General features: G+C 34.5%; 2 protein-coding genes and 1 long non-coding RNA gene across 8 annotated transcripts; 1 reads left to right on the forward strand and 2 right to left on the reverse strand.

Moving 5' to 3' along the window:
• Positions 1-9,494: 9,494 nt before the first annotated feature.
• On the reverse strand, positions 9,495-21,083 carry LOC106667233 (peptidyl-prolyl cis-trans isomerase G-like). Of its 2 annotated transcripts, XM_014395059.2 has the most exons (10): positions 20,830-21,083; positions 19,407-19,561; positions 19,118-19,341; positions 16,406-16,480; positions 16,197-16,296; positions 16,030-16,101; positions 14,755-14,876; positions 9,921-10,024; positions 9,669-9,825; positions 9,495-9,596 (listed from the first exon to the last, which is right to left on the reverse strand). In XM_014395059.2, exons 2-10 carry the CDS (start codon positions 19,541-19,543, stop codon positions 9,571-9,573), a joined length of 1,017 nt encoding a protein of 338 aa, XP_014250545.1. In that variant the 5' UTR covers positions 19,544-19,561; positions 20,830-21,083; the 3' UTR covers positions 9,495-9,570. The 2 variants fall into 2 exon arrangements, with proteins under 2 accessions (XP_014250545.1, XP_024081032.1); XM_024225264.1 differs by lacking the exon at positions 16,030-16,101.
• A 6,385-nt stretch (positions 21,084-27,468) lies between these two features.
• LOC106667156 (sodium/potassium-transporting ATPase subunit alpha) lies at positions 27,469-90,078 on the reverse strand. Of its 5 annotated transcripts, none has more exons than XM_014394883.2 (20): positions 52,191-52,471; positions 42,917-42,997; positions 42,489-42,620; positions 42,228-42,431; positions 42,051-42,164; positions 41,719-41,971; positions 40,033-40,254; positions 39,708-39,953; positions 39,524-39,635; positions 39,329-39,461; positions 39,062-39,254; positions 38,748-38,996; positions 38,549-38,687; positions 37,006-37,148; positions 36,674-36,930; positions 33,094-33,188; positions 31,501-31,675; positions 31,296-31,426; positions 31,125-31,226; positions 27,469-30,170 (listed from the first exon to the last, which is right to left on the reverse strand). In XM_014394883.2, exons 1-20 carry the CDS (start codon positions 52,218-52,220, stop codon positions 30,050-30,052), a joined length of 3,132 nt encoding a protein of 1,043 aa, XP_014250369.1. In that variant the 5' UTR covers positions 52,221-52,471; the 3' UTR covers positions 27,469-30,049. The 5 variants fall into 5 exon arrangements, with proteins under 5 accessions (XP_014250369.1, XP_014250368.1, XP_014250370.1 ...); XM_014394882.2 differs by lacking the exon at positions 33,094-33,188 and adding an exon at positions 33,910-34,004 and having other exon boundaries at positions 52,191-52,464; XM_014394884.2 differs by lacking the exons at positions 33,094-33,188; positions 52,191-52,471 and adding exons at positions 33,910-34,004; positions 89,940-90,078 and having other exon boundaries at positions 30,050-30,170.
• Positions 90,079-140,696: 50,618 nt separating this feature from the next.
• Positions 140,697-142,447, forward strand: LOC112126358. The gene is made up of 2 exons (XR_002909926.1): positions 140,697-140,831; positions 141,302-142,447. It is a non-coding gene; the product is annotated as an uncharacterized LOC112126358 (long non-coding RNA).
• The last annotated feature ends 1,732 nt before the right edge of the window (positions 142,448-144,179 follow it).

The following is a 144,179-nucleotide window of genomic DNA, read 5'->3' on the forward strand; positions in this document are numbered from 1 at the left end:
GCGTCGGCATTGCGCGGTCCTCAGTGAGGAAAGTCCAGTTCCCATACTGCCTACCCTATGCCGGTTCAGCATTAAAACACTATAATAATAATAATAATGCTTTATTGAACTTCCGGCTTGAACGGCCGTTTGTGGTGCCGGGGTGGTGCGCTCGTCTTCGTTTCCCGGGTTCCGGTTTTGCGCTGCTGGTATCACCATTCCACCAATGGGTAATGGGGACTTCCCAAACCAAAAAAAAAATTATTGAACTTAAAAAAAGAAAAAAGACAGTTTTGATTTCAAAGCACTTAAGGACATGGATCTTGAATCCGTCTACCTGAGGTCGTTGATTAAACAATCAGAAACGAAAAAGTACACAATAAAATAAGATAAAAGTTATAGCTTAGGCAATAAAATGAAAAAAAAGAGAAATAACAACTGTTAAAATGCGAAAGAGAGAATAGAAAAACAGGTTATACAATACAAATCAAAAATTAACTTATTTAACCTTAATTAAGTCATATCTGTAGTTCCATGCATGCCTAGCGTAACGAATTAAGGGCCGCGCAATTTGAGCCACTCAAAAACCGTAACAGGTCAACCCTGGGGAGAGTGAAACATCCGAGATGCAATAACCGAATCTCACCCAGGGATGAGCACTCCGCCAAGAAGTGGGATACAGTTTCAATAGAGCGCGAATTACACAAAGACCAGATTCCAAATTCCCCTCTGATCCAAACAGCCGAGTTTAAGTGCAAAACCTTAGCTTAAATAGCCATCGCAACTCATTGAGACAAAGACCGTCAAAATTATGTTCATGTAGGTCGAACAATGCAGGAGAAATGTGTACCTCCTTGTAAAGTGTGAGATGCGTAGTTGCTTGGACACGTGACCGGCATTCTTCGTGATGTTGTTTTTTAATATGATTAATAAGAACTGAAAAATAATTATGCCAGTCACAGAGGTTGTCTAAGGATATGAGGAAGGGCAATTTGTACTTTTCAAACAAATATTTCCAGTGTGCGAACCATGAAATATTAGACTTTATGACCGCCAACGATGTTATTTTTGTGTATCTAGACATCAAAACTTTCACAATATAGGAGTAGTGAAGCTTAGGTGTATACACCAAAATTAAATGGCTGCTCGTCCAATTGAACGGAACTACGACGGCCGTTCAACAGCCGAACTATTTGACCAAACGGACGACCGGCAATATAGCCGAACGCCGTCGTCCACTGTAGCCGATTTTCGTCAGTTCACGACACAGCCCAAATGGATGTAAAAGATTTGTTGCTGCTCGAAAATTCTTAGTTTACATACAAATGGAATGAAAGAAATAAACAAAAATATTGGAAGTTCCATTTCTAAAGCTATCCTTGACCACAGCTTACGCTGGACATCTCTCCGATGATAGAGTGGGATCACGCATGTCCCAAGAGCCTGCTCCTCAACCGCACTTATCAATTTTTCGCAATCCATCGAAATGAAAACGAAACGAAAAGGTAAGCAAAAAGCAAAGAACGGCGTTAAACAATGGTGAGCGTTTGATGTCACATGGTTGACAGTTGAAGTCGAAGTAACCATTCGGCCGAATAGGACCAGAAAATCCAACTTTATTTGGATCGGAAAGTGCTTCGGCCGTACACGGCCCAACACGACCGAACGAATTGGTTCTAATGGACGCGTACTCATACGTTTCTTCGCTTTTGGACCATGTGTTATTTAGACCTAATTTAGCCACTGACGCTTTCCAAGAGAAGTGCTTCGTCCAAGAGAGTCTCGGAGTAAATATGACTGCTAAATATTTGTATTCATTTACAATCTCGATGAGATTACCCCTGAAAAAAAAACGATCCAGAGAACTCAACCTACCCCCTCTCCTAAACACCATGATTTTGGACTTCTCTAAATTAACTGTGAGGTTCCACTATTCACAGTAATGTTCAAATAGTTTGATATAACTTTTTAAGCCAGTTGCACTAACCGATAGGATAACTATCGTCAGCATACATTAATATTTTAATTATAATTATAAATATAATAATTAGTATTACCTATACCAATTCCACATTCCAGGACATTTGGGAGGTCAGGTAAAAAGAGAGAGCGAATAAGATTAAGATCGCATTAAAACACTACAGTGCTTGCAAAATACAAAACTCCCACTTCCTAATATCCTCATTATCATCATATTATCCTAGAAGAACTTCATATTTTCTATTCGTTACATTTTTCCATCTCTTAGATAACTTAGAATTGTGTGGTGATTAGTGACCGTTAATCGATATTTATTTAGAAATCATGAGATGCGGTCTGGTGTGATGTAGGTTTCAGAAAAACATTTTCTTTATCGTGCCAACGTTTCAATCTTTATTGAGATCATCTTCAGGGCCTGGGATTTACAAACATTGTTTACATATAACAATTACACTTTGGATGTGGAATTTATACAATGCAAAATATATTTTATATATTCAATCAAAGTATTTCTACTCACTCAAAGTGTTTGTCTTCTGTGTAATTGTGCCATTCTTGCGTGTTGAGAGTGCCAGTGAGATTTTGCTGTTTTGTGTTTATATACGTTGGATTTTGAAGGAGTGGGGAAGGATGTCGGTATAGAAAAGACATTTTTGTAAAAGGCGTCTGCTTCTTTGAGGTGAAAGGAGCCGACGAAGGGAAAAAAATGTGTTGGTAATGGTTCGGCCAGGGGGACCGCGGTAGCCGAGTGGTTAGCATGAGAGACTCTCACGCCGCGGTCGTGGGTTCGATTCCCACCGTTGCCCCTGGCCCTTTTTTCCCAATAACCCCCCAAATTTGAACACACATATACGAATTTGTCACATGGCTAATATGCATAGTTCATAACGCCAAAAAAAAAAAAAAAAAAAAAAAAATGGTTCGGCCAGATTGTTCTTTCAGGATTATATAGAAAGGGATAAATAGGAAAAGGAAAGCTGAATTGTTGGGAAATTAGAAATTATGTGAAAAATATTTGATGTGTGGAATGTAATGTGCTGATATAGGTACGTTATCTGTATTGAATGTGATTAATGATATTAGCGAAGCTGCGACTGAGTTTATATGTATCTGTTCTGTAATTGATGCTGTGTTTATCTCTGTTGATATAAACATTTCTAAGAAATTACGTTTGTTTTGTTCTGTGTGTAAAACTTTGGATTTTTGAAGTCGAAATTGTGTTGGTGTTCAAGATGGTGAGTAGCGAGTGCTGTAGGATTTTGCTTAGGTTTTTTGCAATCATAGATATGTTGTTATATGTAAACAATGTTTGTAAATCCCAGGCCCTGAAGATGATCTCAATAAAGATTGAAACGTTGGCTCGATAAAGAAAATGTTTTTCTGAAAACTACATCACACCAGACCGCATCTCACGATTTCTAAATAAATAACTTAGAATCATGACTTATTACAAATGTTAACAAGTACTTTTTCGAGTATATAATTTTCGAAATTGAAATTGATTCCTGTAAAATATGAACGTAAACTGTGACTATGAATCACCAGAGTTTTCTAGTAACAATAAAAACGGAAAATAGAGCGGAGTTAACTTGATCATTAATTAGTTAACTTGACCATCGCCAACTTTGCTTCCATTATGGAATGGAACAATAAGTTTTTGGCGGTATGATCGACGATGGTTGTACAATGTTCACTGAACATTTTATTTATTTTGGCAGATTTAAAATTAAACAAAAATTAATTTAAATGCAACCGTGAGATTTCCTAAAATTTTACTGTCGAAACGTTGTAATACAAACGAGTAATAATTGATTTTCAGTCCTGAAGAGGCTTTGAAAGGAATGAAATAATTCCAAATCAATCAATGCCTAATTTTGAATAGAAATACATAAAGAACAAGTTGGGGGGGGGGGTATTTTCTTGCTTCAGCAAATTTTCCAATCTTCCAGGCGTGAAGCCAATAGGTAAGATGTGGGTTGCCAGTATTCCTTTCACGTGCCTCTTTCTGATAAGACATTGCCTTGACCGATAGAACTGTTTCTGTGCAAGCCATGCTGGAAAAACCATTTGGAGAGAAAACGGAGGGGCAGGCTCGATCAGTCGGGTATTGTATCATCAATCTCTGGTGTAGATCAGTTCCCGTCACGCCTGAAAGCAGCGAAACTAATTTTGCCACAAGATGGAAATGAAACCAGGGCAGGTTCTTTACATCACTTGTCATAAGTCACACTAAATGGTTAATAACAGCCAGGTGTTTTTTGCCCAAAAGCTACCGAACAATTTATACTTATAATTTTTCTAATAATAATAATTGTTGCTAACTACAATGAAAGTGAAATTAATACGCTTTTTGAGGGGCGTCGGTGGCCGCAACGGTTTAGGCGTTGACACGGCGCTCATCACTGTAAGGTAAAGGTCCCGGGTTCGAATCCAGCGGCCCTGCATTCCAACCCGACATACTTACAAATGGTCTTTTTTTCAAAAAGGGTAAACCCCCTGAGGGTTTATATGACCTCTGCTGTTTCAAACCCTCCAAAACAAAAAGAAATAAAANTAAATTTAAAAAAAAAAACAGAGTATATGACAAAATGCTGCACTCAGCAAGACCGCACTTTTTTTTACCCTTTTAATTATTTAATTTGGTCGCTGCTGATTTTGTTCTCACTGGTTTGATCTGTCTGACCAATTCATCACCCCACAGACCACACGAAGAAATCTCACAATTTTCCTATTACAACATTAAAAGATTAAATAATAAATTTGTAGGTCCTAAAGGTGCAATTCCTTGGCACTATATAGAAAGCATGTAGGAATATGAGAAGTCTCCTTGAGCTGGTTAAGCAATGCGAGTTGGCACACTTACTTTTGTACGTATGTGTCCAGCATGTAGAAAAAAGTTGCTCAATGTGTCCTGCTTAGTGAAGGGTGCAATTACTTAGCTATATGCAGAGACCATGTAAGGGAGGCCCATTGGAGTCCCCTGTTCCAATATTTGGAGGAAACGAGGTTGTTTTATTGTATGTAATACTGATAGTTTTGTGTTGTGTTTAGTTAGTACTACGTTTAGAGTAAATGCATTTATTAGCGTGAATGTGTAGTGTGAATGGGCCGATGTTAAGGTGGCTCCAGATAAACGGGATTCGCCGAATGTCTAGCAAAGGTTCGCCGAATCCCGACTAGTGGATTGATTGCTGTGACTGAGTTGGTAGCCACTACACAAAACAACACGGTTCCACTATTGTCCATCACGATTAGTAATAAGTTGAGGACTCGAACAGCACTTGGCAAATATCTATTCATTGTTTCTGTACGAACTGGCTGATTATACAAACCCTACATGTGTGTGTACATAAGCACGCTACTTAGAAAATCCAAGACGAGCATCACGAGACTTGGCCAAAATGTTTGGCAGCAATCGGCATTCCGCAAATACCGCATGTCTGGAGCCACTTTAGAATATTGAGTACCCCATCAACAATCAATTAGGTTAGTTATATAATAGGAGTAAAGAATGATGCAATAATATCAAGCTTGTGGTAATATGCTGCCTTTCAGAATGTCCACTTCAGTGAATGGGGGAAAGTATTTTAGGGTTAGATAAATAAGTGAATGAAAGGATGCTTTTGAGTTTCCAGAACAAGCCCAGGTGCCCACTTGATCAAAGGCTAGCCTAATTTTAGGAAAGCGCCTGAGCAGCATTTGTTCAGAATGTGATGATGTCTAACACTATGGCATAAACCATAAATAGTAGAGATTTTGACTGAACGTACTTATCAAGTATGCCATCACATGAGTGAATGATATGTAAATAGGAATGAATGTCTAAGAGTGAATGAGAGTGTGAATGGGTTGGTTTGGATTTAGGAACTGATTGCGTTAAGACTGAAATGACCTGGATGTTGATAGCCCCCAGAGCTCAACTTCATCGGCTGGACAGATAAGACTGAGGTCTACCAAAGTACCTAGGTATAACCTTTGACCTAAGGCCCAAATGGAGAAAACACATACGCAACATTCTATATAAAGCCAAGGCACTACTAAGCCAGTAAGCATTGGCCAGAGATTACGCAGCAAAAACCGGGAAATAAAACTTAAGATGGCTGATTGGTCATTCACCACGGTCAGACTCCTGGTAGCTCCAGTATGGTCAAAAACACTGAACATTGAGACACAGAACAAGATACAAAGTCTATGAAGTCTAGTGTGCATACCTGCCCCACTACAGCAATGCACTCCACCTTCCACCCTTACCTATTTAAGTAAAAAGGTAGCTTTTGAGAGTGCCAACAGACTCCTGAAATAAAAGGAAATAAAGTCAGATCTAAGGAGGAGTCAGACAATTCTGGAGAGAATTAAAATGAATAATTTGGTTATAACAGTACCTGACCAAATGAGAGAAAAACTCAACTTTGAAGACCTTAGTCATAGATAATAGAGACATATGGAAGAAAGGTAACCCCAAGTTTCAAGACGCGTCCCTAATGTGGTACATAGATGGATCAAAGATGGAACAGGGAGTAGGAGTAGGGATAAAAGGTCTGAACTAAACCCTAGCAAAGCCCCCCCCCCTGTAATCCTAACCTTTCTAAGCTGAGACTAGGCAATACAACTGTGCACAGGTTTAATAAAGAAAATTATGAAAGGTGCATAGATTTGCATACTTTCAGACAGACAGGCACTCAATGCATATGCTTTCAACTCCAAACTTGTCTGGTAGTGTTTAAATTGCCTAATGGCTCTGGGAAAGCAAAACAAGATAGCCTTAAAGTGGGTTCCCGGATATGATGGCATAAGGAAATGAACCGGCTGACCAACTGGCCAAAAAAGGGGCTACCCTCTCACCCATGGGACCAGAACCACAACTAGGTGCATCAGAGTGTGTGCTTAAGTTGGAACTGGAAAAATGGCTTTAGAAAGAAAGAAAACCTTTAACACTGGACAAAAGCACCATGTATTAGGCAAACCAATAGATTTATAAGTCTCTTAAAAAGGAGGGCGAAAGAATTACAGGCCATCTATACCGGCCCTCTTAACCATCATATAATTTTTGTAAGGAGATGGGTAAAACAGAGAGAGAAACATGTTGAATTTGTCAGGAAGAACCAGAGAAACTGGCATATATCCTTTGTGAATGTGAACCATTGGTGGTTATTGTACAGCCCCTTCGGTAAGGCATTCCACACCAAAAGAGAAGCGCAAAGAGGGATTGAAGAAGGTGCTTAGACTTATAGAAAAAGTGCACATTCCAAGCTATAGTTATAGTTTGTAAGGGTTCCACAATAGAACTATATATGTTGCAGTAGAGGAAAGGATTTGCCTGATTTTGATCCTAATTCAATCCCCCCCCCAAAAAAAAAACAGAAACGACCCTGGACTGCCAACACCTGGGGTGGTGATGCTCGAGGTCTGCCGGCAATATATTGTAAATTACAAAAGCTGAAATTGCCAGAGAATGGGAGAAGTGTAGGCTCTTGACGTGTGTGCAGATTTGAGCTTATATGTAAATCAGTAATCAATTGTTTATTTACCAAAGAATTTACAAATACATTACATACATAATTACATGGGGTTCAATGTTTCAGCATCAAAAAAGTTAAAAAAAATTTACATATATACACAAAAAAATTTCTTGAAAGTATATATACGTATTGATTTTCAGAATTTCATGTAATTACATTGATAGTACATTCAAAACTGTTCTTATACATAAATAAAGCAAGAAATAAAATATCATAATATTAAAATAATGCTGACATTTATAATTATCAGATGATTTTTTTCTATGAATAGTTAGAAAATCCATAATTAACATTTCAACATTCGATCCAAATAATGACAAATATAACAAAAATGTATTTTCTTAAGTACAGATGACAATAGGAATTATTAAATATGCATATTTATATTATGCAGTAAATTATGTTACATATTATTTCAGGAAAATCTAAAGGAGTCTTCTCCTTTTATATGTTTTTGGTGTTTGATAAATATGGGGGTCAATATTATTCAAAACCGATATTAAAATTTATTTATAAATTTTACAAAAATAAATACAATAAAATATACCCTAAAACTGCTGGATTTCTCAAGTTAATATTTATGATGTATTTAAATCATGATACATTATAGTTAAATGTAAGTACTTTTTCTTAAAAAGTTCTTATGACTTCTGTTTAAAATAAAAAAGTTAACACAAAATATTTTACTATCAGTATTTGTCAGTCATATTTAAAAAGCACTAAAGCATTTTTACTACCTTAAAAAATTCATACAGTATCCCATTGCTAAAAAAACTATAATCTTTATTTTAAAAATATATAATTTTAAACTGTAACTGTAACATAGAAAATTATTCTATTCCGAACAATAAATTAATATTTGAACAAACACATCAAATTATTTAATAAAATCAAATAAAATGTTGACTAATTAATTTATTTATAAATCTTTTTATTTAAGTTAAATGAAATTGTCGCTGAAATATGAATTATGTTGTGATCTCCAAAAATTCACTTATCTATCAAAATAAACACTGTTATTTCTAACAAAAAATTGAGCATTTTCTTATTTGATTAATTATTAAAATTTAAATTTGACTGTATTTAACTGCTGGCTCCAAATTTAAATTGAAGGACTGAAATCAAAATTTGATACCAAAATGAATAACATTTATATATTTTTTCTCAAAGGTAATTCTTTTTGTTGTGTTCTATTTTTAATGCAAAAATATATTGAAGAGTTAATAAAGAAAATTACTTGAATAATGACAGTGAAATAACCATAAAACCATTCACTGCTATACTCAACATGAGAAAAATTTCAATTCGAGATTGAATTTAAACTTATTTTATTTTAAAAGCTTATTCAATTGTACTAAAAACTAATCCTTGTTCACTGTTATTCTTAATGAAAAAAATGTGATATTAAATTTAATATTGACCCTTAAATATTTTAATTGTAAAAACTATACTAATAATATCCTTATAAACTAATTCCTTGTTCACTGTTATTCCAAAATGTAAAACAAATCTCGATTTCACAGTTTTTAATAGATTTAATAAACCTATTTCAATAGTTTAGTAATAGTTTAAATATATGATCCTTAAAAATTTTAATTGTGAAAACTATACTAATAATATTCTTATAAACTAATTCCTTGTTCACTGTTATTCCAAAATGTAAAACAAATCTTGATTTCACAATTATTAATAGGTTTAATAAACCTATTTTAATAGTTTAGTAATAGTTTAAATATATGACCCTTAAAAATTTTAATTGTGAAAACTATACTAATAATATCCTTATAAACTAATCCTTGTTCACTGTTATTCCACAATGTAAAACCCATCTTGATTTGACATTTACTAATAGGTTTAACAAACCTATTTTAATAGTTTAGTAATAGTTTAAATATATTACTAAACTATCTATAATAAGAGGCGATTCCTTTGATTTTCCTGATTTGGCTAAGCAAAAAATTCACAAAACAAAAAACTAGCAAAATAAAATTAATTGATGATAAATCAGTACTTTTGTTTATTTTAATCATAAAATAAACTATTTCTCTTGTTTAACAGTATGTGCATATAAGACTGGCAGTACAGTTTTCTTTTAAGGCTGTTTCGGCGGTCTAAATCCTAAAACAATCGAAACAATAAAATGATAAATAATTAAGAAATACATTCAATATAAAAATATTGTATACTAACTTCGAGGAAATCTAGGCCTAAAAGGGGGCATAAAGGCAGGCCCAGGACGAAACATAGCCGGAGGTAACATGACCTGAGGTCTATAATATGGAGGATGCATCATCATAGGATGCATCATTCTAGGACCCATTGCCATTTCTTCATGGCTCATATATTCCTTTAATAGACAATAACATTTTAAATTCAACGTCATTCTGAATTTATAGATAACTATTATTAATAATAATTTTAAAAAATTGGAATAAATCTTACATTATCTTCCGGCATTATATGATGATCCGTGTGCCTGGTTTCTTTCGATTTTACAAGCCTTTTCTTTTCACTTTCAACACTGCTTTCCCTGCTGTTACTTCGTTCTTTAACAAGTAAAAGTTGTGTTTTGACAAATTTTGTCAGAATAATTTACTATTTTATAAGTGAGAGTTATAATACAAAACAGCTGTTTTATCAATGAGAGATTGTATGAAATCAATGAAGAAATAAAAATTGTACAGTAGACACTCGTTATCCACGCTTTGTATTCATCCACGCCCCCCCCCTCCAGTTAAATTCAAGAGAAGATTGACCATAGAAGAGGAAGAAGAAATGAAAATAGGAGAAAAACAAGGATGGACAATTAAAAAATTGGAAGAATCTTTCGATTAGCTCAAAAATTGAAAGACAAAATCATAGAACATATTCTATTCAATAGTTGACTGAAGCATCAGATTGCTAACTCAAGCAATGGACTCACACCAACAAAATTTCCAGTAGTTGAAAAATCAGACAAAACAGCCTTCCTATAACAATGTTTTTTGAGAAAGCTGAAAAAGCAAGTTTCACTGATTCATCTACTTTTGTGGAATTTAATTAATTTTTTTTAGAAATTTTATCTTTTTCAGGCCCCTAATGTTTTTTTTTTTTGTTAGTTTCGATGTCGTGCATATCTGTTCATGTATATACGTGCATATAGTTTTCCTGTGAGGAACTAACTTTATGTACCATACATAGTTTTTTCTTATTGAAAAAAAAAAGTTTACATAAGTTCATACATAACGTTGTTATAAGACATTTACATGATGGGACTCATGCAGCTGTTTGGAGGAAATGAGATACTTCAGAATTTTTTGATGTTCAGGCTGGGGTCAAACCAGGCTGTTTGTTGTCCCTACCCTTTTTTCAATATACTTAAATGATATGGCAGACAAAAGTTGCATTGGAGTGTTTATAAACTATGTGAATGTGCGACAACTTTCATATGCTGATGATGTGTTTATTTCAGACAAATCAGAAGTTAAGCAAGAAACGATAACTTCTTTAAGTACTGTAAAGCTTGAGGTTAGTGGTGAATCCAGAAAAACCAAAATACTGATATGCAGGAAGAAGGGGGGGAGATATGCTAAAACAGAGTTGGGATTTAGATGGTCAAAGTATAGAAGTTGTAAAAAGCTATAATAATACTTAGGAGTTCTTATAACACCTTCACTTTCCTTTAGCATCCATTAGAAAGAAAAGTTCAATGTTGCTACGTTTGGGCTAAACTACATGTGTGCAAGATTAGTACAAAATCCCATTATTCCTATAGACTCAAAATGTATGGTAATTGAAGCGACCTTGAGATCCATATGTGTTAAGACACCCAGTTATGACGGCAACAAAGGCATGATTATGTGGAAAGAATCCAACGATTTTTTTTAAAGAATTATTTCTTTATATATTTTAATTATTTAGAACTAGGAATGTGTTGTAGAAAATTATGTGTTTACTTTTAAATTACACATTAAATACATATTAAAGTTATTAAGACTACCAGATTGTAGATTGCCAAAAATTATTGCTTTGAATGTATTTCGAAAAATAAACTGTGGTTTGAACACTGGAAAAATCTATTTACAAGCTGTGACATGCACTTAGAAGATTTCAATGATAATTCGGCAAAAGCTTGGAAATCCAATTTAGAAAAGTTAATTTTAAAGTTATTAATAAGGAAACATTTAATGTACAACTAAAAGCCTCATAAAGACAATATCATAAAACTTATCCCTAAATGAATTACAATTTAAACTATATTGTAGATAAATCTTTTGAGGATGTTAAGTTCAATTTAAAAGGCAGAAGCGAAACCTTGCCTTTAAATTATAGACCTTTTCCATCTGATCACTGTCAACTGTGCCGCTTATGTAATTTAAGAGAGGTCGAGGTTATAGTTCATTTTATATCCAACTGTCCAATTTTGTCTCCAGACCAGTTAAATTTCTTCCAGCAAACTACTATTTTTGAAAATGAATTGTGTACATATGGTAGCAACTGGGGTAAACTATGTAGTTTTTTAAAAGAAGAGCTGAGTTATAGATTGTTTTTAGTTCAAGAGTTTAATTATTTAAAAAGAAATCATTTGTTTTTATTTATTATTTGTTAATTTATGCTTCTCTAATCTCTTTCGGCTGTTATTAATTTGTAAAGTATGCTGTAAGCACTAACTGACATCAATTATAAATGTGTGTGATCCATTTTATATTTGGTTTAGTTTTTACTGTATGTAATAAACATTGGTAGCAACTCTGCTGACGGAAAACTTTTCGTGCAATGAGTGTTTATTTTATATTTATTTAGAAGTGTATGTTTTCTTTATAAGACTTTGCTAATAAAACTTTTATTATTGGTACTATTGTCATTAAATAGCATTTACATTGGTATTTATTAAATAGCAATTATTAAAGGCACACATGATACAGAAAGTGTCTGATTGATATAGGTAGAAGAAAATGCTTCAAAACCGGAAATTTGAGGTGTTTCCTATGATCTGCGGTTCTCATTATCCGCTATGATGCTTGGTACGTATCCCCCCTGCAGATAACAAGAGTCTACTGTAATGGGTCATTTAGGCCGAAATGAAAAATTAAATCAATATATTAACCTTTAATGCCACAAATTGTCTTGGTTTAGGACAAGGCAAATTAAGACCAGCGGGTCAAATCCACTGCCACTGCCTTTTCAATCCAGCACACGGTTAATACCAAATTTTCATGATAAAATTGCAACTAAATCAAATTGGGACTCTACTGCAAGTGCAATAGTTGATGTAAGAAGTTTTGAGAGTACATACAGCGTCGTCCAAATGTTTCTGTTTTGCAGTTTCCTTGTTTTTTTTTTCTAACCTCCATTTTTTTAAGATAGTTACAAGGAACATTAAGAAACAATGTTATCATAAAAAAAGTGAAAACAAAAAATTAAAACACTATTTTTATATAATTTTTCAAAAGTATACAAAAAAAGGGCAAAGTGTCTTGTAAACACCCCTGGGTTTCTACCACCACTGGGAATTATTTTTATCTATATAATTATCGCATAAACCAATTTTATACATTGATTCCTTAGTGATTTTCAAGGAAGATAAGTTTTAATTTTGAATGAGGACAAAAATCAGTCGCGGGTGTTAATCTTAAGGCGATAATTAATCAAAACGCATTGAATTTTAATTTTTCCCAAGGAAACCAGCTTAACTTAAAAAAAAATACTAGTTTTCAAATAAATTTACCAATGTATACAATTCAAAATATTACTTTTTTTTAAACATTTAGTATATTGACAAATGAAGACAGACTACATGATGTGCTAAAATCTGGGAGACTTTCTATTACTTATTGACTGCAAAAAGTGGACAATTATTTAAAAAAAAAATCAAATCAATCCAATATTAAAGCCTCAAAAACTGGACAACCTGAACGAGACTATCAAATAGTTATCAGTACTGAAAATGTAAGTTCGACATTAAGAGAGAGTAATTATCCTGAAAGATAGTGAAAAAAACGCCTTTTTTATTTTATTTATTGTTAAGAAAAAAAAATTAAACGCCTAAACTTTCCAAAAGCACATGGATAAAAAAAGAAATTGCTTCTGGGACAAAAATACAAAATCTTATTGTTAGGTGAGAGTAAATCAATTATTTTTGACTCAGATGGGATAACTAGGGTCAAAATTATTTCATTCCCTGCCAATTAGAGTTAATTGTATTACTCTAACAAAAGGTCCAAAAAATATTAAAAAATTATATTAATAATTATACATAAAATTGTGTGTTTGTTAATAACGCGTGTGGTGTTTAGTGACCATTAATTAATGATTATTTGGAGATCGTGAGATGCTATTTGGTGTGATGTAGGTTTAGAAAAACATTTTCTTTATTGTGCCAACATTATTATCTTTTTTGAGATCGTCTTCAGGGCTCAAAGTGTTTGTTTTCTGTGTAGATGTGTCTCACACTCACGTGCACTCTCAACATGACACAATAATGACAAATCTACACAGAAAACAAACACTTTGAGCCCTGAAGATGATCTCAATAAACATTGAAACATTGGCACGATAAAGAAAATGTTTTTCTAAACCGTCACATCAGACCACATCTCTCTATCTCCAAATAATAATTAATAATTTGTTAATAACATTGTGAAATTGCAATCGCATGACATAATGCGTATGAATATCTCTTTTTCTAACCTTGCCTTCCTTCTACACAAAAAGTAAAATAACAAGTAAATCAAATGCCCTCGCCACGCTTAGTAAAAGAGATATTGAGCATCACTTATAATATTTAAAAAAAAAACTGTTCCATTATTCTTTAAAGTAAACGATGATATTTCTTCTTTATTTTACTTGTCTTTTCACAAATTGTAAACAGATAATGACAAATTCGTAATCCAAGTAGATGGAAAAGAGTGCCTCCTGTGCCTCATGAGCGTCTGATGGATATATGGCAGTTCACTAACTTTTGAGAAATGACAAACTTACATGAGGTAAGCATTAGCTCAAGGAAAGTCATGATGACTTTGAAAGACTACTTGCGATTTACACGAGTGTCTGAGTAGCGCAAAACCAATAGTGCCAGAACTAGCTACGACATAACCATATGCAACAATCTGTGGTATTGAGGGTTAATATAACTAACATTTTGAACATGGCATAATGCATTATTGGTCTATTTTAATAATACATTACTAATGCTTCTGAAAATCTCTTGATTTTAATGGAAGAGCAATAAACGTAAATTATTTTATCGTAATAAAAAAGTGATTAATTATTATTTCAAGTCATTTTATCAACTTACTACGATCTCCAGATTTAGAAGAACTACGTGATCGAGACCTTCTTTCGCGAGTTTCTCCGGGTCTTCTTATTTTACTCTTTCTGTAATCTGATTTTCTTTCATCAACAGAGAAATATCTGTCCCTACAAATTTAAAAATACTCTGTTACTTAATTATAATTTAGACAATACAAACAAATCTGATTTTAGACAATTAAATGATGATCCACTTATTTTTGAATAAAGTCGTACAGTTTGATTAACTACAGCTTTTTTTTTCTTTCTTTTTAAATCGGGATTTGTAACAGCAAAGGTCATACAACTAACTCTACCAGGGTGCTGGTGTTTTTGAAAAAACAAAAAAAATTATTTGTCAGATACGAATGCAGGGCTGCTGTTTCAACACCTTAACCATTGCAACCACGTACCCAACTCCCATTAATTACAGCTATTTGTGAAATAAGTTATAAGTTTGAAAAAAATATTCTTAATTTATAAAATAAACTCTAAAACAATCAATCTTGTATTTTATTTCTACGGATTTGTTTTTCTAAATTAAAGGGAGATCGTAAAATATATAGTGTACCTTTTTAAGATTGGTAAGTTTAATTATTTTAGAGTAATTATGCCTCTCATGTAACCAAACTTCTTTAAAAAGCCTTAGTTTTAATCTCCTTAAAAAATCAATTCTTTTTATAACCTTTTCAGAGAAATTTCAAAGGATATATTTCATTTAAAAGTATCAATTTTGTGTAGAGATTAGTGACCGTTAATCGATATCTGAGTATCAATTTTGTTTTAAAAAAATCTTTACAATGGCTTTTTTGTAAATAAATGTCAGCAAATTTTTAAATCTTACAATCAATTTTTATTTCATACTGAGGTTTTTTCCTAAAAATAAAAATTCCCTGCTCAAATATTTTTTTTAGGTTTTAATCCACATTACAATTTTCTTCCTTGTACATTTTCTATCTTTTGTAAAAATTAAAACTGGAATTAATATCCGATTAGCCAACTTGTCAACATAAATCTCAATTAAACCCTAAAAACTACAGTTTTGCAATTACCTTGCCCAACATTTATGCAGACCTGAGAAACATTCATATTTTTAATTTTAATAATAATTAAATGTTCAAAATAGATTTGAAATAACAAATATTTGGCGTTTTTCCTTCAAACTCAAAATTATATTAATTGCAATTCTTTTCAATTTATTCTTCATTTTTCTTCTTTTTGTATAACCAATTTTAAAATGATAGAACGGAAATAAGTCAGCTTCTATGTTTATTCTTCAAACCTTGTTGGACTTGGAGAGTGGTCTGCATGCCTATATTTTCTTCTGACTCTTTCTTCTAGGTATTCTCTATGTCTGCAAAAATTACATAACAAAATTGTCTAATGCCAAACAGAAAAGTAGTATATTACTGTTAAGTGGAAATTACAAAAATGTAAAAATTGACCAACCTATGCCTCCTGTCAGAAGACCACGAGCGCGAACGACGTTTTCTGCTGTGAGACGACTCTTTGCTTCTACTCCGATAACTGTCATGCTTTTTTTCTCTGTCTTTTTATTATTTTTTTTTTTTAAATAAAATTTTAAATAACCAATTAAAAAACATTTATATTTTAAGAAAATATTGAACTTGTAATGTTCAAATTGTAATATTATTTACCTAAATCATCATCCAAAGGCTTGTTGATTACACGTTCTAATTCTGGCCTTTGAAATATTGGCTTTGATCCTTCACCTATCATTAAAATTACATGTGGTTAATGTCATTTGATTACATAATCAAATTTTTCACTTATATTTCCAAGCATAAAAACTTCTGCGGAATTGTGTCTATATTAAACAAAAAACATCTATACTTCTTCCTGAATTTAATTATCATATTTACTCAAACACTTTATTTGAAATATTATTAATAAAAAACAATACATTGATTCTCTCTGGTCAGCCTAATCTGGTCTATTCTTACTGGTTTTGCTGTGAACATTTGACCACGAAGAAGTGGTGAAATTACCTGCCTCACTACGATGTTTGTCAAAATAAAATTTTTAACATTTTAAATTTTTTTAACGTTCAATAACCTTGAATAATCTTCTTTTTCTTGTTTCTTCTTGTTTTCTTTCTTCTGGTAATCTTCTTTCCGCCTGCTTCTGTTTTTTTATTATTTTATTACTAATACGGTTTAATAAACCCACATTAAAATTAATAAAATTCATTTGTTTACAAAGTTGAAAAGGAATTTACGATTTTTTAAAATTATTTTTCTGATAATATATTTTAAGAGATATAATCTTAAAATTTTCAGTATTAATAAGGTCAATAAGGTTAATGGGATTATTATTTTTTTTTTAAGTTAGAAATTGTGGTTCTCTTAAATGAAATTAAGAAAACTAAGTTCCAAAAGGTTATCATTTTATATAGTTTTTCTTCTTTCTTCATGTTCTTGATGAATTTTAAAAATCAAATGTAAATATTGTTTTTGTACTTAAAAATATAGTTAATTCATACTAAAATTAGGAAATTTTAGGCTAATAAGCACAACAGTATTGATTTAAAATTTTATTCTAAAAGATACAAGTATGTTATTATAATTATATTAAAAGTAAAAAAAATAATATGTTTCTGACATATTCATTTTCAAAAATTTAAAGAGTTGTTCCTTAGTTCTTCTTTCTTCGTTCTTCTTTCTTCTGTGTTCTTTTTTTTTTGCTTCTTAATGATGTTTTATAAGAAAATATAATACAGTCAAACTTAGATAAATGGGCACTACTCAGGAATGGGATTTTGTTTGTTATTAGAAGGGTCCACTTGAAAACGTAACTGAGTGTATTTTATAGGAATAAAACATGTAGAAAACCAAAACCCGCACGTTTCGAGTCCTATCACATTAACCCTACGATGGGCGGATGTGGAGATATAAATTAATTTGTAAATCACACCCCCTCAAATTTATCCCTCACCACTTTTCATATTTACATTTACATGAAAAAAAAAAAAAAAAAAAAAACTGAACGTTTTGAGTCCCGTACTCAGCTACAATGAGCGGATGTGAAGACATAAGTTAATTTCTAAGGCACACCCCCTGAAATTTATCCCTCGCCACTGATCCTAGGCAAAACTTTTCGTATTTACATTTTCTTGAAAAGACGGCAGGGTGTACAAAAATTTCATAATAATAAAAATTGTAGAAAAGCAAAAAAAAGTTTGAGTCATACCGTATTCACCTTCGATGAGAGGATGCACAAACATAAGTTAATTTCTAACAACCACCTTAATTACAAGTAAAATAGAAACTATGGTGCACTATTTTTGAACAATGAACCCTTCTTAGCTCGTGGTCTAGTCCAAGAGTCATCCATGGAATCCTAAGTCATTTTTCTACCTGCTCTCAGCTTACTAGAGATTTTTTTTCATTAAAATTTTTTATAAATGTAGTGTCTGTTTCCATTTATTAGAAGTATTTTCCAAGTAAAGTAAATAGTGTAAGTAAAGTAAAATAAGAAGTGTCCATATGGGGAAGATTGACTGGAGTAAATATTTTAAATTTTACTTTTAAATTGAGCAATGACTGCATTTTTTTTTTAAATATGCTATAAAAGAAATTAATGATATCATGAAACTCACCTGGTTGTTAGCAAATGAGAAGGTTTTTCTTTCTTCTTTCTTGAAAAATTCGATTCCATTAAAAAAAAAAAATAAATAAAGTGTTTAAAGATTAAATAAATATGACATAAGAAAATAATTAAACAAAATGTCAAAATGATATTTTTTATTAATAAATAATGCAAAGAAAAAAGTTAACGTTTAAGATACCGATATTTTCTTGCACAGATCTGCTGTCTTCATTATTCTGGAACTTATCTGCTATTTAGCAAAATTAATTTATATCATGAAATAATTTACTTTATTAATTACTACATCCATTGAATGTTTTGATTAAATTTATTATATCTAATTAATGATTTTTCTAATTGAGAAAGTTGTTCTTCTTTCTTGGATAAATTCACTTTCATTAAGAAATTACAGAAATGTTAATGGCAACTGCATGAAACTTTTTTTTATGCTAAAAATTTTTGAGCAAGCAAGTTATGTGTATCAAATTTAATTAAGTGTGCACAGAAAGAATGAAAAAATACTAAAACAAAGAAATGTCCCAGCTGGAATGACAAATGGATATATCAATATTATTTGCAGCAACATGATGTCTTCATTCTACTTGAACAAATCTTGAATCTTGAAAAAATAATTAGTCATGCTAGAATAATTATTAGTTATATAGTTTGATCATTTAAAAGTGATTTTATTCACTATTATTATATTTATTCCCACCTTAGTAATATTCCCTTACAAAATTTTCCCTGGTTAGTGTTCTTACCTGGCCTTCTAAAAGGTGTGATCGTTGAAGGATCCTTTATCGATCTGTCGAGATCACCTTTTATAGTTTTCAGCTCTTTTTTCCTGTCAATATAAATTGAAATGTTTTTAAGCACATGCAACTCGAATTTCATCGAGTTTCCCTCATAAACTTTATCTTTAGGGCGGGCATTACTGGCATGTGGTTCTTCACTCTTCTCCTGTTTATTCTGTTCTTTTTCATTTCTGAAAATTTTCAAATAAATTTACGTATTTAATTAAGTGTAACAATTACGAATGAATTTTCTCACTTGTGATTTGCCGATTTTTCAACAATTTTACGACTTTCAGTCGTCTCCTGGTTGCCGTCTGGAACAGTAGTTCCTGCGGTTTCTTTTTCTTTGCCCTGGTCTGCAGAACATTCTGCAGCACTGGTAGTGGAAGACATTTTAATTTCTTAAGTGATCTGAAAATATTAAATAACGTAGAATACAATGTGTTAAATTTACACACTTATTCATCGAGGATAGGCAAGCTAAAAAAATTGGTAATGACCAAATATCGTCTGGCACCCTGGGCCTTCGGGACATAGAGGCAATGCGAAAGTGAACGTGTTATACAAAAATATGACAATACGAATTCTCTAGATCCTGAAACCTACTATGGCCTAGCACCTTGCCACAAAAAGGATACATACAAAAATGGATCCTGAATGAAACCAAAACCTAGTGAAGCAGCACCCCTGGCACGGGACACGCAAAGAGATTCATAGAAGAGCCATCCTCAAGATTTTCAAAAGAATTATTGGAGGGCAACTGCAACAGAACCAGCATTCTGGTTGGACACTTGACAGGGCACTACCGCCTAAGAAAGCACATTCACCAAAAGTACAGGTAGAAGAAACAGACACTGCCAGGAAAAAAGAAGACCGCAGAATACATTTAGAGTCATAGACATAGAGTCTATCTATATAAGTAAAGATTCATGCATCTAGGAAAGGAAAAGACACTAGTAAGATCCTATACTAAGGAGCCGCTGGCAAGGCTAACGACCTGAAGCCCATGAGTTATAAAAATAGAGAAGCACAATAGAACTACACACATCGGGGTGGATAAGGAATGTGACCGCCTCTTTAATCCCTATCCTTATCCGTATGGTGAACTCAATTGACTCAACTAAATGACGTGTGAAGAAGGAGGGGCAAGTTGGGTCTTGTGAGTCGACTCAACCAGTCAACCACTGGGGATAGGAATGAGCAGTACTTGTGCCTGTTGGCCTCTCAGATGGGTGAACAAGTTAACTACGTGTTCAGGCAGTTCCCAATCATTTGTTACATGTTCCGAACCAGTTGAATAAACTAACCACCTGGTCAGAAAGATGCGTTAATCGGGTGATGATCCTCCGAGACCTTTCGACTTCTTGATATGTGAGCTGCCTTTTCGATATCCTCCACACCAATATCTGATGGAGTGAATGCTTTAAGGAGTATTGCAGGAGGATGTTCAGGTCATGTTCAATGTGATGCTGGTGATTTTGGTCAAGATAAATTCGTAAAAAAATCACGTCTTGCGTTTTCTTCTACAACTCGCTATACAGAGTTGGTGTGTTACAGATTGAATTGGCTCATGGCAGACAATTGGGTCCGTCTAGTTTCGTTTGTCATTATTAAAGTCAAACCGAATTATTTTTAGGTGAAATCGCATCTGTCCAATTCTTAAAGACAACAATAAATACCTCGATTCGTGCTTTTTCTAGTCGTAAACATGCAGGGATTCAGAACCGGCTGCGATGCGTTCTGCAGAGTCGATTCATTGGCGAAATCCCCTGTCGGGGGCACCCGCGGTTTGTTGAGTTCTTTTCCGACACCGCACCGGCTCAGACGAGTTAATCACTTAATCCTAATCGTAGACTTAAATTCGTCAGGAACACAAGCCAACAAGATTTGTGGGAGTGGACTCAGCAACATGAAAGATTACGAATGGAGGGATCGGGATGGGTCATCAGGCAACCTCGATTGTTCAAAAATATTGAGTGGTGACGTCACTTCCGAGATTCCAACCGCTCATAAAACTTAAGGTAAAAATATATTTTCCTCGGACTTCAAATCAAAAATTGAAACCCCTGGAACATTTTCATTTTTTTATGAAGTAAAGAATTCTTCTGCTAGGTATTGTATCAAAATCTATACAGCTCTAGAACAGTTTTCCCATGTGCCATATACTTCTCCTAGCTATTTCAGAGCAGTTGCATAGAATATGTTAATGATGATGATGCTAGGAAGTCGGGAATTTTTTGTCCCCCAAGCACTGCAGCCTTTTGGCTTATTGTTCCTAGATCCTTAATTCAGTGCAATCGATTCTAATATTCTTTTAAAGAAGTCAATTAACTGTTATTGCTACAATTCCTTTCCCTGGGATTTCCTTGCATCCCAGGGATAGTGATGGGGATGAAAGAAGTGGCCACAAGGCCTTCTGCATCTCGATCTGAATAGGTTTATTCTCCTCTAATTTTATAAACAACTAGCTAGCTACAGGTTGTTAATCAACCTCCATAGCCTTTCCAGCAGCAGGCTTATTAGAGGATCTTGCTTGGGACTTTTCCTTTCCTAGTTGCAAGAATCTTCACCTAAATAGACCCTCAACTTTTCAATAGTGTCTTGCAGTCTACTCTTCTTTTGGCAGTATCTGCTCAGTGTTTCTTCTGTCTGTATTCCAATCCTGGGCACCTGCCTTCAGGTGGCAATGCCTTTTCAGGAGTCGAGCCAGAATTTTTAGGTTTCTCTCCAGTAATTCCTTTACAAGTCTTGCAGATAGCCCTTCTAGGAATCTGGAATGGTGTTGCTCCACCAAGTTTTGGACACATTAAAGTTCCATTTGTGTATGTATCTTTTTTTCGTGGCAAGTTACTAGGTCACAGAAGGGCTTGTTTTTGGCCAACATGTTCACTTTATTATTGCTCTATGTCCCAAATGCGCAGGGGCCATGCCAGGTGAGATTATTGGTGTCACCTACTTCGGCCAGGGATTCCTTACAATTTCAAATGCTTTTTGCCTATACCTCTGTATCCCAGGATATGTCTTCATTGAGCGGTTGCTTTGCGTTCGAAGACGACATGGGTGGCTGTTTGTTCTTTCTTATTGCATAAGCTACAAATGGGGTCATCATTGAATATACCAATGTAGATGTTTTCTCAGCAGTGACCAGTAGTCCTATCACTCTGAGTTTTGCCCTCTCTAATTGTAGCAGTTTCCTAGTAATGATTATTCCTAGGTAATGATTGTTTTTAACACAAGCTTACTGTGTCTAGCACCTCTAGAGTTTATCCGCTTCTCCTATTGTCTTTTCTGGATCCAGTCAGTCATGGACGATTATATGTTAGTTTTTGTTGTCCCAGAAATAGTTTCAGGGCGTATATATGGTCTTGCAGAAGCTCTGCTAACCAGTTTGCCTGCCTTTTCATTCCCAAAATGCCTTTGTGTCCTGGCACCCAAGATAACATTAGGTTGTCATGTTTGATATGATTTTTTTATATGCCAATGTTTTAATAGCTGGTTGGCTATCCGATCTTATGAGTATTTTTTTGCCATTGTAACCTCTTTTAAGATTTTCTAAGGTACAAATGCTTTGAAGATGAAAGACAGTGAAGCACTTCCCTAATGAGTATGATTGCCCATGTTTTGGGCATGTACAAAAAACGTTGTTCATGTAGGCATATATTTCTTTATTTTAATGGTACCAAGAGGGCTTTAAGCCCCCTTACATGTACCTATATTAGAAATAAATTTAGTTTTATAAACATAGAAAATAATAATAGCAATAATAATATTTGGAAAAAATCTCCAAAGCGTAGTAAGAACTTTACAAAACACCACTGACACATTGTCACGAAAAATGACATGATGATGTGGGGTTTCAAATTCTTTTTGTTCAAAATGGTATTTGTACACTTTTTTAGATTGAGAAAACATCATGAAACACCTCAGCTTTTCCTGGCATTAAAATAAAGGAAGTCAACATTGTCAAATATTTGGACGTTTCTTTCAACAAAACCCTTCGATGGAAACCTCAAATAGCTCAATTGTCTAATTCAGGAAGAAAAATACTAGGTCTGATGAGATTCCTTGCTAATTATAATTGGGGAGCGAATAGAGACATTCTTTTAAAAATATTCAGCATGTACTTAGGAGCAAAGTTTAGACTTAGTTACTCTTCAGCACGGATATCGAATTTTTTTAAAAATACTTTTTTAAGAGGGTTCGCAACAGCAGAAGTTATATCAACCCTCGGGGTGCCAGTGTTTTTGAAAAAAAAAAAAAACCATTTGTAAGTATGTCGGGTTCGAATGCAGGGCCGCTGGATTCGAACCCGGGACCTTTACCTTACTTGTTAGGGGTGTTTAGAGAAAGCCCTTTATATAGTCTCTGCAATGATGCTGGTGTCCTTTCTCCATACCCACCCTGGGAGTCATAGCCCACTGTGTGGAACTACGAAAACGACGGGTGGTTTAGTGTGGTTTGAGGCTCGAGACCCCGAAACGGCTCACCTCGTGATCTCATCCAAGGCCCTTTTTCTCAATCCGAGTTCCTTCATTCTATCCTGTGACCTCTCCCAACCCTTGGTTGCAAGGGGGGTATCCGGGCACAAAATAAAGGTGTAGCCCTGAGGGTGTGGCAACCTCTCTAAAGCACAAGCTGTACTCGTGTCGGCCTAGGGTCGGCATGGGTGGCGGGTGCCTTAGCAGAGTCACACAAGGGCCAGTGCACCAGATCCTGTCTACATAGATGGGGGAGGGTGTATAGCCATCTGTACCATGGGGTAACTGAAAAGTTCCAAATTCAGCCCTAGTTACACTGGGAATGGATTCATGGTGGTATGTGGTGATGCCCCTGGTGGGAACTTAGAGGCTGTCTTCTATTTGTGACTTTCGTGAAGTTTGCGTATGGCCAGTGTTATTACCCCTGGCCTCATGGGGGACGGTGGACCGGAGACAGCGTATAGGCTTTGAGGACACGATGATTATGCTGAATAGTCCCTCGAATGCATGAGTAAGCGAACGAAAACGGGTAGTGAATTGGTTGCTCTGACTCAAGTATACTTTGCATTGTTGTGCATATGACCAGCATGGTACCCTTGGGGAAGCCAAGGATCGGACCACCTAGGTAGGCTAAGCCTATGTCGTCCCTTGAATGTGCATAACAGGTGCTTTAAAGAGCTTTAAAACTTAAGCTCGATAAGAGATTTTACCGTAGGCGGTGCTCATCTAGGGTTGGTTAGCAATTCCACTTTAAACAAAACCGCGGCTGGAAGTTTCCACGCTAGGGGAGCCCCTATACTCAAGGAGACAGAGTGGCCTTCTCTATCTAGGGAGTACGCGGGAGAACAGGCTGATGTATTTCGGCCTGTTAACCCTTTGCGTGCAACATACGACCCGATGCACAATACGGGCCCGACTATTCGGAGTGAACAAGCGGAGAGCGAGGTTGTCTTGGCCTAGGGGCTGGGGCACCTCTACACCAATGGTGCGGCGGTAACACCATTCCGTCGTATGCGGAGGTGCGTCAGCTCTCATCTTGAGAATCAAAACGTCCGATAAGGCCGAATAGGCCAGTGGCCTTCTTGTGAGGAAGAGTTCTCGGGAAACTCATGTCCTTTCTCCATATCTTTTCAGGGAGGAAGCAATTCTTAGGTTTGTTGCTAGGCTGTGGTCTAAGCCTTTTCATCCTTTATTTCCTTTAGTTTGCCATAGCCCTAACCAAGATATGTATTCGTTCCTAAGAACTATGACGAGACCATTGGGAATCCGCGGTACTGAAATGTTGAGATTAGGAGGGAATACCTTGCCGGCGGTTGAAGGTTTTAAATTGCTAGATATTCCACCGTGGTCATTACCTACTGCCACAAGTATCAAAGAATGAACAAAAGAGAAACACCTTCTCTGATGATCAGGGCAGAATTTTCGTGAATTCACTTTTTAACTATAAGGCTTAAATGAATATGGGAGCCATTGATTGAGGGGATAGGCAATCTGTATTAATGGGTTTAATGGAAATTAATAAGGGCTGGGATTTATTCAGTGAATGAAGATCACGTTTGAGCAGAGAAATGCTTCAGAAATGTTGTTTGTAGGACTTTGAATGTTAAATTAAAAGTCAACAGCATAAAGATGAAATTGGGAGAAATTAAGAACTAATGGAAGATCATTTAGAAACACGGAAAAAAGTAAAGGTCCCAAATTAGAGCCTTGCAGTACACCAGTTGAAATTGAGAGAGAAGAGGAGATAGAATTTGAAGTTTTAACTCTCTGAGTTCTGTCAGAATAGAAGGTGATGAGATTAATAGCAGTAGAAGAAAAACTGAAAAGAAGTGTCAGTTGCAAAATATGCAAATTATGATTTACTGAGCCGAATGCATTGGAAAAATCAATTAGAACAATAATAGTCCACTTATTATCATCAATGGCGAGGAGAATATCATGAGATTTTGAGAAGGGCTGTCTCACAAATATTAAAGATATGAGGGAATGGGAGTAAATAAATAAGGATATTTGTTTAAATAAAATCGTCTCAAATGCTTTAGTGATGGAAGAATGCTAATAGGGCGGTAGTTACAAGGGTGGGTTTAGGTAACTTGGGTAAAGCAACTATTTGAGCATCCTTCCAGGCTGAAGGAAAACAAGATGAGATGAGAGAGGACTTTATGTTATGTATTTATATTATGTTATGTATTTTAAAGTAACAGGAAGGGGAAAATGAGGAGGTTAGTAAGTATAAGATCGGAACCTGTAGCATTCGATTTAATTGAAAGTATGGCTTCTAAAACATTTTGAAAAACTAAAGGACAATTTTTAGTGAACTAGATGAGCAGAAATGGAATTTGTTTTGAGGAAGAGGACATGGAAGCAAAAAACGCGTTTAATTCATTAACATCAGGCATGAACGAGCACTGTCTTCTTTGTAAGAATTCTTTGTAATTTGTAATATTTACTGTAAGTTTCAGTAACTTTCAAAATTTTGCCGTCGATGTCATCCTAATACCATAAATCAAGAATATCCAGCCACTGAATGAATCATAGGATCAAATACACCGATTCGGCTAGTTCTTGTTGTTAAGTGAATTGATTTTTTTAAATATTTTTGTTATTTTTTTAAAGAAAACATCAGCTGATTGATTTAATGACATCAAAATATATCATGCACACATTCCTTTAAATTAAAACTATCACAAAACATGGTATTTATTAAAGAATTAGCATTATAACTTGCTTTGTTTTATGTCGTTCTTATGATTAAGTACTGAACTATGCTGTAAACATGTGCAAAGTTGTAGTCTGTTTTTTTTCTTCTTCTTTTGTTTCTAAAAGTGTATTATTTATATGCAATTTCATAAAGATTTAATTGAGCCAACGTATATGAAGAATCTTGCAGTATTAAAATGATAGAAAATTTTAAAAAATGAGTGATTATAAATCATGAAATCGACTTGGAAGTGTTAAATAAAAGGAAATAAATATGTTCCCTAGACCTATGTCCAAGCGCACTACTCTGTGGCACTCCTGCTCCCAGAAGGCAATTTTCAGAGTAGTATGATCCTTGGTGGTATAAGGTATTTGGAAGGACACATTTTAATTTGTACAGAAGACCCTCAAGCCACACACGATGAAAAGTTTGTGTCATGTCAAGAAAGGCACAGCATGAAGTATTGTTTACATTCAAGGGTTGAGGACAGAGGTCTACAAGATGAAGCTGGGTTTTGGAGTGTTGAGGGCGAAAACTGAACTGAGAATCTGAGAGAAGGTTGAGGGAGTTTAGTGTAGGGATCAATCGTTTGAGAAGGATCTTTTCAAATATTTTTGAGAAGAGAGGAAGTAAGCTGATTGGACGGTAGTAAAGAAGCTTTAGGGACGGGTTTGCTGTGTTTTGGGAAAAGTACGATATTGGAATATTTCCAGAACAAAGGATGTGTCTATTGGTGTGGAATATATTATTGTAGAGACTTTATGAATAGAACAATGATTTTATTTTAATGATCTTGATGAGGTCAAAGCCAGGATCCTTGTAATTCAGCATCTGATTCACGATAAATTTTACCATATTTATTTTGGTTGGACATATTTAACTAAAGTAATGATTTTAAATTGATTTATAATTTTTATGTGATGTGGCTGAAATGAAAAATTAATTTATCACAAGGAAACTTGAACCATGACCTCTGGCTCTATTCTCTGGATTGGATATGTATGTTACAGAAAGCGTTGACTTGTCGAGATTAGTCATGAAGAAAACAGACTTAAGTCGCAATCTGATGTATATCATGAAAAACGTACTATTACTAGCCCTCAAACATTTACTTACCTTTTTACAAAAAAATGCAAGTGTAAGTTTTCTATTTTTATTTGAGCCTTTATCACATTCTACATTTTAATTATTGGTGTTTTACGCACCAAATAAATTACTCAATTTTATTACTGCTTTATCTTTGATGTTATTGTCAAATGTTTGACACACTAGATGGACTAAAGCATACAATAGTTAAGATAATCCACTGAAATTTCATCAGTTGTGCTTAGTACTAGCAATTTTTTTTTGTGGATATGATCTTAAGTTGTGAATTAATAAATGATAAATGCAGTGAGGTGGTTGCATTGAACACAATAAGTAACTATTATTTCAAACAATACTAATCACATTTATTTAAAGGCTTTCTTTTTCGAGTGTCTATTATGAAGTTTTACTAAACAAAAATGTCTTATTTTAATAAATACCTATATTAACCATAAATAAATCGTCAGTTCTGATTTATTTTATTTAAATGCTAATTTTTTGTCCTACAAAAGGTAGTCTTTGATTAATTGATATAAAACTAAATTCATAAATTTAACTATACATAACCACATTATAGAGCAGTTGAACTTAGATTTTATATACAATTAAAAACTTGTACTTTTATGCAAAAAGTTCTGACAATGAGAAGGGACAAACAAATGCACTTAATAATTAACCCGATTTCTTTTTTCTTTCTTTTTTTTTTTTTAAACAAATAACTTTATTTTCCACAACAAATAAAACAATATTTATGACCGTAATGCCAATTTGTGTCAATCTTTCATAAAATATATGTAGAATCTGAATATAAAAGTTTAAACAAAATTAGATATAAAACATTACACTCAATAATACTGAAAAATAAAAAATAATAAAGAATGAATGAAGGCTTAGTATTAATAGGTACACTATGAAAATATCGCTGAAGATTCTTAAAACAGCTATCATAACAAAGCCAAATATCTATTATTGCCTACAGACTTAACATTTATTTTTACACATCTGCCCCAAATGTATCAATCAATATTATTACATGTTCCCGGATATACCATCAACATAAACATTCACATTATGACTTAAATACAAACATTTTCCTATAAATTTAAATTTTTTTTTATATTTTTTATTTTATTTTTTTAATTCTTATAATGGCATCTTGGCAAAACATACGCAAACAATAAAAGTGGCAGTTTTTTTGAGTTCACATAATGCTATACTAAAACTTACTGAAAACATGAAAAAAGAAAGAAGTTATTGTCACTAAGATGTAACTAAAGTTTAGGGAAAGCCAACAAAAAAGCTATTGGTTGGTTATTGGTGGGTATTTCTTTAAAATTCTTATAATATACTTTTCCATTAAAAGGTCCACATTTGGGTATTTTTTTTTTTTTTTTAATTGATTTGTTATGAACAACCTACACTCGAGATGATTGTGTCAGTTGAGTTTGTTTTTTGTGCCTGTACTGTATGTAAATGCGTGCACAACCCACCACAAAAGAGGATTCGTTATTAAACCTCTTCTTATTAAAATTTTATATATAATATATATATACAAACATGACAACTGTGCATTTATAAGTAAACTCTTTTTCGTCTACCCACCGTAATTACTCAACTCTAATAAAATGAACAGTGAATGTTTAATAACAATGTGGTAAACTAACCTAAATATATATTTATATATAAATCTAAATTCTACCTGCTATCAAATTAGTACGACTGAAGCAATGTTGGTGGGATAAGAGGGGGCTGAGTGCATACAAGCCACATAAAAAGCAGCTGCAAGGCAACAGTAATGGAATGTCAGCAGAGCAGCAGCTGAGGTTTGAACATTATTTTCTTAGCACCAAATATAACTACAGGTGATTTTATCACAATTTATATTTAAATAATTTAATAATACATAGTTATAAATGCTGAAAAGAAAATAACTGATGAATGGTAATGGCCCAAATAAGGTTTTGGGTTAAACATTAATTCTAGTTATTGAGCAGTAGCGCATTTAAGCCCCCTCCATTGAACAATTGTGACCCCCCAACTTCTACTTATCCTCTCAACACTTACTATAACATACTTAAATAATTTTCCTTTAACGAACTAGTTTAACATTACTATTATAAACAGAGGTCCATGTGAATAGTTTGTGGTTATACTACAATTTGTATTTATATATATTATTTATAAATCGATATATTAATCAATAATTTAATAAGTATTTGTCATTAAAAGGATCTCCCAAACCCAAAAGGGGTGGACATTTACATTTTTTTATTTTTTTAAATCACCTATAACAGTTATTTCCCGCATTTATAAAAGGAATCAACAATTAACCTAGTAAATATGTATTTTCCTTTTACTTTTTTTTGTATTTTAAAAACCACACTTATATATTGAATTTCCAAAAAGTGGTTTTCTTGTGAGCCCTTTTTTCACTTTTTTATACTGAGGTTCTAATAGTAATAGAATAAAAAGGTTGTAAGTGAAGGGGTGTGTTATAACAACATTCCTCGTTCATCCCTTTTATTCAGTCACTGTTAGAATTTGAATGTGGAAAAAGTGAGAAAAGGACTTGCCAAAAAAAACGTCTTCCTGGCGATTCAATACGTGAGTGCGGTGTGCAATTGTGTGCAATGTTTAGTAGTATGTTTCCTGTTCCAACCATCCTCCGGGATTACGCCGCAGGTAGAAACGACGGACTTCATCATATACAAATATGGAGATGCAAAACGGAATCGCTGGCAACCACCAAACGAACCTAAAATTAAATATAAAGTAAAATTAAAATTGTGCTTTTACAAGCTCATGAAATATATGAGAAAACAATTCAAGATCAAGGTAAATACACCCAAAGGCAAAAAAAAGTATAAAGATTAATAATTGATTTAAAACATAAACTCAACATTAATAACATTTGTCGTCGAGAATCCAATCCGATTACACAACATTTGAAAAATGGCAAAAAGGAGGGAAAATTCGAAAGGTGAGGTTGAGATGGGAAGTTGGTATCCGAGTGGATCGAGGTCACGATAGCTCAAATGGTAGAGCAACGGCGTATCAAGCCGAAGATCGTGAGTTTGAATCCCGCTCATTGTCTTTCTTATCTCAACTAAAAATCTTAATTAATTATAATATATTAATTGGTCAAGCGGACCACGAAATTAGAGAATTTAATTTTTTAGGGGGTTTGCAGCATTATACCAGCACCTGAGGTATTGGTATTTTTGAAAAAAGTCCGTTTGTAAGTATATCAGTTCGAATGAAGGGCCACTATATTCCAACCCGGGATGTTTACCTTACAGTAATGAGCAACGTGTCAATGCCTAAACCATTGTGGCCACGGATGCTCCCTAACAACTTGTTCTTTACCTTTAAAAAGTGTTATTAATCCTGTTACTATCTTTTGGCTAAAAATAAAGAAAATCAGTTCAATTTCACCCTTTCCAGAGTGAACTTGTCCTGTGAGTTAATTGACTTTCTTTGATGAAACAATACATTTGAGTAAAAAAAATTTTGTTAATTTTTTCCTTAAAATCGTAGTTTTAAGTTGAGAAGATCTCGCACGGGAATTGATTGAGAGATTAAGTTGAGATATCGCTCAATAAGTTTAATACCCAAATATATTTTGAAACAAACAACAAATATGAGTGTCTGGTTTTTGTCTTTGAGTGTATAAATAAATTTAAAAAAAAAAAACAAAAAATGAACTTACTTCAATGGGTACATTCTCAAACCCTTGTCCATACCAGGGGTGTAGGAGAGGAAGGCAGCAAGAGCTGTTTCAAAGACTAAACCAAAGTTCAAAGCCCAGTTCCTACAAAATAACAAAACAAGCATTACGAAACGGTAGATGTTAACATCCAAATAAATGTATCGTCCTTACCTCATTCCTTGATGTAAGATGGAGTTACGCCTTGTTTTACAAATAATGAGATCAGCCCATTGGACAACGACAATAGAAACAAAAAACGCAGTGTGGCAAGTATACTCCAACGCTTTTCTATCACGGTAAGTCTGAAACATAAATTTTAGAACAATTCATAAAATTGTGTTTATCAAGGTGTATTGTACGGAAATAATTTGTTTACCCATTCTTGGCCATAGGAATCTGTTAGATCATTGACGGCTTTGGAATCCCATTGTTTCCTAATACCGAACAATTTCATCGGCAGGAAACCGTTTTCTGCCATAATGACAAAATACACAAAAAATCCGGCGGCGGCTTGTATCATTCCAATTTGACCATAAGCCATAGAAATTAGCCTGTAACATTGATGATAGATGTTAAATACCGTTTAACATAGAAAATCAATCTAAACAACTGGACTACTTCAAACTGTACAACAAACCAGTGTTTAGCGTGTATTAATTTTTATACTTAATTTTTTACAGCACTCCATATATGTATTTAGTAGTCATAATTGACTGTATTAGTTATTTTATTTAATTATACTTTTTATCTAAGGTTTTGGTTGAGATGAAAAAGCTAGTGAAACGAGTGGGATTTGAACCTAGCTTTAGCCAAATGGGTTCGAATCCTCCTCATGACACTAAATTTTTTCATCTCAACCAAGACCTTAGTTAAAGAGTTAGTTTACCTTAGTTAATTAATTAAAATTTTCATTGTAAATTAATCACTTAATGCAAATTTTTTCATAATACTTCGAGTTTAAACTAAAAGCCTTGAAAAACCCATTAGTCTGATTAGTTTTTATTCTAATAAATCTCAAAAAAATAAAATAAATTTACAAAACATGAATTCACATTGTTATTTAAAATGTAAACACATGTTCTTTCAAGCATAACATAATTATGAACAGAATAATTTATGTTACTTCATAGTGCACTACCTAGAAAAAGTTTATCTTAATTCTACTCAAGAAAAGCTATTTTGAATCATAAAAAGAACAGAAGAGAAAAACAATTTGTTAAGAAATGTTGTGATAAGAGGTGCACATAATGTACACTTACCGTACTGGAAGAAGCTAAGACTTTAAATAAAAATCCTATAAAAATTCCACATGCTAACTGTTAGAACGAACAGTCGATATATCTGACTAAAAAAAATGACTGGCTAGTAATGATAGAAATTTGGACTGAATCACAAGCTAAAGTCATGGATATGAAGCTCAAAGTTCATTCACGCTTTATTAAAAGTGCTTCATTAAAAAAATAAATAAATAAATAAATAAAGTGTAAGCGTTTTAAACATCATTCATTTAATTAAAATTTTTAAAAAATGTGTTTGATTGAATTTTAAATGGCATAAGCTAGAAATATAATTTGTATTTAAAAAAAAATATTATTACAAAATACACATCAATTGTATATAATTTTTCTATTATTATATACTATCCAGTAACCAGTAGAACTGAAAATTAGGAAAAAAAACATGTCTTCTCCAAATATAAGATGAGCTTGTGTTCTTTAGTCCATTTATATCAACTTTGTTATCTAAACCCAGGGATTTAAAAAAAAAAAAACAACATTAAATACATAAAACATATCTCCTGTACAAATACGTTGTGATAAAAACGAATGTTTTTAATCAAATAGTAATAATAATATAATTTTAATAAATACGATAAAATTTGTACAGGTTTGAGATTTAAAAAAAAAAAGTTTTTTAAATAGATATGAAATGGACATGGATTATGGAAGGAAGGATTAGAGAAACCCACCTGCGGTTGACAAGGTTATCTCTGTATGGATCCCTTGGTTGTCGTTTCATAATGTCCGACTCAGGAGCCTCATACGCCAGCGAGATAGCAGGCATCTTTGTAGCATTAGCATAGACAGACAAGGTTAGTCAACTAGTTTCAAGCGCGGTAACAAGTTAATTTATTACTCTTGTTGCGATATTTAAGCTGATGTTAGAATACAGTAATGTAAGAAGGGGTGATTAGAGCTTAATGGTGACTCGTTGAGGTGTGACCATGCTATTAGAAATAAGGACATTTATCTATTTTTTTTTTTAAATTTAATACGTAAAGACAGTTATTTATATAGTTAAGCCGAGTTGTTTTTTTGAAAAAATTTTTTCTTTGCTGCTAACACAAAGGGTTTAGACACAAACGATCCAATCTAAAATAGTTTGGGAGAGGGTTAGCATGTGCAACGCTTACACAGAAGACAAGTGCAAACACATATTTCTAATTACCTACCTTCTGAATTGCTTTGTACTTTTCAACGGCTCAAACAATCGATTTACAACATCCAAAATAAATAAAAAAAATAAAACAAATGGGAAATTTGCAAAAATGTAAAGGATGTTAAGGAAATGATGTGATAGTGCACTATGATTCGGCCATGCACAGTCCTATATTATAAGAACACAGATAATTCAAAGTCAATACTTACTATTCTTACCTTTTACAAGATGTTAGTAGTAAAGACTCAAAATAATATTACTTCGGGGTTAAGAGATAAAAATAGATAAGGTATGAAGACGCTTCATGGACCTGGAGATTGGGATTTAAAACGTACTGCAAAATTACCTTTCATTTACGAGTTTATCTGTGAACGGATTTCTAGGTTGCCTCTTCATGATATCACTTTCTGCTTCTTCATAGGCCAGGGAAATGGCAGGAACCTGATTTGACATGGTGTAAAAACATTTTGAAACCACACATAAGAACCAAAATACATCAATAATAAAACAGTACTAAGGCTAAAACTATAAACATTGACACTATTAACGGACCACTATCTAATGCTATTTAAGTATGTAAAAAGCTTAAGTGCAGGTATGATATGAGCTATGAAGTGGATAAAAAGTGTGCAGAAAGCGGCTACACACAGGAGTGAAGGCTAAAAATTAGTATTTGAGAAAAAAATTGCCTTTTAACTCTACTCTAATACAGCCCAACTGTATTTTTTTCAGGTTTAAAAGCTCTTAAAAGCATAGTCAGCCCACATGAGCACCAAAGATAAAATCTTTTTCTAATTTGATTAATGTAAATGGTAACTGTTATGGATATGAATCAATGTGTGCTAGAATAATATTGCTGCGGAAAAATACACTGTTTACTTCATCCGTTTCAACTGCTAAGCTCTTAATCATAATAGAAAATATTAAATAACTATGGTTGTTTAAATTGTGAATAAATTAAATTATTATCTAAATAACTATTCTGAACAGACTATTTACTTATAATATAGTAGTATGTTTGTCTTTTGACTTGCGAAATCTATAATCTATTAAAAACCTGTATAGAATGTTTATATGGCCTACAAAATGTATGGATATTCCTGTAATGTACTGATTTATTTTTTTAGCAAACTAGCTGAAACCTACAAAGGAGATATTAAAAAAAATCTTTACAACTATATTATACCAATTCATATAGCTAACTAGAATATTCATGATATATCACTAATTCAAGTAAGTTATGCATAGAGTTAAAACTAAACATTTTAGCAATATAAATTAAAAAGAAACATCATAAGACAGTGAGTAATAAGAGCAAGAGAAATGAAATGGAAACATCGTAAGTATGTGGATAACACATAACTCAAAGTACCAGGGTAAGGCTATGCCCTGTATTTAGAATTGGAACAAAGTAACAAAATAAAAATAGACTATTTATAATAGAAGTTGTCAGGCATCATAAAGAAAATAATTCTTACAAAATCCATTCACTATTTAATATTTCTTTTAAGAAGAGAACCAATAATAACCATGCGATTTTGTAGAAAAAAAAGTTGCTCTTTTATTATTACTCATTGAAATTTACTGAGGAGCTTTTGATAGACAAGTTATGAACTTTAGCAATAATTCATTTATGATTCAAATGCAAACAAAAACATGCAATACAATCAATATCAAATTGATGTAATGTAGTTTAAATATGTTAAATATTCACTTAAATAATTAATTTTAATAAATTATGACTTTTGTATCTATCAATTAAAAACAAAAACAAAGAAACGTACGTATCTATACATATTGTAATGTACGAAAAGCCTGAACATTTTTTTCTCCAGTAAACTTAGCTAATTAAAGTCAAATTTATGTAACTTATTTTATTCTTAACCATCCAATTCTTTTGTTACCGATTAAAAATAAGCTTGTGAGATCTGATATGTGCGTCCCGTTTTAACATATTCACATGCCAATTAAAAAATTTTGATATGAGCAAAAATTTCTTTATATATTGAAAATATAATAAAATGGTTTAAAAAATTAGCATAAATACAGTAATGGTTTTCTTTTATATATATAAAAAATACTACTAAGGCAGCATTTTGTGATGGTATATCGGTGTAAATAGAAGAAAAAAGCTTATGAATCGTTTAATATTTAATCAAAAAGCTTATAAGATCAATAAAAGTTGAATAAAAGCAGAAAATTCCAAGATAATTTTTTTTTAGCTCTGGGTGCATTTAAAAATATGAAAAATATTTATAAAAAATTGCAGGCTGCATAAAATTGGAATTGTACCATTCACAACAAAATCGTAGCCAGAAATTTGATTTTTCGGTGTAAACAAACAGATGAATTGAGACGGATTTTAGTTAAATACAGAATAAAAACAATATTAATTATACAAACATAAAAAGTAAAATATTTTTTGTGTAATGGAAAATTTTATTAATAAAATATTTTCAAGAAGACAAAAAAAAAGTACATAATAAAACAAGACTTTTTAATTGTATTTTATTTTATTTATTATAAACTCCACGGTTCATATCATCTCTACTGATAGGTTGAAAAATTCCAAGATCTCCGAGGTTGAAACTTTTATTCATTCAGTTTAGTAAATTACATCGACGTTTCGGGCTCCTGGAGATTAGGAATTATATCATGAGATTTCTTTATGTTTAGTTTCTGATGATGGGCCAGGAGCCTGAAACGCCATGTAATTTACTAAATTGAATAAAGGTTTCAATCATGGAGATCTTGGAATTTTTCAACCAATCAATAGAGTTATATTTTGTGTAAAAAGAACACACATATGCATGAACATTATACTGAATATATATTATTTTCAAATGGATTCGTTTACAACGAGAAAATCAATCAAAACTTGCCGTCTACTATTTGATGTTGAATGTCAGTGCTCCAGCAGCAGTTTAACGGCAGTGAAAATGTTAAACAACTGATTGGTGGTTATAAATAAATAAATTTTCATTAAAAAGAATAAATATACATTATGTAAATATTTGGCACAATGTGTTAAGTATAAGAAATTAAAATTATATATGTAATATCATAAATATTAAAAAAAGTTATAACATAAATAAAAAAATGTTACGTACCATATCAGTTCCCAAATCAATGCAAAGAATTGTGACTGTTCCAAGAGGGAGTGGAATATCAAGAAGAATGAACGCAAGGAAAGGAGATATTTCTGGAATGTTGGATGTCAAGGTGTAAGCAATAGATTTCTTGAGATTATCAAAAATAAGTCGTCCCTCTTCTACGCCAGTCACAATTGAGGCAAAGTTGTCGTCAAGAAGGATCATGTCAGCTGCTTGTTTGGACACATCGGAGCCCGCAATACCCATTGCAACTCCTGTTTTTTTAAAAAGTAGAGGTATTAATTTTAACAATATTTCAAAGTTAAGTCATTTTTGGGTAAAATATTTACCAATATCAGCCTTTTTGAGGGCAGGAGAATCATTCACACCATCACCAGTTACAGCTACGATAGCACCCATTCGTTGGCAACCTTCTACAATGATCAGTTTCTGTTGGGGTGAGGTCCTGGCAAACACAATCTCAGTATGGTACCTAACAAAAAAACAAACAAAAAATTAGACAAAAAGTTTTATTGCTGCAAAACACAAAGTACATTGCCTACTAAAATACATAGTTTACAAATTGCCTACATGTTATACTGAGCATTAAAAATTCATGAATTCATCCACACTGTAAAAGCATTCTGAAATAAAAAATCCTTCAAACGATGCTTAAATGAAGGCAAGTGATAATCATTAACATCAAGTGGGAGGGCGTTAAAAATTATTGCACTTTATAAAACAAATTTCCACCGTTAATTTGTGTGCTTTTTATTGTGTAGTGGAAATCATTTGACCTTCAGTTTCATAACCATGAAACATGTGAGTTCCTGACCAGCATATGCTTATGCTTAACTGCAAAAATTGCTAAAGAGAGGATATATAAAAATGGCAGTGTCAGGATTCTTAATTTTTTAAAAGCTCTCTACATGAGTATTAATAGCCAGCCCAGGACATAACATGAATCTCTTTTGAATTGGACAAACCGTATTTAACATGTTCAATATGGCATCGATTTGAAAAGATTCTCTTGAGATAGGGCAAACATTTTCATTTTTTTATTCAAAAAATTGTAAAAAAATTCCAAAAGTGCAAATTGAAAAACCACCATACAACGGGAGTTTTCTAGAAGAGCCTCAAAAAATTAGTCTGTAATTGAGGATTGGCTGAAAACTGCTTGTATAAACCACTCTGATTACATTTGCCTAAGCATTCTTATAGCAAGGCAAGATAAGCCGAATTTACGTTGCAGGTGGAAAATATATTCCGCCCATGTTATTCTGACAAGGGCAACACTTAACACTTTGTGAGAGTAGGCCCAATGACTCTCGCCATCTACCAAGATGTCAGCCAAAGCCAAATCAAGGGAATCGCTAAAACTGAGAGCTACTATTTTCTTTATATTAAGAATAAGACAATTCTCTGAAACCTAAGTCACTTTATTCATTGTGTGCTTAATTTTCAGCCATAAGGAAGTGCTTCCTGTGACAACTAAAACATCATCCAAAAACAATAAAAACATCCTCAGTGCTTTTTATGAAGTCATTAAAAATAAGAGAGGGCCAAGTATGAAACCGTGTGGTAGTCCGTAATTGATTGGGAGATGTCTCCCCACTGAATTTAGTTTTCTGGTGGCAACCCTTCAGATAAGAGGTGAAAAGATCATTAGCAAACCTTCAATTCCAATATTTTCCATCTTGGGAAGTAATGGACAACCATATTGAAAGCTATGGAAAGGTCCAAGAATATGCCCGCCAGTCTGAGTTTATTTGATTTTGATTCAAAAGTGCTACCAATTATTCTTCTCAGAACACTTGTCAATTAATTTTCAAATATAAATCCCTTTTTTTGACAAATATTAGATATAGACTTTTGGAAGCTTGAATAAAATACCTAAGGATTTCGTCAAGTTGATCTGGTCCAGTGTCCCTAAGTTCAGTTCCATGAACAACAGCAGCTTTGGCTTCACGGGGGTTAACTTCCGAAACGGGGATGTTCAGTCTTTGAGCAATATCTTCGACAGTCTCATTACCTGAAAATAAGACCAATTCAAAATTATCATTGCATAAATAGCGAGGACAACTTTACACACCTTCAGAAATAATTCCAACAGATTTGGCGATGGCTTTAGCAGTGATAGGGTGATCACCAGTAACCATTATTACTTTAATTCCAGCTGATCGGCATTTTGCTACAGCATCTGGTACAGCCGCTCTCGGAGGATCAATCATAGACATAAGGCCGACAAATCTCATTCCGGTGAGAGGGAAGTTAGGGTCATCACAGTCAAATTTAAATCCCAGAGGAAATTTATCAGACGGAAGCATGAGATCACAGAATCCTAAATGATACAGATTTTTTATTGTATTGAAATCACCGTTTATAATTTTGTGAACACTAATTTACCCAATACTCTTTCTCCAAGGCCTCCCAATTCTAAATATGCGTTATTGAAAGCTTCCTTCATTTCTTCATCTAACAACTTTTCTTTTCCACCAATGAAAATGGTTGAGCAACGATCGAGTATCCTTTCTGGTGCTCCTTTCATTACCATCAGATGTCTTGGATCATTGGGATCCTCGGTTTCATGAATGGAAACCTAAATGACATAAATCTACTTATATTCTAGAACATTTATCTCAAACTGATTTTTATATTTGTATTTATAATGACCTGATATTTATTGCTTGAGTTAAATGGGATTTCACACACTTTTCTGTTCCTACGTCTGATAGACATTACATCGCCCAAAGCCAATTCCATGCACTTCAGTAAAGCAGCTTCAGATGCATCACCGTTCACCTCTCTATAAACAGAAAAAAAGTAAGTATTGCTAATTTTTTAAAATAATTAAAAATAAGGACGTACTTTTTCAATATCGGAACACCTTCTTGGCCACCTTTGAATTCAGCTCTATTACAAAGCGTTGCTATTCTGGCAAGGGCTTTAAATCCAGGGCTCGTTCTGTCATACTGTACACCTAAAATAAAAAAGTTTTATACATAATCAAACCACAGTATTATTTTTCCTCTTTTAATCTGGGATTGCTTACCTGACTGGTCTTCTGTCGTGTCTGCTTCAATAATTTGGTTATCAAACCACATATGTGCGACGGTCATCCTGTTTTGTGTAAGAGTACCGGTTTTATCTGAGCAAATGGTGGAAGTAGATCCTAATGTTTCAACAGCTTCAAGATTCTTTACCAAACAATTTTTGGAGGCCATACGTTTTGCTGTTAGTGTTAGGCACACAGTTACAGTGGCCAACAAACCTTCAGGTACGTTTGCTACAATGATACCTGGAATAAAAATTAATGACATGATTATGTTTCGACAAGCCTTTACTTAGGTAACTTTGTTCCTATCAATAATACGTACCAATCAAGAAAATGACAGCATCCAACCAATAATAACCTAAAATGAATGCGATTATGAAGAAAGATACACCAAGGAATACGGCGACACCAGTGATAATGTGAATGAAATGGTGAATTTCCTTAGCGATTGGAGTTTCACCCGTATCAAGCCCTGATGCAAGGCCAGCAATACGACCCATGACAGTGTTATCACCACAACTGATTACAACACCTTTTGCAGTCCCTACAAAACAAAACGGTATGAATTAAGTTTGCCTATAACTGTACATAAAGTTATGTATGATAATATATAATATAAATACTCTATTACATGAGAGCAATGCAATATTTCAGAATTATACATCACTTGTAAGTGATATATTTTCCGATCTTAAAACAAGATGATAGTAAGGATGCAGACAGGACAGATTAAATGAGAAGATAATACAGTATGCATTTCAGGATCGATTTGCCTTTGAAAAGTTCGACAATTTTTTTTTAATTCTCTCTCAATCGAATCAGGACTACCAAGCAGAATATAAAAATAAAATTTTCCTTCCTATTGACCAACAAAATTATTAGAATTTATTTACAGACATAATTCAAGCATCTGGTTTATTAAATATGCATATTTAATATTAAATACAAAGGACAGGGGGGAAAAAGTCCACACTTCAAAACTCTTTAGCTTTAACTAACAAAGCCAATTTTGGATTTTGGAGCCTCTATTTTTAGTAATAGCATCTGTTCAAACATCTCAGACTTGTTTTTGTTTATTTACCTAGAGGTTATGGCCATGGATGAAGACACGGTGATTGTCCTGATAAGTTGCATGACGCCCTCAACTGGGTGACAGGGTATTACAATAAATGTTGGCATACTAAAAATCAAGGTCACTGGTAATACAACATTTCTGAAAGATGCTTCCTTACTCTGACTTAAATCCGTTCATCACTGGGGTTAGCGTGCAGCCACATGGATCGGGAGAGGCCATAGGCAACCCGAGGAACAATATCTGACCCAGGAAGGGCCTGAAATTGGACCATAAGACCTACGGTTAGGGAACTGGCACATGATTGAACTGATGGGACGGTGCAAGTTAGGGCCGGGAGATCCTCACCATCTTGGGCTTATTCTGGGCTATTCTCTCTAGAGGCTCTACCTAGATGACCTCTCATCAGTCTTAAGCTGAACAAAGTATGCCGATGATATTGTCATACAAAACAATGCTGTGGGCCTTCAAGAAAAAAAAAGGGAAAAAACAACATCAACATGTTATTATTCCAACCAGTGGAACTTGTCTGTCAATTTACTAAAATAAAAATCATTTGAGAGGGGTCAACTTAATTCTTCTGATAGGTGGTTTTTTCTTGTTTAAAGGAGGGGGAATTAAAATTGTTAATAGATACAAAACTGATTTGGGGATTCCAAGCATTAGGTACAGTTGAGAAAGTGCAGTGTTTTTTAATTAAAAAATTACAATGGTATCTGTCACAGCTAACGATCTCCTGCTCTTGGAACTCTCATTTTCCTACATACTTAAAATTGTAATTTCCTCAGATTGTAGGCCAAAGAAATTGCTACCTCCGACCATTTTTTAGTTCAAACCTTGCAATTTGTTACTCTCCACAACATTTTAGATCATGTAACTTAATTTACTACATAAGCTTTTTTTTCATTTTATGAAACAAATATGAACAAACATTACCTTCAACGGCGTTTGTTGAAAAAAATGCCAAATTCTTTGTTTCCAATGGATTATCATTTGTCAATTCAACACCTCTGCTCTGAGGTTCCGATTCCCCAGTAAGAGATGAATTATCAACTTTAAAGCCTCGAGCTTCAATAATACGAATATCGGCAGGTATTCGATCACCAAATTTAACTTCAACGACATCGCCAAGGACAATGTCTTCTGCTCGTAGTGTCAGTTTTTCCCCTTGGCGGATGACTGTTGCAAACTGAAATATTTTAAAATCACATTTGTGAACTGGAACTAGCAGGGAGTTACAATTTTTTGTTTTTTAAATAACGCATTACCTGTGGGACCATGTTTTTAAATGACTCCATGATTCTTGAGCTTTTGCTTTCTTGATAGTACGAGAAAATGCCTGTCACAATGACCACAGCCGCCAGTACAATACCTAAATATAACTGAAGAGATATTTTTGTTATTGAAAAACTGTACTGATATTATTTATTACAAGTCACGCTTACATTATCATCTGATGGTTCTTCTACAGTACTCGCTTGTATAGAGTAAGCTATAAAACAAAGGATAGCTCCAACCCAGAGCAGTAAGGCAAAACCGCCAAACAGTTGTTTGCAAAATTTTACCCATTCTGGTGTAGTTTTAGGCGGTGTTAGGGCATTTGGTCCATCCCTTTCTAAATTTTCTTTGGCTTTGGCGTGTGTGAGTCCCTAAAAAATAGTGCAATTGTTAGAATCATTTAAAAAAATTATTTATGTTACACTTACAGTTTCAGGGTGAGTGCTGAATCGCTGGTATAGTTCTTCTACAGATATTTTATGATGGTCAATGTCCAACTCTTGTTTTAAATCATCTAAGTCTCCTTTCCTCTGCTTCTTTACAGGGGGCTTTCGCCGGGACTGAAAAATCAAATTACAAAAAATTAGCTTACTTAATATACAATGATAGGCAGAGAAGTCACTTGATAACCAAAGAATATAGATTAACCATGTTAAAAGTGCATTTTGAAGATTTTGTTAAAGTACGGTGACCACCACCATTCATGCTCAAAGAGTAGAAGAGTCAAGAGGATAAGTATGAAATATAAAATGAAAATGTAGTGTTGTTATTGAGACCATTGAAGACCATAAATTTTAGCAACAGAAAGTTTTAGCGATACAGAAGAGAAGGATTTCATCGGTCTTTGCTTAACTACCTTGACCTTTCCATCAGCAGTTTTGTTGTCATCATTAAGGGTTCCAACTGTAGCAACTCGGTATGAGTCAGACCGTCCATGCTATAAATGTGTAAAGAGAAATCAAAACTGGAGGATATATGTCAAAAAAATAAAATAAAATAAAATAAAAACAATAATAAAAGTCTGAAAGAAATTATAGGTAAAATAGATTATGAGTCAAATCTGAAGATACTTTTGGTAACTTAGCACCAAAATGTATGAAACTGAAAAAAAATTAAAAAGGTTTCATAAATAAAATAACAGTCAAGCACATTTTGAAATGTTGAGGGCTTGACATTTCTAGGAAATATTTCGATATAGCATCCGACCTGTGCGTAGTCTTGGTGCATGGCAGCGGTCTCAGATTTTTAAATGTATATATGTTTGTGTTGTTTTTATGTTAATTTATTGTTATGAATGTCATTTATTAGCTAGGATGCAGTGGGTTTGACACTGCCCTGAGGAATATTGAGTACTTGGGAGAGTAAATGCGACCAGATGTTTGTATAGAGTGTTGTGTTCATATTTATTTATTTATACATGGGCACATGTTCCATTTCACAAAAGTATTTTATCTAATATAAACCTATTTATATAAAGGACAACCCTATTAAAACTCTATATAAAACAAAATAAGGAAGTTAGGTATATTAAATTCTGATTTAGAAAGATTGTTTAGGCCAACATCTTCAGGAAGTTAGTTAGGTCCATCATTTTTTTTTGTAAGTGAGTAATAGTTATAATTGGTACGCAAATAAGGCTGATAGAATAATCAGATATTTCATGTGCAGACTAATGGGACATTAACATTGAAATATGCTAACAACTCTGATGAAATGATTTCACTGTTGCAAAAACGGTGGACAAAAAACAAATCGTTCATGTTTCTTCTTTCACTTAATGAAACTAAATTGATGGCTCCAATATTATACAGTTTACAACGGAAGGAAAGTAATTTTAAAAATTTGTTTTGTAACTTTTCAATCATGGTAATATTTCAATTTGTATTGGGAAACCAGCTGGAATATTCAAGAATTGGAGGACGAAAGAACAAACAGTACAGGTATATCAGAGGAGTCATGACAGTAAAATCATGAGACAATCTATAAAGGAATCCTAATAATTTGTAAGCTTGTTTACTTGGTTAAAAGATAATTTAGTATCAATCCTGACACACAGATCTTTACTGATATATAACCTTTAAAAAAAAAACACTATTGATATTGTAATCGACATGCATGTTTTTAAATTTTCAAGAATAAGTAATAATAGAGCATTTGTCTAAATTTAATACCATATTATTTTGCCACCTGTGATGCAGAGTTCAGCGAATGTTGGAGAATGGAACAATCAATGGTACTGGTAATTGTGAGGAATAGTTTTCGGTCATCAGCAAACAAGAGATATCTAACTGAATGCAAAGAGGAAGACAGATCATTTTGAAAAGAAGGAATAAGATTGGGCCTAAGCGTGAGTCTTGAGGAACTCCTGAAAGAACATCAAATTCAGTTGAGGCACACAGATTTACTTTTGACTTGTCTGCGATTTTTTAAAAAGCTACTAAACCAGAGGTGCATTACACTAGAAACGGAGTTAATGTTAATTTATTGGAGTTAATGTAATTTATTACCATGAAAGGAAGGGGTTGCGACTTATTTTTCATATAAAAGCAGACAGTCGATAACAGACTGAGATGCTCAAATGGCTGCAGGTTGAAAAATATGCGTGAAAGACCAGATGGCTTCAGCTGTTTGCTGACCCCTAAACATCCTACATTAATTAAAAAGTGTTCAGTGATCAAGTTAAAATTAAGACTTGATTCTGAAAAGAAGACTGGACACAAATAAATATTAAATATAAAAAAGAAATAATTTATATTCCGGAAGATTTTTTTTTTTCTGTTAAGTAATCTGGTTTCCTTTTCAAATTTTTTTAAATATTTCTTTATTTTAAGCAAGAGCCTAACATAGAAGATCTTTGGTTATGAATGCAAATTTTCACATTTTGGTTGCTAAAAATTTTCACATACTTCTCAACAGAGTAATTAGAAATGTAAGTTAATTAATTAGAATCAAATTTTAAAGTTTCCTCCCTTTAAATGGTGAATGAATAATTTAAGCCTTTTTAAACAAAGTGGTTTTAATGTTTTCGATATTCTGCAATAAGCACAATTATACATTCAAAAATATTTTAAAAAGACTAACTGGCCAGTTATTGCCAGTATTATTACAGTCAAATATGTAGGAGTATATCAGCTTTCATATTTTTCACAAATATAAATTATTGATTGTTGTTTGAAGTGGTTTTATTAGTAAGAAATTAATTTTCGGCTCTATGAAATAACTAACTGGTCGACGTACAGAACGTAATCATATTTTTTTCTGATTGGCCAACAACTAGTATCACTCAATGAAAGTATTATTGGAAATTAAACTCCTTTTAATTCTTATTTAAACTGAAATACAGAATATTAGATATCAAATAGTTGATAAAAGTAAATTAATATTCGCAAGAGATTACACCTAATTTAACAATATTTTTTAGATAAGATAGTATTTATTGTTAATAGAAGCTACATAATATCACTCAAATTAATAAGTACTAAGATATATGGGAAATCCCAATTTTTTAAGCTAAAATACTAGAATTTAATGAAAACAATTCAACTTTCTAATCACTTAAGAGTAATTTTTCAATTTATTTATACAAATTTATTGATATTGTTTATTCATTATTAAATTATATAACACAAAAATGAAGATATGATGCGAATGACGTCATTTCAGTAATTAAAATGTCTTGTTTGGATGAATTATGGGTGTTTAGTTCAAATCTATGACCCCGATAGCCAAACCAACTTTTTTTTAAACTTCACGTAATTCATGTGTAAATATATTCTTTTCAGAAATGATTTTTATTTTTTATTTATTTTGAAAACATTACTGAAATATGGTTGCTAGATGAATTCCTTGGCTCCATATAGAGAGCGTGCTGATATGAGAATGGCTGCGAGTATCTAGGTCCCCTGTTCCGATTCTTGGAGGGGGGGTTGTTTTATTATAAATTGACCGTTTTGAGTCCTCAGTGTTAAGAGTGAATGTATTTATTGGCATGAATGTATAATGAGTGTGAGAGGGTCAATGGTAGAATATTGAGTACTCCACCCTGAGTGAATGGTATGTAAATAAGAAAGAAAGTATTTAAGAGTGAGTGGGAGACTGATTGCGTTTGGTGCTGAAATGACCTAGCTGTTGATAGCCCCCGGAGCCAACCTCAGCAGCTGGACGGTTAAGACCGAGGTCTGACCCCGGACTCCCAACACCCGAGGTGAGTGACTCAAGGCTTGCCGGAGGAGGACTGCGAGAAGTGATAGGCTCAACTCTGTACACGTGTCTATGCGTGTACAGAATTGAGCTTCTATGAATCAGTAATCAGTAATACTTTGATTTTAATAAAAAAAGGACAGTTTTTTAACTGTCCTTTTTCATTGTTTAATTCCACTATATCTGTAGATTGTTTGACTAATTATTTATCTTTTTATTGTCTTTTTATTGAACACGAAACATATGTGGTAGGGGTTGATAATTTTCCTTTACAACCCCCTGGCAAAAAAAAAAAAAAAAAAAAAAATCCATTATCCGCGCTTTCACTCATCTGTAGTTGCCCTCCTAGTTGAGTTCCAAAGGAAAGTGAGAATCCTGTGTGGAACAAACTTTTTATTGTATATATTACCGTACATTGTATTTTTCTTATTAAAGAAACAACCTGAAATATGTGTACATAATCCCAAACATAACATTAGCGATTGGCACACGTGATACAGAAAGCGTCTGATTAGTATGCAGGTAGAAGAAAATGGTTTGAAGCCTGAGATTCAAGGTGATTCCTATTATCCATGGTTTTCGTTATTGGCAGTGATATTATACATGGGAGTAGAAGTTTAGATGCATACATGTTTAAATGTTTAAACAAGGTTTCCATTCTTCAGCATCACCCAAAACATTCTATCCTTTTTCTCGTTTTGCTTCTTGTCAGATCAAATCCATTTTTTTACACGAAACGTGAGAACTAAGTGTACGAAAAGGAGAATGTAATGAGGAAGATAAGGTCCAAGTAGATATCTTTAAAGTTGTAAAGATTTTGCAACACTTTCATTTTCAAGTTATTTAACTAGCGACATCAAGACATGGAGCAAATTTTTCTTTTGTAAAATTTTTATTTACTGACTAAAAATTGTTCCGTGCTTTAAAATAGAAAAAAATTACTAGCTAATTACTAATTACATTCATTGCTCTTCATCATACAAAATTGTACAATTTTATATATGTATATAAATTCTCTTTTAACCAAATTTATGAGGAATACAGAATGGTGAAATTTAGAGAATGAAATATTCATATTGAACTGGAAATAGACAAGCCTAATTAAGAACATTCTAATTTTATCCCTATAGTTATATACGAGTTGGCTTGGGGTGAATTAGGTTTGGCCTAGGAGACTTGCAGTACAAAAGGCGTATCAATAAACCGTTTAGAATTGACTCATCTAGCAGGAAGTTCTTAATTAAATATTGGGACAAAAAAAATTCCAAGCAGGTAGATGATATTTCGATAAAAGAGTTCAATCATTACCCGATTAATAGGCAATTTTCACAAAAGCCGTTGTACTTAAAAATTAGAAATTTTATTTTAAGTTTAAAGTGACTGAAATACAGCCAGATTCATTTTGTGGACCCTTTATTTCACTTTACAACGTCGGGACATAAAGTGCACTTATCATCATTGACCTCGATTTAAATTGCCCTTTAGAGTTTCATCCTAAAAAAGAAAGATGAGTGTAGAGATTATTTAGAGATCGTGAGATGCGGTCTAGTATGATGTAGGTTTAGAAAAACATTTTCTTTATCGTGCCAATGTTTCAATCTTTATTGACATCATCTTCAGAGCCTGGGATTTATAAACATTGCTTCAATTATACAAATACATGTAAGATGGGAAAATGAATTTATACAATGATGTGTTTAAAGTTTAACAACACAATAAAAATTAACGGGAATTTCACAATTTTCAGCCTAGCAAGTTGTTGCCCGCCAAAAAACTGAATTGTTAGTGGTACAATAAAATGGCATCCATTGGCCCATTTTCACAGAAAGGAGGTGGAAGACTAGTGGCAATTAGTAATAATTTACTCTCATCGGCTCAAGGCACAGTTAAATGTTAATCCGGCTAGTTTCTCTGGTCCTTGGTATAAAAACGCAAATATACAATAACCACACGAAAAAATTACTAGGCATGAAAACATCAATCTTGAGATTGTAAAAGTGCAAATTTCTAGGTCAAAAGCTTCATTGAGTATTTTATGTCATCTTGTACTTTCTAGGGCAAATCATCAACCAAAGTAATTTTTTTCCTAATTTAAAACATTTTTAATTAGTGTACACTAGATACCAAAGCAGTTGTAAGATAAGTTTGATGAGATAATAAAAAAAATTAATCAATTATATTAAATGCTGATACCGGCACAAAACGAGGACACCAAGCTCAAATATTTCCCTCGAGTAAGGAGTTGTCCTTATTTAAAAAAATTAATAAAGAAATAAAATAATAAAATAATCAGAAAACTACTAAAGAAAAAAAATCAGTAGAAGTTGAATCAGTCTTTTATCATAACAGATTAACTTTATAACACAGAATAGCTCACTTCGATAACAGAAAGTTTTGCAATGAAGGTTTAAGAAATAATGTGTAAATAGAGCGAGTTATATTATTTCTATATACACATCATCAAAATTTATAATGACCCAAAAATTTTTCCTCTCTAAAAAGAACACAGAATGGTCATTGTTATTTGAAACTGAAGTGGTTTGTTTTTACAATATAGAAAATTTGTTATATATTTGTTATTATTTTGTCTTTTTGTAAGAGAAGTTGAGTAATTTGAGCAAGGGATAATGCGTTGACAAGCCCCCCCCCCCGAAAGTTACATTAACATATTGGATGAAATACAGTATAAAGTTTAAACAAATTTTGGGTGGAAGGAAAGCATTTTTTCTTTTACTACTTAGAGAGCTTTATAAATGATCAGTTAAAAATTTTAAATTTTTAATATAAAGAAAAGTGTGCAATTGCAATTTTGGGTGCAAAATAAATATATAATAAAAGTTCAATATAAAATAATTAGGCTTATAGAACAGCGTACAAAATTATTCACAATTAAAATGAAAAGTTATATAAAAATAATAGATTCTTCTTTTATTAATCTGACAATGAAAAGAAAAATTATAAAATGGGCTCTTATATAAAATACTACATGAAAATCAATTACAATTAAAATTGAAAGTTATATATTTTCTCTCAAATTAATCTTTTTTAACTTCAAATTAACCCCTTAATAAATATCTGAGCAAGGATATAATGCATCGGTGACCCTAATTAAACAAATATAAATAAAGTTAGACTGACATATTGGATGAAGAGTATACAGTTAAGACAAATTTTATACCTGCGAATTTTTGTTTAAATATAAAATAATTAGGCTCGTAGAAGGATTAAAATTAAAAATTATGTGTAGCTTTTTCCCATCAAATTAACCTTTTTTAACTTCAAATTAACCCTTTTTAAATTTCCAATGAATCATTTTTAACTTCAAATTAGCCTTTTTTAACACCAACTTTTTTTTTTTTTTTTTTTTTTTTGTAAGAGAAGCATATTAAGTGATCTGAGCAGAATTCTGCTAGAAGGAAAGACCTTTTTTTGATAATTAGAAAGAGCTTTATAAATGAGCGGTAGAAAGTTTAACATTTTGAATATATAGAAAAGTGTGTAAGTCAAATTCAGGGTCCAAACGTCTCTCTTTTTAAATTTTAAATTAACCTTTCTTAACTTAATTTTTTTAAAAATTTCAATTATCAGTTTTTTTTAAACTTCAAATTAACCGTTTCTAATTTCAAATCAACCCTTTTTTTAAATTTCAAAATAATATTTTTTGACTTCATATTAATTTTAAGAGAAGCAGTTAATTGATCTGAGCAGGGTCGTATGCGTCGACGAGTCCCAAATAATAATAATAAATAAATAAACTTCGTTCAAATATTGGATGAAGAATATAAAGTTTCAACAAATTTGCCAAAATTTGGTTGGAAGGAACGTAATTTTTTTACTATTATACAGAAGCTTTACAAATGACCGGTAGAAAATTTGAAATATGTAGAAAAGTATGCAGGTCAAATTCAAGGTCCAAACATGAAATATTTTTCTGCCAAATTAACCTTTTTGTTAACTTGAAATTAATAATTGTTGACTTCAAATTATATATATTTGAATTTTTTGTTTTAAATGAAGCGTTTTTAACCTCAAATAAACTTTTTTTTTTTGTAAGAGAAGCACATTAATTGACCTGAGGAAGGATATGCGTCGGCGAGCCAAAATAAAAAAGTAAAGTTCGTTGACATATTGGATGGAGTATACAGTTTAAACAAATATGACAAAATGTGGCTGGACGGGAAGCACTTTTTTGGCTTATAGACAGCTTTATAAACGACCGGTAGAAACTTTTAAATTTTTTATGTATAGAAAAGTGTGTAAGTGAAATTCAGGGTCCAAACACGCAAGGGGAATTAGACGAAAGAAATTATATAAAATATAAAATGAAATAAGAGTTAAATATAAAAATAATAGATTTTCCATTTAATTTGACATTTTAAGTTTTTTAACTTCAAATTAACCTATTTTAATTTCAAATTAACCCTTTTTTACCTTCAAATTGGCCTTTTTTAAAATTTAAATTAACTTTTTTTTGTAAGAGAAGCAGTCTAATTGTTCTGAGCAAGGATGTTGAACTCCGGCGAGCCCAAATAAAAAAGTAAAGTACGTTGACAATTGGATGGATTTTAAAGTTTAAACAAATTTGACAAAATTTGGCTGGAAAGAAAGAACTTCGTTTCAGTATTGTAAAGGTTTATAAATGACCGTTAGAAACTTAAATTTTTTAAATATATATAGTAAAGTATTGAAGGGGAAGAAATTCAGGATTCAAACGTGCAAGGGAACTTGGACGAAAAAAGTTAAAATACAAAATGAAACGAAAGTTAAATATAAAAATACTAGATTCTTCTGTTAATTTGACAAATTAAGAAAAATATAAAATTGGTTATACAAAATACCAAATTAAAATAATTTTTCCGTAAAAATTAACCTTTTTTTACTTCAAATAACCTAATTTAATTTCAAATTAGTCTTTTTATTTCAAATTAATCTTTATTAACTTAAAATTATCGTTTTTTAAACTTCAAATATACCCTTTTTTATTTAACTTTAAATGGGCCTTTTTTCAACTTCAAATTAAGCATTTTTTGTACGAGAAGTGGATTGATTTGAGCCGAAATAAACAAAAAAGTAACTTCATAAGGTAAATAAAAATAGTATCTTTTTGTTAAGGCTTTGGTTGAGATCAAACAGCATAATTAATTTAAATAATTAATACGGTCAATTATGACTCTTAAACATATGTATATGGATTAATACGAAAAAAGTAACATTGACATATTGAATGAAGAGAGTTTAAACAAATTTGACAAAATCTGGTTGGAAGGAAAACACTTTGTTTTATTATTATAAAGCTTTATAAATGACCGGTTGGAAAAAAGTTAAAATGTGTGTAGGTCAAATCCAGGGTGGAAACGCGCAAGGGGACTTAGCCGAAAGCCCCCAAAATGACACATACCCTGTATCAAGCCCGTCTGGAAGGGCAAGATTACAATGTTACAATTCGGCTGAGGAAAAAAGAAAGAAAAAATAAATAAATAAAAAGAAAGAAAAAAAAGGAAGTCACCGAGACGACGAGTGGGCGTAAATAAATTGGGCCGTTTCGAGACCAGGGAGAATTTTTAGCCGCAACTGAAGCGCGCCTTCAAATCAAGCTTGGCCGGATATCAATTGTACGAGCCGGTATCCGCCGCAGCATCGATTTTATTAGATTTTTTGTTTTCTTTAGGCTGACAAAAAAATTCCAAGTTTGTAAATCCTACAAGCGATCTTGATATGAAGGAGTAAGAGAGAGAGAGAGAAAGAGAAAAAAATAAGAAAAAAGAGGCCCTATGAATAGACTAGTTCTAGTACGATTTAGCTGGCTCGGAGGCAAGGAGAGGAAAAAAAATTAAACCGGGCTGATTTGAAAAAAATCGAATATCTAAACCAGGGGTAAAAGGGAATTTGTAAAGAATCTATAAATATGTATAAAAGGAAACGTGAAATACCTCATCGTTATCCTCCGTGAGCTGGTTCATTGTGTGGTGGAGGTCCGACAGCCTCACTCGCAGAGCAGCGACTAAACTCGCTTTGATTTAGAATGCGATCCACTCCCAAGGCCTTTCGCGCAACTAACTAACGGTGATAGGACGAATTACCCGTTTGACACTCCGTCCCTTCTTAGACGTGATGAAGGTGGGGTGAGTATGGGTATGAATCTTTCCAAATCATAGTTCTTATTCTCGGTTTGTCGTTTTCAACGATACCGGATTTCGAGCAATTAAACCCTCGTCATCAGATTGAAGTAGTCACAAACACGTCTCTCGACATGAATTGTTAGATCGATCGGCGATATCGGCGGGTTCACTTATACAATTCATGTCGAGTGACGTATTTGTGACTCCTTCAAGCTGATGATGGGCATTAATGCTTGAAAACCGAATAAGTGAAAAAAAAAATCTGCGAGTAAGAAATGTATTTTGGTCAGATTCCGTCTCTTCTTCTCCTACGATAATAGGACAAATTCGAGAATTTTACAACACATTTGAACACACTTTTTGGAATTTTTTTGGACGCGAGTGGCCTGCGGCTCGTCTGCGAGAACCGGTCACGATCGCCATCTTGGAACAACTCCGCTGATCAATAAACGCGGTTACGAAAATGAAACGCCTCTTATTCAATGCACTTGGCCGACGGAGTGGGGGCGTCGCCTGACGAGGAAATTGCAATTAATTATTTTTTCCCACTTAACATTCGGCACACGTATTTTGTCATTTCTGACTAAATTTTGCCCATTTACAATGGCCGGAGTGGCACGGTTCCACGATAAAAACCCTCCGCCTCCACCTACTACCCGTGGGTCGATTAGCCAGTCTGGTCTTTTAATCTTACACAAATGTATTGTACGTTAAATAAAATTTAACGACAAATATTGACAGACCCACTCTTGTCCATTTGATAGGCGAGGGGTGAGGAGGGGTTATCTGGAGAGAGAGAGAGAGAGAGAGAGAGAGAGAGAGAGAGAGAGAGAGAGAAAATTCTGTATTTATTTTTTTAAAAATGCATATAGCTTTCTTCCATCAAAATTAACTCTTTTAACTTCAAATTAATCGTTTCTCTAAAGCAATAAATTTGCTAATTTTTTTAAATAAAAAATAATTCGGCTTTTAGAAGATTGAACATTACAGTTACAGTTAAAATTTATATACAATTAAATGTAAAAATTCAGAAATTAAAAACAAAAACAAATTAGATCTTAATATAAAACATGAACCGCATAAAAAATATAATATATACTTATTCCTACCAAACTAATCTTTTTAATATCTAATTATTCTTTTTAACCTGAACAAGGTTAATTTGAAGTTAAAAATGTCAAATTGAAGTTAAAAGGGTTATTTTGAAATTAAAAAGGGTTAATTTAAAGATTATTTAGAGGTCGTGAGGTGCGGTCTGGTGTGATATAGTTTGGAAAAACATTTTCTTTATCATGCCTATGTTTCGATCTTTATTGAGATCATCTTCAGGGCTCAAAGTGTGTGTTTTCTGTGTAGATGTCACGGCTATGTGACGTGCGAGAGTGTTCTGTTAATTTCGGTTAATTTAAAGTTAAAAAAGGGTTAATTTGAAATTAAAAAATGTTAATTTTAAATTTAAAATGGTTAATTTAATTTAAAGTTAAACAGAGTTAGTTTGAAATTATAAAAAGTTAATTTGAAGTTAAAAGGGTATTTTGACGGAAAAAACCTATATACCTATATCGCTAGGTCTCTCTTCTTTTTGGGAAATTGATTACATCTTTCCAACATTCATCGTTTAGGTAGTCTACAAATTCACTCATCCATTCCACAAATTCAAAATTACTATTGTCCCTTTTTAGCGAACAATTTAGCGAATTTCTCCTTTCCAACCCTACCATTAAAATGCTTGACCAAATATAATTGATGAGTGTGATAGCTACATACGTTATATGAATACAGCGTCTAGATGAATATTATTATAACGCTATTTGTTACTTTCGCAGGTTCTCAAAAATCTTTATTTTTTGATTAGCCAACTTACGTTTAAGATTTATTGTATTCGCAAATCCAACTCAAACCCTTGACTGTAATAATCTCATTAATGTAAATTTAAGTAATTCTTATTGATTAATTTTACTCTAAAAACCCTTATTCTTGGACACAGAAGTATTATTCGGAACCTGTAAGCGAACTTGGAAGTGTTACTCCTTATGAACTTCTCCATGAATTGACTGGAACCTCTCTATTCTCGCAGACTTAACATTGACCTTCGTCTACGAATTGTTGCATAACCTTATTGACTGTCCTGATCCCATTTAAATTTCCATATTCTTCCTTGTAACACCCGACATCGTCTTACTTTCCCCAAAAAATCGCAAGACAATTGCAATAAATATTCCAATCCCCCGAAGGAAAGACTTAAACTTAATTACTCCGAGGAATATCGAGTACTCTGTGATAGTGTGAATGAATTGTGGTGTGTGAAGTACAGTATTAATCATATACTGGTATGAAGATAAAAGTTACTTAATAAATAAGGGACAAATAATAACCATAAAAAGTAAGAGAATTTATTAGTCAGAACTTATACGTTCTTTAATTTGTAATTCAATCTACGTTTATTAAAAAATAATGAATATCAGATGATAAAAATGTACCGATAGTGCGAGGAGTTATTGTGAAAACACGCTTTCCCAACAAATACTACATTTATTTACAATTTGATCCATAAATCATTTTAGAAATTAAATTTACTTACTCCATGTTTTTTTAAAAATGCGTGAAGATTAAAGTAAAAAAAAAAATGTTTAAATATAAAACCACAACTGCATGCAAATGTGAAAATAACCCAGTCAAAATGTACAAATTAATTACCACGACTATTCAGTACGCAGTATTTCAAAACTAATTGTTATAAACATACAGGAATGACAAAAGGGAAAAGCAACTTTTGTAAAATCTAAAAAAAAAATCTTGGCTCAATTTAATTTAAATTATTTACATTCAGTGCACTTCTATATGTCTACATGTCACAGTCAACCCCTCATCATTTATTATACACATACTCAAATAAAACACAGAACCACAAGACACACAGAATTGAATGAATTGACTTCAGGAATATTCATTCAATATTGTGTGTTTTGTGGTTCTGTGTTTTATTTGAGTGCGTGTATTTATTAGTGCAAAAGATGAGGGTTTGACTGTGAAATATAGAGTCACCGTCACCCCTCCAGTCACTACTGACTGTTTAGCTTCGATGGAGGAATATGTATAAAAGTTCTCCATTGATTCTAACTTAAGTTAGCTTATTAATACCGGAGTTCTTCACCGAGTACCAGAATGAGTGCAATGTATATAGGGGTGTATTTGTTTATGTATTAATTTGTAAGATTGTACTCTGTATTTAGGCTAGATTGCATTTTGCATACGTTCGGGGCTGAAATAACTAGCTGTCGAAAATCCCTGGAACCTAACTCGCTAGGGTCAGCACCTCAGGGAGTGAGTTAAAAAAAAAGTATATGTTGTGTTGGATTCTGGAAAATATACGATGGAAAACACAAAATACAAAACACAAGGTATACAATAGAACATTGTAATGTAAAAGGGATAAAACGTAGATATACACAATAATTAGTAATTACTCGCACAATTGTTTTATAGAACAAAAAATTAATTTAATACGTTAGCTATTTAAATTTAATCACACCACGTTGGACTAATGCTCGGCTTAGCATAATACATAAAAACACAGTTGACATTCATTAGGCACTATTCATTTAAATTGCTTGAGGCCAACTTCAAGTCAAATGTGTCCTTCTGGATTATAAATACACGCGCATTCGAAAGCGCTAACCATGTTATTTCCCAAAGGGAACAAACACGTCATTTGAAAAGCAAATAAAATCCAATTTGAACGTATTTTCATTCAACAATCAGGCTTACGACGAAGTACTTTGTCTGAAAAAAAAAATTATAAATAACATATTTTATCTTGGCATAACTTCATAAGACCGTCAGCATAAGAGACCTTCTTTCGTACAAATCAACTAAAACAATTAACGACAGAATATAATTTATTTAGTATTTTTTATTTATTTTAACGATTTTGTATATCAATTAGCATGAATTTGATTATTTTAAGGATTATAAATCCGTTTACAAAATGGAAAAATTTAGTGTGCCTTAGAAATGAAGTGAAATAAAATTTGGTTCTTGAGGCCATCGTAGTAGTGTAAGGATACGTGGCATGTTCTCACGATGAAAGGGTGTGGTTACGGCTTGGGTAGTAGGGTTAGAATGAATCGAAAGCTGATGTAGAAGTTTCGGAAGAGAGATCGGATCAGCTCGTTGAATGTCGAAGTTGTAGGTAGTGAGGCCAGTGAGGGAGTAAAGAGCTTTGATAATTTATCTGAGTACTTTTGATAGGATTGATGCTTGGATATTGGATGGCAATTATGTCTTGTATAATGTTGGTCAGTTTTGACGTTCAAATCAGATTCCCACCTTAGATGTCTCCGTATTTGTCCAAGTCGTTAAGCTGTCCGTTAAGTCTTGTGTGGGGATTCCTGAATTTAGCCATAAGTATCTGACTTGAGTGGAAGTCCATAACTCTTAAGTAAGTCGGCCGTATATATGGTACACAGTATGTAACAAAAAATTCTATTTTGGGGGACGCCGCTATAACGGTCTGATAATGTTTAAGCTTATAAAGGATGCTGGCTGCCAGACACTTTCAAAAGCCTAGGCCACATCCATCAGATTTTGGACTTTTTAAGAATCCATTTTTGTGGCAAGGTGCTAAGGCCACAGTAGGATTCGGGACCTAGAGAATTCGTACTGGTTCCTTTTTGGTCAATATATCCGCCATCTCATCGCACCAATGTTCAGGGGCCCATGGCAGGGTAGTGGAGGAGGATTGAATGCGTTTTGGTTGGTTTGGCGTAACCCAACAATTCAACTTCGTTTGTCCAAAGTGGCCGCAGTAATGTCTAGTATAAAGTTAGTTCAGTTTTGATTCTCAAAACAAACTGATGTTCGAAAAGATTTCTTAGCTGTCCAAGTCTTCTGTTAAATTGCTGTCTTAAGTCTTGTATGGGATTTCACGTCATTCTGTTGTATAGGTACAGTCCTAAGTGACTTCATGATTTATGGACTAGGACAGTGATATGACTTACGTGGAAATCGATATATCTTTGGTTTCGAAGTATGGTCGTGGTGTCTTGTCCTCTACTTTTTGCACCAGTTTTTGATAAACTCAAGTTGTTCTTAGATGTTATAGGCTGCTTAGAATTCGGGTTAGAGAACTTGCCACACCTCGTACTGAAGCAGCAATACTACGAGCAAGTTTTTGATTCTACCTTTTTAAATTTAAAACCAGTGGAAGCAGAGATTTTTGAAACGAAGTGGTTAGTCAGACTCTCGGTTCGTAGACTTGTGGACACCGCGGTCGCGGGTGTGATTCCCATAGTCTTCAGTACTAGACTTTCCGACCGTGACCCTTCCACAAAAAATTCTCTGATCATTGCTCGTAATCTGCTAATATTTAAGAATTACATAAAGCCATAAAATAAATAAAAGTGTTACACTAAAATGTGTTCCTTTCGCTTTGACTTAAAAAATTTACCATGTATACCAATATATAAAATGTGGGAACTGGTGCTTTAATTAATAATAATAATAAATGAGTTTTGAACTTTTTAATCCAAGAGATTCTTAAATTCTTGAGGGGGAAGAAAAGATATTGCTGGCTGCTAAAATATTCTGTCTTATCTCACATTTTTACATCATTGCCTTTCGAGATAAACGGACCATGTGCAATTCTTAGAATAATAGGTGGAAAATATTGTTCATTTGCTATCATAGATAAGTTTTTCTTATTTTTCCAGCCTGTCATACAAAAAACAACTTGTTCCCTTCTTATTAAAACCTGTAGAATAGGCAGCAGTTTAATAATCACAAAGAAGAGAAAGATGGCATTGAATATTCTTATTTGTACCTTCTGAGATTGATTGTTATAACTTTTATATTATTGTTGATTATTGCCATGGACAAATTTTCCTACAATTTGTAAAATTCTTTTTATTTTTTATTTTATTTTTGGCTGTAGGTTATGCCATTCCGTTTGTCGATTACATCTCGAACTCTTCTGCTTGATTGCATTCCTGGTTTATCACAGCAGTATAGTCATGAAGTTGAACGATCTCACCATCTCCGTCAGTATGTATAGTAGTCAGATGTACAACATGTACGTGTATAGACAAACGTACTTGGACTACTTGTGCCATCCATATCAACTATACTGATGACCTACCTGCACACCCCAATACTATCGCACCACGCAATTTTGTCTTCAAACTCGAATCATAGCCAAGCAACCTCCAACATCCAAGAACATCTTGAGCTTATCGAAGACTGGTGCAAAAAGTGAAGGAACGCTGAATGAAGAAAAATATATTCAGTGTTCACATTGAAAAAAACATTCTTACACCGTACATCAATAACTAACAGATTTAATTGACTTCCATTCGAGTTAAATACTGAAGACTTCACCTAGCCAGCTGACTGTCGTGGGATGCACATAACTTATATCTAAACTAACCTTATAAAAGATTTTACTGCGAAAACAATGGACATGGGAATGGACTTGAAGGGGTCTGCCAAGCCATCCAACACCCAGCACATCCAACCCTTCCAACCAAAAGTCCTGAGACAAATCCTCCAAGCTCTTTACTACGTCTCAACATTCCTTTTGTTTGTCAACGAACTGGTCCGATTCCAAAAGGTTCACATCAACTTCTTGATCCATCCTTATCATACTGTTTGAGCCCTCTTTACACATCCCGCCTTAATCGACGAAGGACTCGAGACTTCCATGTCTCTTAATCGCTTACCCTGAGTGCCAGCATTGGCCGGTTTTTTTATGGCATGGGTGCCTAGATGCAGCACTGGTATTAATGTTAGTGCATGACCGTGTAAAAAACGCAGTGTGATAAAATATGTAATATGTACAAATGGAGGGTTAAAATTAGATGAAACTTAATTCGAGAAAAACTTGAAAATGATGCAATATTGTGCATGCCCATCTAAGTGCATGAAGTAGAAACTTGAAATGAAAAGTCAATATTGACTCAATTTGGACAAGGACGGCACAAAAAAGCAAGGTCACCAGAGCCAGTGTTTAAGCGAAAACATAATTGTTAAAATGCCAATTTTTCTTGAAAAATTGAGAAAATAAAAGGCACAAATACAGCCATCTGAGAGGCATTCTCCAAGCACTGGGAATATCTGATCTATCGGACTAGGACAGCATGACTATGAGAACAACTCTCTCTTGGTCCCAGGGCACACAGTGCTGACAAATTATCGTTCGTTCCTACCCAGACCTACACTGAACCCCACTGTCGAATTTCAAACTGCCTAGCAAGTGACTCAAGTCAACGCACACCTGTTAAAAAAATACTCGAAAATTATAGAAAGCGTAGCCTGAGGTGACAGACTTGCTTCAGTAAAAAAGGAAAAATCATGGGATTATTAAGTACCACTTAACGTATGATTGCAGGGGTCTCGAGCAAATACAATATAATAACAAAGGATCCATCAAGGCAATAGAAGGCAAATAGCTAAATAATCAGCTATAAACGATATGACGAGTGCAATAGTCCTGCTTGATTCGCTGTTCAAAAGGTTATCTAAATAACAAACCTATAACTAGTTCCTATGAAAACGTGAAAGTAATGGTATGAGATGATTTTGCACCGAAGTAGACTGAGACAGTTTGGACGGGCTTTTCTGATCTGTTCTGATGGATCTGACAAAATGAAGATTAGGAAATATCCTGTGAAATGCTGAGCCAAGGAGGAACGGAGAAAGGAGGCAGAGGACCCACAGGAAACATTAATGATCATGAGGTAACTGATGGTATCGCGTTCGGTTAGGTTGGTAACCTCCGCGTCATAGGTCTTTTAGTACTGTTGTATTAGCAGTCAAGAAGTCTTTTAAATTTTAACTTAAATATGGGTTTTTAATGGTGCGAAAGAATGCTTTTCTCAGAACTTTATTGTTCAATCGACAAAAATTATGCTTTTTCTTGTAGGACAGATAGATTATAAATATAAAAAAAATAGTTGTCCTGTTTTTGCGATATTGGCCTTTTCAACACGTGAAAACTTGCTTTTCCCTTGAAAAATCTAGCCTCAATAGAAAATAATTTTATTAAAGAAACGAGAAAATATGATCTTTTTAAGACTGAACTATTCGTTCTGAGTCATAGCAGCCTGTACATTGAATACGCCTGCATAAGCGCAATAAAAATGAACCGTCTCATTTTACTTTGGGGCTTGTCATAGAATGATCGGAATGAACTTTTGAAATACGTTACAACACTTGTTTACCGTCTCAAATTTAGACAGGTAGACAAATAACACAGTTTTCGTTCAATTTAAAAAATAGTTACTGCGAAATGCGATTTTTTTTCTTCAAAATCTGGAACCCCTAGTGCACGGCTGTCATTGTTAGCGCATAGATAATAATAAAATTACGGCCTGAGGCGCATAAGAGGCATAAGTGGCGGTGTGGGCAAGGTCGTGTCGTCCTAGTCGCCTCCAGCTTCCAAAACTGAAGATCTATACGACATAAGCATGAAAATAATCCTAACTCTTCTATCAATATATGTAGTACCGTGGGTTAATTAAAACACAAAGTTCATTCATGAAAGTAAAATTTCGTCGATTTTTTTTTTTGAAAAAAAAAAGAAAAGAAATAGAAGCTAGTTTTATTATGACACGATCTACAATAGAAATTTTCTTATACTGTATTAATTGTTTAAAAAAATAATTATTAATTTCATAAATATAATTACGTATGCACGGCCTTGGGGCCTTACATCGTGTACTCTGGGGTAGCGTGGATAAATTTTGGTATGTGAATGGATTTATTAGCGCGAATGGAGAGGCTTAACATTAATTACGCCGAGAAATATCCAATACTGTTGGGTCGCGTGAATAAAGAATTTCATTAATTTGAAATTAAAACGCGTGAATTTATTAGCGCAAATGTATAGGTTTATCCTTAATTACTCCTATGAATATCGAGTACTGAAGGCTTGTGTGAAAGAATTATGGTGTCTGAACGTAATTTACTAGCGCGAATGGAAAGGATAATTTCCAATTACCAAGGTAATATGGAGTTTTCTGGGATTGTGCCAATACTAACTAGACTGTCATGTTTTATCCTGTTACTGTTTTATGTTTATTTGTGATATTTTATCCACAATTGACGGTACAGAGAGGCTAACAATAGGATAAAGAACGGAGAGAAAAGTCCTAATTGGTCTGATAATAACGTTGCTGGATAAACAGGAAAGAAATTTGTAGGATTAAAGGAGAGAAAGAAAATAAAATAAAAACAAAGAAAGTGAGGAGGTGACCCATGTGGCTAACAAAAACCTATATAAACAATTATTAAACCAAATATATGAAATATTCCAACTCTTGATTTTAAACCTGATGTAATAAATAAATTGTTCGCCCATAAAGAATTCGCGTATACTTCTTTCTAATATAAATACTGATATACAAGGTGTCAGATATTGAAAACAATTAACAACATTAACACTTATTAAGTCATAATTATCTTCGCAGGTCTAAAAAGTCGTTTAGACCAGATTTGTTCTTGAGTTTTTATATTTCATGCAACTCGAATTTTTATGTATTCTATGATGTTACGACACATGAAGTTATCAAGGGGATTACGATGCCTAGTTTACAAGGTGAACAATGCAGCTTTAGATTAATCCAGCAAGGAAAGTTTAGTGCTGGTTTGTTTTTAAATCATTGAATGGACGTGTCTTTTTCTGGATTAATGAAATAAGAATTTTTCTGAAGAAGTTGAAATTGGTCAGATTTTGCTGCCAAATATTTTTTGGTGGCAAATTCCTACTTTTTCTTCTGCTAACCACGTTATGCAATGTCTTCAGTTTGCCTTAAACCTGATGGCATATTTATTATGAAAGACGGGTTATCTCATCATTTATTTAGACACGTGAATAAGAAGTCGTTACTCAAATGTACATCTTGGAAAAATTGACGTAGCCTTCGAGGCATTACAGGGTATAAAAGTAGCAGTTTCAAAACCAAATTGAGCAAAAGGTGACGTACAATGAGGATGGATCGGTTAAGGTTTCGCCTGTGGGAGAGGAAAACCGCTGATTATCGTTACGATCAAATAAATTGACCATTGTATAAGAGGACGGATAACTATTAAAAAAAAACTCGGCATATTCGTGAAAACGACAAATACATAATTAACCGATTCCAGTAGTCATAGGTATAGGGATAAGGGATAAAAGAGGAGGCCACAAGCCCTTTTGCACCTCGACCTGAGTAGACCTGTTGTGCTCCTCTATTTTTTATAAATCACTGGCTAGCTTCAGGTTAACCTTCACACCCTTGCAGGTTCCTTAGTGGAAGATCTTGCTTGCGGCTTTTCCTCTCCTAGTTGCAAGAATTTTACCTACATAGACCCCTCATAAAAACATGACACATGTTCTTTGCGATAAGCTCTTTTTCCTGGAAGAATGCAGTGTTTCTTCTGTTTGTTCTCCTATCCGGTGCATGGCCCTTTTACGGGGGGGGGGGTTGCTCCATCTGGTTTTGGACTGAGGATTCATTTTTGGATGCCCTTTTTTGTCGCAAAGTGCTACGCCACAATAGGGTTGGGGGAGTAGAAAATTCATATTGGCTCTTTTTTTGGCACTCATTACCTCTATGTCCCGATGCCGAGAGACCCAGGCCAGAGCCAGGTCATTGATGTCATTGACCGCCAGGGCTTCCATACTGTGTTCAGTTGGTATAACTTCAGACTGGAAAACTGTAGCGAATTTACCTAAGTTTAAAGTCTTTGGATTCATCTCGAGGATTCCAGCTCCCTTGCCTTTATCCGTTTTTGAACTGTCAGTATATGAAGCGGTCTAAGGTTTAACTCCTCCAAGGTCGCAGTTGGCGTTGTATTGAATCAAGTGACACCGAGGCAAACTTGTCTTTGAGTACCACTTAATAGCCTGATCGCTTTATCCTGCAGTCTTGGTCCACCACACCACAGACCAATATGTCAACATTAGTCACAGGTAGAGTCCCTGTTAAGGGGAGGTTAAGGTCATTCTGTGGTTTAATCCCCAGCTTTTCATAATGGTAAGTCAATATTGACCGCGTTTTCTAGCGATTTTTTTTAATCGGTAAACCATTCGTTTTGCGTCCGATTGTGCCTAAGAATAGAACAGTTACTTTATAGAGAACCCTTTTGTACATCGTGTGCCATTTATAAAGTTGCTACCGTCATCATTCCTCCATGTAGAAATTTTAAAATTTGCCATAATGAGCATGGTAGAAGGGAAAACAATCGTTCAGGACCGGAAGACAATAGGCATTCCTGGTACTATATGCCCACCCATTGTCTCTTGATAGAGGTCGGCAACCTCGACAGGAGTGTCGTTCTGACCTGCTCTCTTCAAAGACCGTGGAGTTTGTCCATAAACATAATGTTCTACCGAGAAAGAAAAACAAACAACATATTTACAACACAACGTTCCATAAAGAATTTCGACTTGCGACATGCTGTAATAACACAACGTATTTAAGGCGGTTGTGAAACAATCAGTTGACATTAATAGTATTTCATACTGTTACGGACCAAGTGACTAATAGGTCATTATTTTTAATGCCCGGCTATTTTCAATAATGACGACAACAGCCTGTTAAACATTGATTTATTTATTATATTCGACCGGACAACATGAAATAGATTTTTCTCTTTTTAAATCACATATCTTTAAGTCATTTATTTTGAACGAATCACTAAAATTTACATTTATGTTGCTTACTAAAAACTAAAGAATGTTGTAAGAATTCAATTTCTGCTACATCTAAATAATAATTAATCAACTATCTAGACTGTAGACACACGATGACAAATCAATGGTGTCAACATGCAATTTCAGATTTTCCATCTTAATTTAGTAACTTTCTAGAGATTTTTTTAAACACAGCCTATGTAATAAAAGGTAGATTTTTATGGGACATCTTCAATAAAAGTTTTATTTATAACTTAAAATTAACCCATTTTTAATTTATATTAAACTTAATTATGAAAATTAATTAATTTAAAATTATATAAAATTAAATAATAGCAAAACAAGTGATTCTTCTTTTAATTTGATTTTTTTAAATATTTAATTTTATATGATTTTTAATTTTAAGTGTAATTAATGTGAGTACCTTCTTTTAAGAGACCAATTATTTTATAGTGTATATTTTTCCAATTCAGGAATTTCCCTTAACGTTTTTACATTCAAACCATTCCCTAGGTTTTTATGTTTTAAAACAGGGCTAGTTTGAAGTTAAAAACTGTTCATTTGAAATTTTAAAGTTATACATACATAAAAAACATGTACATAACATTTTACCTTTTCAAATTAACCTTTTCCCATAAAATCAACCCTTTCTAATTTCAAATTAACAGTTTTTACCTTCAAACGAACTCTTTTTAATTTTAATTCAACAGTTTTTTTACATTAAACTAACCCTTTTTAATTTCAAGTTAAGAGTTTTTTAATTTCAACCTAACCCTTTTTAATTTCAAGTTAACAGTTTTTACCTTCAAACTAACTCTTTTTAATTTTAATTCAACAGTTTTTTTTTACATTAAACTAACCCTTTTTAATTTCAAGTTAAGAGTTTTTTAAATTTCAACCTAACCCTTTTTAATTTCAAGTTAACAGTTTTAACTCCAAATGAATCCATTTTAATTTCATGCAAAACATAACTTTAGGTTCTACTCTTCTTCTGCTTAAGCAGTAAAAAATATAAAAGATTGAATATTTGAGAAGGTGAGAGAAAGAAAGGTCAATTCGATGTGAAAAAGCGTTAATTTGAAATTAAAAAGGTCCATTTTAAGTTAAAAACTGTCAATTAGTAGTAAAAAAGGGTTAATTGAAAGTTAAAAAGTTTTATTTGCTGCCAAAAAGATTTAATTTCAAGTTAAGAACAGTTAATTTGAAATTAAACAGGCTTAACTTGAAATTAAAAAGGTATAATTCGACGGAAAAACCATTCATCCAGATCTTTGGTCCGATTTTGAAGAAGAAATGATTTTAATCATTTGATATATTTTGACACGAAATTCATATTTCCCTGATGTTGTTTAAGAACATCCAGATAATATAGATACGATACGAAAAACCAGATCAAATACGCAATAGATTTCAGAGGCTGTCAAAATCTCAGAAAATGTGTCAAAAGGGGAATTTGAGAACATAGCTGTCTGTACTGCTATTTTAAATTTGGAAATCTAATTAACCCGTGGCCAATGGTTTGCGTTTTCCAGAATTAGTACGAACCTATTATTTCGATTATGTAATTCTCTATGCATAAGATGTCATGACCAGTATGACCGGTGGTAGTGCGACAGGAGGGCGGATCATGAGAGGAAACCGGTTTTATCGATCCCCATAGAACGTTCTAGGACAGAAAAAGCCTTTGGACGTTTAGAGAATAAGTTTTTTTATTTTTCAAATTAAAAAGAATAAAAACCATGTAACCAGCCGCAAGAGTTCAGATCAAACCAATAGACAAAATTTTTATTTGTCCTATTTACAATACAGTTATTTCATATTTTGTTTTGTTTCAAAAGGATCGATAAGGCAGACTGAAAATTATCTTTATAGAATAACAATAAAATTGTTATTGCTTTATTGCCCCCTCATTCCAGAAAATTGAAAGGCGCCATTTGAAGATGTACTTTTCCCTTTCAAGATTTTATGGCAACAAATTATAAGTTGTCATTGTTGGCATGTGGGTCAATAATCTACTATTTGATGCCGAAATTCAACCATAAATCAACATTATTTATCTTTTTAATCAAGGCAAGAAGGCTTTTTTTTCTACGATAGGAAAAAAACAAAACAAAGAAAGGTGTTTCCTCAATTGAAATGCCTGGAGGAATAGGGTCATGGAAGAACATAAGTCACGTTTTGCCTACATCTTGAATATAACAAACCAAAGAGAAAGCCATTTGCTGAAAATGCTATATACAATATTACAAAAATGTTTGAACTTCAGATTTGAACTAAACATCAGAGAAATTCGTACCAATTCTGGAAAATTCTGAAACCACATAAAGGGTCATGGAAGAACATAAGAGTCACGTTTTGTCTAAATATTGTATATAAGAAAGAAATAATAAAGCTATTTTAAATTAATTTAAGAAAATGTCATATACAATATTACAAAAAAATTTGGAACTTCCGATATGAACTAAACATCAGAGCAATTCGTACCAATTCTGGAAAATTCTGAAACTAATTATTACGTATTATTTACCTTGCCCCATTTATTATATTCGAAAGAAATTTCAACATAAATTCTATTATTCTAAACAATTCACATTATAACTTCAAATCATACAAGATTTCAAAACATTATAACGATTGGTATGGTGGTATGGATGGAATTCCACAGCTTTCCCATTGACAGGCAATACAAATTAATCAACCGTTTTCAGAATGTTACACATGATTCAAAATTGACCTGAAAACTGAAGAAAAAAAATAATAAACGGAAGTAGTAAAGGCTAAAGGAGCAATGTGTCGGTTTTTCTTTTTCCGACTGGACGACGATAAATCATCATTGAACGTTTCGCCAATTAAGCCGGACCACAAAGTTCACTGTCTCTCCATGTTGTGCTCAGAGGCTAATATGACATAAACGTCCGGTAATTAATTCATCGATTAAGATTTTAAAGGATCGTGAAGTCTATCTAAGGACAAAAGGGCTTTGGCATTTAACAATCGACCTACCCTTCCTCGACTTGGTAAAGCAAGGCCAATTATTAGAAATTAAGGCAAACGATTCCGAATTATGTTGTTGTTTATATCACGTAAAAAAAGGGTGTTCTTAAGCCAGTGTGTAACGACAAATAAAAACCATTAATTCTATGCGTACAGTTATTATTTAATTCACTAGTTTTCGTGGTCCGCTTGACGAATTAATATCTTTCAATTAATTAAGGTTTTTGGTAGGGATAAAAAAGTCAGTGTCACGAGCGGGATTCGAACCCACGACCCTCGGCTAGATACGCCGCTGCTCTACTATTGGGTTGTCCGGAAAATAATGCAGGATTTTAAGTTTTCATTAAAAAAAATCTATATAAAATATTCTGTTTACGTTTACAGGATTACTCATTTGTATGAATGTCAACACTTATTAATCCTCTTCCAAATGATATTGTTTGTTTACCTCTGTAGCATTCCGCTACTTGGAAATAATTCAGTCATCCTTATAATGTCAAAGCGAGAATTTCGTACGATTTTCTTTTACGAGTTTAAACTCGGCCGAAGCGGAGCCCAAACGGCTAGAAACATTAACCAAGTCTGGGGCGAGGGTTGTGTTAATGAGTGCACTGTGCAAAGGTGGTTTAAAAAATTTCGGGAGGGAGATTTCAGCCTTGAAGATGAAGAAGGTCGTGGAAGGCCTTCCTCTCTTAATGATGATGTTCTGCGATCAGTGGTGGAAGAAAACCCCAAAACAACTGTTCGAGAACTTGCAGAGCAACTCAAAGTCAGTAAAACGACCGTCGCTGACCACCTCAAGGCGATTGGAAAAGTGAAAAAACTCGAAAATTGGGTTCCACACTCATTAAACGATCGCCAAAAAAATCAGCGCTTTGATGTTTGTGCATCACTTCTTTGTCGAAACAAAAATGACCCATTTCTGGCCAGAATTGTTACATGTGACGAAAAGTGGATTCTGGACAGTGGCTCGACAAAGGAGAAGCTCCAATACATTTTCCAAAGCCCCCAACTCATCAAAAAAAGGTAATGGTTACGGTATGGTGGGCTTCATTTGGTTTAATACACTACAGCTTCTTAAATCCTGGCGAAACCATCAATGCTGAATCATACTGTAACCAAATTAATACCATGCATCAGAAATTGGCAGTAATGAAGCCCTCTTTGGTCAATCGGAAAGGGCCCATTTTGTTGCATGACAACGCTCGACCACATGTGTCACGTGTAACGTCACAAAAATTATTGGAGCTTGGCTATGAAACTTTGCCTCACCCACCCTACTCTCCGGACCTCTCGCCTACTGACTACCATTTTTTTAGACACCTGGACCACTACTTACAACACATAATATTCAAAAATCAAACGGAATTGGAAAATGCATTTATTGACTTTATCAATTCTAAAAATTCTGAATTCTACTCAGACGGAATTAATAAGTTACCAACACGTTGGGAGAAATGTATTGAGAGTATGGGAAATTATTTTGATTAAAGAACATTGCTTTAAAGTAACTAGTTTCTTTTTTTTGTTTAATACCAAAATCCTGCATTATTTTCCGGACAACCCAATACTTGAGCTATCGTGACTTCGATCCACTCGGACACCAACTTCCCATCTCAACCCCTCCTTTTGAATTTTCCCTCCTTTTAGCCACTTTTCAATTTATTATTTAAGTTAATTAGTTATTATTTAAGAGTATTTTGTTTCATGTGAGGAAGAATCTGACGTATTCCTATTATTAGGGTTAATTTGAAATTAACACTGTTAATGTGAAATTAAAGAGTTAATTTGAAGTAAAAAAGGGTTAATTTGAAATTAAAAAAGTTAATTTTAAGTAAAAATACTTAATTTAAAGCTAAAAAAGGGTTCATTTGACGGAAAAATGCCATACATCCAGATCTTTGGTCGGTTTTTGAAGTGAAAATGACTTCAGTTACTTGATATAAAGGACACGAAACTCTTTTTTATGATGTTGCCCAGGAAGATCAAGAGAGGATTTAAAGGTTGTTTCGCTACGATATTATAAAGTAAACCAAATAAGTAATAGTTCACACGCATTACTTTTCACTACATCATAATGGCCGTGATAAAGCTATTACTAATTAAATGGTTCTTTCAAGTCGAAAAATACAAATTTGGCCTCACTTTTTAAATTTAAAAATTGAGTCGAGCAAATGGGTATATCTGCACCAATTTTAACGTTGGGCGCCTTCAAAACAGATCATCTGAATTGCTGTCAAGAAACATGGAAAAAGAGAATTGTGTGTTTCCACAGCTATAAAAATTAATTACGATACTTTAAAAAATTGATAGAATCTCTCTGATCGGTTTTGGATGTTGCTTGATCTATCTCTATGACGTACATGATATATCGAAAAAGCAAATGAAAGTGTGGTAGAATTTCTATGGTTGTTAAATAATCTTTATGATGCGCAAGAAACATCCAAAAGAAAATGTTTAAGTTTCCATCTTTATAAAAATCAATTACTACCTTTCAAAAGTTTGATAGAATCACTATGGTCGATTTTGGTTGTTGATCGATCTCTATGACGTACGAGAATCTCCTAAATATCGATGATTATGTTTCAAAAGTTTAGTGGAATTTCTGAGGCGGTTATCGATTTCTATGTCGTAAAAAATATAAAAAAGTAAATTTTTGACTTTATATCTCTATAAAAACCAACAACTATACTTCATAGGTTTGATAGAATTCTTTCTGGTTTTTGGTTGTTAATCGATCTCTATGACGTACGAGAATCTCCTAAATAGCAAATATTGACTTTCCATCTCTATAAAGAACAATTATCATATTTCAAACGTTTAGTAGAATCTATTACGTATGAAAATCATCGAAAAAGCAAATTTTTTAGTTTGCATCTCTACAAAAATCAATTACGACTTTAAAAAGTTTGATAAAATCTCCGTGCTCGGTTTTGGTGGAACTTTGGAATAATTTGAAAGGCAGGTTTCGTAGCTTTTCTACGTTATCGACCACTATGACGTATGAGAAAAATAAAGAAAGCAAATTTTGACTATGCAAATATCAATTATCATATTTCAAATGTTGGCCAAAATCTCTGTGGACAGTTTTGGTAGTTGATCGATCTCTATCACTTACGAGGTATTACATTGTTCCATTTTTTCTCTATAAATTAATTACGATACTTCAGAAGTTTGTAATAATCTGTAGGGTTGGTTTTTTAGCTTTTGTAGGTTAAAACATCGATCTCTATGGCGTAAGAGAAAAACAAAGTAAGCAAATTTTGAGTTTTCATCGCTACAAATATGAATCATCAGATTTCAAGTTTTCCAAAATCTCTTTGGTAAGTTGGTTGTTAATCGATATCTATGACATCGTTTCGTTTTTTCTCTGTAAAAATATATTATTATATTTCAAAAGTTTGATAAAGTCTCTGTGGCCGCTTTTGACTGTTGATCTATCTCTATGACGTACGAGATATCACCACGTTTCGTATTTTTTTCTTGTGAAAATGAATTACTATACTTCAAAAGTTTGATAAAGTCTTGGTGACCAGTTTTGGTTCTTGATCGGTCTCTATGACGTAAGAGATCACCACGTTTCGTATTTTTTTTCTTATGAAAATGAATTACTATACTTCAAAAGTTTGATAAAGTCTTGGTGACCGGTTTTGGTTCTTGATTAGTCTCTATGACGTACGAGATATCACCACGTTTAGTATTTTTTTCTTATGAAAATGAATTACTATAGTTCAAAAGTTTTATAAAGTCTTGGTAACCGGTTTTGGTTTTTGATCGGTCTCTATGACATGTGAGAACATCAAAAAAGGAAATGTTTAGTTTTTATCTCTGTGAAAATCAACTATGATACTTCAAAGTGTTGGAATTGCTGATTTTGGTCATTGATTGATTTATATGATGTATGTAATTCATTGAGAAAGCAAATTTTGTGTTTCCCTATCTCTATAAAAATCAATCATCACATTTCAAAAGTTTGTTAGAATCTCTTTAGTTGGTTTTCGTTGTTCATCGATATCTATGATGTACGAGAGATATCAACTTCTTTAACACTTTTTATATTAAAAAAATCAAAGCGTCCGCGCATGATTTGTTCCAAACGCATTGTCAGTCAATTGCAACATTACAAGCTAAACGATGTCGAAAAACTCAAAAAGTTCATAAAATTCATGAAATTTTATGTATTTATCCCATGGAAAGGCTGATTTTAATCAAAATAAAAGTTAGGAAAACAACTGTACAGACGATTTTCAATAAAACAGAAAAAAATAATTATTTATTACGTAACAGTAATTATTGTTGACAACGAATAGCATTTTGTAAAGAAAAAGTTCAAAATTTAGATTGATTTATTATAATAATTAACTGAAAGGTGTGCCCGAAATGAAAAAACGAGTCGAGCTTTCACCCCCAAAACTTTCAAAGCCTGTTGAAAACCAATTACATAGAAAGAAAAAAAAACTCGACTGGCAATTTTATCCACAAACCACAAATAAATCCATATGAACAGCCGTTTTTCGAAAATAATTGTGATACAAAATAATTTAAGGAGTGGGTACGTTTCAAACGGTTCGAGCCGCCAGAAGTCGATTAAGTCTGGAAATGAATGAATTAAATTGGCCGAGAGAGAGGAAAAAAAACACCTTTATTCGCTTATCATGAAACTGTTGGAATCAATGAATCATCAATCATCAATTCAAGCGGCGAGAGAAAAGATAAAGACCCGGCTGATGTAAATCTGTATAACTCGCTACGAAATTCGCTGAATGGACTCTTCTATTTCTCTTGAACAAGCAATAGTAGAGAGATAAGGGATTACTGAAATGAAATACGCACGCATATACAATAACAATCGATACGGATTCTCCCCCCACAATGTCCCAATGGGATTATTTGATTATTTGTTCTCGGCTTTGGCTTGTTATCGCCCGAGTTTACGACATCCATCCTGACTTAGAAACGACAGCGATATTCTTGGTGGAAAACCGTGTAATCAGCAGATTGATAAAACACGATTCAGAAGAAACGTCCTTTGACACAAATAATACAATAATAATTCTACAAAATATAAATCGCGCAATCTACTTATTTAATTCCATTCATTAGCTTTCGTGGCCCGATTGACCAAATAACATCTTTCAATTAATTAATCTTTGTGTAAGATTTTTTTTTTTGGTAGAGATAAAAAAGTCAGTGTCACGGGCGGGGTTCGAACCCACGACCTTCGGCTAAATACGCCGCTGCTCTACCACTTGAGCTATTGTGAATTCGATCCACTCAGACACCAACTTCCCATCTCAACCGCACCTTTTTGAATTTTCCCTCCTTTTTGCTATTTTTCAAATGTCGTGTAATCTATTCGATTCTCGGCGATAAATGAAATAGCCACGGAGAGCTTTAGTGAAGATATACTTCATTTAACTTATTAAATTCATTAGCTTTCGTGGTCCGATTGACCAAATAACGTCTTTCAATTAATTAATCTTTATGCAAGGTATTGGTTGAGATAAAAAAGTCAGTGTCACGAACGGGATTCGAACCCACGACCTTCGGCTAAATACGCTTTTTTATCTCAACTAATATCTTACACAAAGATTAACTACTTATTTTAATTTAACCTAATGGACAAAACATCACAGACTTTTCAGAGAAAACGCGTTGAAATAAAAAAACCCAATACTTTTGAGGTTATTTTAGTATACAAAAGTAATATATAAACGTGTGGTGTTTAGTGACCGCTAGTTAATGATTATAGATTGTGAGATGCGGTCTGGTGTGACGTAGGTTTAGAAAAACACATTTTCTTTATCATGCCAACGTTTCGATCTTTATTGAGATCATCTTCAGGGCCTGAGATTTATACTGTATAATTTAAACAATGTTTATAAGTCCAAAGCTCTGAAGATGATCTCAATAAAGATCGAAACGTTGGCATGATAAAGAAAATGTTTTTGTATACCTACGTCACACCAGACCGCATCTCACGATCTCCAAATAATCATTACAGTATAAAGTAATCTGCCCTAGGATATTTTTCGAAGTTCAATCAAATGAACCGGTTTAGAATCATCATGTTGAAATTATCTTTATAAATATTTAAGGATTGTCGACTAACATCAGGCTAAAGACATGAGTGGAAAGCCGATTTTTTAAATTAGATTTTCAATAATCATGTGCTTTGTTCTTACAGCAGGTTTAAATATACAAATTGTCTATATTGTGTTTCGACTATGTAAAATCGGTAGAAATTAGCCCTACCGTTCCCTGGCATATTTGTAGTTGCTAATCGATGTCTATGGCGTACGATGATTTCCATTTCTATAAATATCAATGATCACATTTCAAAAATTTAGTAAAATATTGGGATCGATCTCTATGACGTACGAGAGACATCAAAAAGGCTAATTTTGTGGGGGTTTTCTCTATAAAAAACAATTACGATACTTCAAATGTTTTCTAGAATCTCTGTAGTCGGTTTTGGTACAACGCTTGAATGATTACAAAAAGCGAAAATAGACTGACCAGAGAGTTGTGATCGATTGGCAATTCATTTGTTCCCAGATTGCCAGGGAATATTTGCACAAACATCTGAATGAATCATAATTAATAGAAAGCTTAGCCAAATTTAGATACTTATTTATAAGTACAATTAGCTGACCTTTAAAACCTAAAAAAGATCTGTTTCAGTTGTTTCTATCGCTGTAATAAAGTTTGGCAAAATAATACCGTCAAGTTTACAATTGTTTTTACATTGGTTTCAAATGAGTTTGTCACAGACTACAGTCCTTTCTAAAAGGAACCGTCTGCTATGCACTTACCCTACTGTCTAGGTCCTTTTTATGTCCTAGGCCAGAACAGGTAGATGGCCTAAGTGAATGTCGTACGGAGCCGGTTAAAACACAGGTAGAAAACTACTTTCGTCCTTCTGACAAGTGATTTTCTCCTAGACTGTATTTTTCAGCATTGTTTATTTTAGTAGTAAACAATGTAGCAATAATTTTAAAACGTATCATTTTAAACGTGAAACATTATAACTTAATAATACACGGTTGAATAATCAGCAAAAAAATTAATATAACGTTGTTTTATTTGTGTGGTGATTAAAGAATGGCACAATTACACAGAAAACAAACACTTTGAGCCCTGAAGATGGTCTCAATAAAGGTCGAAACGTTCGTACGATAAAGAAAATGTTTTTCTGAAACCTACATCACACCAGATCGCATCTCACGATTTCTGAATAATCATTATTTTTATTATACTAAGTTCCATGAATCGTCCTATTTTATTTACTGTCAAGTAGAATTTTTAACCTGAGAAAAGCTAAAACAAACTACGTAGTTTTTAAGAAAAAGAAAATTTTGAGTTTCTGCAGGTATAAAAATTAATTACAATCCATAATATTTAGTTGTCTATTAACCAAATTACTTCTTTCAATTAATTGATCGTTTTACGTACGGTTTTTTGGTTGAATGAAAATCTAGTGTCACGAGCGGGATTCGAACCCAGACATTAGGCTTAATTAATTACAATACTTTAAAAATGTGATAGAATTTTTATGGTCATTTTTGGTTGTAAATGATCTCTATGACGTATTAGAAACATCAAAAACGCAGTCTGTGTTTTCATCTTTATAAAAATCAATGATTGTACATTAAAAGTTTAGTAGAATCTTTGTGCTGGTTGATCGATCTCTATGACGTACGAGAAACATTTAAAAAGCAAATCTTCGATTTCCACAGGTTAAAAAATGAATTACGATACATCAAAAATTTTATAGAATCTCTGTGGTCAGTTTTGTTTTTTAATCGATCCTGTATAACGTACAAGAAACATGGTAAAAGAAAATTTTTGCATTTCTACAAGTATAAAAATGAATTACGATACTTCAAAAATTTTATAGAATCTCTGTTGTCAGTTTTGGTTTTTAATCGATCAAAGGCACGTTCAAGGCACAATGAAATTTTTAACCTACAAAAAATTGGTTTCTCGTTAAAGAAAACATTTCACAAAGCGAATATCCGTCATATTTCGTTCATATGACATTAAGGATATTTACCCAAATTGTGGATTTATTCAATATGATATCAATCGGAAATTTATTGAGAATTGAATTCCATTGATATTTGAGTGTCTAATTTGAAAATCAGATATTCGATTATAAAATACCGTCATATTAGCTTTACAATTTCATTTTTTTAAATAGAAATTTTCCCAGTTAGCAAATATAGAACTGTAATACTATATTCATTTTTTTATTTTTTTACTTTCAGTTTACTCTATTTCCTACGACCAGTGTCTTGTTGAAGAAAAAAAAGTAGCTGCATTTATAAAACGAAATATTTTCTCTTGACGTGCGTAAGGCGATTTCATCCCAGAGAAAAGCGAACTATGAAGATCCCCTTGCGTCAGCGCAAATTTAAAATATTTTCGGTCATGTCGGATTGTCGAGAGGCAAAATACGACTTTTTCGTAATACTCTAGCGAAAAACGTCAGTTTGAACGATTTACATTTGAATATGAAAAATAATACAGAGCATTTATTTCTTATGAACGTATTATCCAATAGAAAACAACCTTACAGTGTTTGTTACACTTTGTGTTTAATTTGTTAAATTAATAGAGAATCAAACAGACAATCGAGAATCTTTCTCTTCATCTGTATAAGAAAAATGTGTGTTTCTTGGTGTCCTGTTGTTTCATAATTTGTTGAAGTTGAAGAGCGGTCAAGAATTTTAAAACGAACGATTTAAAAAGACCTTTTACATTTTTTGTTGTTTGCCGACGTTTCGACCTTTATTCGGGCCATCTTCAGGGCATAAAGTGTGGTGCTATTTTTCTGGTGTCATATTGGTGTGTAGCAAGTAAAGCACAACACTTTCACAAAAAACCAATTTGACGTCACAAGAATAGCACCACACTTTATGCCCTGAAGATGATCCGAATAAAGGTCGAAACGTCGGGGAAAAATATGAAAAAGGTGTTTTTATAAACTATCTCATTCTTGAACGCTCCTCACGACTTCAACAAATTATATAAGAAAAAGTTGTAATACGTCAAAGGCCTACTAAATTTTCGGTTATTAATCAACCCCATGGCGTGCACGTAATGATCAAACAAAGAAAAACTAGTCTTTCATTTTTATAAAAGCTAGTACTGATACATCATAAATCGATTAGAACAATCGAAAACGAAAGAATTCGACAAAAAATAACAAACTTTTCGTTTTTAGTTTAAATCGGTCATTATTCTGTCTATTTCGACTATGTAAAACCAGTTCCAATTAGCCAAATATTTATTAGTATATCTATAGTTGTTAATAATCTCTATGACGTACAAGAATCTACTAAATGACAAATGTGAAGTTTCCGTTTCTATAAATATCGATGATCATGTTTCAAAAGCTTAGTGGCGTTTCTGAGGCGGTTATCGATCTCTATGACATAGAAATATAAAAAAAAAAGTAAATTTTTGACTTTATATCTCTATAAAAACCAACAACTATACTTCAAAGGTTTGATAGAATTCTTTCTGGTTTTTGGTTGTTAATCGATCTCTATGACGTACGAGAATCTCCTAAATAGCAAATATTGACTTTCCATCTTTATAAATAATAATTATCATACTACAAACGTTTAATAGAATCTATGACGTATGAAAATCATCAATAAAGCAAATTTTGAGTTTGTATCTCTACAAAAATCTATTACGACTTTCAAAAGTTTGATGAAGTCTCTGTGCCCGGTTTTGGTGCTTCATCGATCTCTATGACGTACGAGAAAATAGAGAAAGTAAATTTTGAGTTTCCATCTCTATAAAAATTAATTAACGTATTTCAAAAGTTTGCGAGAAGCTCTGCGGTTGGTTGTGGTCGTTAAACTATCTCTTTGACGTATGAGAAACATCAAAAAAGAAAATTTTAAGCGAACTAAATACTTCAAAGGTTTGATAGAATCTCTGTTTTTTTTTTTTTTTTTTTTTTTTTTTTTTTTTTTTTTTTTTTTTTTTTTTTTTTTTTTTTTTTTTTTTTTTTNTTTTTTTTTTACTTTTCTTTATTTTGTTCAAGAAATATCTAATTTTTTTCCATCTCTATAACATTCTTCTACAATACTACATACATTTGATAGAACCTTTATGGTTCTAAGCTGGTCTCTATGGATCTCTATCACGCGAGAGAAGCACAAAAAAAGATTTTGAACTCCGTCAATAAAAATTAATTTCGATCCTCCAAACGTTGGAACGCTAGAATCATTGTTGTATTTTGATTGTTCGTCCTCGTAGTTCTATGACAAACACCAAACAAGCAAAATTTGATTTTTAATCTCTATAAAAATCAATTATGATACTTCAAACGTTTCTTAGAAACTTTGTGGTCGCTTTTAGTTGTTAATCAATATCTATGATGCACATAAATGATCAAAAAAGCAATGTTGCGTTGCGTGTCTTTAAAATTTTAGAGTATTTCTGTCGGTTTTGGCTATCGGTATGTCAGAAAAAGATATCTGTATTTTTTTCTTGATGTGCACAAATGATCAACAGGAGAAAAATGTGAAATATTAAAATTTAGACTTTTCCGTTTCGATCGTAGGGCATAATTAATAATTTCAATCTCTACTGTAACAAGTTCAGATAAATCAAAATTCTAATTCGAGTATAAACTTATGTAACCGTAAAAGGTTTTGTTTATCAATATGTTTAATTTTTTTTTAGTTGAACCCCAGAACGTACACGCGTGTCAATAAACGGAAAGAAAATCTGTTGTCATGCAGGAACATGTAATCTTTCATAATTTGCATATATCGTAATGAGAACTTTGAATTGGCGAATGCGTCGTGCGAATCACACGGCCGAGCGGGCAGATTAAAATTCCGATTACACCCTCATAGTCCTTGACAATTTTCCGATCCTTACATCCTTAAATCCAGATCCGTCACGCTGCTTTTTTTTATAGGAGAAGACTCGCGAGAAAAAAAGGCGAAAACGTTTGTGAACGGAAAGTCGGAAAGTCACGAGGCGGTTTTGTTCCTCTTCCTGTGCACCATCAGCCTTGCTAACAGCCCGTGTGCACTCGCATGTGAAAAACAGTGCATTATTCAAAATAATTGTTAACGGTCGGCTCTACACTCCCATCCGGTGAACACTCGGCTACAACACGGTTACAACTCTGTATCCCCCTTCGAAAAACTCGCACTGTTTACTAAACTTCCAATACACGAAAATATATCAACAGTGCAGAAGTTTTTGGTTTAATTTCTCTTTCCTTTAGAAATTTTTTAAAACTATAAAAACGTATAAAACGTGATATTTATGCTTAAAAATGTAACAAGACTTTATGTTCGATGTTATTTGGGCTGATTTGAGCCTACAAATTCCTCCCATTCCTATTTTCGATGGATAATCTAAGACACAAACACAAAAAAAAAAGCAAATTCGTTTGTTACTGCCAAGCTTTCGACGATAAAGTCGTCATCAAAGCAAAACAATATTAAATATGTCTACTGAGTCGGAAAACTGTGATCACCTGTAAAAAAAGTTTCGTTTTGTCCTGATGATTACCTTAAAATAGTGGCGAAAGCTTGGCAGTAAAGAACTGAATTTGCTTTTTTCCATCGAGACCATTACCTTGATCCTAAGTGCTCGGGAGTGAAAAAGTGGTCGATACGTCTAACACTGAAAACAAATAAAGAAACTGCGCTAGTTTTTCTCGGTATGTTGGGGTTGATGAACCTGTTCAGTCTGTCATATTTTAAAGAAGAAATATGACGATGTAGGCAGACTAATCGCTTACAGTTGTTTAAAATACTGCTCGGTTGCATTCTTAAACATGTCCGAAGCGTTTGTCAGGGTCTGGGCACCCGGAGGTTCTCTCCAAACTAAAGCAGTTCCTACCTACTCTTTATTACCAAATCCTCAAATCATATCTAACAGATCGTTGCTGCAGAATAAAGTATGGCAATGTGTTCTCTGAGACAAGACGGCGCCTCACAAGCGTGCATTCTTGGTACAATCCTATATACCTTTTATACTGCTGACTTGCCGATCCTTCCAACCTACAAGGATCCGCAAATTGACCTCCCAACTCCAATTTTACCCAAGCCACCTCCAATATCCATGAGCATCTTGAGCATTCAAATGGTGCAAAATGTTGAAGATGAAACTGATCGAGGACAAATTTATCCAAATTACGTTTACGTTAAATATGACCATGTCTATATATTAACTGTAAAGGAGGTATCCACCAAGTAAACTACTATGGATTATACTTGGTAGAGTGACGTAGAATTCAAGACTCGAGCGACAGAGCTAAATAGATGATTAGGACACCTACGAAGATATACAGGACCAAAATCAGACATGACGGTAAAGAACAACTGTTTACAAAACATAGTTGCAAAACATGCGGAAATGGGCGGTACCACCAAGCCATCTAACATCCAACGAATGGAAACATTCCAATCAAAACTCCTCAGATGGATTCTCTAACTCCTACCTCACTATCCACAATGAACTTAACATTCCCCACGACAAAGAATTGATCCATTCCCGTTTCTTAATGTATCACTCCAGTCTTTCAACCCATCCTGACCCTACTGCAGGAGCATCTTGAGCTCTCCCAAACTCCTTGCTATATCTATAACCTCACTAACCACAATGAACTTAACTTTTCCTGCATCCTCAAGTTTAACTGCTATATTTCAACCCATCCTAACCCTACTGCAGGAGCATCTTGAACTCTCCAAGTGCTTTACTATATCCCTAACCTCACTATCCGTAATGATCCTAACCTTCCCCGCATCTTAAACCTCTTCAAGATTAACTCCTATCTTTAACCCATTCTAATCCTAGTTTTCAAGCCATCTCCACCATTTCCCATCTTAAGAACCCACTACATGGCCTCAAACGATGAGAGACCTCCTTAACCCGATAACAATGGACCAGCATTGGCTTGCTTTTCATAACACGTTCTCCGGGTATAGTATTGGCCGTTATTTTGCCTGGGATTTTGTAGCACTGAGAACAAATTCTATCTATAATTCATGTGCAGGGTAAAAATAAACATTATAAAAAAGAAAATTAAAAAAATGTGGAATTCAGGCCGATAAGCTATCTTAACCTGATTATTTTACAAAAGAACCTCACGAATTCAATGATCCGAGAGAAGTAGGTAAACGAGTCAATAATGGAAAAGACCAGCTCATTGGAAAGGAAAGAAATCAGGCGTCAACCTTCCACACCTAAACAGGCCGTATTTCACGAACAGGTTGTGCAAATGTACCTTGCAAAAGGATAAACATCGGTTTGTTATGAAACGCGTACTTATCCTTAAAAAGATCTGAATAATTTATGTTTCACGAGGCTTCAGAATGGAACTAATGGGGGAATTTCGGTATTAAATTTCCATGCGGAATATAACAAACAACAAACACTATATTGAAAGAGCTTTGCCAAACAAACACGAAAACCTATTGACAAAATCTGTCCAATTGGACGTTTTTTCATTTTAAGCAGACTTCGAAAGAAATTGAAAAACTCCAATGTAAATATGACAATCGCCCCTTTTCGAAAACGTAAAAAAAAGTGCATCAGCAGACACGTCTATGATCTGAATTCACGATATACAGGATGGAAGCCTAGCATTTTCTTTCGTCTGGATCCATAGCAATGTCCTCCGTTCAAATATAAGATCACGGCTCATCACATTTGAACTCAAAATTTGATTCAAGCTTTTCAAATTGATTAAATTAAAAAAAAATCACAATTGACGATGAAATCTTGAAATTTTTCCCCTTCGATAAATTTACGATTAAGCAAGCCATCAGTGTCCGAGTTTTTAATTGAGTTTCTAATCTGGATTACTCGCTCTTGCAACTGTGCCAAGGACGAATCACCTTCACAAACAAGAACATCTTTTGTCGAAGTGTCTTTTATCTCTTTCAGTTGATTTTTACGTAATATGTTCTCTTCCTACCCATCCATACTGGGTTAGTCCGAATATTTTTAGCCATTATCCAAAAACAAACCCTCTTGATAATATCTTGAACAATTTTTTTTCATTCCTCAATAATTAATTAAAAATACAATTTTTAATTCACTGTATATGATGTACAAAAGCTGTAGAATAATTTAATTATTTCTTTTACAGCTTATGCTCATTTGTTCAAAATTAGTCGATGCTAAATTGCAGTTTGTATATAAATTATTCAAATAAATCTTTAAAATCTAAAAAACTTCAACTCAATATAGTGTTACATTGCACTTTAAACATGTATATTTATTGTTTGTGTAACCAGTCATATTTTTAAGTTAGTGGTGTCTTTGAATCGGTGAACCTCTTGGGTCCGTCCATTCTCGCTGTTTTACGTTTCATCCTATACATTTTGCCGTTTTGTCGACTGAATGTACAAGTCGTTTGCTTTGTATTAAATTCTGTTGACTAAATCTTACTAAAAACAGGATTGTTTTAGAATTTATGATTGAAATTTAAAATTAAAAGTCTTGTAGGTTTAAGAGGAGCGGGAATGCGTCTCTTCTCGCCATACATTGTAAATGCATACTTGACATTTATAATATCCAAAATATTTGAAAAACAATTTTAAAAAAAGGATTGTTTGATTTTTAGAAAAATATAAAGTGATTTCAGATCAATAACATGGCTTTCGCAACCATGAAGTAACAAGATGCATATGTAAAAATATTGTTGAATCAAAGTTTGTACTAACTAATCTTTTTATGTAAGGTCTTGGTCGAAATGAAAAAAGTCGGTGTCACGAGCGGGATTCGAACCCACGATCTTTGGCTTGATACGCCGCTGCTGTAACCACTTGAGCTAACGTGACTTCGATCCACTCGGACACCAACTCCCCATCTCAACCTACAACCTTTCTAATTTTCCCTCCTTTTTGCCTTTTTTTCATTTCAATCAAAACCTTACATAAAAAGATTAATTAATTGAAAGAAGTAATTTGGTTAATAGGCCACTAAATATAATGGGTTTTTAATAATATTGTTTCAACTTACACTTACAAACACTTAAACTTACAAAAAGCTTTCGATTCTGGCATGATCTTTTATTTAGTAAGCTGATTAGTATGGACTAAGAGAGTACTATTAAAATGTGTAAAATGTGTGAGAAAATTAAAACATAACGAATAGTGAATAAAAAGATAAAGTGCATGATGTCATTAGCACTAGGCGCATAATGAAATGTGGGGTAAATCAAGGAACTGTTTTATGTCCAATATTGTTTCAGATTTATATTAATAACTTATTTTCTATAATTATTAAAACTAAAATGCTTTCTTTTCTCTTATAGTAACTAATAATGATTAATTAAATAACTTTAACATCATAATGCCTTGGTTTTTATGAATGTTTCTTTTTATTAATATAAACAAAACGTCAATGATGTTATTTTCACATGGAAAAAAGGCTTTGAAAATCCTTCTCAAATGGAAATTGATTCTCAACTCTGTGATTATACCAACCATATAAACTGCCACACACACCTAGGTTTGTAAAGGACTACAAATATCTAGGAATATAATTAGACTTCAAATTAAAATGTACAAAACATGTTGAATATCTGGCTAAAATGGTAAGTGCGTTAATGTTTGAATTTGGTCAGCTAAATCAGTTCCTTGATTTGAAATCATTAAGGTGTGATTATTTCGGTCTATGTAAATATTTGCTTTCTCATGGTATCTTAGCTTGGGGTAACCTTTTCAATTTGAGTAGTGTTATTTAGAATTTTAGTAGTGAAATTTAATATTGAAGTAACCATCAATTAAATATAGCACGTAGAACACTTAAAAAGTAATATTAAATAAAGACCTCACGTTATAGTACTGATAAGTTATTCAAAGAAGGAAATTTATACAATGTTAAGACATGTTGAAATGATACTTAATGCTAAGAAATTTCTTTTCAACTTTAATAATTTTAAAAATTTAAATAAGATAAAAAATCATACTGATAGCTTGATTGTTAACGGATTTATTAACTATAAACTTCATTTATATAGCATCTCCTGACCTCTACACAAGCTCATGTTGTACTTTAGAGAGCAGGCTGGACAATAAAAATTGTAAAAACAAATAGTCTGGAACCAATAAAACCACGATGGTCGGTTGAGTAACAGTAAATTTAGTTAATAACTATGTTTTCAGAGGGTGTTGAATACTCTAATTATTATATTTTGTTTGTATTATGTAACGTTTTTGCTTATAATTTTTAAAAGGATAAAGTAAAACTACAAGGTTTGAAGCCCCATTCAATACCTGAGAAATGTAAGGTGTATGGCGTGTGTATTAAAGTATATAAGTTATGTTTAGCCCAACTTGTACTTAATAGATACTTTTTCTCAAAAATGCTCGACGTTTGGATAATTGAAAACGAAATATAAGTATTTAGAAAGGGGGTGAATACTGTTGCAAAATGAGCATGTAAAAGTGTAAAGGGCGTCCCATTGTAAAATACTTTGGAAAGGAACCCAACCGAAAGCCCTTTGTTTAAACAATGCTTTTTAATTGGAAATACCATAAGAAAAAACCCACATCTGAAACGTCCGCGATAATAAAACGCGAATACAAATAAATCCCGGAGGAATTTCAAATTGAAAATTCACTTTCCGCTGACGGAAGACTGGAATGCAGTGACTTTCACTAAAACGGCACGTTTATGGCACAGGCCAATTAACTGCCAATGAACTAGGGCAAAGGGGAAGAATTTGTGTTGAGGCACGATTTTGTTACAAGTATTAACCAATACGAAGTTCAAAGTCAGGATATTCTTGGGACCTAAGTACAAGCTTATTACAGTTAAGTCAGATTATTGGCTATCATCCCATTGGGTGTTAGAGTATAATATTACAAATGAGTTCTATCTACTTAAGAAACATTCAACCAATTCACCTTTTCATTTTAATTTTCGTTTTAATGAAAATTTACAAATGTAGAATTCAATAAGCAAATTTAATGGTAATAAAGAATAATTGACTTCTATTGTCCAGAGCGGAGAAATCACTCGGTAGTGACATTCCGATGTAGGAAGCCGAAGGTAAACACTTGTCACTCGCTATCACTCAAGTTAAAATCATGAGGCCATCCACGTTTCAGTCGGCGGAGTGTGGTAGAAGAAAGTTGGGTTACTAAGGGATTGGGATGACCAGTGAGTGAGGATTTTGTTGTATCTTGATTTGATGGCGTGAGGCATAAGGGATGTTGAGGTCATGGTGAAGGGTACGATTTGATATATTGGCGTTTTTAGTGTGTAAGTTTTTTAAAAGCAGTATTTTCTGCTCAAATGATCTTATCATCAGTCAACACTTTCTATTCATTTATCACAGCCCAACGTAACAGCCATCAAATAAGGAGTTTACTTTGAACTAAAGCAAAAAAGTTATATAATGCTTCCAACTGTACTACTCGGCCCATTTGAGATTTGAGCTGCTAATAAAATAACCTCTAAGACAGAACGCCTTTTTTGTTGAAGAATTCATTATTTTGGATTAAATAAATTTGATAGGTTTGTTTACCTGCTTTGTTATTTAAGAGTGAAAAGAACGAATAATTGAGAAATTGTACTGCCCAATTTCTTATTTACCCCGTTTTATTTTCCAAAGGAAAATTATGAATAATGCAAAACAAGTAAATTCGAAGAACAACCGACGAAAATTAAAAAGGTTAAAATACACAAATTGGTGATGATTCATTGGTGCAGTTCAAATTCCTATAAACCCAGGTGTTACTATTTTATAGAAATTTCTCCACGCAAATATTTATTTAATTTTACATTTTTTATGAAAATAGCTAAAAAAAAAAAACATATTTTGTACAAATTTAATAAAAAATGGAATTTTTTGATTTTCATAATAAGTAATGCGCTTATTTTAACCCTTTCTGGTCTAATGTCTTGGAGCAGGACGAACATTAGCAATTTTGCTAAATGGTTAACGGGAAATCCTTTGAGTTTAGCGAAAGAGAGTTTAAATTGGCGCCGAATAAATCAGTGTTGCCAGTACACTACGGAAACAGCAGGAACAATACTGCGCCCACCCTAAACCCCAGGGGTTTCCTTCTAACCTTAAACAAAATTGCTAAAGTTGGCGTTAATCTGATGCAACTTCAAGAAAGGGTTAAATTATATCGGAAACAATTTGTGTTTGGCTAATATAACAATCGATACAGGATGAAATGGGCTGAAGAGCCATGTCGGAGATGGAAGATTTCAACAAAATTTTAGATTGGCGCCAAAAAATCAGTGTTGCCAATACACGGGGTGAAACAGTGAGGGAAAACACTGCACCTGATTAAACATTAGCGAATTTGCTAAATTTGGTGTTACCTTGAAGCACACGAGTAATATTACAAACAAAAATTGTAAAATTAAATAAATAAACGATGTATTGTAACCCGCAACATTATTATTTTTACATCTTTGCCTGGAGAGAAATTCCATAAAATAGGGAAACCCGATAAAAATAAAATAAATAAAATAAAGTTTGTAATAAAACTGACACTCTCAACACGACACACAAGAATGACACAAATACGCTGAAAACAAACACCTGAGCCCTGAAGATGATCTCAATAAAGATCGAAACGTCGGCACGATAAAGAAAATGTTTTTCTAAAACTTACGTCACACCAGACCGCATCTCACGATCTCCGAATAATCACTTGTAATAAAATATAAAAATCGATTTTCTGGTATTTTTCGATAATTAACATTCGTTGACGATTTATTCTGAGTCAATTTAAAACTTGAAATTGTGTCGAATGGACCACGGAACATAAATAATACGGGTTTTGCTTTGGCCGTCACCGATCCACACATAACTGGCTATCCAAACCCTGACCTGATTTTGACATCGGGGTCTCTTCTCTTTCTCTTTCTTTCGTTCTGTCTCTCTCTCTCTCTCTCTCTCTCTCTCTCTCTCTCTCTCTCTCTCATCTCTTTGCATTTTACATCTCTTTGGCATGTTGGAATGAATACTTTCCCTTTTTAAATACGACGAAGGCAAGGCTTTATAATTTAAAAAAAAAATTAAAAAACTATGTCTATATATACATACATACTACTAAAAGGTAACCATGGAAAATCGTCCACAGGACAGGTAGAATCGAGTCAAGCCTTAAGAACTGGAGTCTTTTATTATTGACCATATTGACCAGTTGTGAGTTTCATATTTCTCGTTAACTTTTTCAAAACAAACAACCAAATTCAATGAACCCCCGAGATTATTTTCAAGGAACAATAAATTATTCATGTATTCGATTACGGTTGTTTTCATTATATGCTCCATTTAGGTCAGTTTTTTACCATTTATTTCCATGATCTCAAAAACTCTTAATTAAAAAAAAATAAATTACATCGTTTATGAACTAGTGAAAAATTAGAGTTAAAAATAAATAAATATTTGCTATACAAGGTTGATACCTATGATAAAAAAAAATCATTGACTAAAGCTAAATTGCAAAATTTAATGATCCTCTCTTCTAAATATTTAAACTCTACCTGATCTGATGCCAGCCCTGGGGAAATCCTTCAAATTATATAATTTGGACAAATTAAAGATAAAAGAAATTAAAATTCCTACAGTTTTAGGTAGGTTTTCGTTTTTTGTTATTTTTATTTTCAAATGATAGTTTAGCCAAGTTTACAAAAATGAGAGTACGACCCTGTTTGATATTGATCAATCATTGACCACTCATCTCGACAAATTCGGTCTATGAATAATTCAATTGAAAAGAGATGTTATTGTCCATGCTGGAAGGGCGTTTCTTTTTCACTTTTGAGTCCGACCATCACCTAAGTTAGGAGATTATTGTCTAAATATTTCAATTCGACCAGAACTGACGCCAACCTTGGAGGAAAATCCTTCAAATTATATAATTTAGTCAAATTAATGATGAAAAATTCAAATTCAAAAAAGTTCTACGGCAGGCTTTCGTTATGTTTTTCGGTTATTTTTATTTTCAAACTATAGTTTAGGAACGTTTACAAAAATGATAGTATGAGCCTGTTAGATATTGATCAATCATTGATCACTCATCTCGACAAATTCGGACAATGAATATTTCATTTTGTATGAGACTTAATTTCCAACCTGGAAGGGCATTTCTTTTTCACTTTTGAGCCTGACCATCATGTAAAATATTGAGATTCCATTCTCAACATAATTTCCTTAAAATTACCTGATCTTATGCCAACCAAGAGAAACTCCATCAAATTAATAATTAAAATCCAATTGCTCGAGGTAGGTTCTTTTTGGTTATTTTTTTTTCAAATTACAGTTTCTATTGTACCTCGTCATAAAACCAACTTTTAAAGTTTTTACTGCTTAGGTAAATATCAACTAAGATACAATATATGTGATTCACACATGATTCGTAGGACTTATTTTAGTGGAACCCCACAATCCGTCAAATGAACATCAATGAAGTCTTTAGTTCCAACTGATTTAAACCTTATTTTATTTGTGAAGCTTTTCGCTTACAGTGAAGCATCTTCAGCTTTACCCTAATTTAATTAACATGTAAAAAGAAAAGAAACCAAACATGAGTATGTACCCTGTTTTCTGTTACATATAAACAGGCCTATTATTGTCATAAAATTCGAAACTTGGAAGCTTTATGATTATACTTGACATTCCTGTAAGCTTTTAAAGGAAGTGTTTGAAAAAAAATATTCCGTAACCGTTTATTCTGTATTGATAATAATGGACAACACGAGTCCAATTTTTTCTTGTTCTCATTCGCATTCGAGTACAAACTATTTACATACAATTAGACTAATTAGCTTTGAAGCTGAACTAATAAGCTTTAGAGATCGCCTACAGTTTTAAATTGTTTAGAAAACAATTTGAAATATGTGTAGACATTCTTCTCCTGAGGTACGTCAGTAAGATGAAACTTATAAACAGTGCCTGGATAAAGGCCGTTCCAAGTGTTTCATGCTTTCGGCTTTTTTTGTCTATTTTAAAGAGAAAGTTGACTATTTTGAGCTGGTAAAGTAAATTTGTCTACTGTAAGCTTATGCGGGTCGATGTGATTGTGTAGCAAGAAAGCACTGGAGTAATGAAGGTTGTTTCAAGTCTCGTCGGCTTTTTTGGACTATTTCGACTGAGTAAATTTGTCCACTATAAGCTTGTGCGGGTCGATGGGGTTGTGGAGCAAGCAAGCACCGGGGGGACAGTGACGGCACTAAGTCGTGGCACACTCGGCACACCGAATCGATACTATTTGTCCTCCTTTTGTGGCAAAATTGTTTTATTATTGGATTTATGGATCGGTGAAATAAAAACGATAATCAACATTGAATTATCTGAATCGTGTTTTATTTTTTATTTAACAAAAAACTGTATCTTTCAGGTGAAGAGACTTTGTATTGGCCGGTCGTGTTGAAGAAGAAAAAAATCAATATTTCCTATTGGAAAACCGGGACGGTAAGTACACCTAGGCACGAAAGCTTTTCGCCCTTTAAAAAAAGCTCAATCTCTCTCTCTCTCTGATACGATAAGATAAATATATATTTTTAAAAAAAATGTCGTGAATTGCAAAAATTCGTCTGTGATGTACACGGCAGAATTAGTTACATCCAGTAGACGAAAAATACAACTTGTGAGCTTATTGGCTTTTTGATATTTTATGACTGGTTTAAAAGGTGATAAAAGGACCAGGAAAGTGTGTGTTGGAACTGTTTTTTTGCTCATTTTTATCTCTGACAAACTCAATATACAAATTTGCATAAGGTTTCAAGACGAGGATATTTTAAAATTTTCTTCCTTATCAACTTCTAAAAAGATTTGCCAGTTGAACATATAAATGTTTAGAGAGCAAACAGTACGATAGTCAAGGCAAAATTGCAAATTTCTTTCTTTCTTTTTTTTTTTTTTTTGTATAATTCGTCAAAAAGGTTATTTTTGCGACTGGTTCGGACAAAACCCGGTATCCGACCAGTTTTTGAATCGAGCCTGTGTTGTTTTGAAAGATTTTGTTGAAATTTGTGCGTTCTGTTTGAGTCAAACCGGTCCTGGTCCTAACAATGACGAGTGCCCCTGTATCTTTGCCAGCATCTAAATTTGGTTTCCTAAAATGATCAAAATACTCAAACTCCGACCTCGACCTGTATAAATTAAAACCTCAGAAGACGAGGTGGATAGAAAAATCCTAAAGGATCAATGCTAAGGAAGACAAGCTTTCTACAACATTTTGTAAAATCTTTTTTTTTAGATAAAAAGTTGATTTTTTTTATTCTTGTAGTAATTCCTGAAAATAAAAGCTTATCTAAATTGCTAAAAAAGGGGGAGGCCTCGCTCCGAGTGTACAGGCGCACTTTGTTCGTTATATCACTAATCTTAACTTTTGAATTAAAAAAACTTCTCAATTTTTTTTTCTTGGTGCTCATTCAAAAGGGAAATGGTTTAATCAAAAGAGACGTGCCGGTCGGCCGTGGAAGTGGGGGAGCCAATTGACATGAGGACGACTACGTTATAAGAGATTAGCCGCGTTGGACGGTCAGTCCTTTTTATAGTGGACGTCGAAATGGACGGACGACGCGTCGCATGGCTATTTTTTGTCTCCACCGCTATTTGTTTTCTAAAAAAATCGGGCCGTTTCGAAAATCGACCGGGGCGAAGCCTAGCGGCAACGACACCGGCTCTTTTTTCCGTTTTTTTTTCTTCTTTTTTTCGTGGAGCATGTCGCAGTTCGATCCGAAAACGTCGGTTAAAGTGTGACACTCGGTGCAAAGGTACGCCGAGTGATGAGCGAGTGGGCGGACCGGCCGCCGGCTCGACGCATCTCTCTATTAATAAGTGCGCGTGTACATCGGACGAGGGGAATTTTTTTGTCATTTTATTAATTAATCAAAAGCTATTATTCAATCGAGGTACTGACCGCATCGCCGGACATGGTTGGATGTTGGTTAACGGGTGATACGTTGATACTTTTTTTAGGCGATTCAATGGAGTTGAGACATTGATCAAGAGAGAAGCACTGACACCCGAGAGCACTGGAACCAGACTGGCGCCGATGGGGAAAAGCTAGGAGAGAGATGCTCGTCCAGAGCCGTGACGTCAGACTGCGTCACAGATTCGGTCACCGTCGGCAATGTTCGTCGTCCGCCAGTCAATATCCACCTCGGAGGGGAAAAAGCACCGGCTCGATTAGACGTATAAAAGTTGGGACGGTCGAGACGACGTTGGAGGGTCGTTGGACGCGTATGGAACGGCGGGCGATCGCCCTGGGACCGTGAGCCTGGCGGGGAAACGGCGAAGGAGGAACCGGCCCTGAAAAGATCCAAGGAGGAAACGGTCCGGAAGGCGAGGAAATGGAAAAAGGGCGAGACGGTGCGGACAATGCCACCTGCCTTTTTCCCCTGTGCACCTAATCGTGCATGTTCCCGGTGTACCGGCCCCGCCCATAAATCCGAATCAAGAGCTTTTTGTTTGTCCCTACGACGAAAACAACCCGGCGGAATTACTACTTTATCGATTTGACACACAAAAAGATACAAACAAAAGAACGAAATCTGACTGCGGTCGAAAGAAAAAAAGAGAAAAGCTTACACTAAACATTTCTATTTCTATCAATTTTGCGAAACACCAGAACGATCGTATCATGGCACTATAGATCTTGTCGATACTAGTATTTTTTTCTTTTTCATGGTTTTTATTATTATTATTATTATTTTAGACAGTATTTTAACCTCGGGATACTGGTGTTTAAAAAAAAGCCCTTTGCAAATATGTCGGCTTCGAATGCACGACTGCTGTATTCGAACCCGGGACCTTTACCTTAGTGACAAGCTACTACCTAAACGCCTTTTTCCTCATTTAGTAATAGGGCAAATAGCAATTTGAAACTTGGCAAAGTTAGAAGCAAAGACCTATATAACACACATCTATTGATCGGTTCAATTATATCATGGAGCTATGATATGAAAAGGATATTCGAGTTAACTTAGGTATCAAAAAAGGATAGGAAAGAGAGAGAAACACCTCCTTTAAGAATGGCACCATCTATTGGTACACAGGCGGATCTAGGACGCAAGAATGTACGGGGGCAGGAGTATTCGATCCTGGAACAAAATACTCAGAACCAATGGGAAAATAGACCAGTTTTCAAGCTGAAGTCCAAGCAACTTCAAAAGCCCTAGGTTCAAACATCTTTAGCTCAAAGATGATACTGAAATGCAAAACTAAACTAAATATGTTAGGTATGCAAAAGAAAGTCACCCTCAGCTGGGTCCCAGAAGTGTGAGTAGAAAGCAAGAAAGTGGACGACCCGGCCCTTCTGTGGCATATGAATCCACACTAGCAATGAGAACCTTAGACGAAAAGACAAAAAAGAAAATTAGGTAACAATGGAACCCACTCATTGGACACAAAAATTCCAAGAACCTTCTAACAAACTTTGGAAAGAAAGAGGTGACAGAATGCATTGCAGAAGCAGGAAAAACTGCGAATCCGAACAGGATTCTTAACAGGACACTGCTAACTAAACGGGCATCTGGAGAAGATTGCCATAACCCAACACGGCAAGTGCAGATTCTGCAAAGAAGCAGAAGAAACACCAACACATCTACTACAAACTATGGTGCCCCAATCGCTCGCAGATGGAACTGTTTTGGGACGTACGATGCAACCCTAGAAGAGATTCTGAAGACCACTGAAGCCGGGCCTAATAATCAAGTTCCTTTATGAACTTAAACTCACCGTTGTGCTATAAGCACAGAACGGAGGATACAAAAGGACACAGTATAATGTACATCCCCGAAAATCTATCTATCTATCATCGAGCTATCGATGCTGGTCATGTTTTGGCTTTAACCATTAGATTCATCAATGGCTGCCTGAACTTTTCTTTATTTCTACAGCTAAAGAAACAGGGGAAACTACCACTTTATTTTTGACACATGAATTTATAATAATTTTTGAAACACCAGAACAGACCTATGTTGTTCAGGATCTTGGTAAAACCTGGTCCTTTACCGTTTTTTCGACTATTTTCTTCATTTAATAATAGGGCAAGTAGCAAGTTGAAACTTGGCAAGTTAGAAGCGAAGATCTATAAGGTACTGATCTATTGATCAAATCAATTGTTTCATCGAGCAGCCGATGCTGGTATCGGCCGTTCCCTTGTTAGCTCATTGTCTATGGTTATCTGGTTTTTGCCATTGGTTCATCTCTGGCTGCCTGAGCTTTTGTTTGTTCCTACACCTAAAATAACTAGAAGAACACTTTTTCAATTTCATCCTGCTGCTATTGTTCCGTTTCCATGTTTGTGGGAACAGCAAAACCAATGAACTGATGAGTTTTATCCATTATTTGCTGTCGTTCGTCGGCTTTTTCATCTTCATTTTCTAGTTACAATAATCAAAAGATCAACGTGAATTGGGAAAGCATAAGCATAAGTTGAGCGCGTTAATCTCTATTGGTTAGACAGGAAGATATCTTTTACTTCACTTTGTCAATGTATGTATAATACAAGAAATAAGGGAAAGTCACTTACACAGAAATATCTTATTAGTATTTATTTTTATGACCAACCTCAAGAAATATTTGCCGCTTGGCCGGCTCGTTGATATCATAGCAATAATGATGCTTCACTATGGTCCACTTGCTCCAGATTCCTTCGTTTGTTCTTCGTCTGTTAATTCCTTATTTTGTATCTCGTTATGGGTAACAAAAGACCAAGGTGAAGTAATACTGTAATATAAAAGATTGTATACAAATAATTAATTAAGATAGAGAAGACGAATAAGCTGACCATTGACCAATGTAGATCATGTTGTTTTATGCTAATTGCTATTTGATAATTGATCGCATTGATTCATCTTGGTATTTATGAGAATTTAGGAATCAACTGTTTTGCTTTTAATAAGTTTTAAACAACTTGAAATGTTGATCAGTTCAATCATACTACTGTGGAATTTATGCTATCCTCTTATCTGGTTTATCTCTCTTGCCTAGATAAACAAAAAAGCAAGCTGATATTATTGTACGATTAAAAATAGGACAGACACAAAGATTAAAGTGCATTAATACCAAGCTAGTAGGCCTATAAACCAGTGGGGTCTGAGAAAACACCTACACAATATGGTTATATACAATGATACAATCATTTATAGGTTATACAGTGAGGAGGAAGAAACTGCCACCTATGTTATCTTCGAATGCGAACAACCCACTGGAGATATAATCTAGGATACCAAGAATACCCATTAAATACATTTGCCAGAAACCACAGCACCAAAGATTGCCGGAGGACGCCTTCCTATGTCGATTCCCGTCCGCTCATGGGAGTACAAACCAACTACATGACAAATCGAGGATCATCTGCCACCGCTGTTCCGCCCCAAGCCACATCGCTGCTAACTATGGGGCAATCACTTTCAGACCAGGAACGTCGGGTCACACACAGACTTAGAAGAGGTGCAGCACTGCACAGTTGAATACGAGAGTCGAGTTGAGAGACATCTTACATTGTTAATTGGGTTGACCAAATATAACAATTCCAATAAATAGTGGTATGATTTTCGGTCATTCTTATTCCCCAACATGGGGGAAACAGTCCGCATTGCCCAGAAGGGTAGCTCTAACGTCACGTCTTCGAGAGGCTAGAACCCTCCCCAACCCCTACACACAAACACACACACACACACACCACACCCGTTAACCTGAAGGGTCAGTTGAATACGAGGGCCGAGTTGAGAGACATCTTACATTGTTAATTGGGTTGACCAAATATAACAATTCGAATAAATAGTGGCAAGATTTTCGGTCATCCTTATTCCCCAACATGTGGGAAACAGTCCGCATTGCACAGAAGGTAGCTCTAACGTCACGTCTTCGAGAGGCTAGAACCCTCCCCAACCCCTACACACAAACACACAAACACAAACACACACACACACACACACACACACACACACCACACCACACCACACACGTTAACCTGAAGGGTCAGTTGAATGCGAGGGCCGAGTTGAGAGACATCCTCCATGGTTAATTGTGTTGACTAAATATCACGAAATAGTAATTTGTTGGAAGATGGCGAATGCCCACCCCTTTCGATCATCCTTATTCCCCTACATATATACGTCAATACTCGGAAAAAGGGGAAAAAATATTTTAAAGAGGAATTAACAGGTAAACTGGATCACGGGCAAGGTGTACAAATCCATCTCTATTATTAATTCGGCCAATACTGATACAATGTAACAAACTGGCGTCATTTACAGTAAAAACAGCAGCTGTAATCACCTAAAATTGTAAAAAAAAAACAAAAACACCGGTTAATTGTTGACATTCCGATCTTTGTTTACGCCTTGTTCCCAGTAGGAGCTGAAGAATTAATACCGGATTAAAGTTGTCAGTTGTTCATTCACACAAACACCCAATGCTTTAAGAGACGATTTTTGTACCATTTTTTTACTTTTGAACTTGTGGCTAATAAAGGTGCAGACGCGTAGGAATGCGCTCATGAAAGCTTTCTCCAATTTGCTCACAACCGCATTGTCTCGAATCCCCCTCCCCTTGACAGATTTGAAATCCTTTTTCAAGTTGTTCAAGTTCATCCCTTCACGATTTTTCAATTATTCTCTTTGCAAAAGAGGAAAAAGTCTTGGACGTCTTTTTGCATGAATCGCATGAAGACGTTTTGAGAATTTATAATAATTACTAAAACCAAAAGGAAAGAAAAGGAGAAAGGCAAACCTAATGATAAATAAAGAATGAAAGAGAAAGAGAGACAGTAATACAAAAGGAGAAAATAGAAATAGAGGAAAGAAAGAGATGAATGATAAAGTAAGTGTGAAATACTAGGCAAGAGGAAAAAAACAAATAGAGAGAGAGATATATAAGAAAAAAGAGAAAAAGAAAAAGAAAGAAACGACAGATAAAGTAAATGTGAGACACTAGACAGAGAAAGAGTGAGGAAGAGTAAGAAAAACTTATCCTAAGAATGAGGTAGTTTAGAAAACACCTTTTACATTTTTTTTGCCGACGTGTCGACCTTTATTCGTGCCATCTTCAGGGCATAAAGTGTGACGCTATTCTTGTGGTGTCATATTGGTTTTGAGTGAAAGTGTTGTAAAGTACCACAACACATTGACACCACAAGAATAGCACCACACTTTATGCTCTGAAGATGACCCCGATAAAGGTCGACACGTCGGTAAAAAAAAATGTAAAAGGTGTTTTCTAAACTACCTCATTCTTGACGACTTCAACAAATTATGAAACAACGGGTCACTAAGAAACACGCATATAATTATTTTGTACTGCTTAGGATAACTTTTCAACAACAAATAATTAAATTTCGATGGTGTTTACTACCATTCCATTCTATTTTTTTTTGTCTTCCTACATTAAATTTCAATTGATATTTTTACGGCTTTAATTAGCTACTGTTAATTGAAATTATTAAACAAGATAATCGTGTTCTTGTCTTGTTTTTCAGCTTTATTTATAAAGACTGTGGCGAAATTTACGCGCGTTTAATGAGCACCTGTCTACAGTTTATAAAAATCTGTGCATGTTTCTTGCATTTTTGCACTGAGAATATATCAGTGGCTACGGGCAAGAACACAAAAAAATCGAGAATATATTATGTTGTTAATTCAATAAAACTGTCATTACGTTCGTAAAATAAATACATGTCATTGTTACAACTTTTCTTATATTTTAATCTTCATCTTCGAGATATCATCGGTTAAAAATTCTTCAAAACAGTAGAATACGACTGGTACAATTTCATTCTGTCCTTAAAACTCTCTTCTGGCGTTGTTTTAATTTTAATTTTAATAATTTATTATTTATTGTTTATTATTTATTAATTTATTTTTTAATTTTATCAGTTATTAAATTAGGAAATTTTATGAACCGATAGTTACAACCATTTTCACATATTTTGAGGTTTAACCTCTCATGGTACCAATTTATCACGATTTCTCGGTTCATAACTATGTACATATTTGACAGTTTCCGAATGTGTCTTGATTTAAAGCTCACACAATCTAATATGTACAAACAAGGTTTTGTTAATATTATAAACTTTATAAAACATTCTTTTCAGCAATCTCTAAAATGTACATTTCCTAAAATTTTCAGGGCTTTTCGCTGCTGTTGAAGACAAGCTTAGAATTAGTAAAATGGCCCCCAGACCATTAATGAGTTTGGAAGCAAGACTGCAACATTTCATTAGAGACATTACATTTTAATCGACTACTTTGGCGTTTTTGAAAAAAACAAACACTTTTATGACTTTGACTGTCTGATAAAGTCACCTAGCAGCTGAAAATTTTCATACCTCACAAGTGCCGGTACAATTAATTCCTAACATTAACTGTGTATCAGTAATATTCATAATCTTTAAATTTTTATTGAAAATGTCGATGAAAATTATTCAAACCATAAAGGAATAGATCGTTGCTGTTTTTCCTCTTTTTTAAATCAAAGCTCACAAAGAAAATACCAAACAAAACCGAATGAATCTGAATAAATCAACGATTACTAACATTAACAATAAAAAATAACACCGAATTATAATTGTTATACTTATTGTGGGTATTTGTTGGGATCCCGTTCGGTGTTGTTGAGTTTGTACCTTAAAATGTAAATTTTAATCAAGTCACAATCAAACATTTCTGCAGTGCCCAGAAACAAGGACAAATGTGGTAAATGTATAAATAAATTTAACGAAGGGAGACAGCGGAAAAAATCACTGAAAGTATACACAGTGCAGTAAACACCATTGAAATTTAATTATTTTATACTGAAGAGGATAAACTTTTTCTCTCTCTCTTTCTCTGTTTAGTGCCTCTGGCTTACTCGATCTGTTGTCTCTTTCTTTCCTCTTTCTCTTTTATCTCACTCTATCTACCTATCGATCTATCTATATCAATATATATTCACAAGTTAAATAATTTCTTTTGATTAATCCGAGTCTGTCAAGTTGGCTAATAAAACATGATTACAAAATCTTTGGAGTGGGCTAGAGTGCCAATTGACAATTCTACAAACAACACCTGCATCCTAGCATTGTCATCACCTTATTTATTTAATATTTAATTATTCTCGTATATAACTTACATCTCTCTCTCCTTTCTCGGTCCACTGTCTCTTATTTACTTTACCTGTCATCTCTTTTTCTGCTCTTTCTCTTTTTCTCTCACTCTCTCTCTTTGCTCTCCTGTCTAGTGTCCCTCAATCTTTCGTCTCTCTTTTCCTATTTCTTTCTTTGACTCCCTCTACTTCTCTCTCTCTCTCTCTGCCCCTCTCCTGTCCACAGTCTCTAACTTAATCCATCTCTCGTCTTTTTTTCTTCTTCGTTTTTTCTCACTTCTCTCTCCTTTCTCCTTCTCCTTTCCCTTCCCTACACTACTTCCTCTCTCTCTCCTATCTAGTGTCTCTCACTTACTCTATCAGTCGTCTCTTTTTTCCTCTTTCTTTTAATACACTCTCACTCTATCCCTTCCTCTCTCTCTCTCCCTCTCTCTCTCTCTCTCTCTCTCTCTCTCCCTCCCCCCCTTCCCCTCTCTCTCCTGTCTAGTGTCTCTCACTTACCATATCACGTCTCTTTTCTTCTTCTTTCTTTTTATATAATTCTCTTTCCCTCCCTCTCACTCTCGCAATCTCCCCTTCTTTTATTTCTTGTCTGATATAAGAGTGGTCGAAGTTCTCACCGTCTCTGTCCCTCTTTAACTTTCTCTAACTTTAACTTTAGTTTCTCGTTCCCTCATTTTCTTTTCCTCTCGCGTTCACCTATTTCTCGCTGTCTACTGTTTCTGTTTGCACCTAATTCTTTTATTGCGCGCACTCTTTCTTTCTCTCTCTCCCTCGCTCTAACTCACTCCACGCATGATTGTCTCTTTTTTTATCTTTCGCTTTCATATTGTCTAACTTCGTAGCAGTTTTTATTATGAAATGGTTAAACCAATTTGACAAAATGTGTGTAGTGTGATTTTTTAAAATTGTATTTATTTATTTAGTGCTCATTTGTTTAAACGTGTTAATAGGTTTTATTATGACGCGCTGCCAAGAAGAAAATATTAAACTCATGTGGATAAAATAGTTAAAATAATTTCCTTATGGGAAAACATGTTAATTAAGTTAAAACGTTGTAAAGTTTCGTCGAGCCATGGAGGTATTGGTCTGGTCGACAGACGATGGTCAGGAGTACATCTCCAAACCAGTTTTCTCGTAAAAATACCCTTTAATATTTTATAAAGAGACAAAAGAGAGATTTTCGAATAAACAGGGAGAAGAATAAAATAGGGTGGGAGCAAGTGAATTGTCCTCGGCCCTAAATGAGGAAACTATGCGAGAGATGTGACTTGGCTCTTTAATAACAGAGCATTATACAAAATTCAAAGTAATCGACTTCATTCACGTTTCGCACTTCCTTCTCGTTTACAGTGAGGCATTTGATAAATTGTGAGACACAAAATCCCTGGAGAAGATGGAGGCGGCGGCGGGACGTCGGACGCGTTGCGTTTTTTTCCCGTGGAAGCGAGCCGTTCAGAACCTGCCCAATTTTCATCCTTTAGAAATTTCAAAATTTATTCCCCTCCGTAGGACGGACACAGGTTCGAACTCAGTCGACGTGCAACTCAATTCAGAGAGACGAAAACGGGCCCAAGGACACTTGCCATTCTAATGTTGATTCTTAATTTCCTGTTTTATCCTTACACAGCCGCTTTCCCACACTCTTCTTGCAAAAAACTTTCTGCTGATGACGGCGAGAGTCGGCCTTTTTATCGAATTTAAGACACGCCAGCCCGAGTCCCACGATAAGAGGCTATATTAAAATCACACGTGATACCGGCGTTCTAAAAGAGCCGCTTTATTTAGTCCAGCTACGTCATTTTAGTGATATTTTTAAACTGGCCTAATATTGGGTTCCCACCTATTTCTATTTAACTCAGGAAATAACTTTTAAATACCATACCTAATAGTTTCAAATTGATTGGAGTGGACTGTTAACCGTCGACCAGAGCAAATTTCTTAACCCGCCTCCGATTATTTTTTCTCTACCCAAAATTTGTCTTTGTTGTGAAACGGTAAAGCCAAAAAACCCCAAAACCCTACAAATAACAAAACATTCTCTCGAACCAGCCAGAAGAATCCGAACAATTCGTTTCGTGAAAAAACACTACATGCAAACATAAAAATCTATGTCAAGGTCATAACATCACAAATTTACGCATAAGAAAATATCCTGATCAATGAGGATTTAATCAAAGGAATTGAGATTAACACCAAAGGAGAGCTGTCAGTGCAGATTGTCCTAGTCTTTTTTTATTTACTATGCGACTGTTGTATGTCTTTAGCCTTTCATTTCCTGTGCTACACATTGCTCATTGGATGACCTGGTCATTTGAATTGGTCAGGTCAGAATATGTCTGCGTTTGAATTTGAATTTGATTCGTGTGATAATAGGAAGACAGTTTCCCTGTATCTTAATCGAGGGATGTGAACACTTTTTAGATTGGTATAGGGCAATTATGTTTATCTGTGACGTATGAATATCAGACACTTGAAATGACCTGGCCTGACGGGGAATCTGACCGAGGATTAATCGAGAATTGGCGGACCCAGAGATGATAAGTAATGGTCAAACTGTCGACCATTATTTGAACAACTAATACATTGAAGCGCCAACTTTTCCGTCTTGTAACTCTTCCAGTTAAAAATAATATGTCAGTTTCACATGGAATTGAAAAGGAGCTACAAAAGTTTCAACAATAGGTATTTTACAATTTGGTTCATAAGGGATAAAATCAAAACATCTTTAATAACTAAAAAAAGATTAGTTCACTCTAATAAATACTACAATTAATTAAGGTTTTTAGTTGAGATAAAAAAGTCAATAGCACGAGCGGGATTCGAACCCACGATCTTCGGCTATATACGCCGCTGCTCTACCACTTCAGCTATCGTGACCTCGATCCACTCGGACACCAACCTTCTATCTCAACCCCACCTTTTAAATTTCTAATAAATACATTCAATCTTATTACGTACAAAAGCAAAACGACATATGAATCAACTGTGTACAATAAAACATTCTTCGCCCTGCTTAAGCATCGTATCGGGTGGCATACCTACACGCTCTCTATGGAGCAAACGAATAACATTCTTCGATTAATTTCCAAATGTCAAGTAACCATGTGTAAACCTCGGATGGCCTATTTTTTACGAGGGTTCGCAGAGGTTATATCAACCCTCGGGGTGCCGGTGTTTTTGAAAAAAAGCCCATTTGTAAGTATGTATGTAGAAGATAAGGTGTAGGAGGTGCAAAGGTTCGAAACAGCGAGGTCATATCAATCCGCTGGTGTTATTGTAAAAAAACATTTGCAAGGATGCTGTGTTTGAATTCAGGGCCACGGGATTCGAACCCGGGACCTTTACCTTACAGTGATGAGCGCCGTGTCAACGCCTAAACCGTTCCTGCCACCGACGCCCCATCGGATGGCCTAATCTTATTCGAGTAAGGATGATCCTTCTTTTGCGATGGCTACGTAGGCCAACTGCTTTCTTGATACATGGATGCTTCTCTGCAAACATATAAACAACTACACATACACTGACTAGTGTAATTGAGGGTCGATAAAACTCCACCTTCAGCCCTCTCACACTGTACATTCACGCTAATAAATACATTCAATCTCAATACACACAAAGAAGAAGACAAAACGAGATATTTATCTTCACTATATACAAAAGACTACGCTGTTTCTTCCAAAAAATTAGAAAAAAGAACACAAACACTCGCTGCGGTGCAGAAGTATAATTCTCATGTCGGGAATGTACTACACGCTCTCTTTCTGCAAGGGATGACTACCCTAAATTAAATGGGACAAATCTTCTGCGATTTGAGAACATTCTTCCTTTTAAATATATTCTTACGAAACAGTTAACACACCATCATGAAAACACAAGCTAAAAAAAATCTATATATACAAAAAAACCTCTGTTTCCTCCAAAAATTGGAATAGGGGATACGAAGTTTAACTGGCGTAATCGAGTAAAATTCTTATATAGGATGGTATTCCTACATGGTCTCTATACGGAGCCAAGGGATAACACTATTCAATTAAGTGGGAAACAGAGCATTCTTTCTCTACATGCGGGACACATACGCTGGGTCTTAATGTAAGTGTCCATGTCTGAGTATGGCGGATTTTGAGTCGGATTAGCTCTTTCTTTTGCCATAGATTCTCTTGGGTACACTTATCGGCCTCGCTTTTCTTTACAATATCATTTATTGCTCTTTCAGCACCAATCGGTCAGGATCGGGTTATTACGGTCTGGTGGTTGCCTTCAAGTATCCATTTTTTCCGCGATTCTCCAACTCAATGTGTCTTTCAACAACCGACAAAAGAATCTACCGAGTCTCTATCCTCAATCTCTTTTACAATTTTATCTCATGCCATAAATAATTGAAAAGGGCAAATATGTATGCATTTTGATCGAAAGAAGTTTAGTTAAAGTTAACGAGGGTGTACGTTCATTAGATAAAAATCAATTGGTGACATTTTGGTTTTATTTTTTCGATAATTAAACAGGTTGTATTATAATTATAATATAATTATATTTGATTGATCCATTTAACATGATTATAATCTCGATCGTGTTCTGATAACGGTACGGAGAGAGACAGACAGAGAGACAGAGGGAGAGNGAGAGAGAGAGAGAGAGAGAGAGAGAGAGAGAGAGAGAGAGAAGTTGCAATATAAATTTTTTTTAACAACAAACTACTCGAATTATTGGAAACGAGTTTTACTAAAAGGCTCATTTTGACAGAATGTAGGCCGAAACTGCCATTCCCTTTCCTACCTGAAAATCCAGCCCCTTTCCTAACATAAATTGAAAAACCATTTTAAATTCGCCAATAAAAGAAAAATCTGAGAAAGTGCAATTATCGTGAAAGTCGCTTTCTCCACGAATCTATTTAAACTATAATGCGTAAACACAGGACAAAATATGAAAGAATTTCGATAATCGGAATTTGAAAACTAATTGAAATAATTGCCACCTATTTATATGTATATTTTTATTAATTAATTAACATATTCGACATCCTTTTGTGTGAGGAAAATTATTACTTTGGGACACCTTTTGTACTTTACCATACATTACCATTATACCTCGAAAATGACCCTCCCTGGGGGCAGACCTTGACCGAATCCGTCCTGCCGCCGAAGTCGGGCTCCGGAGGCTATCAACAGCTAGGACATTCCAACCTCCGACGCATTTCGCTCCTTAAATATATTCTTTCGTATTTACGTACCATTGACTCAAGGTGTTGGAGTAATCGATATTTCTCCATCACCCTTTACACCTATATAACTAATCTTATTGAGGGTCGATGGGATACAATATGATTTCTCTTGACCCCCAACCTTTCTGTGACCTAGCACCTTGCCACAAAAACGGATCCTTAATACAAAACCCCAGGCAGGAGCACACGATTCATACAAAGGCTCAAGATTTATAAAAGAATTACTTAAGGTGCAATAAATATTAAGGAATTACTTAAGAAAGATAATCGAATCAGAAAGAACATTATGGTTGGACTCTGGACAGGGCACTGCTATCTGAGAAGGCACATGCACCAGATAACAGTACAGACTGAACACCAGGAAATAGAGTTGACTGCAGAACACGTTTTATGTTTCTATGAGGGTTTATGTAGGTGTAGATGCTTGCAACTAGGTTACGAAAAGCCACAAGCAAGATCTTTCACTAAGGAGCCACCTGCAAGGCTATGAAGTTTGACTAAGCACATTAGGTCTACTCAGGTCGAGGTGCAGAAGGGCTTGTGGCCGCCGCTTTTATCCCTTATCCCTATCCCTATGACTACTGGAATCGGTTAATTGTGTATTTGTCGTTTCGCGAATACGCAGAGTTTTTTTTAATAGTTATTCGTCCTCTTAGAGGACAGTGGTCAATTTATTTGGTCGTAACGATAATCAGCGGTTTTCCTCTCCCACAGGCGAAACCTTAACCGATCCATCCTCATTGTACGTCACCTTTTGCTCAATTTGGTTCTGAAACTGCTACTTGTATACCCTGTAATGCCTCGAAGGCTACGTCAATTTTTCCAAGATGTACATTTGAGTAACGACTTCTTATTCACGTGTCTAAATAAATGATGAGATAACCCGTCTTTCATAATAAATATACATAGTATATGCCATCAGGTTTAAGGCAAACTGATGGCATTGCATAACGTGGTTAGCAGAAGAAAATATAGGAAAAATGAACTCTTGTTAAGAATTATGAGTATTGTTCATCCTAGGACAATACATTTTCTTATACATGAAAGGAAGGTCTTTTTACAGTTAAAAATGAACTACTTAACTTTCCGAGTTCATTTGCCACCAAACAATATTTGGCAGCAAAATGTGAGCAATTTCAACTTATTCAGAAAGATTCTAATTTCATTAATCCAGAAAAAGACACGTCCATCAATGATTTAAAAACAAACTAGCACTAAACTTTCCTTGCTGCAATAATCTAAAGCTGTATTGTTCACCTTGTAAAATAGGCGTCGTAATCCCCTTGATAACTTCATGTGTCGTAACATCATATAATACATAAAAATTCGAGTTTGCATGAAATATAAAAACCCAAGAACAAATCTGGTCTAAACGACTTTTTAGACCTGCGAAGATAATTATGACTTAATAAGTGTTAATGTTGTTAATTGTTTTCAATATCTGACACCTTGTATATCAGTATTTATATTAGAAAGGAGTATACGTGAATTTCTTATGGGCGATCAATTTATTCATAAAATCAGGTTTAAAATCACGAGTTAGAACATTTCATATATTTGGTTTAATAATTGTTTATATAGGTTTTTTGTTAGTTTAAAGGTAAAAGCCCCTGGCAAGGTTATGGAGGTTGACTAACAACCTGAAGTTAGCGTGTGATTTATAAAAAGTTGAGGAGGACAATAGATCTAGTCAAGTTGAGATGCAGAAGGTCTTTATCCTCGTACCTATGACTACTGGAATCGAATAATTATTTATTTATAGTTTCAAGAATATGCAGAGTCAATGCATAACTCAGTTTTTTTATAGTTATTTTCGTCCTCTTCCAGTCACGATAGCTCAAATGGTTAGAGCAGCAGCGTATTGAGCCGATGGCCGTGGGTTCGAATCCCTCTCGTAACGCTATCTTTTTCATTTCAACCAAGACCTTAAGTAAAAAGATTAATTAATTGAAAGAAGTAATTTGATCAATCAGACCACTAAATATAATCGATTTTAAGTGTTGTACACCCACACATTCTTAGACATAGAAGGAATGTCCTTTTACATTTTAAAATTAACGATATCCCTAAAACCCATGAAATGTTGAAGCTATACAACAAACGGTTTAGATTTTCTATAACAACTTTTTATTATAAAGAATAGACATGGACGTAACAATTGGGATATGTCGTATGGGTTTAATACTCATCCAGCAATCTATGCGTCTGTTTTTTGACGGGCAGTGTATATTAATTTTTAGAACCTGTACAAATCGTTTAATTGATTGACATTACTATTTTACAATCATGCTAAATAATCATATCAGAAGGGTTGTTATTTATAAAATTGGAATGTATAATAGACACCACCAACTGCGTATAGTAGTTTAATATGGACCCATCTGTATTTTATGTTGAAAATAAAAAATAGAGACAAAAATAAAAACAAAAACAAAAACGTTTCCTGTTGGGTTGTGTTTCATTCTCTTTGACACATCGGGCCACCGGTCCATAAATATTTCTGTTACCGAACTAAAACTACTTTTCACACGTGGACTCACGCCCTTTCCTATAAAAGGAACGTCGTATCATCTTATGACTAACTTAAGAAACTAACTAGAGGGAGTATATATATAAATTTATCGTATTTTGTACCACTTTAAGGCTTCTGTTTCTCACCTATAATTATATGCCATATTTTATAGATTACGTTTTAGACGGTGAAATTATAGTTTTTCTGTCGAAATAGATAGATCTCCAAAGATCAAACATTAATGATTATTAATGATTTTAGTAAAAAATGTTGAATTCTTGTTTAACCGTTCTCTTCATTGTTTCTTATAAGCCTGAAAAGTTAATTACAAAGTTCAACCCTTAGGGGTTTTATATTATTTTCCTCACGCTTCATAGAGATGAAAATTGGTTCAAATAAGAAAACAATGTCTATTTCCTGTAACTCAATCACAGTTTTGCACCCCAAGGGGCTGAAATGGCATTCTTGCCATCGTCATCTTTCTAGTTCATTAGTAGTCAAGCGAATTTGTCATAAAGATTTCCTTGAATTTTTGGTTATATTGGGGTTCGGCGATGGTCGAGTGTTTTGTGCCGACTCGTATTTGCCGCGCTAGAGGACCTGGGTTCGAATCTTTCACAGAGCTGAATATGTACCGTAAAATCGGGAGAGAGAGTGATAGTTTTTTTTTTCATGAGCACGTAAAAATCACGGTTGAGAAATCGGACAAAGCGGAAGGTGGCCAATTGAAAGCTTATTAAAATTTCCCGTCGATTTCTATTGGGTGTCGTTACAAGGACAATTTCCTGGCTCCTCGGCTCAATTTGAAATTTTCGTACAAAGTGCAAAAATGAATATGTTCCCGCATTTTTGAATTTACTGATGAATGATTCAAGCTAGGAAAACATTTACATTTAAAAAATTTACAAAAACATTAAACCTAGCGTAGGTCCGTGTCTTAAAAAGCTGAGCAAATACGCATTTTCTAAGTTGACCATTTTTTCGTGCAAAAACCAGGTCGTCCGACTTTTTGATGGGCAGTGTCGACAAAAAGTTTTAATTTGAAGTTACGAAAGTTTAATTTGAAATTAAAAAACGTCAACTTGAAGTGAAAAAGGGTTTATTTAAAATAAAAACAGTTAATTTCAAGTTAAAAAGGGTTAATTTGATATTAAAACCAGTTAATTTGAAGTTAAAAAAGGTTTGTTTGAAATAAAAACAGTTAATTTGAAGTCAAAAAAGGATTTATTTGAAATAAAAACATTTAAATTGAAGTTAAAAATGGTTAATTTGATATTAAGAAAGGTTCATTTGAAGTTAAAAATGGTTTGTTGGAAGTAAAAACAGTTAATTTGAAGTTAAAAAAGGTTTGTTTGAAATAAAAACAGTCAATTTGAAGTTAAAAAAGGGTTTATTTGAAATAAAAACATTTAATTTGAAGTTAAAAAGGGTTAATTTGATGTTAAGAAAGGTTCATTTGAAGTTAAAAAGGGTTTGTTGGAAATAAAAACAGTTAATTTGAAGTTAAAAGCGCTTATTTGAAATAAAAACAGTTAATAAAATTGGCATTCATCCTCACAACAGTTTCCTTGCTTCACACGTAAACACCTTCTTTCGATAATTTTTCTTGAGTTGGTTAGTTTTATAATTCTTCAATTTTCTTTTCATAATTATTACAGAGAATTTAATCTTCTTATCTGGTTAGTAAATTTCACTGTCTTTGACTGGAGTCTGTTAAAAGAAATCTGTTCTCTCAACTATTACCTCCAGTCTAAAAAACGCAGCTACTACTTTGGTGAATGGGAAGCAAATCTTGCTTTGCTTTAGGTTTACGGACATAGAAAGCTCTCCTAAGTGGATGAAATCGAGCTTCTTCCCACCCACCCTTGCTCCTTCAAACCACCTCGTTCAATCAATGGCCGACCCCCCTTAAGGAAAAAAAAAATCGTTTCATACAATAGAAGACGAAAAACTTTAGAAGGCTTTTTTTTAAAATAAAGATCCAAGGGGTTACAGCAACTTATTTACTGCATTTTTGATTGAAATAAGTAAGAGTGATATATTGGCACGAGGAATCATTTTTATTAACATTATCACACTGTTAAAAATTTTAATTGCCCATTTAATTTTTTTACTCAAAAAGGTTTAGTGAAGCTATTTATTTTTCACTTGTTTCGTCTGTTTTCTCGGTTATGAATTTTTAATACTTAAATAGCTTTTGTCTGTCAAATAAACTCTTTGAAAATTCAGAGTAACCTTTAGTAATTTAAAATGAACACTTTATAACTTCAAATTAACCGTTTTTAATTTAAAATGAACACTTTTTTAAACTTAAAATTAACCCTGTTTATTTCAAATTAACGATTTTTTTACTTCAAATTAAACCTTTTTAATTTCGAATTATTCTTTTTAACTTTAAATTTATCAATTTTTTTCTTCAAATTAATCCTTTTTATGGCAAACTAATCATTTTCATTTTTAAAATAACTTTTTTAAATTTCAAATTAAACCATTTTTACATTGAATTCTTCTTATTTCAAATTAACGCTTTTAACTTCCAATAAACCCTTTTTAATTTCAAATTAATTCTTTTAATCTTTAAATTAACACTTTTTAATTTAAAATTAGTTTTTGTGAAATTTCAAATTAACCCTTTTTTAATTTCAAATGAACTCTTTTAAGCTTCAAATCAACCATTCTTATTTAAAATTAAATTCTATTTAACGTCACATTAACTTCTTTTAATTCAAATGAACGATTTTTAATTTCAAATTAGCCTTTTTAATTTCAAATTAATCATTGTTTTTGTTTCAAATTAAATTTTTTAAAGTTCAAATTAACCTTTTTTAATTTCCAATAATCATTTTTTACTGGGAATTAATCTTCTTTGATTTCCAATTAACCTTTTTTTAAAGCAGAAAAAAAACTTGGGTGTGTGAAATAAAAACATGCAAAACTCTTTTAAATTTGCGAATGTTACTCTTGGAAAACCATAGGAAACTGTATTTCCTTTAAAATAAAATGTTATAAAATTAAATATAAAAACAAATTATTCTTCTATTAATTCAAGATTTAAAAAAATGTAAAATAAATATTTAATAGATAATTATTTTATATTTTTACTAAATCTCGAATCAATAGATGAAGTATTTGTTTTTATATTTAATTTTGTATAATTTAATATTTATTTTAATTAATTTTCATATTGTTGTTTTGATATTATTTTTACCAAATTCAATGTTATTTTTTGCATGTAGTCCGGTAAGCCTGTTAATATATACAACTTAACTATTTTTGTGATAAAGATTGAACGATATTTTATGAGTTTAAACATTTGTTTTGGGCATTTATTATTTGATTGAAAAAAATTGAAAAATTGATTTTTTTTTTTAAAAGATTCATAGAAATTCTTCGCGCAAATCTTAATTATTTGACTTAATTTTTTTTATTAGTTTACTCTCATATGATATAGACGGTTGGAATAATATTTTTCCGGGTTTTTATAGCAATCAGAATATTTATTATTGTCTTCTTGTATTATACGTGGATCTAAATAATTTTCTTTTGGTTCTTAAATTGTATACTTTTTTAGAAATTATGAAAATTTATGAAAATGAATCAGTTTTTAAAATGTTATTAAAATAAACCCACAATTATATTTATCTATTAGACGTATTATAATATAAGATTATCACAACAAAATTTAGAATTTTCTTACAGTATCTTGTCTGTTCTGATTTTTTATTTATTTAAGAATATTAAGTTGTTAGCTTTTCTGTTTTAATTTTGCTGCGTTATGCAATTGAAACCACTTTGTTCCTTCAAAAACTTCCACTTTGCGGTCTTTAAATAAAGTTTTTTAATACGTTTCCTTCCTTGGTACACAGAACTGTTATAGAACTATAAAAAGAACGGCAAAGCAGGTAACAAAATATAAAAAATTAATACAAAATCACTTACGATGGCGAAAAAGTCGAAACGCGCAGTCCGACCAAAATGGTCAGTAACTACAAAATTACACACTTATTCCCAGATTTATTAATCCTTCGTCAAACACGATCTCATTCAGTGTAAACAATTATAACATTTAAAATTTTCTAAACGATGTGATGGTAGACCTAAAATAAGAAGTGCTTACAACACTGTCCTACTTAAAAACATCAGTCATCAATTTTTAATCCCATCTAAGCGAAAGGATTAAGTTGCATTTAACTTTCTAAACTGTGGCAATTGTTTAATCTATGTATATTTTATCTTTTAGGCTCTAGAACAATATTATTTTATTCTCAGGTGTATATGTCAAGTGTTCTACTTAAAAGTCAACAACTACCATGGTTTATATAAACATCCACCGTTGTTACAGGGGTTGGTAAGCTGATTCTTCTAGTTTTTTTTCATCGGAATTTAGGTTTTATTTCGAGGATTGTCGCTCTTGTGGTCGTTGGTGGTTGATGATTTAATTCTAAAGGTAAATAGGCTAGGTTATCTTACCATAAGTTATCAAGATGATCAAGCAGTAAGAAGAGAGGGTAAATATGTTGGGGGGCTTAATTAATTTTAAACGCAAATTGCCCTCAACTTAGAACAACGTCCCCAAACAAAATCGTATTATGGAATACCATTCTCGAAGAAAAGGAAGCTTAATTTAAAAGCTTATTCTTGTGATGGAAACTGTTAGAGAGGATGCTAATAATTTAGACAAACTATTATCTATACAGAAATAACTTACTGAATAAATATGGCATTATTTCACGAAAACAACAATTGATGCGCTCATGAAAGTAAAAGGCTCTATATCAAAAGGACTGTAAATAGAACAAATTACCTTATTGATTGCACTAGATGTCAAAGGGGTGTTTGATGCTGCATGGTGGCCTTGTTTCTAATCACAATTGCAACATACTCAATACACAAAAATTTATATCAGCTCTTGCTTATTTGGCTAATAGAACTGCAGTTTTAAAGGCCAATGTATTGACAGTCCTCTGTCATTAATAATGTAAAAAAGTTCATTGGTTCCTCTCCTACCATATGTTGTCCCAGTATGGCAGAAGGCTCTGCAAAGTTACATGAAATGAGAAATATATTTTAAGAGTCCAGAGATTATTTCTGCCAATACACGTAAAGGGCTTTCGGACGATATCATACGAAGTGGCGCAGATTTTCAAACCAGGTACATATAACGCGTAAAGATGAGGAAATAGCAAAGAGGCACTCTATAGAAAAAGGACTCGGGCAGGAACGGGGAATGCAAGCGGGAAAAAACTGATGCCTCTTTCAAAACGTACGCATCCCGGTGGGATTATGGACTTGGAGGACAATCCTGTAGAATTTGAGGATTTCAAAGAGACATTGGTAGTGCACACTAACGGCAGCCGTATGAACAATCAGGAGGGCAGTGCTTTTCTTGTGTATTTTCAAGGAAGAAGTAAGACATAAAAACTGTACCGACTTGGAGAGCAATACAGTAACAACCAGGTAGAACAGCTGGCAGTATTAGTTACGAAATGGCTACTGCACCAAGGCCAATATAGCCATTTGAGAAAAAGCTGTCGAAAAAAGTTATTATCAGAAGGGACGGTCATGCTGCTCTGTATTACATAAAAAATTAATCCTGTCACATGCCATTGGTGGAGGAGGTGAATAAATTTGGGCTGACTTTCATAAACTATACACTCGAATTTCTCAGGTTACAGCACATTTTTGGGTAACGAAAGTGAGGACATGTTAGAAAGCATCCCAGGATGAGAACCTTCCAGAATCCAGAGAAACTCAGCAGCGCCCAGCAATTACATTGAAAGAAAATTGGCCGCCGGGGCTTTTGAAATGGGAACATCTATGGGCTTCTTCTCAAAAAAGAACTCATACAAAAGACTTCTTCTCAACTATTATGCATCGAAGTTGTCCTCCAGATGTCCTTGAAGTCGTTCAGACCTTCCAATATCCATGAATTTCACCTAAAAGACCAGGTCATATCCGCGCATGGAACTGAACTATACTGAACAAATGGACGGAGAAGCATTCGCCACACCAAACAACCAAAGAAGTCCAACAGCATCTAAACTAGTCAAACGTACCTTTCCCTCAGTAGGCAAGAATTAAGGAAAATAAACCTTTTTATTATAGTTTACAAATAGATATAAAAGGAAAATTTTTACATTCAAACAGTCGAAGGCCCCAATTTTGACTAAGCGAAACCTTTAGAGCCGTCATAATCAATTTTCAAAGCCGAAATCCATGCAGTGTAACTCTTTGCACAAAAAATACTCAAAAAGGGATTGAAAAGTGGACAGGTACATATTCGCAGATAGCCAACGCACACTGACGGCTTTAGACTGCTATCCTTTCAACTGTATGTGAGTACGAAGTGTTCGAAGGTAACGGAAAGCCTGACAAAGTAGCAAAAATAGAAGCAGCCTTCATACCCTTTGCACTAGAACCACAAATTGGTGGTTCAGCACAGGCCCAAAGCATTCTAAAAACAGAATTGTACAAATGGACGAAGAAAGAAATGACCGCACATCAAACAACCAAAGAGGTTCCTCAACATCTCAACAAGTCAAAGATTTACTCTTCTCTCAGTGGGAAAGAAATAAGGAAAATAATAAGCCTTCTTACTATGGTATACAGATGGAAAACGGAACATTTAACAGTCAAAGGCCGAAATTTGGACATAGGGAAACCTCTTGGCCCCATACCATCAATTTTCCAAGCTGATCCATTTGCCCAAAAAATACTTAAAATAAATTCATAGGTGCTTAGCATCTATTGTTTGTCATCCAAGAAGCACCGAAAGCTTCAGACTTTTCTCTTATATGATTCTCTTCAGCAGTATAAATAGCTATCGTGCAATAAGTGTGGTATTTTGTGGTATAACATTCAAATCGTTGGATCATCTTGCAAACATTTTGTATCCCTGATTTAGGAATTGAAGAAATTCAATGAAGCAGGAAGAACCCGTTATTTTTCTTCCTGCACGTCGATTTAGGCCCCCAAATAAACCATTAAAAGTGCTGCCTGAACGGAATTTAAGTACCGACCACAATATGAAAATAGAAAAAAAGTCCCTTCGCTGAGAATTTATATTGACGAAATTGTGATTAAATGTAGGCCAAGGTCGAAGAAAAGGAGGGAGGGCCCGAATGGTGGTGGAGGGTTGAGGGAGGGCCTCCACCCCCGAGCCACCCTACACGGCCCTAGTCCCGCCTGTACCTGCCTCTCAAATCGATAATGGGGTTTCGGCTTAACCAACACTAGCATTATCTCCAACAGAAAACTTTATCGACTCAAACCTAGGAGGGGGTAGAATAGCCGATGGAACGAATGTAGGCACTTTCGGTTTTCGTTCAGAATATAAATTATATTTATATCAAGATCAGTCTGTTAATCTACATTCATATGGCTTTCTGCAATCGAGGAGGTACGCAGGCCCATTGAGAGCAATTTCAAAAAAGCGATTTTTCACTGCTTGAAATAAACCTGCATACTTTTTGACAAAAATTAGAATCACGATAACACAAATATCAAGACGTTTTAAAACCGTTTTTAACAAATTAATATGGATACTAGGAATGGAGGGTTTTTGTTCCCTAAGCACTGCAGCCTTCTGGCTGATAGTACTTTCCGAGTTTCTTAGTTGAGTGCGAACGACTCCATCCTTCTTCAAAGAGGTATTAGGTCATTGACTGTCGTTGCTGCAATTCCCTACCCTAGGTTTTATTTACATCCCAGGTTATGTCTCTGAGCAGTTGCTTCACATTCGAAAATGATATGGGTGGCTGTTTCTTGCATAATCTACAGATGGGCTCGTTATTGTATATACCAATGTTGCGTAGATGTTTTCTCAGATGCCAGTGACCGGTAGTTCTAACACTCCTCTGAGTTTAGCCCTCTATTGTACCAATGAGTTTGCTAATCTTGGTGAGGGTTGTTTTAGCATACGTTTACAATGTCTAGCTCCTGCAGAGTTCATCCACATCTTTTGTCTTTTTTTTATGCATTCCGTGATGCAGGATTCTGTGTTTGTTTTTTGTTATCTCAAGAATAGGTTCAGGGTCTATATATGATCTTGCAGCTCCTCCTTTGGTCAGTGGATCTGCTGTTTCATTGCCCAAAATTCCTTTGTGTCCTGGTACTCAAGATATTATCAGGTTATTTTTAATTGAAAAATGTCTCCATTTCTCCTGATACTAGTTCTTCGATGTCGTTGATAGGGCGTTGCCGCAATGATAAGTAAACCTTGGGTGAGGAGAAAAACTACTTAAAAAAAAGGATTCGTACCAAGGAATGGTGGAATGGTTCTATGGTAGAAATTCAACGATGGAAGAATATCTGGCGAAATGGAAGAACCCCTTTTCATTTATTGGAACTACAAATATCTTCAGTGCTGCGAAGTTCTTTAAGAAGGTTTAGCACCTATCCAACCACTCCTTGGTCCATATTTTTGTTTCGCTCTGTTTTTCATTTTCTCTTCTCCCAAAGTTTAATCAGGTAACACAATTGTTGTGGGTCATGGACGAGGGGTCAAACTACTATACAATATTTTCTCGATGTGATTCACAACTAAAAATCGTTGGGCTCTGCTGAGATTCGAACCCAGTACCGCTGCGTGGCAAATACGAGTCGGACGCCCTAACCACTCAGCGCTCACCTAAGCCTGCATAGCCCTCGCACCATCTGAAGATTCTTTTTCCTGGTTCTTCTATCTGCCTCTATCCTTAAGAACAGTCCAATTGAACTGAGGACTTATTCTTGATCCTATCTTCCGATCTACGGTTTTGGCAATTTGGTTTGCCGCAAAAGGTTCAGGGTCGATTGGTGACTTGACTTCACTTTCTTTGGCCATTTCATTTTCTTATTCTTCTTGGCAATATGTACTCGGAATCTATACATATGCCTCCGGAGTCTTGAATGTCCAGTCAACAGTAGCAGTACTTGCTAATTGCAAACTGGGATGCTAATGGGATGAATGTCAGAATATTTGGTTAGACTTTTTGGATAATGGACGAACCAAGAACGACGAAATAATGAATAAGTGGGATCGTTTGTAAAAGAGTCTCAGTTTTGTAATGGCCGTCCATGTCCTGTCCTTTCAGGCTTCTCTGTGGATTCGATGTCAGTCTGTTATCAATTTATAGTCACAGGTGAACAGTGACCTGAACATACTTTAGTTCACATTGATTATCCAATAGGGTGAGATGGCTTTGTAAGGTCGGGCCAAGGTTACCTCCTTGGGGGGCTTCGGTTTTTCGTAGCGAACTGCCGGTCTGCGGCAGGATAGCAGGATAAGGTAATAGAAAGTATCTTGTTTAGTTTTCACAGTAAACTCGAGTAGCTCTAGAAAGACATTGGAACAAAACTGATTTATCTCAAGAAAAGCGGAAATTGTATATTGAAAATACAATTTTTTTGGTAATTTCTAAATTCCTCTTAATTATTGAGAAAATCTCTTGGTATGTTGTGTATGTAAAAGATACTAAATACGGCATAAGACAAATCATTATTGAAGGTTTTTGAAAAGAATCTTTTTTATGTTTAAGCTTCGAAGTTTATTTGATATTTTGAGTACACGGTGTAGTATATTGATCGGTACAAATTTAAATCCATCTTCCGACATATGTAAATGCGTAGATATATGCGCATGTTTTCGATATCTGCGCTCCCTTCGTGCAGTATTTGTATAACAAACCGCGAATTGCGTACTCGAAAGAGCGGAAGAAGGAATTGAGCGTGACGTCAACGGGCTACCGCTGGAATTGGCTTATCCATAATCCATCTCTGTTAACAGTCCACGGGACGTGTTGGGAAGGAAAGGGGTTAAGGTCAACTATAATCCAAAACATCTAGCGTGAAATTGTTCATCCTGTGGACCTACTGACACCACAGGGGCTATCACGTGGTGATTTTTTATTTTCACAAAATGCCCCAGATTTTTGGACAAATATTGGGCGAGACAAATATAGTTTGATATTCATAGATAGATCAATCTTACAAAACAGTTATTGGTACTGATATCGGCTGACGATTTAATTGGTCAATTGGTCAATCAGGGCGTGATGACGAATGAAACCTCTGTCTCTACCATTGACTCCTTTTCATAAAGATATATACTTTTAAACTACTTACTAAATATTTATACTTTAATACTGAGAATTTAGAGCTACCTACGACAGAGAGGTCATTCCAGTAAGTTTTTATAAGTAGAGTATTTTTTTGGTCTAATTACCAGATTTATGTGTTAATGCACATTTGGTTTGCTTGGGCTTTTTCTAATTCAAGTTTTTCACTTTATCAAAGTGTGTGCGTTTTTTAACTTTTTGAGCTTAAGCATGCATAATTTAACGAATTTCATATACATTTTGTATATTAAAAATACTCCTTATCAATGGAGAATTAAAGCAAATCTTATATATGTTCTCAGTATCTGGAAAATGACAGAAGTCATGTTGATACCAAAACCAACTAGGTCAAAGCATATTTTTAACGTAACAGATTCTTCTAAAATGAATACAGATCATAATGGAAAAAATCCCAGTCTACCAATTTTAATACCGGTCAAAACATTCAAAAATAGACCGAGTAGCATATTTAATAAAAACCTTTTTGGAAATTTTTTATTTGTATAAAGGCTTTTCACAGAGACTTGTCAAAAAAGTAAGATATAGCAAAATATGTAGATATAATCCCTGAGAGACAAGTTATAGTCAAACAAGAAGATCGATATCCAAAACTACAAATAAACAAACCATGGAGTGTCGCAAGGGAGAATACTAGGTCTACTGCTTTATTTGTTATATACCAGTGATTTTCCAAAAGTTGGTGGCGTAAAAGGCAGATAAACTTCGATACAATAGAATCTTTAAACATTCTTCCAAAATCCTTCAACAGGAGAGCATAAATAATTGGGGGAAAAAAGGAAAATCAGGCTCAATCAGCTCAAAATTGGAAAAATCCAAAATTGGACCATATTCCGTTTATCGCCATACAGCTAAATATATACCTTAGAGAGTGACCTTAGATGCCAAGCTGAGATGTAAAGAGTGCATAAAAGGAAAAAGAAAGTGGTTTGATGTTCAGAGAACTAAACCGGTTGATAAGACATGGTCAATGCACCATCTCGGAGGTCACCAGTCTTCCCTCCCACACCTAAGCCTTCTTACATTTTCGATGGAACTTCTGAGACACAATTATCATTCTTAATTAGTCTCATATTCACACATAACTCTTTTACACTCCTACATACATATATTGTGGCCTAACCTAAGTTTGGCGCGCCACTGGGTACCAGATGTTCCAATGAAGACTATGAAAAATTCACACTAACAAATACATTCACATTAATTAGAACTTTTATAGTGTGTGCATAACTGAAAATTGGGAGGCGTCGTGGTTTCACGGTTTACGTTTTACAATCACTCTAACAAAATTATGTAAAAATACCTTAGGTTGATGAATCTAGAAGGAACATTATGCTGAAGACCTACTCAAGTATACATAAATATTCAATCTAATAAATACATTCATAAGATATACAATTCGGGGATTAACGCGGTGTTTGATATTATGCCATAAAAACTAGCTTAATTTCTGGGTTTGTGCTGTACCCTATATTTCCCCCAAAACCCACCCATTCGCTCAAAGACTCACGTTAATAAATACAATTATTCTAGTTGTGTTCAATAAAACTCATTACTGTGTCTTAGAATGTCTTTCTGATTCATGGACAAGCCATAAATCGCATGTTTTTTCAAGCTAATAAAATATTTCACCCTAATAAAAATGTTCATTCAGGACAAAAAATATTTAACCTAGTTTTGTCGATCAGTGGCTTACGATATATGCAGCCAGACAACCACTCATTACCTCACGCTAATAAATACATACTTTCTAGACGGGAAAACCACAATTGGAAAGCCATCAAATACGAACGTACACTTTATGTAGCCAATAAAATTTTCTGTGCCATCACTGGCGTCCCTTAGAATGTTTTAAGATTCTTGGACAAACCACAGATTACAATTTACAATCAGAAATCGCAGATTTGTTCAAACACTCACTCTAATAAATACATTCACTCAGGACAATAAAATATGTAACCAAGTTCTAGGGTACTCTATATTCCGCAAGAAACCCATTCATTCACTCAAACACTCACGCTAATAAATACATACTTTCTAGACGGGAAAACCACGCGTGGAAAGTCATCAAATGTATTAATCCGCTTCAGGTATCCAACAGTTTTCGCTGTCATCACTGTCGTCTTAACTCATTGAAATGGTTTCAATTATTTTAGGCGTTAAATTATTTACCAAAAATTGTGACAAAAAATAAAACTTCGACCCTCTGTCTTGAGCTGTTCATACCACAGAAATAGCAGTGGGACGTTTTCTTTTGTCTAATGGTTGAGGAAATTCAACATTCGAGTATAATCGAAGAATTGTTTTGAAAAACAAAAAATTCATTGAAATTGATCATGTTTTATGCTCTTATGCAAGACATAAATTTTTTTTCTGATTAGCCAGACAGTTATTATTAACTTATAATATACGCTGTTGGATTGATGTATTCCATTTCGGCCTGGGGTCAATTAACCTTATAGAATATGCATTAAACACAAATCGAGTGAAAGTCTGGATTGATGAAAGGTTTTTAGCATGCTTCGAAAGTGTGTATGTTCTACGAAATTAGGCAATTGACAAGCAGTAACCTCGGCCTGCAAGGGCTCCGAATCGATTTTAACCCAGTTTCCAGCAACGCTTGTGTTTAACCTTTCATCGGAGAACTTTAGCACAATTGACCACATGTAATCGTCGCGAGTCTGGGGGGGGGAGTCCGATTCCTAACATAAATGTTTAAATTTTATTAAATATATTCAATGGGAAGTTTTTTCGGAATGAAATCCTCCTTGTCATTAAGGAGAAAAGTTTAGCTTTAATCATCTTATATACGTAGGACGACTTGATTGAATATTAATCTCCTGATCAAACCGGTCTTTTCATAATCGCAATGATTCAATTGCGTTTTTACGAAATGTTGAAATATATTTTTCTCGCCTATCTTACACCCTTGACACAAAATAACACTTACATAATTAAGTTGTCTAATTTTTTAAAAATTATTTATGATTAATTAAATATATTCTTAGTCATTTGACCTCAAGCTTTATTTGTCACATTCTACAATTCCCTAATAAAGCTGTGAGCTTACCTTGATATAGTTGAAAGCTTTCAACTGTTTAAGCTCAGTTGCAGCGTTAATCGCCTGGATTTAACAATCACTCTAACAAAATTATGTAAAAACGTGTAGAAAACGAGTGAACGTATTTATTAGAGTGAGCGTTCGAGACAATCTGCAATTTCTAACCCCATGAAGACATATCATAAAGATATAGCAGGGATGGCAGAGAATTTTATTGGATAACCGAATCGGATGGTGGCATTTGATGGCTTTGCATACGTGGTTTCCCCCATCTAGAATGAATTTATTTATCAGCGTCAGTGTTTTAGTGAATGTATGAACGGGACATACAGTAACTCTCAGGGTTATTAAACTAGGTTAGTTATTTATATCGTCCTGAATGTATTAAGTGAATGTATTTATTAGCACGAATAAATATGCAATTGTTAATTATGACATGTAATTTGTGGCTTGTCCACGAATCTCAAGGACATTTAAGACAGAGTATCCACACGTTTTTTTCTCACCCAGTATGAAGGTATTTGTTAGCGTATTTGAGTGAGTAGGTGGGTTTGTGTTGGAATACATATAGAAGACCCCAACCAAACTGGGTAAGATGTTTTAACGTCCTGAATGATTTATTAGCGTGAGTGTTTGGGTGACGGACCGCATAGACGAGGCTAGTAATTTTATCACCCTGAGTGAACGTATTTATTAGAGTGAGTATTCGAGACAATCTGCAATTTCTAACCCCATGAAGACATATCATAAAGATACAGCAGGGATGGCAGAGAATTTTATTGGATAATCGAATCGGATGGTGGCATTTGATGGCTTTGCATACGTGGTTTCTCCCATCTAGAATGAATTTATTTATCAGCGTGAGTGTTTTAGTGAATGTATGTACGGAACATACAGTAACTCTCAGGGTAATTAAACTAGGTTAGTTATTTATATCGTCCTGAATGTATTAAGTGAATGTATTTATTAGCACGAAACAATATGCAATTTTTAATTACGACATTTAATTTGTGGCTTTTCTATGAATCTCAAGGACATTTAAGACAAGCATCCTCACGTGGTTTTTCCTTATATAATGAGTGTATTTATTAGAGTGAGTGTTTGGATGAATGGGTGGGTTTGTGGTGGAACATATAGTAGACCCAACCAAACAAGGTTAGATATTTTATCGCCCTTAGTGAATGTATTTATCAGAGTGAGTTTTTGAGACAATCTGCTATCTCTAATTACTACGTGTAATTTCTAACTTGTGCATGACTATCAAAGACATTCTAAGGCCCAGCATTTTTTAGGGTGAGTGTTTGAGTGATTGTGTAGGTTTGTGGGTTCGGACCACGAACCCATATACATATTTTTAGAAAAATTGCATATGAGACACCGACGTAAAATCCCCCCAATGAATGCCCAAATGTTTTTCCAATTTTTAATTGTACTTACAGTATGAAAGTTTATAGTTAGTGTGAATATATTTATTCACGTGAATGATGCCTGGTCTTTGTTAATACAGGCTCTAAATTAATGTAATTAAATGAGTTTGCAATCTCTGTTCGTACCTCGCCTTTCAGGTGTTCAAAAAGTGTCAAAATTGTTCGGGGGTTTAGATTCAAATTAGTAATACAGTTCGAAAACAATGTTATAATTTTTTTTGTCTTTTCTAACGTTTTAGCGTTATAAAATTAATATTTGGGCCACCTATTTCATTTTAGTTAGAAAAAGTCCTTTATAATTCATGAGTAATTGTAAGTACAATTTATGGGCACGCAACGGGGCATAATTAATATATGTAATCAGACAGAGTAAAACCCTAATGAAACTTCTCCTCGTAACTCGCTTTAAATTATAAAATATATTCAAATTGTTGAAAAATTGTTTAAAAAAATAATAAAATAAAATGTTTAATGCTTATTCTATTTTTCTTATTAATCATGGAATTATGAGATATTCAGAAGAACACTTCTACAGATCGGTCACAATGGCCAGATTTGAAGAGCTTTAGAAAAAAATCTTAAAGGCACTACGAAACTCGTACAAAAATCATCGAGTTTTACTACTTTCTGAGGGAGATGTGACTCATTAACCTTTAACCTTTAGCAATTAATTATACCAGCATCCTGCGTTTATTAGCGTTTTGGAAAGAACAGGGCTGGTCTATACTTTTTAAAAGGATAGTTCCTAGTCACAGTAAGTTGTTTTGCAACGATCCGGATTTCGAGCCTTTTAGCTCATCATCAGCTTGAAGGACATCTACAACCACGTCTCTCGACATGAATTGCCAAAGTGAACCCGCTGATACCTCCGCCAACTCGACACAAATAAATATTATACTAGTAAATACTTAATATTATTAAATTACTATAAAAATAATAACAATTAAAATAATTAGTTTGATTATTTGGATGTTTGATATTATTTATGTACATATTTAAAATGGGAGGTAGATCAAAATCTGTTATATTATTAATGCATTTATCACCATGTTCAATTTTACATNTAACCCTTTCATTTCATAAAATTTATTATTGAATTTACAATAATTAGATAGTAGGCATATATTTAAGAGGTCTGTTATATCATTTTTTACAAATTCGTTAATAGAATTCTCGGTAAGTTTTTGCTTTATGAGTTTAGTACATTCTTCAACGGGGATATTTGTGAATAAATTAGTAATATCAAATGATACTAAAACACAGTTGTTGGGCATATTGATGTTATTTAATTCTTTTATCAGTTCTAAAGAATTGTTGATACCGAATGTAGGTTTGAATTGGCTGGTCTATTGTATATATACTAATAGATATCTTGTCATGTGTTTATGTTTCGTGTATATTGACAGTGAATGTGTTTAAGAGCGCGATTTTGTAGTCTCAGATGGCTAATGGTGGAATATTGAATGCCCCAGTTAACGAAGTTATAAAATATGTGTAAAGATTGCACGATGTATTCCACTTAATGGAATAGTCCATTACTTCATTTCTTGGCTCCATATAGAGAGCGTGTAGAAATGCCACCCGCTAGTGGAATTGTATCTGAGTATGGTAGCGAGAACGGTTTTATTGTATATAGTATTTGATAGATATCCCGTTTTGTGTGTATTGAGATTAAATGTATTTATTAGCATGAATGTAGTGAGAGAGGGCGGAAGGTTGAATATTGAGCGCCCCGTCTACGACCAATTAGATTACTTTTATAATACCTGTAAAAGTTGATCTATGTGTTATTCTTCATTGAAGGGCATCCCTTGGCTCCATATAGAGGAGTTGTAAGATAAACACGAGATATTTGAGAATTATGAGGCTATGGCTGTTATATTGCATATTATACTCGATAAATGTCTTGTATTGAAATTGAATATGTTTATTAGCGTGCATGTGTAGTGCCGAATATTGAGTACTCTACCCATGCTCGGTGTGTCCTACTTAATTGGAGGATATCATACCGTGGCTCCATATAGAGAGCGTGTAGGAAAGCCACTCCGATGACCATTGCGCTTCAACACACCGAGAGCTGCTTTAATGTATATATGGAATGTCAAGTACTCCACCACCCACTCGCGGTATATATTACGCAGGGTGGGCGACCAAGACCCGAGGGGTTAAATGCCTAGGTAGACTCGTACCCCATCCCTAAAAAGTCCGGGACTTGGTCGGATCACGAGTCCTGCATAAACCTCTTGGACCTGTTCACAAACTCCAAGATTTTGGACCATTTTATCTTGGGGAGTGATTTGGCAATGTCCTCTCCTTCAAAAGTTTCAAATCTATCCCTGGCATACTATCACATTCTGCGAGGTAGTGTCGAGCCGTTTCTTCTTTTATTTCACAGAAGCGGCAAAAGGGGTCTGATAGAATACCCATTATGAAGAGGTGTCTTCTCAAGGGGCAATGGCCCGTCAGGATACCTATCAGCCTCCTAATTCCCCTCCTTGAGTTAGAGAATAACCATATCGATTCTTTTGGTTTGATTTCCTTCACAAACTCCTTCGATTGCCTATGTCCGGGGGACAGAAGCCATTCTGTAAGGAATTGTTTCATGCCCCAGCAATTGATACTCTCTTTCGCTGTGCTTATAGAGTGTGGTAATACCGGTTGTGGCCCGACAAACGCAGTATTTGAGCATTCTTTGGCCAGGCTGTCCGCCTCTTCATTGCCATAGTGTCCCTTATGAGCCGGTATCCATATGAAGGCTACCCTATTCTCGTACCTGGTAGTAATCCTATTAATAAGTTCAACAGTTTCCTCCACCAGCCTAGACGTTGATAGCTCTTTTTGTAATGACTTAAAACTGTGGCCTGACTGTCGGAAAAAATTCTAATATATTTTCCCTTAATCTTGTTATCCATGAGTGTTCTGCAGCAAACATTGATGGCCCAGACCTCCGCCTGAAAGACTGAGGTGTTATTACCAAGAGGGGAGGAGATGCTGATCCCTAATTTAGGTATATGTATTCCAGCACCGCTTCCCTTGTCCTTAATGGGCTACGATGGTCATCATCCGCACTATAGTTATAATCACAGGGAGTAGCTACCTGAAAGTGCTTTTTCCCTAAAGGTGTTTTAACCTTTTTATCGCTAACGCTTAATAGTTGGTTGTTGACCTTACTCAATAAATGTAGAATTTTCGAGTGGCCTATATTGTTTCCCTTATGACCCACTCGCGGTGCTTACCACTTATTTGAAAGGTGTCATTCCTTGGCAACATATAGAGAGCATGTCGCAATGCCACCCGGTATGAGCATTGTGCTTGAATACCGCAGTGAGGGCTGTTTTATTGTATATAGTACTTGATAGATATTTCGTTTCTGCTATTCAAATTGTATGTATTTATTAGCGTTTGAAAAGGCTGGTGGATTTTTTGAGTACTCCAGATTACTCAGATTAGTTCTATACTAATGACGAATTGTTTAACCTTCTTCCTGTAGTTCTTAATTATTGTATTGAAATTTATTTTTGGCAATAATAAGAAACGAGAAAGATGTAGCAGTTCGTCATTTCATCCCTAGCGCTGGCCCACCGAAATTCAAAAAACCAAAATTTATTCATGTGCGGTTTCGATCGGATCCTTAAAAAAATTGGTTTTCCCATCTCTAATAGACAGGAGGAGAAGGCTCTAGGTGGTATTGAAAAGGGAATCATCCACCATAAAGTGGACATTTTCGACTTAGCTCTTCCCTGAGGCTGCAGATATATCGAGTAGGTAGGCTAGAGGCTAATGATGATGACGTGCCTTCATATTGGTTGTGATTCTTCAAAGGAGGAGAATGTAAATATGTGAACTCTTCGAAATGTTGTTGGATTGTATCGAGTTATGTATCGCTAGTCTAACTGAACTTTATTAATTTCTACGAGAATTAATTATAATTAATAAAATCTCCCTGAATACTTTTTATTACATAATGATGTGGAGTAATAAGTAATAAGTTCAACAGGTGGCGATTTCACGATAGTTTTTTAATAAAATAAAACTTACCATATTGTTATTGAGGAGGAATACTTCTTAACCTAGATTCTCTTGTGTCGATGGAAAATTCCTAAACAACTCTCTTGGCACAGGCTTGTGTTCGCCGCCTGGCACGGAAACCACACTGATTACAAACTGTGTTTGTGTATTTCACATTTTCGTTTTTTCTTGACTGGATTTCAAAATGTTTACGACTTTTCTGTAATCGTCTAATAGATACAAATTGCACATAAACAAGAAAATGAATCGCCTTTTTGTTCCCGTCTACCCAGTTACTTTCCAACATAATCAGAAATTTTCTTTATAGGCAGGTATTCAAGAAGATTCAAACAATTTTAAAACCGTTTGAGTTCTGATCGTGTAAACTGATCAAAATTTATTAACAATTAGAAAGGTATAGATTTATCGTTTCCTTTTTTGGATTTGGATTTGTATAAGACAAATTGGCACATGTATATACATACACACATGTGTAGAGTTGAGCCTATCTAGGGTAGTACGTTTTGGTCATTTTTGCCTTGAGTCTTTCAAGGATGGGGGAGTCACATGCTCAAGGGGGACAATTTATATCCTGCCTCCTACAGGAAATAAAAGACAGCGTCTAACTGCGAGGACTGATCACCCAATAATTCGGATATGTTGTTTGGGAAGTGAAGTGATGTGCGGAGAGGAGCATAACTTCGACAGGTTAGTAGGATATGATTAATTGTGACTGATGATTAACAGGTGGAGCATATTGGTGTATTTTTATGGTCGAGTAGGTAGCCGTGGGTAAGGCGGGTGTGTCCGATCCTTGGTCTGGTTAGGATTGTTTGTTGTTTCCTAATGGCTCGAATTGAGGATTGCCAATGTTTAATTTTTTTTAATTTGGAAAAGTGTATTTGTAGTGTGTTGTCTAGTCCACTTACGCTCCTATTCTTTCCAAATGATGTTTTTGATATGAGTGCAGAAATCCTTGTAGGAAACTTGTGTATAGGGAATTCCACACGAAACTGATTCTTTGGCTAACTGATCGGCTTTTTCGTTCCCGTTGATGCCAACATGACTTGGGATCTACACGAAAATAACTTTAACATTTTGAGTGGATGGTCCTTTTAGTCTGTAAAGGATATCTTGGATGCTCGGGCTGTAAGAAAAATATTTTTGATTGACATTAAAGTTGGGAGTCAGAACAGATTATGAGAGTTTTATGAGAAACAGATATAATCGTGATGGCTTTAAGAATGGCGACAAGCTCTTGAAGGTTTATTAGAATTCTGAGTGGAAAAGAAGAACGTGGGATGTGCCAGTTTGGAAAATTAGGAAGGGATCGATTATGGGAAAGAGAGAACGAAGTGTATGTTGAGGATGGGAGATTACTTTGCCAAAGAACGAAAGGCCTATCATGAGTCGCCGAAATTTCAGGGGTAGTTCGCCCGCATCAACATGTATGCTGTTTATAGAGCTGGTACAGAAGGAAGAGCGTACCACTATACGCTCTCTATATGGAGCCAAGGAATTCCACACCTCAATTAGGTGGGACACACCGAGCAACCTTTCTCTGCATGGCGGATACATACGCGGGCTTTGGCATCTGTATGCCGTCAACATCGCATGGACTATCCTTAATCGGTTGAGGATGACCCTTCTTTTACCAGATCCTCCGAGGGCCACCCATCGACATTGCTCTTGTACGCGAAGGCTTCCCTGCCGACCCGGCTCTCGACGCTGCCACTTTCTTTTAATCATGTTTTTTATTGCATTTTTAGTGTCAGAGGGCCGGATTTTGCGGTGGTTAAGTACTGGCTGCGATATCCTCATGATGATAAGCACACATTTTTAATGTCATATAAACCGTTTTAAATGTCAAATTAATCTTCTTTAATTACAAGTTAACCCTTTCTAATTTTAATTTATCCTTTTTTAAATTCAAATTAACTTTATTAAATTTCAAATTAATCCTATTTTAACTAGAAACTAACCTTTTCAATGTCATATTAGCCCTTTTAAACTTCAAATTATAATAATTTAATTACAAGTTAGCCCTTTTTATTTTTATATTAGCGTTTTTTAAATTAAAATTAACTTTTTTTAATTTCAAATTAATCGTATTTCAATTTCAAGTTAACCTTTTTAACTTCAAATTAATCTTCTTAAATTTTAAATTAACATGTTTCAATTTTAAATCAACTCTTCTCAACTTCAAATTAACTCTTTTTAAATTCAAATAAACCTTTTTAAATTTCAAACTAACCCTTTCTTTGAAAGAGTAAAGCAGTGCTGCGAATGTGTGGCCTGTTTCCATTTTTTGATGGTAGCGGGGCTGTTTTATTGTATGAAGTACTGATAGATATCGTTTTACGTTTCTTTTCGGGATGTCGAATGTATTTATTAGCGCGAATTTGAATCTTCCGCCCTATTTGAGTAAATGGTGTGTACATAGGGAAGAATCTATTTAAGAATTAAAGAAAGTGATTGTTGACAGCTCTTGAACCGAACTTCGTGAATATGTGGAAAGTTGAGCTTATATGAATCAATCAATCCACCACGAAGTACTAAATTTAACTGAAGGATTGTTATACAGGAAAGGAAGGGAGTCAAAATATTTTCGTGTAAGAAGGGTCTCACCACATACACAGCTTAACGTTTCTCGGTTGAAATCCGCCCATGTATGTGGTTAATTGTTGTTCATTTGGCTTTCCGACGATGACGTATTGTTGTACACAATCCGCTTTTCAACCCTCTTTCACTAATCTTTTGAGAGAAATGGATCCCTGTCTGGGATCTCTTCCATCTGTCGAATCGAATGCCGGTGAATTATTTTACATTCAAATCGGTCAGTCGTATTTCCGACTTTGGTGGAAAAGAGAAATATTTCAATAAGAAAAAGCCCTCATTGCACAATCACACCATCAGATTCTCAGGAAAAGCTTTTTGCTCATATACTGCTCGGATTTTCCTTCCTGCCTTTTCTTCGCGAAATAATCTTCTCTTAAAGTCCAACATGAAAAAACTGTAAAATTTTAAAATTTGCGTTTGAAATTATTTAATGAAATGGGCTCATTTGCGGGCAGTAGGGAAGTACGTCATTGAAAAAGAAAACTTGTTAACACGGTTAATTACATAATCCAACTCTGTTAGTCTAATTGGCCCTGAAATTTGTTTTATGAATACACCTTTGTAGAAAAGTACATATTTATACTAGTAATATGCCCTGAGAATCCCTAATATTTATGGCTCCTAATAAAGAGAATAAACAATTGAATTTTATTGCCTCATATATCTGATCGCTTCAAGCGGTTGATCAACACGAAGAAAAAATTCTCTACTGTTAACAGCTATTGATTACAATAATTCTCGAAAAATCAAAAAACAGTACAGCGAAATTGTTAAACAGACCTTTAAAAAAAATTAATTTCTTTAAAAAAAGTCATGAACGATCTTGGAAAACAATTGTTTCACTTTTTTATTGTGTATGTGTTTACTTACATTCCTATTTATTTCAGATTGCAAATAAATAAACATTTGTATAATTCTCTAGATCGCCTCCTCGGTTTTTTAATGGGTAGATTTTCATCTTTGTGTTATTCAACTTTTACAAGGGTTCAACAGATTATAAATTTTTGCTATTATCTGTCCGCACTGCCTCTGCTGCAGAATGTCAGATGGTAAACCGTTTGAATTTACATTATGATAAAAGATCATCAATTAATAATATATTTACGAGAAAAAGGAGTTGAGAAAATGTGCAATTGTGCTTTTACAGAAGGGCGGGAGCATTAATAAATGAACTATTGCAATATTTGTGATTTGGATTTATATACACTTAACAGTTCGCCCGAAATTCTAGCTTTTGTAATTTGCAATATTGCAATGTTGGTATTAACACCAATATTAAGGGATTTTGGTCCATCCATTCATGTCTGAAATCTTTGCTGCTGGCCTGGCCGCGGAGGAGAATGAAACCAAATGGAAACCGCAAAAACAATGCTTTCAGCGCGGGCCCGAGGCCTGCGCATGGGAGTATCTGGCTCTCGGATGGGTGTTCTGTGGCCCTTGGGTTAGTAGAGGCTTGCCGTAACGGCATTCCTTCGAAGGCCTGAGGGTTGTGGTCGCACACCGAGGGCAGTAAGTAAAGGAGAGGGAATATACCGATCTCCTATTTAATTATCCAAAGTGGCCGGGGCATGGTGGTCGAGTATTGTCTCTTGGCTCTGGGGGCGGCGGTTGGCTCTGGGAAAGTAGCGGGCACCTGTAAGGGTGACCTTGTGAATTTTTGGGGTCCCCGTCGCTCACCAAAGGGCAACCAACGAGGTGAATAGAACTGATTAACTAACCTCATAGTCGTCATTGTCACCGAACTCGTGTGGGAGAGACTCTACAACCTTCCGAGTGGGTGTAGGAATAACCCTTGAGTAGTAACAGGCACCTACGGGAGCCTGCGAGGTCTCTGTTGGGGTTCCGAACCCATGAAGGGCTAATGCGAAGAAAGGGAGCCTATGACGGCGGGTAGTATCGACGGGTGCCCCCGAGCTCGGTTCGGCTATCTGACTGCTCTGGGTCTCACGAGAGGCAGCGAAAGGCGTAGCTGGCTCGACTGTTCGGCTGTTTCCGTTTCTGACGCTGGGGGAGATTTGAACACCTCCCCCTTGCCTCCATGTGCGATTCAATGGTTCAAATCGCTGAGGAAGAGTCTCTCGAGCTCAGGTGTGAGCGACATTCGGCCTTCGGGGAGTAGAAGGGGGCCTGAACGGAGACTGCGAAAGCCTGAGGAACCGGTCGCCCACCACGAGCGCACTGATTGTGAAGAGTGAGTGCTTGCGATTGAGGATCCCAATCCGACCTGCGGGATTTATTTTCCGCGGACTCGGATTCATTCCCCCGAGACGACTGGCTGGGATAGAGCCGACTAGTTCGGCTCTTGAACGGCCATCTCGTCTCACCCACCCTGGGAGTCGTGGCCCATTTTATGTGGAACTACGGCGACAACGGGTGGTATAGTGTGGTTCGAGACTCGAGACCCCGAAACGGCTCACCTCGTGTTCTCATCCACGGCCCTTTTTCTCAATCCGAGCTCCCTCATTCTATCCTGTGACCCCTCCTAACCCTTGGTGACAAGGGGGGTATCCGGGCACAAAATAAAGGTGCAGCCCAGAGGGCGTGGCAACCTCTCTAAAGCACAAGCTGTACTCGTGTCGGCCTAAGGGTCGGCATGGGAGGTCTTACAGAGTCACACGAGGGCCAGTGCACTAGATCCTGTCTGCAAAGACGGGGGAGGGTGTATGGACATCTGTACCACGGGGTAACTAGGGCTGAGCCTATGGCGTCCCTCGAATGCGCGTGAGGAGGTGTAGGCTGAGCTCGATAAGAGACTTTACCGTAGGCGGTTCTCATCTAGGGGGTGGTTAGCAATTCCACTTTAAACTAAACCGCTGCCGGGGCGTTCCGGGAAGTTTCTACGCTGGGGAAGCCTCTATACTCAGAGAGATAGAGTGGCCTTCTCTATCTAGGGAGTACGCGGGGGGAGGGACGGGCCGATGTATTTCGGCCTGTTAGCCCCTCGCGTGCGGCATACGACCCGATGCACAATGCGGGCCCGACCATTCGGAGTGGACAAGCGGAGAGCGTGGTTGTACTGGCCCTTAGGGGCTGGGAAACCTCTACACCAATGCTGCGGCTGTAACACCATTCCGTCGTATGCAGAAGTGCGTCAGCTCTCATCTTGAGAATCAAAACGTCCGATAAGGCCGAATAGGCCAGGAGATCCTCTTGTCTTGTTGACGTTGAGTACTCGGGAACAATTTGCAATAAGTTACCGGTAGGCCTCCAGACTCACCCACCTCGGGTGTTGACAGATCGAGGACCTTCGTTTTATCCAACTTGTCGAGTTGGGCTCCAGGTGCTGTCAACAGCTTGATCAATTCAGTACCCGAACCATGCAGTTCCTAGATCCAAATACATTTACGTTCTCACTCATCCTTGAATATATTATTTTTCATTTGCATACCATTCACTCAGGGTGGTGGAGTATATATTCCTCCATCATGCTTTTCATCTATTATGACTAACCTATTTGAGGGTCGATGGGAGTACTCAACATTCCGCCATCTACTCTCTCACACTACACATTCACGCTATTAAATACATTCAATCTGAACACAAGGTAGATACACAAAACTATCAGTACTAGATGCAGACTTCCATGTAGACAAGCAATGAAATTCCATTAAGTATCACACATCGAGCAACCTTTGTAGATGTTATATAACTAATCTAATTACGCGTAGACTGGGAGATTAGACCATCGGTCCTCTTACACTATACAATCACGCTAATTAATACACTCATTCTCAATGTACACGATTTTCATATCGCGTGTTTATCCTACACGCTCTCTATATATAGCCAAGTAAGACACCATTTAATTAAGTAGGACATGCGGAGCGTGGGTGGTGGAGTACTCGATATTCGATTATCGACCCTTTCATACTAGACATTCATGATAATAAATACCGTCATTCTCAATACGCACAAATAGGAACACAAAATGATATCTGCTATATACATTTAAAGCACCCTTCGCCATGTTCTAGCACAATCTTCATATCTGGTTGCATTCCTACACGATATTCACACTAATAAATACATTCAATTTCAATACACATAAAACGAGATATCTTTCTAGTACTAGATACATTGCAACAGTCCTCGTCGTGGATATGCACAATTCTCATATCGTATGGTTATCCTACACGCTCTCTATATGGAGCCAAGGTATAACACCCTTCAATTATGTGTAGACATCGTGGATCTAATACGCTAACTAATCTAATTGATGGTCGATGTGGTACTCAAAATTGTATCATCGGCGTTCTCAAACGATAATAAATATCATCTATCTCAATACACACAAAAAAGGAACACTAAAGTAGATATGTATTAAGTACTATATACATATCTCGCTACCATGCTGAAGCACAATTTTCAATACCGGGTGGTATTCTGCTCTCTTTCTCTCTCTCTCTCTCTCTCTCTCTCTNAGGTACCTCGAGCAAATTTTACACCTATTATATAACTAATGTAATTGACTGATCTCAACCTTCTCAAACTACGCAATCACTCACAATACCCACAAAGCGAAATATCTTTCAAATACTATGTACAAAAACTAGCTCTCGCTACATGCTCAAGACACCACTCATACTACAAATACATAATTGAGCATCGATGGGATAATCAATAATCGACCAACGGCTACAAATTCACGCTAATAAATACATTGGATCTCAATACACAAAAAACGAAATATCTATCAAGTGTAGTATAACAACATACTTCTCATATCGCATCGCTATCTTACATGTCCCCTGGGGTTGCTTATAACCCCACCCCGAGGAATATCAAGTACTCTGGGGGTGAGTGTATGCCGTCTGGAGAGTAAAAGTAATTTATTAGCGTGAAAGGAAGGGGTTGCTTATAACCCCGCCCCGAGGAATATCGAATACTCTGGGGGAGTGAATGTGACCAGACATCTATGTTTGTGGTGATGTATATATATGTATTGTATGTTTTGTTTCTATTCTGTATTTGACAACCTGAGGTACAAACAAGAGACTAGCATTCTAGGATATCAACGTAGTATATATTTGAAATCAGAGAGTCAGTAACCAGATCGAGACGCTCAAATGGCTGCAGTTTAAAACAAAATATGCGCGAAAAAAGAGAAAAAAAAAGGAAAACAGGCAGAGGGCCGGCGATGACCTCAGCTGTTTGTAGGCCCATAAACTCCCCACTTTATATAACATGCACCCTATGTGGAGCCAAGGGATGACTCCCTAATAGTACCCCCTGGTACTCATCGAATTATCTTTCTCTTTGGCCCAAAAGTAAGTGTCCATGTACGAACTTCGTAATGCTTAACCTTAAGCGAGTCCGGATCTTTTACGGCCCAGATTTTCCTTGAACCGTCGATGCTTCTCTGCTGATCCGACCCATGCTGCCACTTCCTATTGTATCTTTAAAGGTTAGGACGTCCCGGCCTGACTTCCTTCTTTTTATTTAGTAAGGTTGAGTCCCAATGGTTAGTAATATATTGTTGACGGATTCTGTAATTTGCGAGAAGCGACAATCTCTATTCGCTGTGACCTCCATCTCAGTTAAAGCTCAACCAATTTGCTTCCCACTTATGAATAAACGTTACGGTCATACGGTGGTTGAGCGTCGCGTCGCGGCCGTGAATACCGAGATAAATGAAAAAGAGGCTCATCTCGTCCTATTATTCAATTATGCAAATAACCCACGATAAATTGCCCGGAGAAACAGACAACCGATTGGCAAATAACTAGTTGATATACGATGGCCAACTATGGACGTTATTTCCGAGAGATTTGGATACCTACCACTATCGTTTCATTGGTTTCAATCAAACATTTATGACAGACATAAATGTTTTTTTCTTAAATAAAAGTAGGTAGCAAGAATCCAAAAATGATGATAGTAGGGGCTTTATAGGTTTATAGTTATAGGTTAATTATAAAAAACGGGTAATTTTTGTATTGTAAAGTGCGGAAGAGTGGAGAAGTACGTCACCTGGATATGATTTTTTCCAGTTTCGCCTAGAAATATACAAGAATAAATAATTTCTCATTACAAAGTTTTTTTTTAAGTATTTAAGATTAAGATTAAATAAAATAGATGCAATTTTGGGATGGGAGACCTCCCCTAAGCATTAATGAAATCAGAAGCGTCCGAAGTCCAGAGGTGCAAGGCATGGTTAACTTATCGTTAAACAACCCTCACTAAACCTGGCAAGCAGGGTAAAGCTCAGGGGAGTGTTAGGGCTATGCACTATAATAAAAGTTATAATAGAAGTTAAAAGTTATAACCAACACTAGGCACATCATATACTGCGTCCGACATCACTCTACCATCAACAGTGCCAAAGGTAGACAACATCGCATCCTCCCTTTAGCGGAAGGAATGTTGCTCGGGTGCTTCTTCAACCTTAAACAAGCTCTCCATCGAGTGTGGCACCGGTCATCTAGAAATTGAAGGGCATGCTTTCATTACCTCAAATGAAAATCCCTCTCCCTCTTTCACTATGCCGAAGTGGGTTTTCCACAGGCAGCATCTGATACTCCATTTATCATATATGCAGATCTGCTTTTCAGAAAACCCAAACCCAGTACTAAACCCAAGCAAATAAACTTCACCCCTTCACCGTATCACCTCTTTTCCAACTGATCCAACTTCGTTCCTCTCCCGATAATGTCGTCTGCTATTTGGGACTTTTGTAAGTCGGCAAATGACTTACTTGGAATCGGACTGAGCAGGCGATATAACCTAATCAAAAGACTACTGCTCATAGAGAGAAACCCTCACTACAAAACAAACCGTCCTCTCACCTATTTTCACAGCGAATCAGGAGCTGAATGGTTCAACCAAGTGTTCTAAACACCAAAGAATCCAATCACTTCAGTCCAAAATCCTTGAAACCATTGCCCAAGCTCCCTACTTCCTATCCCTGCTTACTAACCACACAGACCTCCAAATCCGATTTTATCTTCGAAACCGCAAGGAGTAGATAACTCTAGACCAGTCCCAACCTCGTAGTCAATACGTTTCACCACTGTACTCGATAGTCCTCTAAGAAATCCTGAAGAAGGCCTGAAACGCCAATGGCTTAATTTTCCACTCTTATAACAGTTATTAAAGTTGCTTGTAGCGGGTGCACCCGAAGTGCAAGACTCCACCAAATCCTCCAACTTTTTGTTTCCACTTTTTCTCGGTTTACCCCCTACAAGGGTCGAATTCCCCAGGTTTATAATGAAAGATAAAAAAACATTTTTTAAAGCAGAATGTTTTTTTATCACTAATCAATAAGCTAATTCATAGGGGGGATGTTAAAAAAAGAAATTTCATGCGTTACGATTGTTAACTGACGATAAGAGATATTTACAGTCCCCCGGGAATAAAAACCAATACGCTATTGACGTATGAATTTATTTTAATTCATTTTTCTGTTAATCATTATCGGTATTACTTAAGTAAAGTGAACCGGAGGGGTAAAATCAATTGACAATATTTTCTCCATATTATTCACTATCACTGTGCTCAAGCCTGCATGGCCCTTAGCACCAACAGACAGTTTCCCTTGTTCTTCTCCTTCCTGGCAATATCTGTACTGGCTTGTTTCTGTTGTTCCGAGCGCATATGCCTCCGCAGTACTCAGTATCCAGTCAGCAGTCCTACTATCAATCCGGTCCTTGATTTAGTCCTTCTGCCGTCCATTTCTGCGATAGTACATTAATGGAATTTTTTCATGCCTCTGTTCTGGACTACAATCCCACTGAGTACCATAGTCCGATGGATCTACGTTTTTGGCAATTCGGTATACTAGAAAAGGCCACAAAAGGCTCAGGGCTGATTGATGTCCTTATTTCACGTTCCTTCGCATCCAGTGTTTCTTCTTCATGGCAATGTCTGCTCCCAGGCTATATATATTATATACCTCCGCAGTCCGCAGTGTCCATTCAGCAGACTAGTCCCACCACTCCTAAATTTAATAGTTCTGCCTTTTTACGACATTACAAACCGTGGCCAATTTTGGTCTATTGTGCAAATTATTATTTACAGCTTCTTTGTAACCTTTTTATAAGATCCCAAAGCTTGTTTAAGGTATCCCATGTGGACCTTTAGGGCTTTTCCTCTCCCAGGAGTAGGAATCTAAGCCTGCAAGTAAAGTAATTCCTAATTCGGAATTAATTAGGAGAATTTAACGTCCAAAGTTGGGTGTCGAGGAGGGGTCAAACCACTTTACAATAATTTTTCATACCATTGTCGCTTAAAAACCCACGTGCTATCCATAGGCCAGAATTCGAACCCAGGACTGCTAGCGTGGCTTTACGAATCGGACGCCCTCATCATTCGGCTAACCCCCTTCCTTAAAATCATGAAGTTTAGGTTAATAGTGTTGACTACATATTAATAATATTTCAAAATTAGGCCTGCTATCATAATTCAAGCAATATTACATCAAATGGTGTAATAATCATTATAAAGTTAAAACGTGCCTATGTACAAATCAAATTGATAAACTTTGTGGTGGCCGGACGGAAATAAACAAGTTTTCGACATTTATTTAAGAACGGGTCATGGTTTTTAAAAATAACATTCTGAAAACGTTTAAGAGTCGTGTTAAATTTTAGTAAATTCGGTAAATCTGGAATGTGACATATTTGGCAGCCGAGTTGACGCCTCTAACTTCACTGCGTAAAACGTCAAAAAGTCAAATCAAGAATCTCGCATAAATAAAAAATTCAATGTTTAGACATTTTCCGGTCCGATTTTCTAAAAATTGCCCCATGTCAGGAATCGCAACCGGTCAAGAAAAAAAATTTGATTATCAATCAAACCAGGTTCAAAAGACAAAACCAAAGTACGACCGTCAAGGCAAATTGAATTATCATGATAACTCGCATAAAAATGATATAGTCACAGACACACACAAATTAAAACTTACACAAAAAATCTCAACGGAAATGTTTATTTAAGGGAGGTTGAAACATTCAATGTTCATGCATGTTCTTCCAAGAGCGGAATATAAGTCGAACAAGTTCTATCCATTTTCACGAACTGCACCATATCCCTGAAGTTGAAAAATAACTGATAACGCGACAAGTTTGTTAACTTACAATGCATTTAATTTTCTCAAATATTTGACGCATTATTTAGGCAAACTAGTTTGTAAGGGAAATTTATTTTTAAAAGTGTTGAAAAACCAATCCCAGCTGGTGTTCTTCAAGGTACTGTACTTTGAACTACTGGTTTTAACTTGTTCAAAGTTGATTATGTGTAAAATCACAACCAAACTGGTACATATATGACATTTATTAAGTCTTCGTTCAATACTGATGCCATAGCGAGAGGACTAAGTGAAGCTGCTGGAAAATGTTTTCAATAAGGGAAGAATTTTCCTAAATGTAAACAACAAAGCCAGTATTCACCTTACCTTAAACATTTCGTGCAATGCGATGATTCGTATTTTTTTCAGAGTATGCCAAGGATCGGCCTACTCGGACTATTGTCCTCGGGGAGCGGGTGTACCACAGGTCAGCGTACTTAGACCGATCCTTTTCCTCATCTACACCACAGATATTCTGACTTTACTCTACACCATCCATGTATCCTTTCCCAATTAGCTATGCTCTGACCATATAATTAACACATGATTAATTTACTTTAAATAATCATCTCAAATTTACTGGTATGTAAAGACTAATTTATAAACTACACAAACGCTATTGTTTTTTTCAAAATTTTTTCTATATAGTGTTTTCTCCACATTTTCCCCTTTTATAGATTTCTTTCTTTCAAACTAGCTCTTTTTTTTAACTTCAATTTAATCATTTTAACATCAACCGAATCTTATTAAATAAACTTAAAATTAACCCTTTTACGAACCAAATTAACCGTTATTAATTTCATATTAACCCTTTTATGAACCAAATTAACCCTTTTTTCACGCAACTAACTCTTTTTAATTTCAAATTAACCCTTTTAAAAACCAAATTAACTCTTATTAATTTAAAATTAACCATTTTTTCACACAATTAACCTTTATTAATTTCATATTAACCCTTTTACGAACCAAATTAACCCTTTTTCACGCAACTAACAATTTTTAATCTCAAATTAACCTTTTTAAAAACCAAATTAACTCTTATTAATTTAAAATTAACCCTTTTTTCCAAGAATTAATCTTTTTTCAACCCAAATTCAGTTTTTTAAAATTCGAAATAACCTTTTCTCACCCAATTAACTCTTTTTAATTTCAAATTAATCACTTTTATTTTCAAATGAGCTATTCTGTTGAGAAAAATGCGCGGAAAATAAACTTAAAGGAAAATTCCAGTATATTTGAGAATTCTTTGTAATATATAATAATGGGGCACTTAGAAGTCCATATAAAAATTAATTACGATTATTATTATTATAAATTATGTAAAATTAAATATGAAAACAAATTATTTTTCTTAAAATTTGAATTGTTTTTCAAATGCAGGAATTTCACTTTGAATGCTTACATTTCATTTGATTTTCTAGGTTTTTCATGTTATAAAAAACGGTTAATTTGATGTTAAAAAGGATTAATTTAAAATTAAAAAGGGTTAATTTGAAACTCCGCGTTGTGTTTAACATTCTTTCCTCATTTCACCCAAAATTGAAGCCGGGTTCGCAAACTTGAGTAAACAGTTGGGGAACGTATTCAATAAGGTTTTTGTGCGAAATTTGCACAATTTTATCTAAACACAAAAATTTGTGCAAACAAGGGAATTTTTTCTATATCTGGCCATTTTAAAATCTCCGAAACATTTGAATTATTTCTGTTATAAATAAAGCATTTTTCTATTGAGAATGGCATTTTTACTAGCCTCTGATAAGATGAATCATCTTTATTTTCTGACAGTTTATAAATAACGCATTGTTATCTTCTACTTTGCATTATTCAACTGACAACCTATTTAATGTAGTCTCTTTGTTAATCAAATTACCCATTTTTAATTTAAAATTAACCCTTTTAAAGTTCAAATTAATAGTTTTTAACTTAAAATTAACCATTTTTAATTTTAAAATAACCCTTTTTAACTTCATGTTAACCCTTTCTTAAGAAAAAAGGGTGGATAATAAACTTTTTTTTTTTCAATTAAAAGAATTTTACTTTACACCCTTACATTTCATGCCATCTCCTAGGTTTTTTGTTTTAAAGAAAGAGTTAATTTCATATTAAAAAGGATTAATTTGAAGTTAAGAAGGACTACTTTGAAATTAACAGGGGTTATTATACGAAATTAAAAATGGTTAATTGGAAGATATAAAATATTTAAACTTAATAAAGGCTAATTTGGTTAATAACTGTTCCGTTCTTAATTTCTCAATAGGACTTTTTAATTGAAATTTAAACCTTCCTTTAACACATCAACTGCCCAAAATAAATGTTTAAACTCATAAAAATTCGATGTTACTCTCAAACAGAATCAATTATATTAAATAAATAAATAAATATGTCAAATTCAACTCAAATTCACTCTTTTTAATTTCAAATTAACCTCTTTTTTAACTTCAAATTAATTCTTTTCAATTTCAAATTAACTATATACAAAAAGGGTTGAAAACCTCTAAATCTAAAGAATGTGTTCTTTATGACAAAAGGTCTGGAGTAGTAAGTTTCATTCCATGGAATTAAGCCTTATCTCTTTTTATTTCAAATTAACCTTTCAACTTCAAATTACGTTATTTTGATATCAAATTAACTCATTCTCTGAAGGCTTAAAAAAACTTAGAACTTGGTATGAAATATAAGCATGTAAAGTGAAGTTCCTGCATTTGAAAAACTCCCAAATTAAAAGAAAAACCAGTTGCTTTTATTTTTATTTTTTTTCTATACCGACATCCTTCCCCACCCCTTCAAAATCCAACATATATAAACACAAAATAGCAAAATCTCACTGGCACTCTCGACACGACACGCAAGAATGGCACAATTACACAGAAAACAAACACTTTGAGCTCTGAAGATGATCTCAATAAAGATCGAAACGTTGGCACGATAAAGAAAATGTTTTTCTGAAACCTACATCACACCAGACCGCATCTCACGATTTCTAAATAAATATTTATTTTTAAATTTATATTATTATTAATTTTAATTGCAATTAATTTTCATATGACTTTTTAAGAACCCAATTATTTTATATATTAAAAAAACATTCGCAAGTAGAGAGAAATTTTACTTTACATGCTTATATTCCATACATTTAAAAAAAAATGTTTTCTCTCTTTAAAGAAAGTGTCAACCTGAAGTTAAAAAGGGTCATTTGACCTTAAAACGGGATTAATTTAAATTGAAAAAGGTATAATTTTATTAATTCTTCCGTTTTTATTTCTCATTAACCCTTTTTAATTTTAATTTAACTCTTTCTTTGAAACATCAAGTAGGAACCAAGAAACTTTTAAATTTTCAGAGGTATTTATCAATTAAATAAAACCAAATATCCATTTCGTACGTTAGAAAATTTAAAGTGAGCACTTATTTAACACATTTGATTATTTTCATTACATATCAATTAGTTATTAATATTAATTAGATAATTGTTTTAAATAAACAATTTGGTTTGTTGATACACTATTTTTTATGGTAATTTACGATATATATTATTCGTTGAATTTAAATGCTTTTACTTACTTTTCGTTTAAAAAAATAATTTTTTTACTCATTATTTAATGCTATTGAACCCTATTGTTTTGTTTAGGATTAATTTGATAAAACCATAAATACCACTATTATTATTGAGAATCAGACAGGTGTACATAGAAACATTTTAGGTGTAATTACACCTATTGTTATGACCCTGAATCTCCTGTATACATTGAAATTCAAAATTAAATTATATATAATAAATTATATAAAAAGAAACTGAAATAAAATAAATGAAGCGCTAAGAAAACTAGTTAACAATTATTTTTGTAAAGTTTTCAATGTTCCTATTCTCTCACAAGGAAAAATAATGTCAATTATAATGTATATTGTGGTAATCGATATTGAACCGTATGTGGGCCAGGACTGCTTGAATGAGGAGCAACCCACCCCCATTGGGCGGAAAAGCGACCAACGCCCAAATATAATTTGGGTTCATCGATCTTTTTTTCTAGAGTGGTACTGGGAAAAATTTATCGACGGTACTCAGTGTGTTGTTTCGAATTGTCGTCACATCTGATAACACGTTTTTTCATTTTTTCTTTTCTAGACAAAAATAAAAATCCAAGCTCACAGGTTTTGAAGTTTTTTTTAAACAAATTTAATAATAATGGTTTTCTGATACAAATATTTGCGAAAATCAGGGCTCGAAGAAAATACAATTTTGAAAAACAATGAACTTTTACTAGCCTCTCTCCGATCGGGTAATATGAATCCTCTTTATTTTCTGATAGTTTGTAAATTTCTGATGTCTTGACTAAAATTAACCCTTTTCCCACCAAATTCACACTTTATAATTTCAAATTTTATGAAAAAAATAAGTTTTCATTTTAACTTCAAATTAACCCCTTTTTAACTTCAAATTAACTTTTTCAATATCAAATTAACTATATACAGAAAGGATTAAAAAAAACCTAAGTCTAAAGAATTTGTTCTTTACGACAAAAGGTCTAGAGTAGTTAGTCTCATTCCATGGAATTAGCCCTTAACCTTTATTAATTTCGAATTAACCTTTTTTAACTTCAGATTAACTTTTTCAATTTCAAATTAACTATATACAAAAAGGATTAAAAAAAAGCCCTAAGTCTAAAGAATCTGTTCTTTAAGACAAAAGGTCTGGAGTACTTAGATTCTTTCCATGGAATTAACCCTTAACCTTTTTTATTTTTAAATTAAACTCTTTTTTAACTTCCGATTAAGTCTTTTCAATTTCAAATTAACCTCTTTTTAACTTAAAATTAGCTCTTTTCAATTTCAAAATACCTATATACAAAAAGGGTTGAAAACCTCTAAATCTAAAAATCTGTTCTTTAAGACAAAAGGTCTGGAGCAGTTAGTTTCTTTCCATGGAATTAACCCTTATCCTTTTTTAATTTTGAATTAACCACCTTTTTTAACTTCAGATTAACTATTTTCCTTTTCAAATTAACCCCTTTCTTAATTTCAGATTAACACATTTCAATTTCAAATTAAGCTTGTTTAATTTCAAATAATGAATAAAATAATAAATAATATAAATTATTAATAAAATTAATAAACCTAAACCAAACGTTTTAATATACAATAATTGGCTCTTGAAAGATCATATGAAAATTAATTACAAAATGTAATTAAACATATAACACAGTCGCCTCTGGATTAGCGATGCACTGAATTACATACGTTCGCGACCCAAAATCATATTTATATTTTCGTCAAATTCATATTTATATTTTTTAGTTATAGGTGGTAACCTGACTTACAGGGGGCTACGTTATTTTTTAAATTTTAATTTTTTTTTAAACCAATTCCGGTTTTTTTCGAGGACCGTTTCAAGCCCTTAAATAGTAAGTTTCATCCCAATAAAAAATACGAATTTTTTAGCTAGTGTAGGGAACGGGGATTGGGCAAACGAAAGTTGTAAATAAATTTAAACAAATTCAGTACGCTCGGGGTCCGGGCAACGGCCGGGTCGTCTTTCTGCTGACAGAGTCATTCCCACGCAAAGGCAAGGGGCCCCCGTTCCCGACGACTGAGATTTGTATTTAAACAAAATTAATTCTTTGAAGACAGTCATGTTGGGATCGTCATCGGGAACGGAAGAAAGACGAACGAGCGTACGATGTTGACCTTGTGTGCAGGTGGGTGCCTCAAGTTTCACTAAGCCTGGAGAACTAGATTACCTATGTTGGGTTAAATTTGGTTGTATTTGGAACATTGTATTTGGGTTAATTTTGACTTAATTTTAATATAATTGTGTGGGTTGATTTTCAATATAGTATTTGAATAAAAATTGATTGGGATTATTTTGATTGAATTTATAATATGATAGTTGGGTTAAATTTGGTTGTATGTGGCTAATTTTGATTGAATTTATAATATTTTAGTTTGGTTCAATTTGGTTGTATTTGGGACACTGTATTTGGGTTAATTTTTATTGAATTTTAAGATGATTGTTTTGGGTTGTTTTTCAATATGGCATTTGAATAAAAATTAGTTGAATATGATTATAGTTGGGTAAACTGTGTATCCTCCAACCTGTGTTTCTTTCCCTTTCTCCCGAGACAGTACGCACCACTTGTACCTCCCCTAAACATTTCCCTGTTTCTAGTTGTGGCCGGCTTACATTGGTGTGGGGTATCTTGCAACAAGAGATACGCACCGACGTTCAACATGGCCGCGACAGTGGACGAGGTGGCGGCTCTTCGACGAAAACTAGAGGAAACACTGGCCACTCTCGAGGTTGTGAAAGGCGCCAACGACCAGTTCCGATAGAAGGAGGAGACCGCTCGCCCAAGAAGAATATGGTATTACAGAGTATGGTTCCCACGTGGTCGGGAAGTCCGTCAGACGTCTGTAGAAAAATTCCTCCGATGTGTGGATGACGTCGCAAAGAGCGGAAATTGGGAAGAAAAGGACAGACTTGTAGTCGGTCGGATCCGACTGAAGGGAGCTTCAGCGGCCGGCGGGAACTGACGGGGCCGGAGTACTTCTATAAACGAGTTCTGTTGGAACGATTTAAGGAGGCGTCCAAACCGGAACAATATCTGCTGCAGCTGCACTCCCAAAGACGGGAGAGAGGGGAGACGCGCGAGCATTCGCTTTTTGGTGCAGAATTCTTGGGGAGATGACCCTGACTCACAAAGGATATCGAACGGATATATATCAAATCGATAGGACTTCTGCCCGATTTTGGCGTGTGTCGACCCGGGATTGAGCGGGTCCAGACTTTGCCGACGGAAATAAGGGGGCAGTAAAGGAGGTACAGGGCCTAGTGCCAAACGGACACACCCTCAAGATCATCTTCGACCCGCCCTTACTGGACGGAGGCCGAGAGATCTACCTCTAGTGGGTTCGATCCATCCCAATAGGCGTTCCAGGGACGGCGCTGCGGATTGTAGCCCGATTGGAGGCCGACGACTTGCTGGTCAGCACAGATAGGGAGTTCTACGCCCTCCTAGCGGACGCGGACGTTCGGTCGTGCCAAAAAGGGGAGAAGTGGATTTGTCCAGCATCATCAGACGTCAATGAAATGTACCTTCCTGCGCCAGCGCCCTCTACTACAACGATGTGGAAGACAGTAAGCGGCTGTGCGATGATTGGGCCGTGTTCACCACCCCACACAGGCCGGTCTGGTGGCCGGGACCCTGGAGGACACCTGGACCTACAGCGTCTCCAGCCCCACGCGAATTTTAATATGATTGTGTAGGTTGATTTTCAATACGGTATTTGAATAAAAATTGGTTGAATGTGATGATATTTGGGTAAACTGTGTAACCTCCAACCTGAGTTTCTTTCCCTTTATCCCGAGACAATACTACCCCTGGTACCGCCCTAAGCATTTCCGTGTATCTTGTCATGGCTGACTTATACTAGACCCGGCGGGATTAATTTTAAATAATCTTACGAGAATTATATTTAATTACGGTTAAGGAAGTTTTTGGTTCCAGTATGGATTAGAAACAAGTTAGTCTTTGAGATGGGTCAGATTAGGTAGGGCTGGAGTTCGGTAAGGACGTGTTCGGTTCGGTTAAGGAAGGTTACGAGTAGGGCTAGGTTAGAAGCGAGTTAGTCTTTGGGATGGGTCAGGTTAGGTGGGTATTTATTTTTCCTATATTATCACAAAAATTAAAATAAAATAAATAAATAAACAACCAGTAAAATAGGCGATGTCCGTAGCCACCCCTCGTTTGTGTTAGGGCAGAATTTGGCCATGTTGGCATGCTGGATATATTTTGTTATTCCTTAAAAGCTCGACGTTGGAATGAGTGTTTTTCGAGAAAAAATATAGTTTATTATTTATTTATATTTATGTATGGAAACAAACTGTTAAATGGATTTTTCCTACCAGCTGGTAATAAACGACATGATGAAATAATTAAGAAGACTAAGAAAATGTAATTATAAAAAAAAGTATTTTTTTAATATTATTTTTGATTATTATAATTTTTGAATATGAAAGGTTATCATTGCTTGTGATAATTAAATTGATATTTGATTTTTTTTTACCAGACACTTTAACTGATACAAGAAGAAATTGTCTCTAACCTTTCTTCGTTTGAGACTGGCCACGGTCATATCTACCACGTCGATATCAATTAATCCAAATTATCTGCGTTAACCCAGATAATAGTTCAGATTAGTTACGCTCATTTGCGAGTTTCATTCAATCGCTCGGGCAAGATCTGTAGGATAAGCTCTTTTCAGACGAAAATCAAAAGAAATGGTCGTGATCAGTTTGTATACACAAATAAGTTAAACCATTTGGAAACGGATAAATTTCGGCATCTAAGACAAATTATAGTTAGTTGTTCACGTATTTCTCAAGCCTAAGGAATCATGTTTTTATTGGTGTATTTATAAATACCACTTTCGATATAAAGTTCAGTGAAAATGTGTTATTTAAGCTTAGAAAGCTTTATTTATTAAAACTTTGGTAGCTGAAAACAAGCGTCTATACATTTCGATTCGTTAAATTACATCGGCTTTCAAGAATTTCCTGCACATAAGAAGTTCACAATATCATTATATTTATGTTTCTTTACGCTAAGTGGAACTTTTTAAATTTCAAATTTTTTTGAGCGAAGGTTCTAAGTGATACAGATTCGGCTAGAAATGTAGCATTGCTGAAAGTTGGAAAAACTCAAGCGTATGTGGCCAGGATGCTTACAGGTTACACAAAAAGGCCTAGACCACCATCGTGTCACATCTCAGAGAGATGATCGTTTTATTGTTTCGAATGTACTCCTAAGTCCTAATGCTGTTGAGATCAAGGAACGACTTCATCAAGCTAGAAATGTTAATGTCAGTTTACAGCACTGTAAGGTGAAGACTTGCAGAACTGCTTTACGTGAAGAAAGGTTTGCCACTGGTCCAGAACTTCTGACAAGGCACAGAACGTTCGGTTAGGTTTCACAAGAAATCACATCAATTGGACTGAGCAAGATTGGACCAAAATCTTGTTTTTGGATGAGGCCAGGTTTTGTTTT

This window comes from Cimex lectularius, unplaced genomic scaffold, assembly GCF_000648675.2.
Source record: "Cimex lectularius strain Harlan isolate CLEC.00 unplaced genomic scaffold, Clec_2.1 scaffold27, whole genome shotgun sequence".
NCBI lineage: Eukaryota > Metazoa > Arthropoda > Insecta > Hemiptera > Cimicidae > Cimex > Cimex lectularius.

What these genes read in the sequence shown, in the direction of transcription:
- LOC106667233 (XM_014395059.2), bottom strand. Translation starts at nt 19,543, where the DNA reads ATGTCTTCCACTACCAGTGCTGCAGAATGTTCTGCAGACCAGGGCAAA. An exon ending in TTCTAAATCTGGAGATCGTA is followed by an intron (nt 10,025 to 14,754) that starts GTAAGTTGATAA and finishes TACTTGTTAAAG; the next exon opens with AACGAAGTAACAGCAGGGAA. An exon ending in TAGGCCTAGATTTCCTCGAA is followed by an intron (nt 9,597 to 9,668) that starts GTTAGTATACAA and finishes CGATTGTTTTAG; the next exon opens with GATTTAGACCGCCGAAACAG.
- LOC106667156 (XM_014394883.2), bottom strand. Translation starts at nt 52,220, where the DNA reads ATGAACCAGCTCACGGAGGATAACGATGAG. An exon ending in AAGAACCATCAGATGATAAT is followed by an intron (nt 42,165 to 42,227) that starts GTAAGCGTGACT and finishes ATATCTCTTCAG; the next exon opens with TTATATTTAGGTATTGTACT. An exon ending in TGCTGTCATTTTCTTGATTG is followed by an intron (nt 39,954 to 40,032) that starts GTACGTATTATT and finishes TTTTTATTCCAG; the next exon opens with GTATCATTGTAGCAAACGTA.